This window comes from Motacilla alba, chromosome 20 (genome assembly GCF_015832195.1).
Source record: "Motacilla alba alba isolate MOTALB_02 chromosome 20, Motacilla_alba_V1.0_pri, whole genome shotgun sequence".
In the NCBI taxonomy this organism is placed as follows: domain Eukaryota; kingdom Metazoa; phylum Chordata; class Aves; order Passeriformes; family Motacillidae; genus Motacilla; species Motacilla alba.
In genome coordinates, this window is record NC_052035.1 from 6,761,305 (window position 1) to 6,876,921 (window position 115,617).

At 47.6% G+C, this 115,617-nt stretch overlaps 4 protein-coding genes across 6 annotated transcripts; 1 reads left to right on the forward strand and 3 right to left on the reverse strand.

Annotated features, from left to right (window-relative positions):
- Positions 1 to 6,820: 6,820 nt before the first annotated feature.
- Positions 6,821 to 15,006, reverse strand: LOC119710219 (osteoclast stimulatory transmembrane protein). Its single transcript, XM_038158981.1, has 3 exons — positions 10,257 to 15,006; positions 8,324 to 9,362; positions 6,821 to 7,345 (listed from the first exon to the last, which is right to left on the reverse strand). Exons 1-3 carry the CDS (start codon positions 10,298 to 10,300, stop codon positions 6,932 to 6,934), a joined length of 1,497 nt encoding a protein of 498 aa, XP_038014909.1. The 5' UTR covers positions 10,301 to 15,006; the 3' UTR covers positions 6,821 to 6,931.
- A 120-nt stretch (positions 15,007 to 15,126) lies between these two features.
- Positions 15,127 to 41,207, reverse strand: SLC13A3 (solute carrier family 13 member 3). 2 transcript variants are annotated; one of them, XM_038158980.1, is made up of 13 exons: positions 41,114 to 41,207; positions 31,758 to 32,023; positions 31,264 to 31,427; positions 26,745 to 26,811; positions 25,832 to 26,017; positions 24,835 to 24,960; positions 22,486 to 22,581; positions 20,679 to 20,783; positions 19,588 to 19,685; positions 18,267 to 18,379; positions 17,815 to 17,976; positions 17,336 to 17,473; positions 15,127 to 16,749 (listed from the first exon to the last, which is right to left on the reverse strand). In XM_038158980.1, the coding sequence occupies exons 2-13, from the start codon at positions 31,991 to 31,993 to the stop codon at positions 16,564 to 16,566; spliced, it is 1,677 nt and encodes a 558-aa protein (XP_038014908.1). In that variant the 5' UTR covers positions 31,994 to 32,023; positions 41,114 to 41,207; the 3' UTR covers positions 15,127 to 16,563. The 2 variants fall into 2 exon arrangements, with proteins under 2 accessions (XP_038014908.1, XP_038014907.1); XM_038158979.1 differs by having other exon boundaries at positions 41,050 to 41,206.
- A 6,055-nt stretch (positions 41,208 to 47,262) lies between these two features.
- Positions 47,263 to 48,809, reverse strand: TP53RK (TP53 regulating kinase). The gene is made up of 2 exons (XM_038158816.1): positions 48,404 to 48,809; positions 47,263 to 47,889 (listed from the first exon to the last, which is right to left on the reverse strand). Exons 1-2 carry the CDS (start codon positions 48,780 to 48,782, stop codon positions 47,411 to 47,413), a joined length of 858 nt encoding a protein of 285 aa, XP_038014744.1. The 5' UTR covers positions 48,783 to 48,809; the 3' UTR covers positions 47,263 to 47,410.
- A 6,889-nt stretch (positions 48,810 to 55,698) lies between these two features.
- SLC2A10 (solute carrier family 2 member 10) lies at positions 55,699 to 62,509 on the forward strand. Of its 2 annotated transcripts, none has more exons than XM_038159406.1 (5): positions 55,699 to 55,972; positions 58,096 to 59,469; positions 60,514 to 60,636; positions 61,163 to 61,298; positions 61,940 to 62,509. In XM_038159406.1, exons 1-5 carry the CDS (start codon positions 55,969 to 55,971, stop codon positions 62,037 to 62,039), a joined length of 1,737 nt encoding a protein of 578 aa, XP_038015334.1. In that variant the 5' UTR covers positions 55,699 to 55,968; the 3' UTR covers positions 62,040 to 62,509. The 2 variants fall into 2 exon arrangements, with proteins under 2 accessions (XP_038015334.1, XP_038015335.1); XM_038159407.1 differs by having other exon boundaries at positions 55,701 to 55,972; positions 61,943 to 62,509.
- Positions 62,510 to 115,617: the final 53,108 nt, after the last annotated feature.

A 115,617-nucleotide genomic window follows, 5' to 3' on the forward strand; every position in this document is an offset into this window, starting at 1 on the left:
TTTGGTTCAGACCTGGAACATTGTACAGAATAATTGCAGGTGATTATTTCCCTGGCTGCTTTGCTCTGTGGCACAGACAATCCAGCAGTTATTAGTGCAGATAACAGCAGCATTAAAACTCCCCATTGCAGCAGCTCCTCCTGCCAGTCCCTGAGCTGCTCTGTGTCCATCACCAGGCTGGGGCTGGCCTGGGGGGAATGTGTGTCTGCCCAATGCACTCACTGGGGGATTCTGTTGTCAAAATTGTGAGGTTTGCTGTGATGACTGTTAATATTCCCTTTACAGACTCCTTCAGTAACTGCAATGTTCAGGATGTGACTGAGGCATGTATTTAAGAGGCTACCCAGCTTCACACTTACCTAAAATATTTTCTTCCAGTTTGACTTAGATGTAAATGTTTTGATGGCCAAAGGCATTGATTTTTTTAACTAAAATTCCATGTTTTGTTCTTTTAGCACACATCAGCATTTCCTTGTCTGCTGGTGTCACCTGGCACCACCATCCTTTATGAATACCTGCCGCCACCCGCTCTCTGAAACATCAGCAAAGAGAAGTCTTCGTTTTCCTGAGGTCCCCAAATGGGAATGGCCATGTCCCTGTGTGCTGGCAGGGTTTTTTTGGAAAGGGCTGTGCGTGCAGCTCCATGGCCAGGTTAGCAGCACTGTGCCCAGCCTGGGAGCTCAGGCAGTTCAGCACTGCCTTCAGGATGTCCATGAAGGCTTCTTGCAGCTCGTCCCTCTCACACTGCCTCGCTGGGCAGCTCCCTTAGTCCTATGAACAGAAAAGAACTCTGAGGCTTCACGTATTAAATACACAAAGCTAAAAGAAAGTGATCTTCCTACCTAAATCTGTGAAAAACTTCTTTCCGTTCCCTCGGGCTTCATTGCTACAAATATTAAACCCATAAAACTTCTGCTGCTAGAGCTGGGGCACAAAGGTGGCTGTGTCCATGTGGTGCCAGTGAATGTGCAGAAGTGTAATTACAGGAACCACAAGTGGTTTTGAGACCCTGGTGACAGGGTTTAGGGCCCTAGGCAATGGCCACATTTTGAGTTGCGAGTGATGGTGGGGAAGTGATTCCCACTTCTGCCCTCCTGCAGCTCAGCAGGGAGCAGGCAGGAAGGTGCTGGTGGCTCTGCTGGGCAGCCTGAGGGCTGGCAAGTGCCAGTGGAGATGGGGAGTGAGCCAGTCTGACAGAAGCAGCAGTGATTGTTGGATCAGAAAGAAAAGGAGAGAGAAGTTCTGTCAAAATCACCTTCACTGTTTCAGAGTCACAGGCAATAATTGCTTTGGGGCTTTCTGGGTTATTGCTCTCAGAGATCAAGTGAAAAAGGCAGCTGTCAAGGAATTAAACAGATGCAAAATCGACCTGGGTTTGTGCTTCATGAACACAAAAATGTGAAAAAAACCCACCAAAACCCTGGTGGTATTCTACTGGTTTCTGTGAACAGCCCTAGAGGGAGCAGCTCACAGACCTGGGCTGCATCACATCTGTGCCAGCAATGTGCAAGGGAGCAGCATTATGGAAAATATTGAAGACTGAAGGAATGGAAAACAATTAAGAGGAAGGCAGTGATGTGGATTTCAGTGGGTGAAACCATTCCAGGCTTGAAGATGAGAATATCTTCAGGCTCTTCTCTCGGGTCCCAGCACAGGCAGCGTTTCCTGGGGGGCAGTGGGTGCCTGATGGACCTGGTGGTGCCAGGAGCTCCAACCTGTCATTGTAACATGGAGCCTGGGGAAGTGCTGTCCAGGGAAAGGATGCTTCCCCATGCCCCAGTGAGGACAGGGGTTTGTTAAATCCAGGTTCAAGGAGCATAGGCAGCTCTGTGGGTCATCTCAGGATCCTCTCTTCCCCGTCTCACTGGCAGTTTCCTCCTGGCTTCTGGGTACCTTCCTCTGTGGTTTGAATATTCTCTTTTAAAGATCTGTTGTTATTCAATCTGTCATGCATTGTGTCTTTCAAATGCCTTCAGGACACAAAGGAACTGGTGATTTTTCTTCAGCTAATAACTGTAATTCAAGCTTTTAAAGAAAGTCAAGTGAGGCCACTTTCACAAACAGGAAAATTATCTCTTCACCCTTCCCCTGCTTCCTTGCTTGTTTGCAGCCTGAGACCTCAAGGAAAAAGCCTCTCACTGCTCCAAAATTATCAAACAGATGAAAACAGTTATTGCAACTGAGGGGCTTGGCCAGGGCCAGCCATTCACAAGCCTCTCATTTCTGAGTACAGTTCATTTGTGAACTGTCCCTACCAACATTTTAATAAGTGCATCCTTCAAACTCTGCTCCAGGTAGCTCCTGGAAGGGCTGAACAGCCTGAATAATAATAATAATGAAAAAAATCTGCAGCAATATGCATTGGACTGATTCGATAAGTCAATGAACCAAACCACTGGGGATTTATCCAGCTCTGCAGAGAATACCAGAATGGGAAAGGATGCTCTGTGCAGCTTTGAGTGAGGCCAAGTGTGTGGGGGACACAGAGTATTTTACAAAGCCTGTGAAAACAAATATTGTCATTACAGGGGATTCCTCACCTTGTGTCACCTGCAGTGCTGCTCTGGGCTGGCTGTGGGAGCTTGGAAGTGCCATGAGAGAGCAGCCCCAAAGTTTCCCTTCCCCTCCCACTGAGCCCAACATCCATGGATGGCATCACCTGCACACCCCATGGCCCCTGCAGGACCTGGGCATCAGCCACAGCATCAGTCAGGGTTCAGAGCATCAATCAGGGTTCAGAGCATCAGTCAGGGTTCAGAGCATCAGTCAGGGCTCACAGCATCAGTCAGGGTTCACAGCATCAGGTCAGAGTTCACAACTCTTGCTGTCACCAATAAACTCTGCCCCCTGCTCCAGTGTGCTCAATCCTCCAGGAAATCTGCCTGGATTAGCAAAAAGCAGGTAGAAGCATTGGCTTTCAGGGCACAAAGAAATGGAAGCCCTGGTAGCTCCACTCTTTCTGGAGTCTTGATGTCTGTAAGAGCAAACTGTGGTTTGTGCAGCCAAGGCTGAGAATTTGCCAGAGCCTGCAAGGCTTGGAGGTGTGCTGTGAAAAACGGCACATCTTCTGATGTGCTTTTGGGGCACTGTCTGTGACACATCCCACCTCAATCTCCCATCCCAGTGCTCATCCCGAGGACAGCATGCAGGGGAGGATGTGCCTGGAGTCAGGACACAGGTTGGCAGCTCCCAGAAGAGTAATCTGGGTGGATGAATGCTGGAGGGGCATCCTGGGGGGATAACAGCCACGATGATGCTGAGGGGAGATAAAAGCTCTTCATGTGATATTATAAAGGAATAAAAACTCTGGCAGAACAATTAGACTGTAATTATGGGTTATTTCATATTCTGTGACATCTAAATGTCAACACCATAACTCTGTAACAACAAGCACTTGGTACAGCACACTCTGCACACCTGATGATGTCGTTTTTTTGCTTTTATTAATGTCCAGTAATATTTCCTTTTCTAAAATTTGGTGCATGGAAGTGTCTCTCCTCCATTGCAATTACAGTGCAAATAATAGGATAAACAAAATAAAAATGGAGTTTGCTTAAAAATCGGAAAACACTTCTGGAGAAAGGTTTTTGTTTGCTTGCCTGTCTGCTCTGGTAGGTGCAGATTTGTGGCTATGAATGAGATCTTTCCTAGAGACTGTCTCAGCTGGATTATTTACACTTGCATCTCAGTATATTAAGGCCATTCATTCCTGCCTTCCCGCCAGCCATAAGCAGGAGCTTAGCATATATTTTACCTAATTTACCTTCACTAAAATACACCACAAAATTCCAAGGGAATCAGGGCCTTCAGGGTAGAACTTGTCCTGTGTGGGAGTGTTTCTGTTCCCTGGTTTGTTGCACTGGTGGAGGAAAAAGCAATCCATGGGCCTTTCTCTCTTTAGTTAAAATTTTTTCTCTAGATAATTAAGAAGCCTCAAATCTCAGTAAGTGCAAAGAAGAAACCAGGCAAGCAAAACTGTGTGTCCTGCCAGGCTGACTGCTCCTCGCGTGGTGGTAACTCCTGGGAAGAGCAGCAGCTCTGGAAACAGCTCCAGGGCCACATCTCCTGGTGGCAGCTGCAGCAGGTTTGAGTGAGTGACAATCCCTGGCAGCAGGGCCATGGCATCAGCAAAGCTGGGGGCTGGCATTGGCACCGGTGAGCCACAGCCAGGGAGTCTGGTGCCCATCAGCAAAGGCTCCCCAGCCCCCTCGGTGTGGGCGATGGAGAGAGATGGGGAGACTGACTCGGTGATCAGAATCCGATTTTATTGTGGGATACAAACGCTCATATACTGTTTCAGGGAGACTAGTAACGTGTACTACAATGATTAGGTTAAAATCACATACACAAACTTATGCATATAACAACATCTCTTGCTTGCAGAGTTTAGTGGGATTTTCTTTTTCCGGTAAACTCGTTTGATTTAATCTTGCAATCTAGGTCTAATTTTCAAAGTTCCATTTGCTTTTGCCAAGGCATGCTGTTACCAAATCTCTAATGTTGACCAGTTCTAAAGTCCATCATCTGTCTTGTGTCCCCCAGCACTCCAGCACCTTGGGGCACCCCAGCCCTGCCTCTGCCTCACTGCACGCCAGCCTCTGACCCTGAACTTTCATCTCCACCAACATCCCAAGGCAGCAGCCAGGTGTGCTGAAACACTCCCCTGCAGCCAGGGACAGCCGGGGGGTGAAGGGCAGCACTGAGCAGCAGGGATTTTCCCCGAGGAGGAGGAGGAGGTGGACACTCAGGGGCTGCCTGAGTGACACAGGACAAAGCCTCACTCCCCATTTCCTCTGCCTGTGGGATGGGAGGGATGTGCTGAGTGAAAACAAAGGCAATGAGAGCCCTGATGAGCAGGAGTGAGGGTGTGAGTGAGAGGGGCTCTGAGGGATGAAAATCCCCCAGCAAATAACAAGGCTTGTACATTGGTTCTACTTAATAAAAAATATGTGAATAAATTAACGTTTCCTGCTGGTTAATCTGCTCAGCATTTCTCTCTTGCACCATCAAGCAAACCTTGGCAAGGCAGCTCACCCCTCCAGTGGGCAATACAGCTTTATAATGGCAATGTTTTCTATTTTGTCACACCTTTATCTGGCTGAGGAACAATGCCTCTCAGGAGAGCAGAGTAATTTCCAGCAGCTCTGCCTCCTGCCAGTTCCCCTGTCTGGGGAAAACATGAGAGCCCAATTTGGCACCAGGGACACATGGCTAATGTCAAAAAGATAAGTCTTCCTGAGGAAAAACTCCTTTTCAAGTTGTTCTTGTTGGAAGACAACATGCTGCTGGGATGGTTTGCTGTCTGAAGGCTTCTCTCCTCCCAGCTCTTTGAACCCCCAGCTCCAGATAATTTTAGCTATTCAGTGGAAATCTTTTTGCTTTCACTCAAACCATAGAGCACAGGGCCTTTTCCACAGAAACACCATGACAAAGCCCCCAGCTGCTGTAGAGGCACAAAAATGCTTGGATTAATCATCAGAACAACAGGGCATTAAAAACCCTGGGGAGATGAATTCACCAGGGTTTTGTAAGATATCTGCTTAAAAAATATACTCCAAACATACTTGTTTCAAGTACCTCAGAAGATGAGCAAATTCAGTGCATCTGGCAGCAGCCACCACTTAATTTCTGTCATTTAATCTCATTGAGTTGCATTATGTCAAATAATTACCTTTATGAAGACTTTAATGGAAGAAGGGAGGAAAACAATAGACATGCTTCGAAGAAATGAAGCTGTGAAGTTGCTTAGTTTTTAACCTGGCAGGGATTTATGTCCCTGTCCTCTGGCTTCTACAGAGGTGTCCAATCTGCCTCTCTAGCAAAAATAACACATTTCAGATGCTGCCCAAGTGATGCATTTATTGATTTGGATACAATAACATAGTTTCTGAGCTTGAAACAACCCAACACTTAAAACCATGAAATCCAGCCACTAACCCAGCACTGCCAAGGGACAATTAAAACATGTCCCCAATTCCACATCTATATATGATTTAAATCCCACCAGGGATGGTGACCCTACCAATGCCCTGGGCAGCCTGTGCCAGTGCTTGGTAAACCTTGAAGAATTTTTGTTCTAATATAAAATCTTAACCTCTCCTGGCACAGCTTGAGGCTGTTTCCTTTCATCCTATCACTTCTTACTTGGGAAAAGAGATCGACACCCAAATTGACCTTTATGGACTGTTCTCATTCTTTTCTGAGGTTCTGAAGATATTTTAGCTCTATTTTATTTTGAACAGCCATTTTGAAGGGATTTTGTAAAGCCCTCATGTGCTGATTTCCCACCACCCATTCCCAGGACGAGCCTCTTATGGTCATATTGATCTTGAATTTACTTCAGCAGGTTGAAGTGACACTTTCTTTGGTGAATAAACAATCTTCTAAATTTATCTGGTCTACCCAGGTTTCTGTGCACAAAACCTGAAAGAAAAACTCATTGGAAATTAGATTTATCAAGTCAAATGACTTTCCCTTTTTGTTCCCTGAAGGTATAACTTAAGAAAGAAAGGAAGTATGTACTTCTTCCAGCACAGAGATGGTGGAGAAGGTAAATGAGGTCCTCCCTGACCCCAGCTCCCATCTATTTCTCTCTTTCCCAGTTAGCCTTGCCTAGAGCTGCAGATATGCAACAGCTGACTCCAGACTTTCTAGATATTAAAAAAAAGGAAATGTAGCCTATTTTTCTCAAACTAATGCAAAAACAACTCTTTTCTTTTCTTTTCTTTTCTTTTCTTTTCTTTTCTTTTCTTTTCTTTTCTTTTCTTTTCTTTTCTTTTCTTTTCTTTTCTTTTCTTTTCTTTTCTTTTCTTTTCTTTTCTTTCCTTTCCTTTCCTTTCCTTTCCTTTCCTTTCCTTTCCTTTCCTTTTTCTTTTCTTTTCTTTTCTTGTATTTTTCCCCAAGTTCCGAACACTTCCCCAACTCCGGAAAATTAAACGTGTGATCCTGCGGCTGAAGCCTGTGCTGTGGTATGAGACATCCAGCCATCCCCCTGACTTCCCAAAGCACCCTTCAGAGGGTTTTGCTGCTTGCTGTGCCTGCTGGCCAGTTTCCTGTACAGGTGAAGCACTCTCTTCTCCTCGCAGCTCTGGAAGAAGGAGGCGGCGATTCCGCGGCACAGGCGCCGCGCGTAGGTTTCCAGGAACACGGTGCTGTAGAGGATGCAGAAGAGCAGCCCCAGCACGAGCAGCACAGAGGGGTTGGGGGGCGTGGGGGGGCTGATCCTGCAGCGGGCAGAGCTGAAGATCAGCTGATGGTGGTAGGTCCTGTTGAAGTCCCTGAGCAGTAATGCCTCAGAAGGACGGCAGAGAATTTTTAATAGAAAGGGCAGGATTCCTATTTCAGCCTGAAAAAAGGAGAGGTAAAATGTAAATGGGGTATGAAGAAACCAAAATCAACTGGTTACTACAGAAACATCTGCCTGGGGGTGTGCTATCACTGTTACAGCACCAAGAGAAGGACGCTGAAGGGTGTGATCACTTCAGACTGAGTAACAGTGCAGTGTGCAGGCACAGAACACTGGGCAGGGTGAGAGCCAGTCCTATCTGTCATCTTCATCCACCGGAGCAGACATCATGGCAGGCATTCACTGTACGAGATTTATGGTGAAAGACACCATCCAGACCATGGTATTGGTGGCTAAATAGCTGCATATTAGAGGCTTTTTCTAAGCCCTGACTCTTTTCCTGTAATTCCATCACAAGCAGGTATCTGCACTAAGGATCCTGGGCTGGGGAAGGAGGCGGGCTGTGTGGCAGAAGAGGGAAGTTAAAACACCAAGCCAAAGAATATGGAATTAGAAACTGGGGAGGTTTGTGGAAAGGATTGCAAAGGGCAAGAGCAAAGCCAGCAAGCAGGGATTTCTGCTGAAGAAACAGCCTGTGCAATAGGATGAGTCATTCTCAGTGTTCATCAGCTGCCCCCTTCCTTTTGGACTTGCACCTACTCTGCAGTGCAGGGACAGTGTCCAAGGGACTCCTACTCCTCCACCTTGCTTAGGGAACGGACCTGGAGACACAGGGACATCTGACTGCCTGGTCTAGCAGTGTCTTTGCAGCATGAGGCACTATTTGCTCCCCTCCAAGCTCCCAAGGGGCTGTAACTTGGAGAGTGTCTGCTGCTCTTTGATGCACTGGGAGGAGCAGCTGAGGCTGTGCCACTGCCTCCTTCCCCAAAGCCTGTTGCTCATCCTGCTGGCTGCTGGGGAAGGAAGTCAGGATTGTGTAAATAAGAGTACAAAGCCTGCAATCCCCACCACCCCCTCCCTGAAGGGACACAGAGTGGGGACCCCACACAGGGCAGGGCAGGGCACCCCGGCACTCACCTTGTATTTGATGCTGAGAGTGACGGGCACTGCAGAGAACTGAGCTGCCTTTCTCACCGCCGTGTCTGCCACGCTGAACGCAAAGTGCTCCATGGCCACCACCACCAGCATCAGCAGCAGGGCCACGGTGACCAGCATGGCTTGCACCAGGCACAGCACCACCTCTTCCCTGGACAGCTTCAAGCCTGTTGGTCGGATGAGTTTTTTGGATGAGCCCACCAGGAGATGAGCTGCTCTTCTGTCCATGGCTAAACGTTCCAGCTTCTTGGTGATGTAAAAATTGTCAAAGTGAAGGTTGGTGAGATAATTTTTCAAATACCAGGTGGACTCAAAACAGAGATAGAGCATGAAGAATCCGGCAGCCAGTCTGTTGGCGACTCGAACAGAGTCTTTGACCAGTTCCTCAACAGACAGGAACTCTCTGCTAATTTTCTCACCAGCAAGGTGCATTTTTTGGTAAATCAAGGAGCTGTTCTGAAACAATGAAAAGCGAAAATGTCCATTCATAGGCTTGTGAATGGAATGAGTGGCTTCTTGGACCGCATCCCCAAACTCCAAGGAGACTTTCTTTAGCAGGGCAGTTGAGTTCAGAAGGCTGTCAGAGGAATTCTTGCAGATGCACTGAATAACCTGCAGTATGGTTTTAATGTTGCTTATGATGTTGGGTGTTATGTTCACCACTGCAATCATGATGCAGGTCGAGAAGAGAAGCTTCCGGCCCTGCTTGGTGCCCAACGTGGGCATGATCATGCTGAAGACACAACGGGCAGGATGCACCAAAAAGAGGGTCAGGAGAAGGAGCAGGCTGAAGGAGATGGCCATGGCAACAGAGAGGTGCCAGGAGTACTCCAGGGAAGCAAACATCCAGTTGTAAAAGAGGCCTCCTATTACAGCTGTAATGCAGGAACACTGCAGAAACAAGGTCCATAGCTCTCTGCTGTCTGCTGGGACAGGTTTGGAGTAAATCCACCACAGGTCTGCCAAAATTCTGTGCACCTTTGGGAGCAGAAAGTCTTCACAGTAAACACGGGCTCTCATCCTGGAAAAACAAGTACCTGTGTGTTAGCAGAGGAAGTTCATAAACAGTGATTAGGGGGCTTTCTTGAGATGATCATTTGTGGGGTTTCATACTGTCCTCCTCTGGGTGCCTCTGGTCTCACCCTTCTCTACTTCCCTGCTAACTTCCCTGAGTAGCTGGGGCTGACATCTCCCCTGGAAGCAGCAGGACAGGGAAGTTCAAGGCGTTTATTGAAAAATAAATACTAGGTATGATGCAACTGTTCCTCTATTAATGCAAGCACAGGAAAACATTGTGTTATTCTATAAAAACTATAAAAGAGTCATTCTGAGGGGTCACCTCATTGGCAGTGGTTGAGGCTTTCATGCTTATTTAGAGGATGGTGGAGGGAGAAAGAAGAGGCTACTGGCTTCTGTGGAAATTGTTAGGCCAGCTCTGTATTTCAGAGGTTTTGCATGGACAAGAGGCAGTTGAGTGGTGCTCTCTCTGCCTGTTAAGAGGAGGCCAAACACAAATCTATACGTTTAAGGGTGACAAACAGAGAAAACAGTTTCACACTGAAGCTGCAGTGCCAGAGAAAGCCTCCAAGGACAAGAATTTGGCCACTATGGACAGGATGAAATGTCCCATAAAGCTATTCAAATATCTAATGGAAACAATTATTTGGGAAAGAATATAATTTCTCAGGCCCCACATCTGGAGTCTCTCTCTGGAAACCAGAAAACCTGGAGGGGAGAAGAGCCTGTCCCAAGGGTTAAACCCAGCCAGGCAATCCCTGTCTCCCACTGCTGGACAGCAGCCTCAGCTATCCTTTGAGGGACAATTTTAACTAGGAAAAGGGGCTTTCTGCGAAAAAGACATACAATAGCTATCAAGACAGAGGGAAAGAGAGGGAATAAAGCTGACTCTACATACCCAGTGGCAGTGAGGTGCCTCAGACTTGCCCGAAAACTCTCCATGTTCCAGTGCCTTATTGCTCTGAGGGAGGATCCCGGATGTGGCTGTTCCGAGAAGCAGGGTAGGAAACCAAGGCAGCCCCAGAGAGCCAGGACTCAAAGCCCAGGATGTTTTAAGGCAATTCAGATCAGCAGCACTGGTAATCCCTGAAGTGTGCAAAACCTGGTGAGTGAAGCCCAGGGAATAGCAGCACTACAGAACAGTGCCAGGATGCACAGCACTGCTCGGGCTTTACACTTTTTCTGGTCCTTACTGCAGAGAAGGCTTATTTTAATGACACATAGGTGAAAAAAAAATGAGACAATGACACATGGGCTGACGAAGATGGAACAAGGATCCTGGGACCTGGGGTGTCATCATTCCATGTGGGGAAATCAGATGACTACTCCTCACACTGCCCACCAGCAAGCAGTGAGCAGGGCTGCCATCTCTCTCAGGGTGGAAAGGACCTTTTCCTTTTTCAGATATCAGTCATGGCACAAAAGGCACAGCAGAATCCAGCAACCCAGTTGGTAACTGCTCATCTGTTCTGACAGGCTGCTGCTCCCTGCTGAAACTGTGTGTGGGGTTCACAAACGGCTTCAAGGCTCATCTCACAGTCCTAGCGGAGGAAGTTTCAGTCTTGAACCTTTCTGAATTCCTGATAGCCAGCAAATCCACTGCAGAGAAAACCCAGCCACACTCGGGATTCCCAAACTGTTGAGAAGCTCCCAGATATACAGGTCAGGATGTGCAGTCCCCAAGGGACCAACTTGCCTGGCCCCAGCAGAGCTCCAGCCACTGGACCCTGCTCACCTGGAGATGAGGGCCAACCACAGTGTTTGCTCCTCAGTTATGAGCTCAGGGGTTACAGGAGCCTCCCCTGGCTTCACCAAACCTGCCCCTTGGCCAGATGCTCTCTTGCTAAGCCACCATTTGTGGGCAAAGGTGACACAGCTCCCCCAGCTGCCACTGAGCCCATCCCCTATGGGGACCCGCTGTCCCAAGCCAAGCCCTCCCGCCAGCTGGGAACCGCCGGGCTCCTGGGATGTTCTCATGCTCCCCTGGGTGGGAAAGGGCAAAGGGCTCAAGGTCAGCCCTGTCCCAGCCACCCCTGGGGACAAAGCACGTGGGGCTCTGCCCTCCAGAGAAAGGTGGGAGAGCAGCACCTTCCCCAGGGGACGCGGCTGGATCCCGCGGCAGTGGCAGGAATGGGAGGACAAGGAACGAGGAGCACAGCAGGCAGAGCAAACCTCTGCCCTTGTGCCCTTGCTGCTCCACTCAACAGCTCCACTTTATAGCTGAGGGTTTCATTTTTCCTGTGTGCCTGGTGGAGCAAAGCTTTCCTCCTGGTGCCCTGGAGCACAGGGGCCAGATGAGAGACTCTGCCTGGCTCCAGCTGGGAAGAGGCACCAGCCAGGCGGGCGGGAAAGAAAGTGCTGTTTGTTTGGAGCATCCATAGCAATTGCTTGCACAGGCCATGAATTAGGTCTTTAATTCAATGTGCACACTAGAAGGGACTAACCCAAAAGACCCATAGCTGGATCCTGCAAGGCTCATCAGCTTCCTCTCTGACTAAACTCCTTTCTCACTCTACTTCAGAGTGAACTGGTATTAGCATCAGCCCCTGGGACCCCATCCAGGCTATGCAGGCAGCTTTCTGGGGCAGAAAAAGAAATAAATTTAGCAATAGGCTATAAAGAACAAAAACCTGTCTAGTCCACAACATCGTGGTGTTTTCTGAGTCTGCTACACCATCTGACAAAGGCACCTGAGGTCTGTGGGGACACTGAACAGTTAACTCTGGCAGCACCAAGTGTTTGTTTGTAAGTAAGAAAATACTTAGATTTTTTCCTCTGGCTCTACTCAAAATTGTTGTCTGCCAGCTGGACCTACAGCAAAGGCATAAATCTGGGGAAATTTCAATTTTATATACCATGAATGACCTGTATATGAGCTGCAAACCTAAATTCCTAACCTGGCTCAGAGTACAATGAAGAAGCTTGCTTTGCCAAAAAAAAAAACAACCCAACAAACAAAACACAGCAGCAAAAAAGCAAATACCAGCATGTGTGTTCATAGGATACCTGGGGGGTGAAGGCTGGGAGTGGGAAAGGGGCAGGACTGGGACACGGGAAAGACAGGACCATGCATGGCAGTGAAGCAACTGTGACATCTTGTGGTCACACTGTGCTCAAGGACCCTGAGGTCGGGCTCATTTTGGTTCTGCAAAAAAATACTCTGTGGCTGGGAGAGTTCTAAGAGAAGGAGCAATGCTGTGTCCTCCCGGGATGCTCCGAGGTGCCTTTTCCCACCCTGTGTCATATCAGATGGTACAAAAGGAATTTGCTTTCTTGACAAGCTCCAGACTCTGTAGAGCCCAGCCTCTAAAATTTTATAACATCACCAATTTGGACTTCTTAGGAGGAACCCGAGGCCCACATGCCTGTGAGCAGCTTGCTGGAACTGTGAGACAGCAGAGGATTCCTTTGGCATCATTGCCAGGAAGCAGAGCCTGGCTTCACCTGGACTAGGGATGAGCACTGAGCTTGTACCCACCAGGGCAGAGGTTTTAAACTCAGTTCTGAGTGCAGACTGCAGTGTTTGGGGTGGGCCTGTGCCAAGACACCTGCAGGTTCAACCTGTGGTGATGATGTCCCCTTGTCAGGGTGACAGGGATGGGAGGGGGTGCAATGCTGTACCCCCGGCAGAGGGTGGGGTAAATGAACTATACAGCCTAAGAAAATGGCTGGAGACAGAAGAGGAATGAAGGGCTAAAATAGAATTATTTAAGTCTGAAGGGAATTCTTCATGGCAGTGTCATCAGGACCTGTTGATCACATTATGCTGCCCATTTGAGAAATTGAGGGTGTGGGAAAGATTAACTAGTTAGAGGTGGTCTGTTGTTTGTTGAAATTACTTGCAAATGAGCAACTTACACTAACACAGAGCCAAATCATGTCTTCTTAGGTTACTACTATAGAAATATAGGAAAATCCCAACACTATCCTTTACAAGGGATAAATGTGATAAGGGAACCAAGGCTATCTGACCTGTAATAGCTGAATTCCCTATCATGCTGGACTTCCATTTGTTTTATGACTCTCTCCCTGCCTCTCCTGAAATTCCAGCCTTGCTGCTGAGTGCAAACAGAGGAGCACAGCTCTGGAATCACTCCCTGCTGTAAGGACCCACAGAGCAGCTCCTCCGTGTGAACAGTTTGTAAAGCAACTCAAATGCTCCTGGGATAAAAGACAACGATGAAATGCTTTCCTACTACAAATAAACCAAAATTATTTTCTTCCGAGTGTCTCAGGAGAACATATGGATGTTAGTCCAGGACTTGACGGGGAACATCAAAGGAGTAAAGCAGAGATATTCTGGATGTTGAATTTCAATGAGTGGCATTTCCTGTTAATTAAAATTCACAAGGAGGCTGCTAATGTGAATGGCTTTTGTGATGGTTGTTGGATTTTTACATTCCTAGAGAAATGGTGCATGGGCAAGCTAAGTTCCATTAAAATAACACAGTCAAAGTTATAGAAGGTTACTACAGCCCTTGAAATACCCTTTCCTGGGAATTTCATATCTCTACACATATCACAGACCCTTCAAGACTAATGGGGTTGACTTACCATTAAATGCTGCTTTTGGCAAATCTTAGTACTAGCAGCAGCAAATGGAATCAGAAATTATTCATGCAGGCCTGTCCACCTTTGAACTCCAGAAATACTAAATCTTAAAATCTCTGCCTAAAAAATTAATAAAACTCAAGCATGCCAGACCAGTCCTACTCTCACAGGGGCCTGGGTATAAAAGAGCAGAATTAGGTAATGCTGTTATCCACATGCCTTAAATCAGATCCTCTGGGGAGCCCTGGGAAACACAGGGGCTGCTGACAGAGCTGGCAAACAGGTCTTGGACTAAAGAGGTTTAGGATCCAGGTGCTTCTAACACCTTTCCCAGGTGTGCCAAGGCCTCGCTGTGGACCTTGGGTAAGTCACTGGTCCCCACTCTGCCTCAGTTTCTCACGTTGGCACAGAGATCACAACCCTGCCCTGGCTGCATTTGTGAAATACCTCCTGATCCCTGGAGGGACAGTGCCACAGGCATGCCAGGACACTGGAAGTGATTTTTGGAGACTACTACACAAACTCTGTGGTCTCAGCTCTGCTTTCAAGCCAAAGAAAACCATCCTGGATTCGATCATCTAGGATGCACCAAGTCGGAGCTGAGACTATAAACAAACCCGCGACCCCAACACCGGAGAGGGAGCTGGGCTGGATGTCACCCTTCGGAACTGGGTGATCCCAAAGCCCTTGCTGCCTGTCCTCCAGGCTGCAGGGACAGAGGCAGCTCTGTGCCGTGGCTGAGCAGGATCCCCTGCAGCAGCAGCGGCGGCGGCTCAGGGCAGTGGGACCGCGGGGCTCCTTCCAGGCACAGCCTGTTCCTGCTCCCTGTTTGTTCCCTGTTCCCTGGCCCGGGACAGCAATCCCGTGCTGTTCACGGACAGCTGGCTGAGAAAGCAAACTGCAGGGAGCAATTTTCCCTTCCCATTCAGCCCATCTTTGCTAAGGCATGACGAGGAGCATCCAAGCAGAACGACAGTGCCCAAACCCAGCACAGCCAAGCAGACAGGGATTTGGGGTATGCTCAAAGGCTCTGCAGCAGAGCAGCCCTGAGATGCTGGGCCAGGGGTTTTCCCATTGCTCCGCTGTTTAACCGGACTGCACTGCCCTCGTGGTCCTCCTGGGGAGCCACTGCCCAAATCAGGGATGAAGCTGGAGCAGGGGGAGGCTTGGGCTTTGTTTTTCTCCCCTCAAACTACAGAGCAAACAGGACCATGTGATGTGCTAACCAATGTGCTTTATTTTAAGTTTTCCACAATCATTAAGGATTTTGTCTGAACACTGAGGATTTTTTTTTAAACTTGATTGATCAAAATTCCACATTCAATTGGTTTTGGCAATTTCAGTTCACCCCCCTTGAGTTGCCACCTGCCACATCACCCCAAGGTAACCCCCACAGGGCAACCCCTGCAGCAGCATCTGTGGCTGGTGAACATCTCCCTGCCAGCCCTCCTACCTGGCCCTGGGGGTTATCAGCAGCACAGGAGCAGGGGGATGCACTGGATCCCTACCCAGTTCATCTTGTCAGCTCCACCAGTTTACATTGTCAGAGAAACTGGTCCAGCCCAGGGATCCAGTCACTCACCTTCCATAAAACAAGAATCAGATCCTTTGTCATTCAATCATCTATTTCAATGACTGATGATTTAAGTTTAATATTTTATATTCTTACAGAAAATAAAAATAATTGGATAAAATGGTGATTAAAATCACAGTCAATTTGCAATGCTTTCATTGAAAGTACCCAAGCAATCTGATTTTAAAAGACGCTAAGAATCAAAGCCTATTTTTTAAGAAATGTCAATAATATTCCAATGCAACTTGTCCACTGACCTGTGACTCAGTGGGCCATTTGTGAGTGAGTCAATCTCACAAGCTAAGACTGGCCACAGTTACCAACAGTGAAACACCACCGGTGCCCAAAGTTACGCCAGGAATTAATTTGGTCCCAAGCCCCATCCGTGTACTCAGTGCAAAGAACCAGGCAGCAGTCGCTGTCCCAGGTTTTCAAAACATTGAACATGTTTGGAAACAAACTGTGGCCTTCCAGTTTCCAAAGCATGGAGCAATGCACCGAGTCCTGCCGACACATCTCCTGAGTCATCCCTTCACACACAAACCTGAGGAAATGCTCTTCATCCTCCACGAGAGAATTACTCATGAGATGGCAACGAGACCCCAGCCTTACACCCTGCCAGAAGCACCCGGCCACGCCGCCTTCTCCCCGGCCAGATTCTGATACACTCACTCACATTGGGTTGCACATAAATAATCCAGTTGCCTCCACCCTGTTGCCAGGGCTGCTTTCCAAAACGAGGTAGGGTATCAGAAGCTAGAGCAGCAAGGCTCATCAGCTCTCATGGGGGGACAGGCATCTACCCAAAGATGCTCCGTGCTTACAGGTTGTCCAGTTAACAACCACCTGTGACAGAAGGACCCTGGGAGAGTCGGATTTATACCTGCAAAAGGTGGGGGAAGACCTCCAGAGAAAATAACGAATGGATGTTGTGACACTGACCAGAATTTCTAGAAATAAAATTAAACCAGAAGGTCCCACACAGTGTGAGCGGCCACGTGGCTTTTCCTCCTGTGCAAACTCTGACGATTCCAGTGCCCCAGTCCTAAGTGAGTGAGTCCTTCCCCGGGGGTGGCTTTGTTCATATTTTATTTAGTGCACTTAAAGTGACATTTTCTACAGCTGTCACAAGTGAGGTGGCATTTTCTGCATGGATGTTGGCCCATGCAGGGAAGGTCCCCAGCTGGAAGATGCTCTTGGCCCATGTGTTCATAGCCAGGCTAAGAAGCAGAACTCCCATAAGATTCATGAGCAACCCAGTTCTTGCCTACAAAAGAAATACAAAGACAGCTGTTGAGTTTAGACTGGACATCTACAGCATGTGAAGCACGAAGCTATTTGAATGCAAACATTATAAAAATGGAAGACTTGATTGCTGTTAATATTAGCAACATTTTAAGCAGGCTTAAAGCCACAAAGGCCATTCTGCAGCTGCTTACCAAGCTTTGATCCATCAAAAACATTAACATCTGTTTAGCCTCAGGAATGTGAGCAGGAACTGGGACTAAGCCTAATTTTACTCATAAGCTTTGTTTCACTGAGCTGGGGAAATTTTCCTGCATCCAGAAACCCAGGAAAGTTGAGCTGTTGACACTAGAGAAACAGGACAAGGGGCTGGGGGATGTGGACCACATTCAAGACCACTTTTGTCACCATTTGGAGCCGTGGTGGCTCCAAATTTCAACTTCATGCAAGCTCCTTCCATCCTGTGCCTTCAAACACTGTTGAGAACAGTATCAGACTTCTGTCTTCTCATTTTACTACATATTGAGTACTAACAATAAAAAAAAACTCCCTTCTTTAAACACTCAGGCTGATTGTTTCCATCATTTTATGTATCTGAAGGAACTCACCATATCCTTGACCATCAAATGTCCAGAGGAAAATGCAATTGAGTTGGGAGGTGTTGAGACTGGCAACATGAATGCATAGGAGCACCCTATAGTTCCTGGTATCATTAAATAGAGAGGATTCACTTTCAGACGAATGGCCTGGAAAACCAGAAAGGAACAGAAATCAGACCTTGGTGATTTGAGCTGCCAACAGATGAACCAAAGGATGCAAATAGCCAGTGTGCTGTGCACAGCCCTATCCCACACTGTAATAAATGATCACATCTCTCACAACGAAGTCTGAAGGACTATTATCCTTCAGTGCCCACATTATGCTACTGGACTCGTTGCTCTCATGGGTTTCAAAGAGCCTGAAGCACAGGAGCAGGAAAATTCCCCAGTGCCTGTCCCAGCACAGACCCAACACAAACCTGCCCACCCAAGGGGCAGGGCATGGAGGGCACAAAGGAGGAGCTGCTCTTGCCATGGGATGACCTTACCAGCTCTGCCAAGACAGGCAGAAAGATGATAATAGTGGCAGTGTTGCTGGCAAACTCTGTGAACAAGGCAATGACAACTGTGATGAGGATGACAGCCACGGGAGGTGGCACACCCTCCAAGGGATGCAGACGGCCTCCTATCCACACAGACAAGCCAGACTCCTGCAGAAGGGGAGAGAAAAAACAGGAGTCATCCTCCTGCATCCCTGCAGGGCAACCGGTCCTCTCCTAGAACTTGTCCTCAGGCTGTCTCACAGCAAGCACCTTGCAAGGAGTTGTATATATCTGCTGTGTATTGTTGTCACTTGGAGTTGACAAATCTGTCCTTTGAGTGTGATGACTCCATTGATACGAGTTTCCCAAAGCCAAATGAGAACACCAAGTGACCCCCTGACACCAAGTGACCCCCTGGTGGGCAGGATGATGCCCATGGCATCTTCTGTGGGCCTCACCTCACAGCCCTTGGCCATGGCAAAGCCTCCTCCAAGCAGCAGGATGATGTTCCAGGGCACCGTCTCCTGGGCCTTCCTCCAAGTCAGCAAGGGCTGGGTCTCTGTGTTTGGTGCTGGACAAAGAGGAAAGGCCTGTGTCAAACACCCACCCCAAGAGCAGCATCAGTCATTGCCTGACTGAATGATACCACGAGTCTCACAGCAGTGCTGAAGCTCTCTGACCGTGAGTTGCTGATCAAATACACACATGGAGTGTCTTGAGTTAGCCAACTAAAGGAGCATTTAACTTAGTATCAGATGTAAAAACAAAACCAAAAACATTCTAGCAATAAAGTTTTCTTTGAGGCTTTCTTGATTTAATATTTAATATTGGGTTACTTTTGTCTCTGTAGCAGATATAAACATTGTCTTCAACAGATGGGGGTCCATAGAAGAAGGAAATATTCTGCCATTTGAATTTAAGATGTTATTAATTTTCCATTTGTCATTCAAAAGCCAGTGAGTTTAACAGCAGAGAGCTCATCTCCCCTAAAAGCTATTTCTTAATACGTGATAAAGTGAGCTCTGTTGTATGGAAGGATGCACTAATGGGACTGAAATTTTCTGTTGAAAAAGGGCACATATTTTATCCACAGGAGGCCTGATTAAACATCTTCCTGTGTATGGACAACACAACAAATGTGCATAACTCAGAGCAGCTGCTATTTTGTTCCCACAGACCCCAAGTGATTCTCCATCATCCACAGAAGGCCTTCAGCTACTTCTCCCTGTTCAGATCATCTCTCATGCCAAGAAGTTTATGAAGTAAAATTTGTATTTCATTGCTCCTCAAGAGGACTGACTCAAGACTTCAAAACCTGCTGGAGAGTTTGAGCTTTAGGAGTTCAAATTATTCTAGAAACTGAGGAAGAGCACCTATATCTGAGAATGGACAACTAGCCCAGCTCTGCCCTTGCAGAGCTCCGTGCTTCCCTTGAAGCACAGCAGCCTTTGGGAAGTCAGACACCAAACCTCTGTTCCACCATCAGGTGTGCTGTGGTAAATGAACACCCATTTCAGGTCACTTCATCCCACCATGGCATCAGCCCTGACAGCTACATGAGCAACTGTGTCATTCCTGCCATCAGCAGCAGGGCAGTGACTGCTGAGCTGATACTTCAGGTTTAAAAAAAAAAACCTCTCTAGGATTAAATGGCACCTTCAAGCCACCCTGCCCCACACTGCAGCTCCAAGGGGGGACAGAATTGCTCCTTGCCCCACGCCTGCCCTGCCAGGACACAGGCAAGCACAGAGTCCCTGCCTGGAGGGGTCTCCTACTCACCTTTCAAGTCAAACCACCACCTGAAGGAAGGTTTTTGTGAAGGGAAGAAGAACAGAATAATCACAATGGTGATTCCTGTAACTGCATCTGAGATAAACCTGTCCAAAAGCAGCAGAAACACTTGTAAGAAGCACAAGCCTGTAGAATTACAAAGTTTATGAGAACAGGGATTTACCAAAGAAGATTACAAGTTTCCATCAGGCTTGAACAATGCTTGTTGTTCACAGTTCTTTTCTTTTTTAATTCCCTGTCGAGCTACATTTCTACCATGGGCTGTGAACCCCCCAGAAAAGCTGCCCTACAAAAGCAAAAACCAAGATCTAATCCCCTCCACGTTGATGCTCTGGTTTTCTGATTGCAGAGTTATAAGGACGAGTTTCCTGAGCCTATTGCAGGGAGGAAGAGAGACAGAGCCCAAACCATCTTATTTATATGAGCTCTTTGCAAAATTCTCAGACTCTCAGGTGAAAGGCAGGCTCTACCCAGTAAAAACCTTAAGCATGCGTTAGATTTAAGGAGTTATTAACTGATGAGGAAAAGGCCCATAACTACTTTGTTACATTAAGGAAACATTTATCAAACCAGGATTTTATTTGAAAAAACCCACCAAACCATGAAGGTCTCTTCTTTTAAGAAATAACAACGCCCTCTCTGAGCTCTAGCATCCCCTAACTGCTGTGTCTATTCATCTTCACAAGGTATGGTTGTCACAGGGGACACTAACTTGGCAAACAGAAAGGATAGCACCCAGAATCAGCTCTTGCCATCTCTCCTCAGTCTTCAGACCACTGGTGATACCAGTGGATTGCCTAAAGAACTCAGTATTTCACTGTAAATATACCTACAGACAGCATTCCCAACATTAAATCCTAGGGATGGCCTCAAACAGACACATCACAACTTCCCACCAGCTTCATGCACCTCCTCTAGGAGAGAGAAAATGCAAAGTTGGCTCTGCTACTTGATGCTCAGTTAATTTATTCCAGGAAATCTGAGTAATAGTGTTAAGCAACACAATCAGAAACTCAGGAATGTCAATGACTTGGAAATGTTACTGCAAAATGGCAGAGTGGAAGGAAAACAAGCCTTACCCTGGTGCAAACAAGCTTGCCCAGCCTGGAATGAATTTGGGATCCCTGGAGAACAGCATGATTGCAAACATGCAGAAGAAGAAGAAAATTGCCTGTTCTGCAAACCTGAAATGACAAGAAATGAGGTTAAAATGCTGATGAGCTAAAGGGCTGGATCCAAACTAGGACAAGTATCCAGCTCCTGCTGCAGCATCTTGGCTGAGAAGTGAGGCTGATTTTCTAAAACCAGCTCCAGTGACACGTTGGGACAGATTGTAAATCTATTTGCAAATACTGGTGTTTGCCAGCAATAGTCTCTCATTGGAAGACATTAAGGAGAGGCAAGATGGAGATCAGGAATGTCCCAACAGCGGGATGCAAGGCTGACCCTCTGGGTGTGGAAGGGCCAAGCAGCTCCTCACGGTCATTCCTCTGACTATGTCCCTCCAGGACACCAGCCAGGGATGGTGGCACTGCAGCTCAAGCCACACAAAAGGATGACTGAGATTCAAATCATACATGAGACAGCAGGAACAAATTCCTCCAAGGTCAAAATCTAAGCACTGTCCCTTAGACACATGACAAACAGCAGGGTAAAAGGCAATAGCATTCACTAAGTATCTAGTGGAGTTAAGGTTTAACCAAGGTTTAAGATGATGCCTCAAAATTCTATTTAAAATCTCTCTGAGTTTTCTGGCACACAAGCCCTTGGGAAGAGGCTGCTTGAGCTGATTTTTAGTTATGGGGATGCTAATCAAATTGGTAGAGCTCAGCTTAATGGACTTTCCCACTCCTAGATCTCAAAGTGGGACTTTGATTCTTTCAGAGACATTTTGCAGGCTGCTTGATAATGTACTGAATGGAACAAATAAACCAATTTCTTTCATTTACAGCACAGGCACAGAGAGCTGTCTTTGAAGAACCACGCCATGTTCCACACAACAGAAATAATTACAATGTCGATAGCATGACACAAACATCACTGGATATTCACAGCATTGCCCTGAGTATGAAAATACTATTTTACAGATGGGGAAACACAGACCATTTAAGGAAAAACCCTACAGTTTCAACAGTCTTCAGTAGTCTTGGCTGCCCAGAATATCACTGGATGGTTGGACATATGTGGGGTTGGATTTCTCGAGATACTCAGCTTTTCCTGCTTCCCCCTTTTTCTTGGCATTCCTCAGAAGTCTAAAACTCATGTTTCTTTCTGCTGGTGCCTTACTCCAAAATATAATCCCCATCCCCAGTTTGTACCAGCTTTTACTTTCCTCACTTGACTAGCATAGTTGAGAGAATTATTCAGAAAAATAATTTGTTCCATGGCGTGGATCTGACTTCTTTCTGTTTACTTTCTCTGAGCTTTAAGATTCCTTAAAGTATATCCACAATCCATATGATTCATATCCATAATATGACTCATCAGCCTTCTCAGCAAATGCCTCCTGCTTTGCAGGACAGGTATGCACAAACCCTTCAAATCCAGCCTGGGTTAGCACCTAACTCACACAGAACTGGGTTTGTTCCTGGAGTAGAAAAATCATAAAGAGTCATTAAACAACCCAGCATGAATTCCCTCTATACCAGGAATGTTGTTCAGAAGATTTGAGTGCAAGCTGCTATTTGCAATTATTCATGCTGGCAAAGGTGAGGGGGCTGGGGCATGCAAAAAGCAAAGTTCAGCAGGTTCCAAACAGACTGAGTAGAACTATAGGTACAATTTTCTTTAAAAAGCTCCATTCCCCACAGTCCTCCACTCTTAAAACAGGGTATTTCGAAGGCCACTTAATTTCTTTCTCATTTCTATCCCAGCTTTACAACTCACTTTGTTGGGCCCAGTTTCTGATAGTCCTCCTTTATCACCTCCTTGGCTCGGGCTTCTGCATCCACTCTTATATTTGACTTTTTTGTTTTCCAGCCCCTGCCAAGAAACACAATTATATTTTTACATGCATTTTTACATGCCTCTGACCTAAGTGACACATAGGAAATAATGCATTTTCTATGCAGCACATGCAGGACTCAGTGTCCTTTTCCAGCACCTCTCTTCAAGGTTCAAAGAGCTGCACGTCTCTGGCAGCTCAGTTTGTGTTATCTTCAGACAATGGAAATCTCTGCTGAGATAAAAGTAATAAGGCTTTATTTTATATACCCTTTGTCTCTGCATTCATACAAAGGAGACCCTGCAGAGGTGAGGAAGTTTCCTCTCATTTATATTCTGAACTGTTTCCTCCAGCATGGGCTGTGATTGCCAAATGAAAGTCCCAACATTGCAGGATTTCCTTGTCTTCCTTCCAAGCGAGTTACCTACTTGGGCAGAACGACCAGGAATAGGGTGACACAGAAAATTAATCTGTCCCTTCATTTTTCAAGTCACTTGTAATTTCCTGGGTGATCCCAGGATGTTGCTGAGGATCAACAAAAAATGTGAGGAATTCCTAAGTGGCCGGGAATGTTAATGTGCTCCTGGCTAAGCCTCTTAGCCTGGCTGCACCGACTGCTCACAGTTTGCTCCTTTGCAGCATGTGCATACAAATGATATATTCATATCTTGCACTTCATCTCCCATCACATCCCATGACACTGAACCTGGTTTCTAACATTGCCTGTGACCTTGATTAAAGCTACAACCCCAAATTTCTGGGTCAGACACATCTGCCCATCCCCGTGGTCCCTGCCCTTCCTTCATTTATTGTTTCAGAGGGTGGCTGGATGTTCCATAGAGATGAATGGTTGATCGTTCAGAAGCTCCTGCATTTCAAATTCCTGGCCCTTCAATTTCCTGGTTTTGGGAGGTGTCATTAACAGCAGCCTCAGCCCAGCCAGCCCACACCTCAGCCTTTTAATGCCTTTTGGATTCAAGCAAAGCCCAAGCGTCCACCTGCCCGTGCCCTGCTGCAGACACCCAGGACCTGCCCACGGAGGAGTCCAGCCACTATCCCCAGGCAGTTACAGTCCAAGCAAGGCTCCTGTGGAGCCTTGGCTGTTCTTGAGGAGCTTTGCAGTGTCTCCTCCACCACGGGGGAATTCTGGCATCCGTGCTGGCCCAGCTATCCCAATAGAGCCCAGCCCCGTGCTGGGGGACGAGCCAAAGCAAACACAGAGCATCACGTCCCTGAGCTCCACAGCAGCTCTGCCTTTCACCAGGGCTTTGGCCTCTTCCCTCACCTGAGGGGCTGGGGATGGGCCATGCCCTCACCAGGGACACGGGAACTCAGCTCTGCACAAGCCCTGGCACAGGGTGAGAGCAGCACAGCTCTCAGGAGTGAGCTGGCCAAGCATCACACAGCAGCACTCAGAGCCTCCTGAGAAGCCCCACCAGCAAGTCAAGGACAAGCCTCTGACATTTTCTGGATTAAAACTTTCCCATTGATCTTTTTTTCCCCTATGTCTGAGACAATGTAAATATTTGGACACCTGTTCTTCTCTTTCCCCTCTCCCCACATTTGCATTTTAAAGTCAAAACAACAATTAAAGGCTTTTCTAAATATCACAAATTCTGTATGGTCCCTGGAGGAAGCAAGACTCTGTCACCATCACTTGTGAGAGTGTGGAGGGGAAAAAGGTCTCCACACGAGCAGGAGAGCAGTGCTGCAATCGCTTTAGCTTGTGCACACTGAGGGGCTGCGTGTGTCCAGCAAAGATTTACCGGAAAAACATGTTACTCTCAGTTACAGATTAACACCTTGTTGTAAAATTAAGCCCTGTTGTGAAGTAATCTGTTCCAAACCCAGGGTTTTGCCCCAAGAAGAAATCCTGTCTCTTTCATGGGGAACTAAGATTTTATCATGTGTTCAAAGCTAGATCCTGCTTTTCCTTCTGTCATTAAAAATCTGCCATTTACCCCCAAGAGGCCAAGGTCAGGCAGTAAAACAACCTTTAAAAATTATACATTTAACTGAATGAATATAATACATACTCTGTACATGTATGTCAGTTGGATAAAGTATATGTAACCATGAGATATCTTTAAAACCTTCCTATTCTATATCAGCTTTTAAAAAATAGATTACTTGTTATGGGATGGGCCTGCTAGAGTTAGTTGTAAATTCCCCCACTTTCCAGGAGATGATCCTTGGTGATATCAGTAGATTTAGGATGAGAAGCATGATGAAAATATATTATAATGCTAATATAACCAGACTACATATATGTATGGTGAATATCAACATACCTCAGGTTAATTCCTCCATACAGGATGGAGATCCATAGCCATCCCATGAGAAGAAAAATCAGCATTAAAGGAAATGCAAACATAAACCAAGAACCAAAGTTCACCACATCACATTCTGGAAAATAACTAAGCAAACGGGAAAAATCAAGTTAATGCAAGATGGGAAAGCAACCCTTCCATTCATGGATAAACAAGCATCTGAAATCAGCAGTGAAATATCCCACAAACCTGCCCCTGTGCATTTAAAAACTATCCCTGTGAGTTACCTGGACATAAGGAAATGTGAGGAGCGTTGTGTTGGGACAACTCCCAGGACACCCTGCCACCCCATCTCACCCAGCCCAGCTTTGCAAGCCTGCAAGGAAAGTTCTGGAAATCTCCCTCCAGCTGACCAATGCCTTCATGCAATGATACTCCTGAACACCTGGGATAAAATCCTGCTACAGAAACTGCTGGACAGTGTGGACATGAACCTGGCAGGGATGCTGCAGTGCCCAGGACAGGCTGTATGTACTTCTTGTAGAGGTCAGCAAAAGTAAAAAATACCCCTGGGCACCTGGGCTGGCACAACTGTCAGCTCCTATGCCCACAGGAGGAATATTTTATGACTAAGAAGTGGTGTGTTCATTATTTTTCTTTCTCCCATACAGCAGTAGCTGTAATTGCTCACAAAGCACTACACAGTCTGCTTCATCACAACAGCTACCAGGTTAATTGTAGGTGTGGAGTCAAGTCCCATTAAATTCAATGGGATTAAAAGCATCAGTAGGGTGAAGCACACATGCTGCAGTTTGGCTGACAGCCTGCCTGGCTAGGCTGGAAACCTGCTTATTAAGTCTTAGGCTGGTGCACTCCCTGCTTCCATTTCCCAAAACATTCCGGAAGGGCATGAATAGTCCAAACCAGCACTCAGCACAGGAAGGAATTTCCTGCAGGGATGAAGAATGTGTCTCTGTCTTGCAGGATTCCCAAGGATCCCCAGGACAGCCTCCCATACCTCTTCAGCTGTCCCAGAAGGATGAGGTTTGGTGCAGTTCCTGTCAGCGTTGCTGTACCTCCAATGCTGGCTGCATATGGGATTGAGATGAGGAAACCTTTCCATATGTTTGTTTTGTATTCCTCCTCCTTCTTTAAGTCTGAGAGAGCATCACTGGAAAGCTCCTTCTCCTCCGCCAGATCTTTGCTTTAAAACAGTCCAAAAGAGAATCCGGTGAAAGCCCTGGTTTAAATACAGTGCAACCACTTCAGAGCCTTGACAGAAGGAAAATTCCCAGTTTTCAGAAATCCAAGCTACCAGTGTGCTCAAGGACACCTTAGCAGCTCGGTGCTGCAGAGGGGTCTGCTTGGTGAAGTGCCACATGGGACTGTCAGCCTTGCAGAGGACAGAGCCCCCTCAGACCCATCCTTAGGAGCTGAGGGTGCCTGTGCCTTGCCCAGCCCCTCAGCAGCTTGTAACACTGAGCATAAAGTCCACAGGTCTGCCAAAGGGAAAAAGAACTAAAATTTGATAGATTTGAGGGAAGAAACATCTGTTCCTGTGTTCCTGAAAAGATGCTTCCTCCCCATCCTTGTTATCAAAGCAGGACCATCGCCAGTGTGCAAATCCTGGGGGTTTTACAGCATTGGCTTCACACATTTGATGTTCCTGAGAAAACCAAGGCACAAATCCCCAGCAGGAGACACCTCTGACTATGATTTCAGGGTGGCTGAAAAAACCTCTGTAATGATTTGGACATGCAGAGGGATGCTGAACACACAGAGCAGGGTTTTTATCATCAGGCTGCTAGTGACTGGGATGTTTGGTATATTCAAAACATTGCAATGATTGAATTTCAAATTCCTAACACTTGGTCTAGCTCAGGGGATAATTCTCTCTCAACTCTCTAATACAAACTTTATAGTTAACTTACTCCTCAGTACTTGCCAGAAACTGCATCTCAGTTGGTACAGTGTAAAGTTTATTCTGTTGTAAAGATGCTGAAAAAGAAAGATGAGGACTTTAAAACAGTTCAAAGCATCTAGAAAATTCTCCTTGAACCAAACAGAGGGACAGAGGAAAACACTACCATCTTAGAGGAGGGGCTGTGCAGAGTGAGCTCACACCAAGGGGATGGGGTCAGGAGCTCACACCTGGCAGGGATGAAGGAGCCCTCCTCCTCCTCCTGCCACTGCTCCAGCCCCACCACAGCACCCAGCTTCTCCTCCAACACCCAGGCACCTGGTCCCTTTACAGCTTCTGCCACAGGTTGGCCTTTGGGATCTTCCAACACAGCCAAGGCTTCGAGGGCATCCCTTACCAAGTCATGGGTTTGGGGTGGGCTTTCTTGGGGGAGGATTAACTGTAATCATTCTTAGGAAGGAACACTGTTGGGTTTGTTGTATCTGTAAGGCAGGTTCCCCAAGGCACAGCTCGAGCACTTCCTGAGCTTCATTCCCATGGGGTGAGAATTTTACACCCTGCAGTCACCATAAGGCTGTAATTCCTTCTTCAAGGACAAGAGTGAGACACGTTTGGGGATTAGGTTTTGTACTGGGTCCTCCAAAAGCCACCCTGACAGCAAGGACCATTCCAAGCCCATCATCCTCTCTACAAATGCCAGACCCTGCAGGCTGACCCAGCGGCACACCACTTGACCACACAAACCCACGGGAGAACTCAAAAATCAAAAAATAGAATTGCAATACAATCACTCTCTGTTACCAGACCCGACATTAAGGCTCGTGGCATTTGTGGTCATGGCTTGACCCCTTGAGGTTGGGAGATGTGCTACCAAACCTCATTTCCCACTTTCCTCACAGGACTGGAGCAGCTGTGAGTTTTATCCACCCTCAGCCCACGTGGCCCTTCCACACCCCTGCTGGCTCTGCTGCCTTTCCTTGTCCTCTCTGCGTGTTTGTGTCCAGAGGTTTGTGTGTCTGCAGTTCCCTGTGCTCTGCAGACAGCTACATATAGAGCCCAATTCCAGTTTCCAAGCAATCCCCAAATTTCCCTGCACGCCTTCTTAGCCCAAAACCCAATCCCATTCCACCCAGTGTGACCTAGAGGTCAAAAGCATGGAGACAAGCCAGTGGTCAAAGTTTCTGGACTCACTCACATGTGCACCAAAGACACCGTGCTCGTTCCAGCTCAGTGACCCAAGGATTTTTGCAGTGTCATGTTTTACACATGGCTAATTTACTGAATTGGAGCTAATTGGCTTGGACACACACACGCTGAGCTTTCATCCCAACCTTGCCTCGATGAAGGGATGTAATTACAAGGATGAACATTAACCCATGGTTGACTGTTGGTCACTCAGTGGATTTAGCCCAAAGACTCTTAACACTTCTGTCCCACTGAAGCCCAGTCCTGGCTCTGCAAAAACATTTCATTCTACTTCAACATTTTTAATTTTTTTTCCCCCTGCTAAGCTCAGACTACCAGCCCATCTGAGCAGGATCATCGGCGAGTTATTTTTCAAGGAAGGATTGCAAAGTTAACCATGCAAAGGAAAGCCAGGCATACTGCAGAGATTTTCCTATGAAATTTATAAAAAAGGAATTGAAAATTATTACGGGTCCCTAAGTCAGAAAAGGCCAAAGGTAACAGATTTGGACCCAGCTGTGCACACCTCTCACAGAGCAGTATGAGGATTCTGTGGCCATTTCACCAAAATACCTCATATACCTTAGAGGCAGAATGCTTTTCCTAGATAATTTTTGCTTTAATTACATTTTTTAACGTTTCTAAAAGGTTGAGAAGACCTGAAAAGGACTATTTCCATTGACTGAGGGATGCAGGCAGCAGTGCTGTGGCCACACCCTGCCAGCACTGCCTGGGATTAGGCAGTCAAACCAGGCAGCACTGTCCAAAAATGCACATTTCCCACCTACCCCTTTAGAGACATAATTTCCAGGTCTGTGACTCAGTTACACCTCAAGCACTGAATGCAGTTTATCTTGAATTTGCAGACTATTCTCTATGAAGGAAAAAAAGAATGGAAATATTTTCTTGTGATTTTTGCCTGGAGATACTCAAGGTGCTCAGAGAAATGAAATATTGCCAGTGAGGGGTTAGTGGGCAGAAGCAGGAGAGAGGTCAGGTTCACTGGCACAGCAGATTCCAGCTTGTCACACACCTGTTGCTGGAGATGTTGCATGGCTCACCTCCAAAAGGAAAGTTCTAGAAGCTGAAAAATGTCTGTTGGTGTTAAATTTATAACGCTGCTTTGATCCACCAGAACCAGCTGGGACTTCAGCCACCCAACCTCACTCCCTGCTCTCCTGCATCAGAAGCCAAGCGTGTGAAAATGAAGAAATTATTAGACTCAGTTTTAGCTGTCAATGACACAAGAAAGTAAGTATTTGCTGATCTGTAACATGCTGCCCATGTAGCTGAGCATGGACATAAGTGACCAAAATCTTGAGATTCTCTCATCAGGAAAAAAGTGTCACCAACTGATCAGAGATCACTTAACTTCAGGCACCATGTGTGTAAGCAAAGTCCTACACAAAACTGGTTTCATACACTTGTTGAGATTTTTCGCTGTGAGTCAAATGCTTTGAAATGTCACATATTCTTTATTATATTTTAAATTGTTATTTTTATTCACTCAAATACTTTTAGCCTCATGGACTCTACCACAGTGTTATGAAACCAAGTCAATTGGCAAACTGATCTTATCACATGCCATTGTACAAGTTTTCTTCCACACACAGCTCCCCTCACAAATGAATCTGTCTTTTTTTGGAGCACAGATCACAAATCTGACAGATTATAAACATTTAATAAACTATGAAATGAGTATACCTTTTTCTCATCTGCACATTTCCACTCCTAAGTGTAACATCAGCTTCATCACTTTTGACTGACTTTAGGTTTAGGGCTTCCTTCAAGGAACTCAGCTTTGCTCATCCATTCAGAAAGATTACAGAACAGGATGAGTCTACCTTGGGACACTAAAGTTCAAATAAAAAGTCTACATAAAAATGTGGATTTTGATGCATGAAATGTACATTTTGCAGGTGATTCCACCTTTGCTTGTATCATAAATAACTTTTAAAAGCCTTTATCTCAAAAAAAAAAAAAAAAAAACCAAACAGAAAACCACACCAAAAAACCATAATCACACCATCACATGATATTTGCAAAGCATCACTTTATTCATTCTTCTACCTGCATGCCCTTCCCCTGCCTTTTCTGCTTTCTCTTATGTGTGAGTGAAGGATGTTAATTCTGTGCTTAACAGTGTCTAGGACAAGGTGAGGAATCTTCCTCTTATGTGTTCCCATACCCTGCTGTACTTACAGCCACAACTACACAGTCAAATTCAGAGGCTGGGGACAAAAAAGTTGAAAGCAGACTGACAAAACACAGAACAGGAAATTATAGCAAGGAAATCAGTGGGGTTGATTTTAACAGATGTGAATAGTCAAAAATTCATAAAGCAAACAAGATAAAGCAACCTGGAGTGCAAATATGTCATGATTGCTAAACATCAATGATGAATGATTAACTACAGCTTTATCAGGTGTGCACACGTTTGAGCCTTCTTCTGGGGGCTCCTTTATCTGCCTCAGGACTCAGCAGGAACTAAGAAGCCATTGCTTTTAAATCACAGAGGCAGATGAATTACTAATTAGTGCAAGAAGAAGAAGAAGCAGAACAAGAAGAAGCTGTGATTACTGCTCCAGCTATCAGCAATAGCTGCAAAGGGGATGTCAGGATGTCATTTCTGGACTGCTGTTTCTCATCACTGTCTGCCAGAAGCCCAAAGTTCTGGTGGATGGCTTGTGAAGAGAGGGCTAGAGAAAGGCCCACAGACCCCTGACCTATCCTCAACCTGCTCAGGAACAACACCAAACAGCAACACGGAGAGGGAAAATAATCACAAAGCACTTCATAGACAGATATTTAACCTGCCAGCCTTCCCTTGAGTCCTTGCTTTCTCCTCCAGCTCAGGCTCCAGTTCCACGGGTGAGCAAACAGGAAAACAAGAGAACACACGTGTCCCAAGTGCACAACAGCTCTGGGTGCCACAGAGAGGGACCCCACTCCTCACCTGCCCTATCTACAGCCCTCCCTGGCTCCAGCTATCCCCACAGCATCCCTACAAATCCCACCACCACTGTGCCACAGAGCTGGACTAGAACCAGAGCCAGCAGCAGGTGTATGGAGCAGGTTGGCTGGGCATCTCCTCTTTGGTTTTCCAGGCCACTCATTAGCATTGCCTCCTGCATGACACGAGGAAAAGGCAGATAAAAGGGAGTTTTCTGCCAATATTCTTCCACCATGGGAATAAAGTGTGCAGTAAAGTGGGACCAGCCCTGAGACTGAGCTGCAAGCTAATGAACCTGGTATTTGTGCCAGTGAAGTCAATAAAGTGGGGCAGATTTGGGAGCAGCAGGGCAGACCTCAGCTGGCTTATACTACTGCCCTGCCTCAATTACCTTGGTTTTCTTCATTTTCCCTGTTCATATCCTTAGATGTGTCTTTCTCCCCAAAGAGGCTTTTTAAAATTGCATTTGCAATTGGAAGCATCATAGCAGTGGAGGCAGTATTACTTAACCACATGGACAGGAAAGACGTTGTCAACATCATCCCTAAGATCAGTCTGAAAGAGAGAAAAAAGGAAAAGCTGAATTTCTTCAGTTTGGCAAGCTCTCTGACGCATTGGGAGGAAAAGATCATGTGCAGAGATAACAAAACCAATACCAAAAAGGATTTCTATGACTCCTGAAACTGGACAGAGCACAACTATGGGGCTGAACCAAACAATTCTCCCTGTGCTGCACTGGCCCAGGGGCAAACAGCTGAACAAACACAATGAGCTGGAGAAAAGGAGCTGTGGACAGCCCCCACTATAGCAGCAGCACAGCAGAAACTCTTCCCAAGCACCTGCAGCTCACATCCCCCAGGGAGAAGCCCCTGCTGCCATAGTCACCTGGCTGGCTGGACTCCCACCAACATGAGCACCCGGAGAGCAATCCTGCGGTGTAAATTCCACTCCTCAATGGCCGAGGCCATGATTAAACCACTGAGGAACAGGAAATTGGTGTCTAAAAAGTATTGTGGGCAAACTTTGTTAGATGGGAGGATCCCCAGGAAGGGAAAGAGGACGATGGGCAGCAGAGCTGTCACAGCCAAGGGCAGGGCCTCCGTGCACCAGTACAGGGCCATCAGCAGGATCACATAGAGACATCTTCCTTCCTGCAAAAGGAGAGGAAAAGTGAGATGTGGCATTACAGAGACATCTTGTCACTCGGAGACACAAAAGCAAAATGCTCCAGTTAGTCCCTTAAGGATACAGTACTTCTCCCAAAACATTTCCATCAAGTACAACATCTTCCCCCCTACATTGTGTAAGGGTTTGGGACTGATCTGAGACCACAGCCTAACCAAAATCCCCCTTGACTGCCTGATCTTCCCACATGCTTGCAGGCATCAACCAAGGCATCTTTGGAGATCAGGAACTATCCCACAATACTGAATTAGGGCTGGCATTGCTGCTGACATGCTCAGGTGTCTGACCCATTTAATGTTGGTGCTTTCCCTCCAACTTCCAGACCATGCTCTGCACAGCTACGCAAAAACAGCCTTGGGAGAGGTCTGTTCCCCACATTTGCAATAGGCAGCACTCAGAAAGGTTTCTTTTCTTGGATCAGAGTCTCCCAGGAGATTTATGAGAACCCAGTCCATGGCAACGGATCCCAGTCCCTGCGGAAGTCAGTAAATCAAGCACCCCGGTGTCACAGCACTTCCTGCAGGCAGGCATCGCCCGGCGTCACCCCGGCCTTGGCCAAGGCTGGCAGAAACCCAGCGCCCCCACGCCACGGCATGAATCCAGCCATCCACCCAGGAGGCACAAACTAGACCAAAGCCATTTGTCACCACAGCCACGGCCAAAACAATGAGCAATGGAAGGAAGTCGGGAGAGCGGCCCCGAGCCCAGGATGGGAGAGCCCAGTGCGGAGCTGAGCTGGGTCACAGCAGGGCTGAACAGGGATATTGTCAGCAGGCACAGGCAGAGTGCCCACAGCACTATAAATAACTGCTGAGCATCACTTGGAAGCCACAGAACTATTTATTTTATCACTTTTCCAGCTTGTTGAGCAGGTCGAATTGCTACTCAAAGGCACCTCTGTCCTCTGCTAGGACCTTCCTCCCCTGGACCAAGTCTGGGCTTCTGAGGGGGAGATGATGGCTCTGCTCCCTGCCAAGGCTGGAACAGCGTGGGCTGGGGACTGTGGGGAGCTCCATTTTGGGGATAATGTGGTCTCAGACCCATCATTTGAGGGTTCAGCCAGGCACATTGAGGGTACAGCACAGCCACCACCTGCCTGTTCACCTACAAACAATTTGCTGCAGGCCTGGGCTGAAGGAGATCAAAACCAAGATGGATTTATGTTCGCTACATCTGCAAGTGAGGGTTTGAAAGGTGGACAAAATGATACAATTTTGGATTTTCTTTTAGCACCCAGGCTTTGCATTCACAAGGGGTCCTGCTAGCAAGGCCCCAGCTCTTCAGTGAATGTGGAAACACGAACACAGCAGAACTGAGTGTAACTGATTTTTTTTCATACATTAACTGTAGCAGTGTCAATGCCTCATATGAAATGCCCAAGATCTGGAATTAAAGATCACTTTCTGACCTAATTTTAGATGCCAGCAAAATGACATATGAGAGTGTGTGAAGCAAAACCCTCAGGCTCAGCCCAGCCCTGGCACCTGGCAGCTCTCATGGGCTCCCTGCTCTTCACTTCCCCCAAACCAGCAGGACCAGAGCCACAAACCTGGCAGTGCCAAACTTCACAAAAATAAAGAATCATGTTTTCAAGTGTTCGCTACTAGATTAGTGATTTAATTCCTGTGCCAACTGATAATTCCTCTTTACTATGGTTCTTTTTATATGCCAAATAAATAGCTTTGCTCTCATTAAGCTCTCTTCCATTTGATTTCCAAAGGCCATATGGATAATGTTTTTTCTCCCACTGGCAAAATATTCTTCAGTTTCCCACAAGGAAAGTTGCACCAAAGTCAACTTCAAAATAAAAACACTTTAGTTCTTAGAGGAGTAGAGCAACTGAAAATATTTAACAATGATACAAGGGCATATCAGTGAAGGCTTTAATTGACTTTACAAAATAGATGATGTACAATTTAGAAAACGAATTATAAGTAATGGATATTTATTCCCCAGCGTATGGAAAATGTTCTGGAAAACACTGCAATGAGACAGAGACAGCATCAATCTAATAACTCCTCTTCACTGCAAGATCAAAAGCCAGGGGGTAAAAATGAAACAGGGCAGAAAGAACTGCTCTGTGAAAGGCTTCCCTGAATTTTTGAAACCTATATGGATCAACAGGAAACCACTTGAAGAAAGCAGTAGTGCTGTTTATCCAATTTATTCTACCCTAAAAGGGCACAAATTGCAGCTATATTGAAAATGTTTTTGAGATAGGACCACCATTGAACAAAAAAGGAACAAGACCAATCCACAATAACTTCAACCAACATTCCCCAGAATGAAAAAGATAAGTCATCAATAAAATGGAACCAAACTCTATATGAAATGGAAAGGTTTTTGATGTCAATATTTTTCCAAATGTTAATTAATTGATGTCCCCAGTGTTTGGTATGTTTGGTTAGCACACAAGCAATAAATGCTAACAAACGTCAGGAGGATGGTCTTTTAGGTCCTGGACAGGCTGAGCTGAACTCATTGCTCTGTGTGGCACCATCACCTCCACGTGATCTTTATCCTTCCATCCCTTGGCTGCATCCTTGTCAGGACTCCTTCTACTTCTTGTATCTCCCTGCACCTTTGTATTTGTATTTTTCAACAGAATTCTATCAAAGTTCATGGTGGCACATACGAACTTTAAAATGGATCTTGTGATCAGGTTAATTTTATAGCCATTTAATGATTTCCAGGAAAGCACTTGTGGCTCTGGACTGCAGAGCTCTTCTTCCTGTTGCTCAAGAGCCTTGGGATCGACCTCTGCCCCTCCAGACACAGATCCTGTCTTTGCTCCCCTCACAGCACTGGGGATTTTCCACCCTGGGGGACCTGCTGAGCTGTGGCAGAGGAAGCCAAGCCACGAGGCTGTCTCCTGTGGGCAGGAGCCCTGGTGATCTCAGGGAAGGGCAGATGAGGTGCCCCAGGGAAAGGAGGCTCTGGCAGGGAATGTGGGTCAGGGGAGGCAAGCTGGCTCAGCCAGGCAGAGCACTGAGACACAGGCACAGCCACCAGTCCCCAGTGCCAGCCTGAAAGGGACACCAGGACCTTCAGCTGGACCTTGCTCCCCATCAGACCCAGTGCCCACAGCCTCCCCACCCGGCACACTCAGTGCTCAAAGCAGCCCTGCCTTGGCACTGCCTGGCTTTGGGTTTTCTCCATCAACCCCTGAACGCTGCATGGTCATCACAGCCCCATCAGCCACACAGGCTCCCCCCCACCCTCTAACCAGGTGGAAGAGTGGCAGACAGGGCTCCTCCAGGACCTTGATACCAATACCAAGAGAGATTTTGGCTGAATTGGAGCTCTTTTATCCCTCTGCTATCACATCCTACCTGTGACGTACAGAGCTACCTGGAGCAGCAAACAAGCACTGGGTGCTCTCATGTCACAGCTGTAACTGTGCTACCAGCCCCACTGCCTGCTCTCCAGCAGGATGGATCTGTGAATCTGATTTCTACTAAGCCACTCCTGCAGCATTATGTAATCTGGACTCAGCCCAAGCCCTGTTTGCCAGCCTCCCTGCCAGTGGAGTGGTTCTGCTCACACTGGCTTTTGGAGAGTGGCTAGAAAGGGGCCAGTAACACAGGGCCACAAAGCTGCAAGAGCTTCAGGGAATCTATTTTCCTCTACTAAAATGACAAAAAGCTTACTAAACACTTTTATTTGAACACCTTGAGGTATTTTGTAGTTGGCAAAAAAAAAAAAAATCTGTTTTAAAATGAGACAGCTGAAGCTCAGGTGAGGTGGGAAAATTGAGTGTGTGGCAAAAAGTCATCAAGTCAACAAACAGCAGCCTGGTAAGACTCTCCACTGCTGTTGTCAACTTTCACACATCCCATGCACACAAACACCACATTAACCACCTTGGCTGTGGGTAGCCAGTCCTGTAGCTGTGTTGAGCTAAATATATATTGTGATCTCCTACCTTTTTTTTCTTTTTTTTTTTTAATACTTCCCAAGGGAGGGTACAGATCAGCCTGGCATATGGTCAGCATCCCTGGTGATCTCCATCTGTACTGGGGCTTGTAGAAACACACCCACTTTATTGGTACACAACAAACTCTTCAGGCAGCTCTTGCAAAACCATTGTATGGAAGTTGTCTGAATGTATAGATTTTAAAGTAGCCAGGGTTAGATGTATGAAATGTTAAATTTCTGTTTAGTTACTGTCACAGTAAAAATATTTATTATCAATCAATTTCTTTTGCTGTAGGATTGCACTATCAGAATTTTGCTCAGTATAGAACAAAAATGCTTCACTGAATGTGGCTTTTTCTGCACTGTCCATCTGGCAACAGATAAAAACATGTGTTCATCACCCTCAACACCCTGCCCAGGGATTCCTTCCATATCTCTTTTCATAGAACCACAGAAAAAAGTAGTTTGGAAAAGACCTTTACAATCACTGAGTCAACCATTGCAGACACAGGCAGGAATCAGGCAGACATGTTTTATATGCAGTCGTGTTTTCCAATTAATATTAACTCCTGTCAATAAGGACTTCCCTTTCCCCCAACCCAAGTATTGCTGCTTTCACATCCTCCCAGTGCCAGCTTGCTCTTTGCCAGGCTGGCTTTCTCTCTGGACTGAAGCTCACAGAGGATGTGGTAAAATGTCATCACTGTACCTTCAGCTGGCCCCCTCCTTCCCCACTGAAGTTCTTGCTCTCATCTTTTAACTGACCATTGCTTCCAGGTGTGTGAAACTGGCCTTCCCAATCACCACACACAAACACTGCAGAGATGGACCTTGTGTATGAAATGTAAAACCAGGCTACAATCACTTATTTCTCCTGCCAGGCTGCTCTCTGGATGATTCCCTGCCTGTCCACGCTCCTGCTCTGCTCTGCAGCCAGGATCCAGCTCCGTCCAGCGTGCAGGACAACGCACTCCCATCCCCTTTGTCTACATTTGCATCACCCCTCTGCCCACAAAGACGCCCTTCATGCTCTTTGCTTTCCAGTGCAAGCAGTGTCATTTTTCTTCTGGAAGATCTTAAAGTCTCCTTGTGCTAACCAGGAGGACCCATCACATCCAAGTTAATTTTAAATTGCTCTATGGCCACTGAGGAAGTCAAGTCTGTTTTCTGAAGGCACTGGGCCCTATTTGCCTGCTCAGAGCTCCTTTTAGCAGATTTGGCTGCCTCAGCTGTTACCAAGCCAAGAGGCTGTAGACATTGAGTTCATTAGAAGCTGTTGGAACAAGCTCTTTGCACAGCTCATTAAAAGTGCCCCCATGCCCCTTCCAGCAGAACAGTTCCTCCAGCCCCTCCTGCCCTGCCCCAGCTCTTTGCAATCATTCACAGCCCCGCGAGCAGGGGGGTCACGGGCACTTCCACTCACGGGACAAATATTCAGCCATTTCAGCAGCAACCAGAGCAAGAGGTGACACACAGACCCCTGTGCAGAGAACTGGCTCCTGGGAAGTGGCTCCACACAGAGCATTTCCTTCTGCTGCCTGATGCGATGGACACAAAGCACTGCTCCAGACACGGCTTGGGCAGCACACCCTGAGGCCTCAGCAAACACACCCACAAAGCAGAAATTTCATTTCTCTATTTAGCAGAAAGGAGGCTGCAGACAAAACCATTTACACCAGCCTCCCTCTACACAACCACCACCTACAGAGGCCATCAGTTAAAATCAAGGACAATTAACATAACAGCAGCAGTGCCAGCCCTGTCACCATGCCTCTGTGAAGGGACTCTCATAAGGATCTGGAGAAAAACCACTGCAGAGTGACAGCTGGCAAGAGCTCTAATCACAGCTTGAAGATGTGGACACCGGAGTCCATCACCAGTAAGCAAGAGCAGACCTGATGGATGACTTTTCTCTTCTGTGTTTCCAGGGGGATGTCACTCCAGTGTAGGTTTCCCTGGAAAACCCACTGCACCCACATCACAGGGTATCACTCAGAAAGGACACACTAATCCAGGAGCCACAGCCTGTTGTGTTCTATCAGCTTTAAGTCATGAGTTCTTGGTCTCCAGATGCTGCCCTTGAAACCAAAGCTGAGGTGGCTTCTTATGGTGGAAATCCCTTCGAAGATTAAAATTGCTGAGCATCCCAGCAGGGAGAATGTAAATGGTGACATGATGTGAGAACAGATATTCAACATCGACAGAGAGGAAATTACTGCAGAGGTGCCTGTAAAACACGTTCTCACAAGGGAAGGCTCATCCTGAGACCAGCAGAGGCCGAGCCTCACTGCTTCTCCTCTCCTACCAGTTTCTGCTGCACCCTGCCAGGCAGCATTCCAACATCCCAGCAGGAGCACAGGGCTCTCCAACACCCGCATGTTCCAGATGCACGAGCGCTCGGCAGCATCACGGCTGCTACAGTGACTGCACATCGCCCAGGACTCCTCCTGCCCAGCCTGCTGTCCCTGGGTGCCCTGCCTGGGACAGGCTCCCAGTAACTCCAGCAGCAGCCCAGTCAGTTGAGTTCTCGTGCACACCTGCAGCAGCTCTGGTGACCTGGCTGCCCAGGAGAGCGCGAGGCTGGGCTGCGGTCCCGTGGCAGGACAGAGCGCCTGACCGGGGCAGTGCAGCGAGGGCACGCAGCCTTGGCCATCACATGGCAGGACAGCTTCCACACTCTGCCACCCCTGCTCCCCTGCCTGCTGACCCCTCGCCCGTTCCTCCCCCTTGCTGTTTTCACAGTGTGCTTGAAAGCATAACCTGCTCCTTCCTCTCCCACAGCCCCTCACGGCTCGGGCTGCGGACAGGGGGTCAGGCAAGCTCCAGACGTCAGAACTTAATCCCCTGTTGATGCAACAGCAAGTTTCTTTTCTTGTTGAACAAGTGAGAGAGTTTAGTGTTGAAACCCTGGATGAATCATTGACCCCTGAACATGAACAGATTTTGTGTACAGGAGTTAGCAGCTACAGGTTCCCCCCTATGCCAAACCTTGGGAGAACTTGGGGAAGCTGCAGTTGGACTTGCCTGAAATACTCACTCATGTGAGCATCCAGGTTTTGACAGGCACCAGCCAGTGCCACTGCTACCACCTGTGATGTGTTAAAGCCCATGGAGAATGAAGAACAGACCCCCAAGGCGAGCAGCAGAGCAGCCAGCACTGCCAGGGTCTCCTTCCATTGCCACAGCTGTATCCCTGCTTTGCTGCCTGCTCAGCTGGAAACATTTCCACTTTCCCAACACTATTTTTTCTTCAATAAAACAGCGTTGATCTGACCACCCTGTCCATAAGGTCCTCCGTGGACTGTACCATGGAGTGGACTACCAGCTCACTCTGGGAGCTGAGCAGGAGAGAGCAGCACCATTACACCACAGAGACATTTTTTAGTTCTGTACACATACAGAAATCCCTTTCCTGAACATCCTTGTACAGTCTGTCTGACACTACACACTTCAACCAGCACACAGAGCACCAAGATCAAGGCCCTTCCCACTGCGCTGGGTTCATCTGTGATTTCTTCTCACTATTAACACCTGCACAGACCACACATGAGCTTGCATCTCCTCCCTCTCCAATCCTATCTAAAATTTTACCAAGTGCCCAAACAAGATGCTATTAAATACACTTGAAGTCATTTGTTCAGCTATCGAAAATTAATGTAGAAATGTAACTATTCAGTTATGAATCTGGAAGGGAATTTAGCACCTGTTGTGCAATGTTTTCTGCTCCTTGAGGCAGACACATTCAACACAGTCCTATTCCTAACTCAGCCAATAACATAAAACAGAGGAAAAAAGTGACATTAAATCCAAAGCGATGTCTCTTTTAATATATGGTGCCACGAAATAAAGCAATGGTCAATCTATATTATTTTTTATTTTAACGGGTGTATTTTGTATCTCAAAGGAGAAGGTTTCACCTGACAAGCACTGAATAGGCAGAACTAAGTCCCAGCTTTGCGTCCTTACAGCAGCTAAACCATTCTATGTTCACTACATACTGATCATTACTTATTTTCTGATGTAAAAAAAGTCATTCTCAAATGGATCTGAGTCAGAACACGAGGGTGAAATCCTGCCCACGCTGAAGTCAACGGTGCAAAACTCCACAGTGTCTTCACTGCCCTGTGGACTTCCACCCAAGGCTCAGAGGTTCCTGGTGCACAAGAGCTGTGCAAAAAAAATCCTCCAGCCCCCAAAGTCTTGCTGCAGATTGCTTTATGTGCAGCTCAGCACATGCTGAGGCACAAACCTTAAGGGGAGACCAGTTTCCACATGTACAAAACACCACTTATCTTACTGGCAAAGCCTTTTCAGACAGAGCACCAAAGGTCCCCTGAGAGTCACGCACAGCGGGGCGGGCACTCGCAGCCCCGCAGCACAACCAGCTCGGCACGTCCCTGTCCCACTGCCACTCCCATCGCTGTGGGGATGTGCCAGCGATGCCAGGCACACTCCCAGCAGCACCGGGCACTTACCTTCCACCCCAGCTCTGCAAAGCCCCGCCCTGGGTGATGCCGCTCTTGCCTCAGTTTCCCCAGATGCCATTTGGGCACTACTGATAAAAACTACAGGGCGCTTGGGTACCAGCAAGAAGCACTGATCATTGCCACTGGGCTTGAGCTGATACGATCCTCCCACCTCCCAGCGCCTATATAAGAACCATTAAAGAGAATTCACGTTATCTCTCCCTTTTCCCCCTATAAACCCGACGTGACCGCAGGACGCCCCCTCCATTCGCACTTTAGGCTGTTGCAAAAGGGCGAGGAGCTGCGCAGCCCACCCTGCTCCACGGTCGAGCCCGGCAGGCAGCGGGGTGACCCTCTCCGGAGCCGAGCACCGCTGGTGCTGAGGCAAGCGGTGGCACGGAGCCCCCGGGTTGTGTCCCCGCTCCGTGTCCCGCCGCCCCCGGGGTGGAACGGCGCTCCAGGCACCCGGAGCTCCCGGTGCGGCGTCCCCGGCTGTTCCCCTGCTCCGTGCCCCCCTCGCTGCCCCGCGGTCTGTCGGTGCCCGCGCCCCTCGCCCCGCAGCGGGGGTCCCCGGCCCGCAGTGCCCCCCCGGGGTCCCTCGGCGGTACCTTGGGGGGGAGGCTGAGCAGGACGGGCACCAGCGCCAGCGGCGCGCACAGCAGCACCACGAACCTCCGCACGCTCCACGCCTTCTTCACCAGCGCCCCCAGCGCCGCCATCCCGCGCCCATCGCCGCCGCCACCCCGCGCCCCCGCTTTATCCCCCGGGAACGGCCCTCCCGGTGGGCGGCACCCCCCCGGGACCCCCCGCCCTGCTCCGCCCCGCCTCGCCCACCGGGAAGGGCCCGCACCGCCCCGCGGCGCTGCGCCCCGCTGCACCGCCTCCCATCCCCGCACCCGCCCTTCATACGGCCCCCATATCCCCCTCCTTCCCCCGTCTCACCATTTCCCAGCCTTTTTTCTTTTTTATTTTTTTTCCTTATTAAAAATAAGCAAACATAACCAAACAAAAGGTCAGCGGCGCGGAGCGGGATAGAGCCATGGGAAATAGCGGAAAAGCAAGAGGCAAAGTCTTGGCTCACACAAGTGTGAGCCCCGGAAAGCAAGCGACGAGCCTTGACTGTACCCTGGGTGTCCTATCGGGCTGGACCTTAAGGATGCTTCATGAGTCAAAAAGAAAACACAAAACCTGCCCAATTTGAACTCCGAGGGTGGATTTTCTTGCCAGCTCTGCGCTGTATCGGGGCCGTCAGAAAGAAGATGGGGGAGTATGTGGGGCAGGACAGGATTCCCTCTCCTGACCGCAGTGCATCTCAGCAAGTGCTGCGGAGGCTGCCGGTCTCGTCTGAGAGCAGTGAGAGGCAAACAGCCCAGGATACCGAGCTGCTCCTCTATCAAGATGAGCAAGAGATCAAAGCCAAGGGAGCTGCTTTTTGCACAGCCTGGATTCGTGCAATTGAAGGCTAAACAAAGCTGAGTGGTGGGGAGAGAAATGGGAAGGCGAAGTAACACCCTCAGTACTTCAGGAGCATCCTCTGAGTGCCATATATGAACAGAGAACACGTTGTTTCACAATTAATCAGCTCTCTGGAGAGTTGATATCTCATTGGTACAATTTCCTAGATCAAGGAAGTTGGAGTCAAATGCATTGGTTTAAAAAGCAGATGTGAGAAAACCTCATCCCCCTTATACACAACCCATGAATCACTGGCACACAGGGAACAAGAAATCAGAATGTGGTGGTACAGTCAGCAATAGAGACAGGACTGTGCTCCCATCTGCTCCTGGTCTAGATCCACCTCCTCCGTTCCCCGCCCTCCTTAACAGCAGATATGTAATTTTGCACAAATAGTAACAAGTCAGTTAATGCCCACAGCCATCCCGGGCAGGGGCTAAAGGGTGGCGACATCACCGCTGCGGCTCTTTTCAAAGAGCAGAACGGACACAAAAGCTTTCGCCGGGCACTGCCGGGGGCCGCTGGCAAGGCGAGGATCCGGCATCCGCCTGGCGCCCGGCCCCGCGGCCGCCCTGCCCCGCTGGCAAACGCACCTTCCATCGGGGCCCAGAAGAGAGCCCAGAGCCGACCCAGAGAAATCCATGAGGATTTTTTATCTTGCTTTTCCCCAACTGCTCGACGACATGAATACAAAGTTTTCGTGGCCAAAGTAAATGAGCAGGAGATTGCTGTGCTGCCTCGGTGCTGCAGCAGGCTGTGGGAGCAGAAGCTGCTTCATTGCTCGGGTAGGGGTGCATGATGGAGAGGATGGACAGAGGGATGACTGAAAGCAAAATTCAGGCCAGTAAAACAATGCAACTGCTTAAAACAGGTTCAGCTTACCCAAAATACCCATCAGCCAGAGACTGGGAGCCCATGTTTGAGTGTGTGCCACATGCCGGACCAAAGCTGCTCTACAAAACTTCTCTCAAAATCAACCTTGAAAGTTTAAAAAAAAGCCTCAAAACAATAACAACGGGCACAGTTTGTTCTTTCTCTTACAAGGATACACATTTCTGGCGGTGTGCAGGGCGAGGGGACGGGAGCACGGTCCCCTGCACGCAGTGGCTCAGGCAGGGACAGCCCCTAGCCCAGCCCCACCCGGCCCCCTCGGCTCAGCCCGCAGAGCTTCCCGGCCGAGCCCATGGTGCAGGGCTGCACGCTGCTTCTTCTGGCCTTCAGAGGGGAATTAACGTTTAATTAGTTTGTTTTCCTGTAATCTCCATCTCTATCACCCCCATTTCCAGTGCCAGCAGCAGCTGCAGCTGCCCTGTGCCTTTCCTGCCATCACTAGGCTCAGACCACTCCTGGGCTATTACTTAAAGTAAGTTGAGTTTATTGGCAAAAGCAAGGTGCTGTCAAGTGCCCAAAGGGACCACAGTGGGACACAGCCTGTGCTTGGGCCAGGGAGGGGCTTTATTTATCTGTAGTGACCCTCACAGGGTGAGCCCTGGGTTACAAATGAGCTTTTATGCTTTTATTGCACCAACTTGGTTTTCTATCAGCAGTGATGGGAGAAGAGCCTTGCGAAAGGTTATCAGTGTTCTGCATCTTGCAAAACTGGAAAATATAAATTTCCTGCAGACATCAAGGCTTAGACTATAAAAAAGCTCACTGAGAAAAGCTACACCATATATCTTGTATGCATAGTTTTTACATATACACAAAGTAACTGCCATCACAGAGCAGCCACTGTCCAAAATTCATGGCAACAGCATTCCCAGATTAGTCAACAGTGTCTCCATCCCTGTTCCTTGCTTGTAGGGTTTGGTGGTTTGTTGTTTTTTTTTTTATGTTTCTTTTCCCTCTTAGTGGTCCTCTAGGTCTTCAACTCATATTTATCTCGAAAAATCCCCTTAGTTCAGTTCTGCCCCCATGGCATCATTGGCAAAACAGAACTTGGTCTTACTGCCAAGCTAAAGTCAGGCTGGTTGCCAAGAGCTCCCCACTCCCACCACAGAAACCACTGATGATGTCAGATACAAAATAAACAGAAAGGCAACTCCATCAATAATCAGCAATTCCTTCAGAAATACTACACTGCACTTTCTGCTGATAAAATTTCCATTTCATTTGTCTTTCTCTCTTTCCTTTCATTCCTCTTTCCACATCTTATCTGCACCTCCTTGTATTCATGGCATTTTTGAGTGATGTCCAGGTGCAGAGCAAGGTCAAGTAGGTGCTGGGAAGCCTCTGGAAATGAAGCTGTTCCCAGCAGGCCTGGAGCTGATGCCCTGAGACAACAATCAATTCACTTTTAAAAGCAAAAAGATTCAAGCAGTAGAGAGACCCAGAATGATCAACTGTACATCCAGCACACAGCTGAAAATACATTCTGCTCAAAGGTTTTCCCTGAACACGCAGATTTTCCTGGTGCTAGTGATGGTGGCAGAGAGACCCCCAGTGGCTTCGTGCACACCAGCCACCACTTGTCACATCCCACAATCTCGGGGTCACCCCAACAGGCAAGCAAGGAGGTTTTGGAGGGGCTGAAGGACAACACAGCCTTGGGGAGAACAGCCCCTCGGGGTGGGACAGGGCAGGACATCACCCCTTCCACCAGTGCGGGTTGCAAGGACTTTGTCAAAAGTCAGGCCAAACTCTGAAAGGATATTGCTGGCTTAAAACTGGATTTGCAGCAGGTAAACTATTCAGGGGAAAAAAAAAGAGAGAAAGAAAGAGAGAAAGAGAGAAAGAAAGAGAGAGAGAAAGAAAGAAAGAGAGAAAGAGAGAAAGAGAGAAAGAGAGAAAGAGAGAAAGAAAGAAAGAAAGAAAGAAAGAAAGAAAGAAAGAAAGAAAGAAAGAAAGAAAGAAAGAAAGAAAGAAAGAAAGAAAGAAAAAATAGGAGTCCTATTTACCTCACAAGAATGGACATGCACTGGAAATAAAGCCTGAGTGTTAATAATGCAATGGCAAATTATTTCAACAACAACAATAATAGTAATTCAAATCTCTGTGCTTATGAGCACGGAGATGCACAGAAAGCTAGCACAGCAGCATGTCAAGCTACTCCCAGCCAACAAAAACTGGAACCTCCACCTGCCCAGTGAAGCAGCCAGGGAACCAGTGGTTTTCATGCAAGGAGGTGCTGCTGCAGACACAACTTGTCTCAGAATCACAGAGTGAGTTGGAAGGGACCCCCAAGGATCATTGAGTCTGGCTCCTGAAGGGCTGATACAGCTGAGGCTGCCAGAATATGTGGGGTGGACACTTTGCATGTCCAGAGTGTCCTTTCTGCTGGACATGAACCTGCTGAGATTTTTCCACCTTCAAACAGCAACAGTTCAGCATTCTCTGCAGCAATCCATCGGACACACCAGGCTGAGCAAGAGGAAATATCAACAAGCCTTAACACAGATGTGCAGAAAGTAACATTTATATAACAAGGAGGGGTTTATCACGCAGTGAAAAAGCAAAACATTTTGCTTTTCATGACCAGTAATGTCCTGCTTTGTTTTGAAGCTCCATTCCAGCGCTGAGTTCAGCAGAGGCCAGTTCAGGAGTCCCTGCTCGAAGGCCAGTCCCACGCACAGCTCCCCGGGAGGACTGGCCTGACCGCAGGCTGCCGACCCCGGCTCAGGGCACCGCGCCGCCCGTGGCAGCCTCCCGTGGATCGGCTTTGTTTCTGCTCCGCTGTCCCGCAGGGAGAGCCGCATTTTAACAAACACGATGATAGCTGGAAACACACTTCTTCAAAGGGCTTTGCAAGCAGAACTCAATCCTGGCATCACGAGACGCTGAGAGCGCTGTTTGTCCAGATGGGGGACGGCGGGCAAGGTGGGGATGGGGGTCAGGCGGGGGGGCGGCACTCGGGGCTCACACCCCTCGTTCGGGGACTCATTAGCTCACATCCACCCACGAGACTCCAGCGGCCCGCGGGACACCCGGGGAGCACCGATCCGAGTGCCCGTGTGTGCCGGGACAAGGAGGAGAAGGCGCAGCAATAGCTCCTCGCCCATGTGAGCGCCCGGGGCACGCAGGGACTGAAACAAAACACGAGAGCGGCAAGGGGCGCTGGGGCTGCCCGGGCGGCACCAAAGCTGTGGCTGGGCGGTGGAACCCGGGCCCCACGCCGGGGTCGGGCACTCGCCCAGGCGGCTCGTTCTGGCAAGAGGTGAATGCGCGCCGGGCACGGGCAGCCCGCCGCGCTAGGACACTTGCGGCCGCGGGACTCGAACCGGCCACCCCCGCGGCCAGGGGCGGCGGCGCTGCGCCGGCGCCACCGCGCGGAGTCAGGTTGCGGGCGCGGAGGCGCCGGGTGGTTCTCAGCGCCGCCCGTCCCGAACGGTGCGCTCGCGGCGCCGCTCCGAGAGGGCAGGAAAAGCCCCCATCCTTCTGCCCTGCCCGCCAGAGCAGCTCCTCACAGCTGCCTTCTCCCCCCGGATCCGTACGGGACCGGCCCGTGCCTGTGCACAGGCGAGCGACTCCGCTCCCTCTTTTTCACGAGCGGTTTCGGAGCACAAGGGAGTGCACAGGAGCATACAGGATCTTCCCGACACTGCCCAGCACAGCAAATCGCTCAGCAAGAACTGCACCGTTTCCTTCTCTCATTACCTGCAGACAATGATGCTCCCACATTCACCCAACTCACAGCCCAGCCTGCTCACAAAGCTGATAATCTTCCAACCCACCCACTGTGGGGTGTGCAAGAATCTCCTCTGGCACACCTTCCATTCACACTATTAGATACAGCAAGCTAGAAAAACAAATATAGAGAAAACATTACAAGAAAAAGACAATTACCACCTACCTCTGCCAGCCGCCTACCTGGGCAGGCAACAGCAATACCAGCAGTCCCCCTTGTAAAGCTCCAAAAGAGGAAATTTACAGCAGGCTTCTTGCTTAAAGTAGAAGTTTCTCAGTAGAAAACTACTCTGTTAACAATTCTGTATTTCCTTCAGACAGCACTATTGACTGAGAGTGAAAAAAGCCAATTTACTGCCAGAAGAAAACAAAACTGATTTATCTTTACTGTGCTATTTCAGCACTTCCCATGTTCCAGAATTCAGTTCTGAAAATTTTCGGGATGTGTTGAGTCGTTTATAACAGATTTAAGCCCTTTGTTGTAAAGTCTACTGAGGAAAAACAACACACTTGTTTTTCTCAGTTACCTTTTGTAGATGTGTTTTGTAGTCTCCAAAGTAAGAACCTCCCAGGAATTTATGGTCTACAAGCCAAGAAAGATTGCTCGGAATAATTCTAACCACACAAAGATGAGTAAAATGACACTGTGAACTACTTTGTATTAGAAATATTTAACTTTTAGGACAGAAGCGACCTCTAATTGTTTCTCTCTTGGCTGTGCCCCAATCTCACAATTACTTTGGTTACTTGATGACACTTAGAACTCTTTCAAGTTTATTTATTTGAAGACACAGTTATCAAAATAGCGATCTGCGAAATAAAACCAACTAGAAATATAAATAACCCTCTTTGCAAAACCTACTATTTCTCCATCCCTAACCCCACTCTCTTCTACCCAATCATGGATCTCTTCCTTCCCCTCAGCCGAACCTCATCCAGCTTTTTGATCACAGCAGCAGATTTTTTAGACGTGGCTGCATAGGTCTTTAGCAGCGCTTGGAACATCGCTTCAGTATCTGGATGAGTGCTAATGAAGGCTTTCTCCAGAACATACAAATCAACTCCTTTATCCTCTGGAAGACCTGAAATGAAACTGAGTCCAAAGTCTATCAGCACCAAGTCCAGCTTCTCCGTGGGTGGCCGCAGGAGGAGATTGGCAGTTGTGAGATCCCCGTGGATAATATCCTCATCGTGCATCCTTGCTAACAGCTCACCCATCTTCTCTGCTAACTTATGCAGGTCACTGGTATCATTTCCACTCTTTTGTACAGAATAAATATGATCCTGAACAGTAATTGAGTCTACAATATCTTCAAGATAGATGGAGTTGGTGACATAATCCACGAAGTAGACCACTGGAGCTGGAATCCCTATTTAAAAGAACAAATCAAATGCCAGCAGTTAATCTACATGATCCCCAGCTTTGTTTTACAAAACACAACCGATAAAAGCCTAAAGCAGAAATGCCAGCTGAGATCACACCCAGCCGCTGGTGATCCACCCCTCGGAGTGGCCCGGCCAACACTCAATCCAAGCCATCTGCACAGCCCCGCAGCCTTACGAGGACTTGGCAGCTCAAACCTTTTGACAGCCCAGCCTCTCCCGGGCGAGCCTCCCCGATAAAACACGCTCAGGGACACGCCGAGGGCAAGATGAGTGCAGGGGCTCTCTGAAAGAGCCGAGCGCCCGGGCTCGGAAGAAGCCCCCGCATCCTTCAGGATGGCGCTAAGTGCCTGAGATCTGCTCTGAGCGACCTGAGGAGCCGGGGTGCTGGGGCACACCCTGGGGTGTCTGTCCCTGGGGTGTCTGTCCGGGGTGTGTCTGTCTGTCCGTCCGTCCGTCCTGCCGGCAGCCCCGGCCCGGCCCGCCCGGCCCCGTGCCCACCTGCCCGCCGGCAGCGCAGCAGCGACCGCGCCTCCTGGGCCATGCGCCGCCGGCTGAGGCGCTCCTCCAGCGCGGGGTGGCGGTACCGCTTCGGGACGCGGAGCTTGGCCACGGCGGCGCGGCCGAGGAAGAGCCCGCGGTACACGTGCGCCTCGGCGCCCTGCTGCACCAGCCGCAGCCCCGGCAGCGCCGGCGGCGCCGGCGGCTCCTCCGCCACCGTGGCGTCGCCCGCCCCGCCCTCGGCACCGTCCACGGCGGGGCCCGCGGCGCCCAGCTCGGCCGTGGCGGGGCTCGCGGGCCCCAGGTCGCCCATGGCAGCGCCCGCGGGCCCGGCCGCGACCGAACGCGCACCGCCCGCCTCCGCCTGCGCCGCCGCCATCGCCGCGACACGCACGGCGCATGCGCGGGGCGCCTGTTCGGCAGTGCTCGGTAACCTCCGGCCATCCTCGGCAACGTTCGCGGGTCCTGACGGAAACATACGAACTGCCGAAGCGCCGCCCGGCTGTACCGCTCGGCCGCCCCCGCTATAACGCGCCCTGCCCCGCTCCCCTCCCGGGGCTGGGCGCCGCTCCTTCCAAAGCCCTCCCTGTGCCTCCCCCCGGGAATCCCGCTGCCCTCTGCTTGCCTCTGGGTCACTGCAGCCTGGTGGGACTCGTTCCCGAGCATCCCCGAGCCGGCGCGCCCTCCCGTGGCTTTGCCGGTGCAGCAGCGAGACTTGCAGCTGGCCCGGGGCTCGCAAGGGAGATATTGGATGCGTTTCTTCCCGAGGTGGCAAGCGGCAGCTGGTGGTTCCCCCGAGGTTTTCCCAACATCACCGCGGAACCCCCCTCCAGGGTCCCAGGGGTGTCCCATCAACCCTGGGACACCGCGGCCACGGCGTCACCCCCAGCACTGCAGCATCACCGTGGGGACTCCATCTCTGGCACATCACAACCAGCATGGTCCATCACTGGCTCTTGTTCTTTCATGTGCCAGAAGCCTCTGCTGGAGCCCGTGCAGAGCCACTGCAGCTGCCCAGGTGGTGGCTGGGAAGGAGAAGGGATTTGCCTGCAGCAGAGTGTGCCCTGACCTCGGGTCCCCCCGCTGAGCATCACCAAAGCTTCTGCCCCAGGTCTGCCAGGGCCACTCATGCCATGAGTCAGGTGGCTCCCCCTTCCTCCAGCAGCCAAGCCCCACATTGCCATCTCACTGAGAGATGGATAAACCTCATTATCCTCATAAACCTCACTGGGGCAGTACTTGGGGTTTTATGGCACCCTGAAAACCCACTGGGTGATTTGTGCATGCTGCAAATATGTTCCTGAGAAGATACAAGAGAATTCAGCCCAGTCCATGTCAATATGTTTTCAATTGTTGCTTTTGGAGGTGCTGCAAGTCCATTTTGTCTTTGTTTTCTCACCCACAGCATTTGTTTCCTTTTCAGAACATTTATATTTTATTAACACATTCCACACAGCTTACATGTCATTGCACGGTGGGATCATGCCTGGCAAATATTTATCTTTCCTCAGTGACAACTTTTAAACAACCTTCCCAAGTGTTCAATGATACAGATAATCCATCCTGCAGTTCTGCCCACCCGTGGCAGGGCTTGCCCAGGGAATGGGGTGAACTCTCTGTGCCTGGAATTTGCAAATGCCTCAAACACTCAAATAAAGCAGAAGTTTTTCCCTGTGTTGGGAACAGATTTTATCAGAGCATGTGTGCACAGATACCCCCACAGACACTCATATACAGCCTATAAGCAAGTGCACACAGATAGCCTTCGGTTCATTATTCTGGCAAACATGATGGTTTTCTCTCATGCTGGCCAAAAACCTCCTCCAGAGCTTTCAAAATATGAAAGAAAATATTTTTGCTTTATTTTCCCCTTTATTTTATTTATTTAAATTTTATCTTCCCTGTGATTTCACTTATTCTTTTCTCTTTTAAAGCAATAAACAGTTGACACAGCCCTTGGAAACTAACTAGAGCCATTTACAATATTTATGGTATCACCCAGTGTTTTTGCTGGAATATGGAATCACCCCAGCGAACTGCTCTGGAGCCACAGACTGGTAAAAGGTTTCATTATGTAACTTTGTGCTCCTGGTGACAAGCATTTGCAAACTCCCCTTTCACAAACAATGTAATGAAGTTAAAAATTGCAGCACAGCTAATGGGAACCAAGGCAGGTCTCATGGGCTGGTCCCTGCTGTCCTACAGATCCCTTGGCACCAGGCAGGCTCAGCCCTGGAAGCAGCTCTCCCAGCTTATTTAGGGATGGAGGCTGCCATCCTCTGAGCTGGACTGGTGGGAAAAGGGATGAATTTGAGTTGTTGCAGGGTGCCATGCTGGAGGCATCCCTAAAATGTACAAGGAAACAAGATCCCTGCTGGGACCAGCAGTGCTGGCCAGCATTGCCAGGGAACCCCCAGGTGAGGACATCATAACAGAAAACACCTGCAGCCTGGCATCAGGGGGAGAAACCTCTCTGGGAGGTAAATGAACGTGCAATAAATGCAGGTTCCTGGTGAGCTGGCTTCATCCCAGCCAGCTGGGACACTCCTGCCAGCTCAGGGACCATCACTTCCATCAAGAACTGAATTGATTTGGTCATTTTGCTCCCCTGAGCCCCTTCCTAAGGGTCAATCATAATAGAAGAAAATACTCTTGAGGGCGTGGTGAGGATTCCTGAACACCACGTCTTCCTTTTCCCAGGGTGGACTTCTTTCTCCTCTTGTATTTGTATTTTAATTTGTGATTTTAAAGCCTCTTTCAGCTGCTCCAGCTCAGAGGTAGAAGGTATCATTTCCTGTAATCACAGCGGTGCTGCTGCCAAACACAGGCTGTGGTTCCCGAGGCGGAGCTCTCAGGAGCTCCCAGGAGCACATTCCTGCGGCTCAGCCCTGGGGATGGATGATGTGTCAGCCCTGGGGATGATGTGTCAGCCCTGGGGATGTCTCAGCCCTGGGGATGGGTGTCTCAGCCCTGGGGATGGGTGTTTCAGCCCTGGGGATGTTTCAGCCCTGGGGGTGGGTGTCTCAGCCCTGGGGGTGGGTGTCTCAGCCCTGGGGATGGGTGTCTCAGCCCTGGGGATTTTTCAGCCCTGGGGTGGGTGTCTCAGCCCTGGGGATGGGTGTCTCAGCCCTGGGGATGGGTGTCTCAGCCCTGGGGATGGGTGTTTCAGCCCTGCGGATGGGTGTCTCAGCCCTGGGGATGGGTGTTTCAGCCCTGGGGATTGGTGTCTCAGCCCTGGGGATGTTTCAGCCCTGAGGATAGGTGTTTCAGCCCTGGGGATGGGTGTCTCAGCCCTGGGGATGTTTCAGCCCAGGGGATGGGTGTCTCAGCCCTGGGGATGGGTGTCTCAGCCCTGGGGATGGGTGTTTCAGCCCAGGGGATGGGTGTTTCAGCCCTGGGGATGGGTGTTTCAGCCCTGGGGGTGGGTGTCTCAGCCCTGGGGATGTTTCAGCCCTGGGGGTGGGTGTTTCAGCCCTGGGGATGGGTGTTTCAGCCCTGGGGGTGGGTGTCTCAGCCCTGGGGATGGGTGTTTCAGCCCTGGGGGTGGGTGTCTCAGCCCTGGAGATGTCTCAGCCCTGGGGATGGGTGTTTCAGCCCTGGGGATGGGTGTCTCAGCCCTGGAGATGTCTCAGCCCTGGGGATGGGTGTTTCAGCCCTGGGGATGGGTGTTTCAGCCTTGGGGATGGGTGTTTCAGCCCTGAGGATGGGTGTCTCAGCCCTGGGGATTTTTCAGCCCTGGGGATGGGTGTCTCAGCCCTGGAGATGTCTCAGCCCTGGGGATGGGTGTTTCAGCCCTGGGGATGGGTGTTTCAGCCCTGGGGATGGGTGTCTCAGCCCTGGGGATGGGTGTTTCAGCCCTGGGGATGGGTGTCTCAGCCCTGGAGATGTCTCAGCCCTGGGGATGGGTGTTTCAGCCCTGGGGATGGGTGTCTCAGCCCTGGGGATGGGTGTTTCAGCCCTGGGGGTGGGTGTCTCAGCCCTGGAGATGTCTCAGCCCTGGGGATGGGTGTTTCAGCCCTGGGGATGGGTGTTTCAGCCCTGGGGATGGGTGTTTCAGCCCAGGGGATGGGTGTCTCAGCCCTGGGGATGTTTCAGCCCAGGGGATGTTTCAGCCCTGGGGATGGGTGTTTCAGCCCAGGGGATGGGTGTCTCAGCCCTGGGGATGTTTCAGCCCTGAGGATAGGTGTCTCAGCCCTGGGGATGGGTGTCTCAGCCCTGCGGATGTGCTGCCTGGCTGCCAGGCAGGAACGCGCCCCGCAAGCCCGGCAGCCAGGAGCGAGATAAGGATGGGAGGGGAATTGGCACTGCCAAGACACACAGACTGCAGAGGAGGAGGAAGGCATCACAGGAGGACGGCAAGGACAGGAACGTGCCTGCAGGCACCAAGCATTGGCGGATCCAACTCCCCCAGGCGTTCTCATGTGGAGCTTAGGGACAAAGTTGGTGGGAAAAAAAAAAAAAAAAAAAAAAAAAAAAAAAAAAAAAAGAGAGAGAGTTTTTTTTACAGAAAGGGTGATAAAGTTCTGCAATGGCCTGTCTGGGGAGGTGGTGAAATCACCATCCCTGGGTGTGTTTAACAAAGCCTGGATGTGCACTCAGTGCCATGGTTTAGTTCAGGCTTGGGGCATGGGATGGACTTGATCTTGAAGGTCTCTTTCAACCTGGTCATTCTGTGAATTCTATGAATTCTTACAGCAGGCCCAGAACACCCATTGGCTACAAAAGCTGTAATAAGAGAGCTGTACTTTAAGGACTCCAAATAAAGATTTTTTTCCCCCCCAAATTATCCCTGCTGTACGTCATAGCAGGTTTTCACCCTTTTCTCCAGAGGACAATAACCCACAGCCCCTACAGTGTCCATGTGACAGCTGCATTTCTGTACACACTGATGTCATCTTTTTGTCCTCCTTTGGTAAACACACCATAAAGCTCTGCCTGTGCTCACCAAGACCTCACCTTCTTGTTGTCAGTGCTAGTAATATTTCTTGCCCTGCTGGACACCAAGAGGCCTCCAGGAAATGTTCAAGTGGCAGAAAAATAAATGCTGAGTGACCACAGAGAAAAATATAATTTCTTCCTTCTCATTCTCAAATAATTTCAGAAAGGAGGAATTGTTCAGGCAAATTGGAGATCGTGTAGCCAAGAGCGAGTTTGCCCTGAGGCTGATGAGGACTCCAGGCTCTCTCTGGCTCTCTGCCTGGTGTGGAGCAATGCATGGGAGACATCTCCTCCAGTTCCTAATACAGCTCACCCAAAGTGCCTTGGCTTTAGCTCTGGGGGGGCCAGAGATCATGGGCAAGATCACACTGCATCCCCTGCATCCCCGAATGTGGAACATTAGGCTAGACACTGGCATGTAGTGTTTGCTGTCTGCATGAACTGCTCTCATGTGGTCTCTCTTGGGGAAGAGAGAAAACTGGAATAACTTCTCCCTCTGCATATCACGAGAGCTGGTGGTGATTTCAGAGCTGTTTAAACTGCTCTAATATGAAATGCAAATGCTACTGGAAAGCTCTTCCAGTGAACACCATGGGTTTCTGTTGGCTGGTGTTTGAAGCCATTCTGCACCAAGTGTGTGATTCCTGCTGCAGGTGTCAGGCTGTGTCAGATACAAGGTTTTAGAAAAGGTGTTTTCACACCCTGTATTCCCACTGAAATTAGAGCACATGAATGGGAAGCTTTTATTTAATCTATAAACCAGGTACATGATTTTACACACTTTTCCTATTCTCTATGATTTTGAGAAGAAACAAAACCAAAACATTTGACCAACTGCTGCTCATGTTGCAGCCAGATATCCAACAGGCTAAAGCTGAAAGGATCATCAAACACATGATCCAATATGGCCCATCTCAAGCATCCCAAAACTATGACTCGGAATAAATTGAGCTGGTACCACTGCTCTACAGAGCAGAGATGTGAGATGTATCCCTATACTTGGAAAAATAACAATTTTTAAATACTTCTCTTAAATTCCCCATTAAGTTAACATGGGGGATGACTGAAAAGGCTCTTTAAAAAAAATCATGTACTCCAATGTTCTTTTTTCTTCACCCAACCTGTTAATTTTTGCCTGTGTCACAGGCACAATGGTCACTGATTCAGACCTTCCCCAGTTCAATTCTGTACTGGGGCAAAAAGCTTTACCAGCACAGGCTCCACAGAGTGCTCTCCTGGAGCTTGTGTGGTTACAACATACCAAATATTAAAATTCAACAAAGGTTTTTAATGCAATATTACCTGCAGTCACACGCCAGCTCACAAAGCAGGTTTGTGGTCATCTGCACTTCCTCTGCAGTGGCAGTGCCTGCTGCGAGGCTCTGTGCATGTCTTCCCAGCTGTGCCACCACATCCTCCTCACTGTTCCCCACAGCAGCTGGGTCACAGCAAGCTCCTGAACTGTGTCCTGTGTGCTTCAGCTCAGCATAACCCGCCCAGCAGCTGCCATTCACACAAACAGCACCAAGGGGCAATGTTTGCCTATTGTGTGAAACAGTTTTGAAAGCACTTCGAGGTGTATCATGCTTTGTAAAATCCTTGTCTAACAAACTGGACTTTGGGACACGTGAAATCAGCCTCAGAAAATAATTTTACATCCAAGTGCAAGTCCCAGGGTCTTTTATGCAGGACAGCAGGAAGGTTCCTGTTCCACTCAGCAGAATAAGAATGTTAATTGCAAAGGAAGGTGAACACTGAATGTTTTGCCTGCTGGAGCACTGTCAGGGCAAGGAGATGATCTTGAGAGACTGATTCTTTCTGTCCCACAGCCATGAAAGTTAAGAAGGCAAACTTACACACAGAATCACAGAATCATAGATTCAAACAATATACTGAGATGGAAGGGGGCAACCAGGACCATTGTGTTCAGCTCCTGGCCCTGCACAGGACACCTCAACAATGCCATCAGGTGCTGCAGAGCATCATCCAAATACTTTATCAAATACTTTATGAACTCTGTCAGGCTTGGTGCTGTGACCACTGCCCTGGGGAGCCTGTTCAGTGCCCAGCCACTCTGTGTGACGAACCTTTTCCTGATATCCAACCTAAACCTCCCCTGCTGCTCTTGAGGTTTTCAGCTTTCAAGTGGCCACCCCTTTCTTAGCAGGTTTCTGTGGCTTTCCAGCCGAGCTACCTGAAAACATGAACAAACAGTCAATCGCTTGTGCACTTTCTGGCGGCTTTCTCGTCTAGAGAGAGCTGCACAAGAGCAGCTCTGCAGGCAGCGAGGAGAGTTCTGTTCCTCCAGTGAGACAGGCTGGGGACAGAGCTGACACTCCAGCCACCAGACCCACATCCTCGTTTCTGGACCAAATCTCCGCGCAGCTCCGTATCGTGTCCCGGTTCCGCCGGGCTCACCCATCCGCCGGGGTCCGGCTCCGCTCCCGGCATCGCTCCGGGGCGGTGCAGCGCCCCCCGCCCGGGACCCCCGCCCCGGAGAGGGGCGGGCAGGGCGACTACAAGCCCCAGGCTGCCCGGCCGGGGGCAGGGCAGCAGCGACGTGGCTCGGCCCCGCTGCGGCCGCCGGCCCCGCTCCGCCCGCTGCGCTGCCGGGGCTCGGCCCCGCCATGGGTGAGTGCGGGACGGGCCGGGGGGCGCGGGGGAGTGCCAGCCCCTCTGGCTCGGGACAGCGGGGAGGGACGGGAACGCGCTGCCCCGGGGAGAAATTTCCAAAAAAAAAAAAAAAAAAAAAAAAAGTTTGCAACTTTTCCTAAAGGCTGGGGCGCGTCCCCCGCCCCTTCCTTTCTTTCTGTTCTGTTTTTGGCGGTGCCAGCAGCGCGTACTGCGAGCGCAGGAGCCAAGGAATTTCCTGCGGCTCGCTGCCGGGGCTGTCCCGGGGCTGTCCCGGGAGGGGAGCGGGGCTCGGGAGCCTGGGGGAGCTGGGTTTGCTGTGCCGTGCCCATTGCCCGCTGGCCTTGGTGTGAGCGGGGTCCGGGTTCAGCCCCAGCCCGGCCGGACAGCGGGTCACTCCCTGGCCTCCGGACCGGATTGCTGCGTGGAGGGAATCGCCGGGCACAGCTCCTTGCTCCGCCAACCCTTCTGTCAGCGTGTGGAGATCTGAAGAGTCCTCAAATTCCCCAGCTACGTCAGAACAGACCGTACACAAACTGGATTTCAGTCAAAGTTCATAAGCCATGACTGCTTATTAAGTTAGCGAGGAATACAGCAAAACCTGATGAAATCAGCCCTGGTGTTTGTAGTGGGACTGTCTGTGTCTAATAGAATTTGTGGCCCGAAGCTAATGGGATGGTCACTTATGCCTTATGTTCTCAGCAGATATTTTTTCTAATTATCTGCATAACATGTACAAGGAGTGCTAAAAGCAGCGCAGATGGTCACACAGAGCATGGTGGGAGGCACTGGGATAGCTGGGATAGCATGAGTAGCACAAATGAAACACAGAGGGTTGCAGAATAAATAAAAATAATTATATTTATATACAGCCATCACTGAGAAATAGCCTTTGTTGATATCTGTGATTAAAGGCCAAGCATAGACAGTTCCCATTAAACAAAGCTTGTGACAGGAAAAAAGTCCTTCAGCAGGGTGAGAAAAGTTTCCATGGTCTGGTGGTTGTGTCTACATTTTTTCCACGTACAGTCTACCAAAACTGTAAGTATTTCTAATTAAACAAAAGAATGCAGACAGTATTACATGCTGCAAACAGCACAGACCCCAGAACGAATCCACTTCACCTATGCTTCAAAAATGTAATTGAAGGTGAGGTCATTGTCAGTTCTGTCCTCAGAAGTGCCCACATCAGTTCTTGCCCGTGCAATCCCTGCTGGTGGAACATGGCTCATGGTTCACAAATGGTCACCCCTTCATCCCCTGCCCATGGTGAGAAGCACGTGCAGCACCTTGGTTTTGTAGGGTTGTTTGGGGTGGGTTGGTTTGAGTTGCTTTTGCTGCTGTTTTTGTCTTATTTTAATGCTTAGGAAACTGGCACACTCAGCCCTGTGGGAAGGGTGAGGTCAAAGAGTCACTTCTTGTGTTTGAGGGTGGCAACGTAAACTTTTCAGCTCACATTGAAGTTTGTCCTGTGGGCCTGGACCAGCCTGAGGAGGCTGCAATCTCTGACTTGGAGATCCGGGAGCTGTGGGCTGCAGAAGGAGAAATGAAGAAATCAGGGCCACCCCACAAAGTCCTGCTGAGGGTACAAGATTAACTAAAGGAGAAAATAAAGGAAAAATAAACTTTTTTGAGCATGGCTTGTAACCACAAGATAGGAAGTAAGAATGCAAAACCCGCAGGGAGAGCTGGTCGTACCATATGCACTGAAATGTGAAAATGATAATGCAGAACCAGAAAGCAGAAGCTGCATTTCCTGCCCAGAACAAATTTTGTAGTTACAATCAAGAGATACCACAGAGGATCCCACTGTACAACTCCAGGCACTACAAATCACTGACCTGCACTGAAAAACAAGTCTTAACTCTGTTTAAAAGTCCTGATTTCAAAGTTCTGCACCCCAAATGAGTACCCTTGCAGTTAGTGGAAGTCTCGTGGGTTGTGTGACTGTCTGCAAGTGCCTCTATACATGTGACTTAGTGACCTGTGGGGGAATTCTACATCATGGCTTTGTAGATGGAAAACTGTGGGTGTCCTGGGAGAGTTCTTCCAGCCCGTGCATGCTGACAGCTTGTTTTATAGCATCAGAAAACTGAACCTAGCACTGCTTGCTTGTTTTCCAGGTCGTGCACTGCTTGTCCTCCTCTTGTCCGGAACAGTGTCTCTCCTGGGCGGGCTGATATTTGGGTATGAGCTGGGGATAATCTCTGGAGCACTGCTGCAGCTGCAGGCAGACTTTCAGCTCAGCTGCTTCAAGCAAGAAGTTCTGGTGAGCGCCGTCCTCATCGGAGCGCTCCTCGCCTCCCTGGCTGGGGGGATCCTCATCGACCGCCACGGCCGGAGGAGAGCAATCCTGGTCAGCAACCTGCTCCTCCTGCTGGGCAGCCTCATCCTCACACTGGCCAGGTCACTCACCGTGCTGGTCATTGGGCGCATGACCGTGGGCTTTGCCATCTCTCTCTCATCCATGGCCTGCTGCATCTACGTCTCAGAAATGGTGGCTGCTCACCAGCGAGGGCTGCTGGTGTCTCTCTACGAAGCTGGAATCACCGTGGGCATCCTGCTGTCCTATGCACTGAATTACGTCTTTGCAGACGTGGATGAGGGGTGGAGGTACATGTTTGGACTGGCCATTGCCCCGACGGCCATGCAGTTCCTCAGCATCCTCTTTCTCCCAGTGAACCCTGTGAAATTAGGCTCGTGGGACTCAGACTGCCAGAAGGGCCTCATCCCATTGCAGGACACAGAGGACAGAGCAGCAGCAAAGCGGGAGTCCTATCAGGAGAAGCATTACTCATTTCTTGATCTTTTTAGGACCAGAGACAACATGAGGAGGCGGACTCTGGTGGGCCTGGGGCTGGTGCTCTTCCAGCAGTTCACTGGGCAGCCCAATGTGCTGGGCTATGCCTCCAAAATCTTCCACTCCGTGGGGTTCCAGAGCAACTCCTCGGCGATCCTGGCCTCAGTTGGGCTGGGAGCAATAAAGGTGGTGGCCACGCTGGTGGCCATGGCCTTGGCAGACAAGGCGGGCAGGAGAGTGCTGCTCATGGCTGGCTGCGTGGTGATGGCCATCTCTGTCACCACCATCGGCCTCAGCAGCCGCGTGGCTCCGCTGGCCGTGGCCCGGGACTGCAGAGCAGCCGCAGGCCCCAACGCATCCCTCAGCCTCAGCCAGCACCCCCTGACCCCTGTGCTCCCCCAGGCTGCTGTGTCACCCGTCCCACCAGCATCAGGTGCTGCCAAAAGCCAGGCAGGCCCTGGTTTTGCTGCCACGGGGAGCCTGACGGAAGTTTTTGCCAGCGCTCAAAGCAAAGTTGTTCCTAATCCTTCCCTCACTCAGCAAAGGGACTTGGCAGGTCAGTCCAGGAAAGGAGCACTGGAAAGCACGGGCCCTCCCCTCGGTGCTGCTCCCTGGGCACAACATACGGTCTTAAATTGGATTACACTGCTGAGCATGATGGCTTTTGTGAGTGCCTTCTCAATTGGATTTGGGCCAAGTAAGTGTGGTGTTTATCCTTGCATTAACCCAGAGAGTAAAACTAGGGCTGATCTGCAAGCTGCCTGCCTGAACCATTCCTTATGTACCCGCTGTGCTGAGCAGCTCACTGTCTGGGAACTGGAAATATGGCCCCTCCTGCCCCCTGAATCATTTTCTAGCACTGCAGCTCTGTCAGCTACAGCACTGGGGAACCTTTCTCTTCCATGCTATTCACTAGCCTTGCAAAGCTGTTTTTTTCTCTGAAGTTCAATGGAAAATCAGAGCATCCTACCAACCCTACAAGTGCTACATAAACTTCCTGTCACCCTGGTGAGGAGGAAAATACAGGGATGAGGACAGAGGAGCTGAAGGGCTTCTGCTGTGTGATTATGAAAGTCAGTGCAGAACTGGAAGTTGAACCTCTTTTGAAGTTTCTCAATATCAATTGGGGTTCTTTTATTCTATTTATTATTAATTTTTTTATCAGATGAGAATAAAGATTAGTTATTGCTTCCTTGTAAGTTCTGTTGTTTTCTGGCATTTAAATGCCTTGATGTGAGAAAACGGTATTTAACTAAAGAGAAGAATGTTAGGTGAGCAAGTCTCATGGGTTTGACAGCCACCCTGCAAATTATTTCAAGCAAAATAACCCCAGGATGAGAGAGACTTAAAGATATGTATTGCTTTAACTCTGATTTTAGCCCAAATGCAGTGTTGTCTCCCTAATTCCACCCTTTTCTCATTTCTTTACAAAGAGCATGACCTGACAGCAGGCCTGTCAGATCTCTTCATCTCCTGTGAATGGAATGACCAGCTACCCTGCTTTCTTCTTTACTCCCTGGGCCTGTTTATTGCTATTTCATTCCTCCATGAAGCGTTGAGCACAGGAGGTTTGCAGTGTTCTGCTGTGATCTGCCTCTGAGATCGATGAATGTTTGACACCACCAGCAGCGGGTGCTGGGTGAAGCCAGAGTTTAAACCCCCTGCTGAAATCTCCCTTTCCCATTTCCCAAACAAATTGCTTAACTCCACGCTGTCTTTGTGATCTCTCTAATCTGTGCAGTGACCTGGCTGGTCCTGAGTGAGATTTACCCTGCTGGGATAAGAGGAAGAGCCTTTGCCTTCTGTAACAGCTTTAACTGGGCTGCTAATTTACTGATCAGCCTCTCCTTCCTGGACCTCATTGGTAAGTAGCCCCTTCCCCTCCCTCACCTGCCACAGCTGGTTAGGGAAGGCCACCACGAGCCATTTGGAGATTAAGTGGCATTTTGAACCGTGTGGACTTGAGGCTGGAATAGGTGTGACCCTTTGCCCCTGAGAGCAGGAAAGCCAGGCACCAGCAGCACTGGCCGGAGCCTCTGTTTATAAAAATCACCAGTTGCCCACTGGGCTGCACTGTAGCACCACAGTTTCAGGAAAAACAGAGCCTGCAGCTTCCACACAGGCAGCTTTGCAGCATTGCTCAGCAAGCACTGCTGGCCCTGGACCTCAGCTGTCTTCTTCCCCTGCTGCTGGCAAAGCCTGATGCACCAGCCTTTCCCTTTGCCAATCTCCCATCCAGGCCCTGCAGATAAGGAGTTTCCCCGCCCTCTTGAAGGCTTCACAAAATAAGGTGCCCCTGTCAGGCACCAAAGACCACCCCACAGTAAGGAACCAGTTTCCCTTGTACCCCACAGTGTGACTCCTACATTGACACACCTGAATCTCTGCAGATGCCATTGGGTTCTCTTGGATGTTTCTTCTCTATGGGCTGATGGGAGTGATGGCTGTTATATTCATTTACCTCTTTGTGCCGGAGACAAAAGGACAGTCCCTGGAGGAGATAGACCAGCAGTTCTCCAGGAAAAGGTAGGTGTGCTGCTGTCCCAGCAGGAGTGCTGCCAGCCTCTGGCCTCTGTGGCACTGGGCTGGTGTGAAGTCTGGCCAGTGCCACTGAGAAAATAGAAAGTGTCGAGTTTGTGGCAGGGCTGTGGGAAGGGTGGGAGAGCTGCAGTGCCTTCATCAGCAGGTCACTGCCCTGAGCCTTGCAGCTGTGCTGCTGGAGGGCAGTAGTGACCCTCAGGAAAAATGGGTTAAAAACCAGGACTCAGTCGAGGAGAGGAGACCTGGACCACAACATGGGACAGGAAGGTCAGGACTGGGAGGAGGCAGGAGGGGATGATAGTCCTGTCCTTTTGCCTTAGAATAATCCCAGGCTGATCCTTCTCCTCCGAGGCAGAGACATCTCCTGGAACATGGGCTCCCACCTGGTAATTTTCACACAAAGGTTGTAATGGACTAGGGAAGATCAAAATGTGGTTTTGCCATCCTGGTTGTGATGGGGATGGCAGGACAGGCCCTGCTGGAGCAGGGGAGATGGTGCTGCCTCACGGCCAATGCCAAGGGGAGGAAGCACACAGCCCTGGGGGGGCAGGAGGGGTGGCTGCTGTCAGCCCCTGCCCGGCTCCCTGGGGCTGCAGCTGCTGCTCCTGACCTTCATCACTGCCCAGCAGGGTGTGGGAAGGAAATGTGTTCAAGCAGAGACGTGGAAGAGGAGCCAGCTGCACACATGCACTGTACCAGAGAGTGGAGCACGCCAGCAGCACATGAAACCAGCAACCTGCCCACAGCATCGTGTGTGAGGAGCTCCACCAGCAGAGGAGCAGGCTGGGCCATCAGGACACTTCTTCTCTGGGGCCTTGAGCTGGTGACCTCTGGTCAGTGACAGTTCTCCCTGCAGTGCCTTGGATCTGGGAACACGCCAGCAGCATGTCCTTTGGGTCCTTGGAGAACCTCTATTCCCAGGCAGAGAATACATCCTTCCTTTGATACCTTTTAATTTTTCGTCATTTGTGACTCCTAGCATATAAGAGACTAATGGTTTTATACGCAGGAATTAAAGCACGGGCTTTGCTGACAATTTCTCCGTCCCTGAGGCTCGTTTGTGAGCAGGGTGTGTTATTCTCCAGCTCTCGGGAGCCCCGGGCCGGGGCCGGGGAGGGCGCAGCGCAGCGCCCCGGCCCTGCCGGCAGTGGGCGGCCGGCACCGCCCGCTCGGGGCTCCGCGCTCAGACCCCGCAGTGCCCCAAATCAGAGCCCCCGCACCCCCGAGCCCCTTCCCTGCCTCCCCGCACTGTGCCCTGGGGTCGGGCAGGAGGGATATGCCCGTGGGAATCGGGGGTACCCTGCCTGGGGGCGAGCAGGCTGCCGGGGCTGGGCTGGGCATGGGGATGCTGGGGTGTCAGGGGGGTGTCGGGGGGGACCCGGGGCAGCGGGCGGGGCTGGCTGTGCTGGGAAAACACCCGAATTAGCTCTGGGGCCAGCAGACAGGGCTGGGGACAGTGCCAGGTGCTGGGGTGACGGTACAGAAAGCTGTGAGACAGCTCCCGGGAAGGGGGCTCAGTGAGCCCAGGGTAAAGGGCTGTGGTTCCCCCTTTATACAAAACACCACAATGCACTTTCCAAACCCAGCAGCTTCACCCCCCAGGAGGAGAAACCCGCGAGAGGTGCCCAGCTTGTCACACGCTGCACAGGGTTTGGTGTCTGTGCCTGCACAGCCTGCAGGGCCACCTGAGGAGAGGAAGTGTGCGAGAGCCCTGGGGCTGCGGGGAAAGGTCCCAGCTCTGCTCCTGCAGCCCTTGCCATGAGGGATGCGCGTTCCCAGGAAGGGAGACAGCTCTGGAGCTGCCAGCTGGTTCACAGGGCCTGGCTCCTCCATGGCAGCAGAGCTGGGCAGGTGGCACTGCAAGATGGAAAAGCTGTAAAGGGGTGTTCCGATGAAAAGCTGAAGGAAGGTCAGTGGGTGCAGAAATTCAGACTGGCATTCTGGTGAGGAGGAGGTGGCCCATATCCAGGGGGAGAGCAGCAGGGAAATAAAGGAAGCAGCTGAAGTAAAAAAGGTGAATTCAGCCATGAATGGTACCAGCAGACTCACAGGAACATTTTTAAGCAGCCAAAGACAAAACCTAGATGTGCTTCTGTCACTATACCAGAAGCTTAAAAAAAAAAAAGATAATGCCAGGCTTTTCAATCCTGAATAACAATTACAGAACCAGCGCAGATTGCTTGACATGGGACATCACAGATTCCAGAAAAAAAAAAAAAAGAAAAAGAAAAAGAAAGAAAAAAAAAAAAGGTAGAGCCAGTAGTGTGTTACTGAGCCCTGATAAGAATAAAGGTAACAAACAGCAAATACAAAACGAGATTAGAGAAGTTAGTCAGCTCAGTGATCCATCAGGAAGGAATAAAAAGTGGGTTTGTGTACAATAAAGGGTCTCCAGGACCAAGCAGTGCTGGAAGTGCAGGGAGGGCTGCTGCTCTGGGTTTGGTGGGGAGAGGTGCACAGGACCTGCTTCACAAGGTGTTTGTGGGAGAGCTGGTCTCTGCTAGTGACCACAAAACAACCTTTAATGCTGTAGTGGGAGAGTGCACACCAAATAAATCCAGCCTGGGGCTCTACAGTTTCAAGAAAGGGAACTATGAAAAAAGAAGGTGATTAGTCAATAACAACAAACCAAAAAGGAGCAGGCAGAAAGCAAGGAGCCTGCAAGCAGTCTGGAGGCGATTAAAAAATGCTCTGTAAAAGCCTCAGCAAAACATGTGCCACAACTCAAAAAGAACTAAGAGGTCCTAAAAAACACCCTGCCTTACTCACTGCTAAGGTTAAGGAGGTATCACAGGCAGAAGGTCAGTGTTTTAAAAGTGAAAAGGTTTCCCACATGAAGAGGAAAGGAAAAGCCATAAAACATGGCAAGTAAAGAGCAGACAGAAAAGACCACTAAAAAAGAGCATGAAGATTTTGCAAAGATCTTGCAAGTATCTTCTAAAAATCTTTATTTAACTATATCAAAAGGAAGAAACTGGCTGGGGAGCCATTGCTCAATACAAAGATGGAACAGGGTGCCAGGGAGGATAAGACATGATGAGACAGCTTGGGCACAACTGAGTGTTGGTCTCCACTGCTGCAGGTATTTGGAGGAACCTCACACCCAGTAAATTAGAGGAACTGGATCAGTGTGACTTTCTAAATGGCTGCTGTACCAGAGGGGAGGCAGGTTGCTAGTGCAGCTCTCAGCTACAAACCAAGCTCTGGAAGGGGACCCTGGGAGCTGCAGGGGTGAGTGTCACCTCTGGCCCTGCTGGGGTGGTGGGGTCTGCACCAGCAGCAAGCACATGGGCAGCTGGGACAGAGCCAGCAGACAGGGATGCCAAAAAAGGAAAGCTTCCCTTGCCAGCATCCTGGGACTCTAGGAATATATCAATTATTCACATGGATAGAGAGGACCCAACAGACAGAACAGATGAAAGATTTTGTCAAAATTATTTTAAAAAAACACTTACATTGCCATGGGATTGAAGCAATATTTATTTTTTTATGTATTGGAACCTCTTTAAGGATATTCCTGTCTTGTAGGCAGCAAAGTCCAAGCTTTAGGAGGCAGTTTTTGAAGATAAATGAGATACAGCAACCAGACTGCCCAAGAATCTCTGTTAGGTCTGGTTTTATTCAGCATCTTTAGTGTTGGCAAGGGACAGCAAAATCTCCATGTTTGTGGATGATAGTAAACTCTTTTAGGAATGAACACATTTTGCCATTGACAAAGGGCTCTGTAAAACCCTTAGAAATGGGAGTGAGTGGGCAAAAAGGGCATCTGGGTTGGGTGTGCTGGGGAACACTGCAGGCTGGTGCCAGAGGCCCCTGAAGGCTGGCTGGGGTCAGCATGGATGGGAGGAGGGCTTGCCTGGGTGAGTTGGCTCCCTTCATCATCATCTAACTGGACAAATGTGTCCCCACTCCAAATTTTGACCCATTAACATAGCAACAGGCTGTTTCTCTTCTTCTCTCCCCTGAGGCTGAGACCTCATAAGACCAGAGGATACAGAAACGCTTGAGGCAGTGATAAATCTTCTTTAGTGGGCTTTTATTTCCTTTTCTTTCACAATATTTTCTTTAGTTTCCTAGCCAAATTTTTTCTAAGGAAAGATTTCTGACTTCCTTTGAGCCACAGCTCAACATCTGTCCACATTGGGGGCTGAAGTAATACACTGTTAAGGGGTTTTGATGTCAAGCCCAAAACCCCACCAGGGATTTACGCAGCTCTCCCCTTTCCTCCCTCCTCCTCTTCAAACAGCCTTTCATTTGCTCTCACTAATTGTGCTGTCATGCCGTTCTTTTTGCCCCGGTTGTGCAGCCAGCCTTCCTCGCAGACAGGTTTCGGTGTCGGATGCCCGTGCCTGGGCTCGGCGAGGGGCGGGCGGTGCCGCGGGGCGCGCAGAGATGCTCCAGGCGCGCATCCAGCCCGGCACGGATCAGCCGCTGCCGCCCCTGCCTCCCCCGAGGTGCTGCTGGATAATCACTGCCGCTCGGCAGAGTCCCGCCGGGCCCAGCCCACCCACACACGCCGCTCGCTCCTCAGAGTGGGCAGGAAAAGGTCAGCAGAGCATCTCCTGGAGAGCTGGAGAGGAAAGCCTGCAGGAGGATTCGGGCTGGGCGCGGGGATGCTGCAGAGTCTGGTGGCCCAGGGAAGGTGGCTGTCGGGGCAGATCTTTAAAAAGCACCAACCAGCCACCCCCCACTCTTACAAGTGCTTCTCTAGTGTGCCATAATCCAAATCTGAGTGATGTGAAAAATAAGTACAAACTTTGGCTGGCCCAGACTGACTTCAGGAACTGTCACTATAGGACCCAAAATAAAACTACATGCATGCTGGAACCTCCAAGGTAAAAAGAAGGGAATTTTATTTTTTGACTCTAACATTTATAGACTTTCAAATGTGACAGTGGATTGGAGGATGAAAGTGCCACCTCTCCAATGACACTGGATAAGTCAACAGTCCATCAAATTTCTCCTCCTCCAGAGAAGAATGTAAAAAAATAATGATTTACATAAAAATGCATGAAAAATTTCGTTATGAGAATGTAAACATTAGAAGGTTTAGAAGAACTTAGAAGAGCAGGGTGACAAGGAACCAGCTTGTAGAGGGGTGATGTGAAGTGTCAGTGGCAGCATGTGCCATCCCTGAGCCCGCAGTGTCCAGCTGTGGTAACGTGATCCAGGTGATAGACTGAAAGCAGAGCAAGGTGTGAGTCCCTGCTGCAAATATTCCCACAACTCCGCAGAGAAATGTGGGGTGTGAGTCCACATCCCTTTGGTGCATGTGAAGGCAGCAAGCTCAAGGACTGGATCCTGCTTAGTGTCTGCTCGGGGGGATGCAGAGCTGGCTGAAAGGAGCCAGAATACATGAAACACGATAACTGGAAAAAATACAAACCAGAAGATGGGCTGTTTAATGCACTACAGATCCAGCAAAACAACCAGAGCTGGACAAAAAGCAGTCCTCATATAGGAACAAAGATACCAGTTCAACCCAGGCTAAACCTGGAAGGAGATGGGTGTGTTGTGTTTTGTTATCTTGTGTGTCTCCAAGCGCTGCAAGGGTCAGACCAAAGCCTAAAGCGTGGCTGGTGCTTCCTCCTTTTATTGCACCTCTCCCCTCTGCAGTGCTGCTGCCAGCACCAGCACCTCCAATCTCTCCAGGTTCGGTATCCATGGCCTGTGCCCCGGTTCCTCCTGCTCCATCTGGCCTTGTTCCTGCTGCTCCTGGGCCCAGCTCCCCCAGCCCCGAGGTCTACTAACTCAATAAGCAGAGGGAAGAAGGAGAGTTGCTGTCACTGTTACTCACAGCAGTAAAGCAGAGACACAAAGATAAGGTCTCCACCCCGCTGCTGAGGGTTTGCAGAATGAGTTGCTCTGGCAGATCACCCACCAGAAGAGCCCGTTGTCTGTAGGGAGGGAGACAAGATATCTTTGGCTGGGCTGGGGTGAGACCTCAGGTGCAGCAGGAGCAACACCAAGACCATTGCTCTTCCCCTGGACCTACCAGGACAAATTCAATTTCCAGATGGCAGGAATCACATCAGTGCCTTTACTGGGAAGTTTTCCATTTTTCTTCAGGTACTTTTCAGCCACTCACCACTGGGAATCCTCCTCTCCTTACCATCATGACAAGACTTGCAAGGAGCCATCTCCACTTGTAAAGGCCCTCTGCAAGGGTCTGGGGGAAATGGTCAGGTTCAGGTGCCAGAGTGACAATCCTGGCACCACAGCCCTGGCAGTGTCCCAGCTCACTCCCAGCTCCTGGGGGTCACAGCCATCCTTTTGTTCTCACTCAAACTCACAGCTGAGTGCTGGTGCACGATGTGAACTCCTGCAGCAACACAAATAAAATGTCAGCACTATGACTATTAATAGTGTTTCTATTCCTGCTGCCATTATGATGGCTTTTGCTACTATTAGTAATAATATTTACATATGCAAAACCACAGATGCAAAACAGATGTTTTGGTTGGGATCTCTGAAAAAAACTTGTCTCTGCCACATATATTTATGACAAAGATGGAGGGTTAACCACACAGAGTGCCATATAGAGAACAAATAGATGGGGAAAAAGAATGAAATAATTCCTTCCATATTCCTAACAGAGGCCAAAACTTATCCATTCCCTCTCTCTGCTTCTCTCCTTTCCAGCATTTGAGACTTTTCCAATACCAAGCCAGGGATGGTTTCCATATTTGTTCAGACTTGTCTAGTTTTATTTTCCAGTTCAGCTATTTTTTCAGATGCAGCTTTTCCTGATGGATGGAAAATACAAAAGGAATTGCTCATCTGCTCCCTGCAAGCTTTTTCCTGACCACTGGGAAGCTCAGGCACTATTCCAGCCCTGGACTAAACCTTGCCTTGTGGAGAAAACTTGATCCTTGTTTGCTGAGTTCACACGTCTGGGAATAATTTAAGCTAAGGGGAAAAGTAAAAGTGAGAAGGACTACCACTGTCTCTGAGCCCACCTCATTCCCTCCAGCATGAAGCCCTGCCTGGGAGGATGGCTGTGGCTAAGGACGAGGAATGATCACATCCCCACAGCTGGCCAATACTGGAAAGCAAGAGAGTGGCAGCTCAGGGCAGGGCAGGAGTTTTGGCACTTTCCCCCAAGCTTGTTTCACAGAAACAGAAAAGAACAGAATCTGCCAGCACCAGGGCATCCCCCTCTGCTTTTGGCAGTGGCTGGTGCAGGACTCAGGGACACAGCCAGGAGGATGAGGAAAAGCAGAAGGACGAGGCTGAAACAAGTACGTCTCTTAAAGGCATTGATGAGTGGCTTTGCACTGGAGCTGTGCAGAGCCCCACCAGCACAAAGAGCTTCCCTGTGAGCCTGCCTTGGCCTCTTACCCATATATTTACAGTTGTGTGAACACCAGACATTCCCCTGCATCCACAGGTCTCGTGTTTGTGGCCAGCTAACTTCAGTCCTTTTCTGCTGACAAACCCCTCCAGGACACCTTAATATCCCTGAGCAGCCCCAGGTCCAGCTGCTCCTTCCATGAACAGGAGGAGGAAGAGGAGGAGAAGGAAGGCTCCATCTGCTCTGCAACAACACAGCAATGCTTGAGCAGAGAAAGCCACCAGACAGCAAACGAGTGTCCCTGAGCACTCATGAGTAATAAAGTGCCCCACAAACTAAAGAGCCCCCAAGTGCTACTGAGGACTAAGTAGTCCCTGAATACTCACATCTCTCTCAGGTCAAATTCCACTCTTTAAACCAATCCCCACTACGTTTTACACATCGGGCTGTAGAAGGCCTCCCAGGGGCTGTTAGAGTCTATTGTAGGGGAATAAAGAAAGTGTCAAAAAGACTTTTAATGCCCAGTTAAAAGTGGCCAAAATACAGCCTGCAGTTACCTGATAAGCTGCAAGGTCTCTACTGGGAGAAGTATTTTGGTTTTTCAATTGTCTCAATCCTTGCATACTTGCAAGAGGCCGGCCTTAGCTCTGAACCAAAGCTTTGTCAAGTATGTTAAAACATTATTAAAAGCCTGGCTTTTGTTCCATAAAGACTTTTAATGCTTGCTGGTTTGGTTTTGGTTTTTTCCTCTATAATGTTTAAGACCAGTAATTATTGAAGACACCAGAGCACTGCAGATTGCTGCAGCCTCTCCGTGGTTTGCAGCATCAATACTTTTTCCAGCACAGTGGCTGTCCTGCCCCTGCCATGCCCACTGTGCAGGTGTGGGAATCAAAGTGCTTGGGGGGATTAACAGCTCCAGAGATGAATAGCAGGGCAGTGCCAGAGCCAGAGGACAATGCCTGAGACCCGTGTTCATGGACTCTGCTCATTGCAAGAGAAAATATTCACAGTCCTCTCTTGGTGCAAATTACCCTCTTTAAAGGGAAACTTGGGACATTTCACCTACTCACTGGTTCAGTTACCCTTTTTCATGAACAGCTACCAAATGGCTGTGGACTACACCTGGTGTCCATGGCTCTTGTGGTATTTTTATGGAGATATTTGGATATCAAAAAGTTAGGTATTTGAACAGCTAGAGTTTTGGGTTTTTTTTTTTAAAACAGATCTGTAATTCATTCAAAGGTTCAATCTCAGAGTGTCAACAGGCAAGAGCTGCCAAGCTGCTGAAAACAGGGTGTTTTTCACCATCCCCTGTTTGCTCCTCTGCGCTGTGAGGGCTCTCTGGGGTGGACAAGCCCCGTGGTGCTGTTTTGCTGCTATTGCTGTGCTTTGGGAAGGGTGTTTGCATAGTAGCGAGCAAGGCCAGCGCACAAAATTAATGACATTTGAAGTTCAGTGCAAGTCTTGAGTGTCAGGAATGCAGCACTGAAAACAAAACTTTAAGCTTCCATATTGCAAAACCTATTAACTGCTTTACCGTTTTTGCAGTCGTGCCAGCTCACTCATACTGGAGCTTTTACCAAGGCATGACAGCTCATTTGTTTAGCTTGGGCCAGGCTTAAAGTTCTGATGAAGCCTAATCTTGTGACCTGTATTTATTTTGGCCAGGGATGCTTTTTGCACAGACGACTTCCTATCCTCCCTAATCTTTCCCGCAGGAAAGGAGCTGGGAGTTACGAGGCAGGGGAGGAAGGCAAAGCCAACCAGACATGCAGTGAGAGAGAAACAAGTGCTGCAGATGTCACTGAAGTGGTCCAGGTTCAGGGACCCTGTCTGTTAGGGGAAGGAGTTAAAGGGGGAGTCAACACCTCCATCGTCGTCGTTTGAGATGTGTCAAATCCATTATGGTTTCTCTGGAATTTCACCCATCTGGAAATATGGCTGTCTGTAACTTGGACAGCTTCACAACTTAAGGATGGAAATGTCTCTTCTTGGCTTGAACTTATCAGACATCCCACTGAAACAGAGAAGAATTTTGTGGGTATAAACCCTCAGTAATCCCATGGGATGTGTCACAGGCTCCCCACAGCTGCCAGTCCCCCATGGAGCGAGCTGGTCCTCAGCAAAGTGCCTCTGGGAGGAGTTGCTCTCTCCTGTGTGACTACAGAGAGAGGACCCTGTGTCAGGCAGCCCAGCTGGATGCCAGCAGTTCCATAATGTGAGCTCCCTCACTCCTCTCTTCCATTTCTTCTAACTAACTCAGAGAAACACATTTAAGTACCTGCCTTGGGCATCAAGCTTTCATCACCCCTCTAAAATCTGCCTCTTCCCATCCCCTGCAACCACAGGCCACTTGAACATTCTGTGTCCATTTACTGGAAAATCTCTGAAAGAAATCAGGGAAGGTGTAATTGGTTCCAGTCCTTCACCCTCTGCTTTAACATGCAGGACAACACCAAAGTGTGTGGAGAAGCCCCATCGGGACCCTTCTGGTACCTTTACGACTTGGGCTGCACCAGAGAACACCCAACCTTCCCCTTGGCCTCACCTTCAGATACCCTAAACAGTAGCTGTAAGATTAAAGACAGGGAGAAAAAGAGAGAAAATCTCAGCACACCCTTCTGGTTGTTTTCCAACAGAAAGCCAGAACCCTGTGGTGGCGTTTCCCCAGCTCTGAAGGCACAAGTCACCTGGGACATGACACCATTTTTCCACTGGAGGCCAGATGCTTGAAGTACCAAACTGCTTTCTAAAAATGTCTTTTCGATCAAGTTGTGAAGCAATGTGGTCAGCACAAACCTGCCTTTCTAATGCAGCAGTGGGACTGCACTGTGCTGGCACAAGAAATGCTGGTGACCTTCACAAAACCCCTACTTTATATTCAGAAATAGGGCTCTGAATGCAGAGCCATGGCAGTGGGGCAGAGGGGCTTTTTGAAAGACAAACCACCAGTCAGGTTTGGTTTCTGTTTGATATCTTGAGTTTGACCAATTCCCATGAGTTGAAATAAAAAATTTCTGAGTAGCTGGAAATATTCCCCAATTTCATTCCCGTGGAAGAAAAGTGCTTAAAAGCATTCTAAGGTTAATGGGAACATAATGAAAGAGACATTTCTGTAGACCAGCATTTTGAGTATGTGCCTCCTTTAAATACATTTTCCAAGCATTAAAGCAGAAAAATTTGGGATAGAGTTCAAATCCCTCTCAAACTTCTGGAAATTGGGTGGCAAGGAACCAATCTATTGCACTGCTGCAGGGATGTTCCAGTTCAGGGCTTAAAGGCTCTGCAGTGGCTGTTCTGAGAGTCAGCACCCACAGGAGCAAATCCCCCACTGAGAGGGAAACAGAGCACCCACCTGTGCTCTGGTAAAAGCCCTGAAACCCAGCCCAGCCAGGCAAAAGGTGTGTGCACTCTGCCTGCGGGGATTTGTCCAAAAAAATGACATCTTTCCAAGGCTGCCTGACATTTTTTTCCGTCAGAGGGGAAAGTGCCATCCTAAAGCTTTCCTAATTAAGCAACTGGGCAGCATGTGGGCATTCTGCACACGTAATTGCTGTCTAACCCCTGGCCAAGAGCTGGGACTTGGGAGGATGGTGAAGTTGGTCAGTAGCAGGGTGACACTTGCCTCCCAGTGTCAAGCAGCCTGTCCCAGAGGTGCTTTACAAACCCAGAGGTGCACAGGAGCCCAGAAGACTTTAATTGCTAAATCAGGGATGATTCTCCCTCCCGTCTGCTCCAAAGGGGCTGGGATTTGCAGAGGGGTCACAGCAGCTGCATGTGCTCATTGTGTGCTCTCCCTGCCCGCCTATGTGCTAGCTGTGGCAAAGGTTGGTCATGCAATTACACATATATCATGTTAATTATTGTACCACCATTTAAACCAAAGAGAAACAAGGGCATAATAAATAGTTTAATAATTAATATTTCATTATTATATTTCTTTGTGGTTTACAAATATACTTTAGACATTGGGCTAAAGTAGTTGCAAATGTTTTGGTAAGAATGTCAAACCCACAAGCAATATTAGGAGAGAGCCTGAATAGGCCACTGGCTTTTGAACTACTTGACAGCTGCTTAATGTGCACTGTGCATTCAGTTTAGGTCTACAACAACTGCCTTGCAAGGTTACCCTTACTGTGACCAGTATCAATAAACCTTAAAAAGGTTCACCAACAATGCACATTCAAACACTAGGGATGTGTTTTATGCAGAACAGACAAATCTCACAGGTGATTTGCTGAATCAGGACAATAAAGTGGGAGCTATTTTCTGCCACTGCCTTGTGCTTTTCTAAGGCACTGAATTTTAAATGCCCGGTCAAAGAGGATCACTGATCTCACCACTAACGTGCTCTTGTCCCCTCTGCTCCAGTGTCACCCTGCCTGGATGTGCTGCAGCCCAGAGGTGAGGGCCCAGCAGATCAAATCCATTGCACAGTCCCACATTATAGATGTTAGTGGACAAGCTCCTCGTGACCCCTCACCTTTCTGCCATGGGAAAATGCTGGGAGGCTCATTTCCTCTGAGAGCAGACAGCAGCAGTTCCACATGGCAGGACAACAGCCCACTGAGGAGCTCCCTTTGCAGGTAAACAGTTGTGCAAACCATGAGCAAAGTTCTCAAGAATTGTCAGGCCGAGGACACAAGTTTTTCATTTCTATTGACTTAGTTTAAGTGCCACAGAAGGCTCTGGGAAGAGGGATGAAAGGAAAGGCCTTGCCGATGGACTGCCCAGCTGAGCTAGCGAGAAGCAGTTGGAGCAGAGCAGAGCAAACACGGGGCTGGCTGTGCCAGCGGGGCCGGCAGGCTGTGCCTCCCATCCTGTTTGTGTTTACAGGACACAGCCCCTGCCACCAGCTGCACTTGCAGTGATGGATGGCTTCAGCAGAGCCCTCTGTACCTGGGCCATGAACAGCCCGAGGCAGCACCCCCTCCATATCCCTGCTCTGTCCCAGGTGTGCTGTGCCCGGCGCTCAGACCCTGCACGGGGGACAGCAGGACAATGTGTGTCTGCTCAGGTGCACAGCAGCAGCTCCCTGCAGCCTCCTCCTCGGGAGAGAGGTGAGATACAGAGAGCTGACAGCCACAAGGAGAAGGCAATGGGTGCTTCAGCAGTTACCTGGGGCTCACTGACTCTGCCCGTGCAGAGCACATGCATAGAAAGACAAGCCTCGTCTTGCAGTCTAGCAGCATTCCCAGCTTGTGTTTTTAGGAAGCCACGATGATGTTCAAGTATTGGATCACCCCTAAAAGCCACCAGCCACCACTGTGATGTCAGCCCTGGGCAGCGCTGGCCTGGGACAGGCTCCAGGAGAGAAGCAGCACCTTGCAGCCCCACATGCCACGTACCTGAGAAAGGATTTAGGAAAGGAAAAGCATTGAGAGTAGCTGCGTTCAGGCATTCATTACCAAACCATCTTAACACAGGGAAGTGAGGAAGCAGCCTACCCCCAGCACCCACAGCCCCCTCCCCTCTGAGACCCTCCAGAGCCCCCCTTTGCCCGCTCTGACCAGCAGGCTCTCGACAGCCGGTCTCCAGCTGCAGCCAGCACGCATGGCTCTGCACGATCTTTAATTTATCATCACCCTTGACCGCACCCCGTGCTGCAGAGAGCACCAAGGTGTGTGAGCCCCGCCTGTCGCAGCCCCGCCGCAGTCCGGGCTCCCGGCACCGAGCAGCCCCCGCCGCAGCCCCGGGCTCCCGGCACCGAGCAGCCCCGGGCTCCCGGCACCGAGCAGCCCCCGCCGCAGCCCCGGGCTCCCCGCACCGAGCAGCCCCGGGCTCCCCGCACCGAGCAGCCCCCGCCGCAGCCCCGGGCTCCCCGCACCGAGCAGCCCCCGCCGCAGCCCCGGGCTCCCGGCACCGAGCAGCCCCCGCCGCAGCCCCGGGCTCCCGGCACCGAGCAGCCCCCGCCGCAGCCCGGGCTCCCCGCACCGAGCAGCCCCCGCCGCAGCCCGGGCTCCCCACACCGAGCAGCCCCGGGCTCCCGGCACCGAGCAGCCCCCGCCGCAGCCCGGGGCTCCCGGCACCGAGCAGCCCCCGCCGCAGCCCGGGCGCTCCAGCCGGGCCGCGCGTTCGCAGGGCAGAGCGTGTCACGCTTCTAAAGAGTGACAAATTGCCAGGAAGGGCCCCCCCCGCACCCCGGCCCCGCTATGCACTGCCCAATTCCCCCGTGCCGCATTAACAGCTAATAAAACAATAGAGCTTTTAGTGGGGAACTTCAAAGGGTTCTCAGGCAGATGAATGAATTTCGCATTTCTTCACTTACTGTCAGCACTAAGGGAGAGAAGGGCAGGCTGAGGTCGAAGGCTTCAGCAGGCAGCAGCAAACAAATACAGCCTGGTGTTCGGGCTACTGCAGAAAACGGAGTGGGAAATCAGCTAAGCGCTTAGCAAGTACCAGGATTTTCTTCCACTCAGCTCATCCACTTCAGCTGCCCTATTTTCTTTCTTAGTTTTCAAAAAAAAGTACTATAAAAATTAAATGAACCTCCATAGTTACATCTAAACCATAGGCTGAGCCAGCAACAGCTCATTTCAGTGTGGAGAATCTTTAGGCAGCCTGACCCAAACTCAAGCAAACATAATTATTTTCAGCAACACAATTGTATTTGGTAAATGCGCCTTGAGGTCCCACAGCTAATTCACAACTATGTGTCCATCTACAAAATACATTCTGCAAACCCTTAGCTCATTGTCATGTGCAGCCACAATGAGCACCTACATGAATTAAGCTATGAATTGAGTGACTAAGAGTGGGTTAATAAAGCTTGAAAGATATTTCTGGTTCAGGACATGGAGAAGCAAGTACAATTAAGCAGGAAAGATTGAGAGAATAATATTGTATAGCCCAAATTGCAGAATCAGAGAATTGTTTGGGGTGGATTTTAAAGCTCATCTCATTCCAAGCCCCCTGCCATGGGCAGGGACACCTTCCACTACCCCAGGTTGCTCAGACCTCCATCCAGCCTGGCCTTGGACACTTCCAGGGATGAGGCGGCCACAGCTTCTCTGGGCAACCTGTGCCAGGGCCTCACCACCCTCACAAGGAAGAGTTTCTTCCTTATATCTAATCTAAATCTTCCATCTTTCATATCAAAACCACTCGTCCCTTGTCCTAGCACTATCTGCCTGTGTAAAAAGCATACCTCACTGGCTATGTCGATAAGATTCTCCTGCAGGTTGCTCTCACATGGAGCAAGGGAAACCCAGAGCTCAGGACCACAAATTGCACCTACAACAGAGGTACTCGCTGGTGGAGGAGACTGTCAAGGCCACCAGCAAGACTCTGCCAGCTGCACCTTCACTAGGGGTGGAGCCTAGAGGGCAGTTTGGAAGGAAATAGGGATGGAAAAGATTTTAAACAGATTAAGCATCATTTCATAAAACTGCCACAAGCAACACAGCTCAGTTTCTTATATTTCTCCTCTCTTTTCTGACCAACTTTTGTTAAGCCACAGTCTTTACCCCCACACAGTATCTGAGGAAGAAAAGAAAAATCTGATTGTTCTGTGCATGGCTTTTTTTTTTTTTTTTAATCCTTATGTAGTACATGATACCCAAAACAACAGGAATAAATTATTCTAGTTTTCAGAGCTGGCATGTTTTATCCTCTTGAATACCATCATCTATATTCTACATCACATCCAAGCACAGCCCAAACGGCTTGCTCCGCAAAACAACTTTTTAAAGGTTGCAATCATTTATGTGGCGCTCAAATCTGCTGCCAGATTTTCAAAGCGTTCTGCATTTGGCTGTCCTGGCAGCCACGCCTGCCCTGGACCCTTTGCCAAGGGCTCCCCGTGGCCGTGCAGGGGCAGCGTCTGCAGGCAGGGAGCTCCCGGGGAGCCGCGGCAGCGCTCAAAGCAGCCGGCCGGCAGGAGGGGAGGGAGGCTGCCTCCTGATAACTGAGCTGACAATTTCTAGGTTCTCTAAAACCAGACCCTTCCAAGAATGCCCTTTGTTCGGCAGTTGCTCCATTCAGTCTCTCTCCCTGTTTGCTTGTAATTTATTCCTTCTAAAAGCCTTGCCCTAGGCTAGCAGAAAATGAAAACAAGGAGCCAGATTTTCTTTTTTTTTTTTCCTCACTTTTGCTCTTTCATCAAGAACAGTGAAAATTTGGCACAGTCAAATATTTTGTTCAGCTCTTTCTTTCAGTCTTTGAAGTCCCCTAAAGCCTTGGTAGGAGTCTAGGCTTCCACTCACATCTGCTTTCCATGAAGCCATTTACCGCACTTTATTTGTGCCATATTAGATTTTTCAGGACAGGGACAGAACTAACGAAGCATTTACATTCTTGGGAAAGCGGCATAGATACAACTACCACATTACTCTGATAGAAACAAACTATAACTGACATATTTCAAGTTCCCAAGCAAGGAGCTGTGTCATGCCACAGGCAGCAAAGACTCCTGAGCGTTGGTTACCTCATTTCTTCCTAATGCTCATTAATATCAAACACCCCCATTGCAAGTTTTGTTTACGCAGTTATTGAGGGATGTTCTAGTACCTGTAGGAAAATGAAGGCAAATGTCCTGCAAAAGGGAGAGCTTAGATGAAAGCTTAATGAAAGCAAATTGTGTCTGAACAGAAGCTGCACCAGAGACAGTATCAATGACACAGAGCACTGTCAACAAGATAATGGCATCACGCTGCTGATGAACTGCTAAAGCATTTCTTCTACAAGCAGAAGACTAATCCCCTGACAATGCTCCATTCCAAGACCTCTGTTGCTGTTAGAGCAGGGAAAGGGTGTTGACTGAATCCCTATCAGGAGGATCCTGGCAATGCCTTACAGAATATTGATTATCCTGCTGTTTTCTGTTTTGCACTTCTCTCTTCAATAACCAAACCCCTCCCCTAAGAAATATTTGTCTACTTCTCATAGAGAGTATTATTGAGAGTGTTCTAAGTCAGAAGTGATAAAGTAGCAACTGAGAAAAATATGCCTTGGAGGAGGCAAGATCAAGAGCCCAGCAAGCTCATCCTTTGAGCATGAACTCCAATGGCTTTCTGAGCTTAACAAGGGGGAGCTTGTTAAAAAGCCAACTGGAACTTGGAAAGTTCATCACAGGATTGCCTATCCAAGCTCAGCACAGCTCCAATCACTGAAGCTCATGGAAGAAACATTTTTTGGAATCCAGCCCTTTGCCATCCAGGCAAAGGACCAAATAACAAATGGCACAGTATGAAATGTGCTTGGATTTGTTCAGGCTTGGGAGGAAAAAGTCACTTGCTGGTTGAGCTTGATCACAGGGGCTGTGCATCAGCAGGTGAAAGTCTTCATAATATTTCTTAACATTACTTAGGGCAGAAATGGCCAGATCAGGCTGTTACATGTGGCTTTGAGCAGACAAATGCCAATTTTGTTGTCTATACAGACATGGAAATCACACCCCATGTACAGCTATGAACAGCTGAAAGGAAGGTGATAGCACAGCCTTCTACCTCAGTTTTTCTCTGTGTTTGAAAGTGAGAGAATAAGGTGTCCAGAATGGAAGTTATTTACCACATCCTGACAGTGAGATGTAGGACTGTGGATACAGGAGGATAATCCTGTGCTAGGTGGAAAGCATGGAGAGGGTGCAAATCCCCATCTTTGTAAAGCCCCAATCAGTTTCCCCCACCTTGAGCTGAGCATAGCTGGTCCCCTCCCTTCTGATACATCTTTCTTCCTAACACTTCCTGCTTCTTTATCTCTTTCATAGACAGTGTTTTCAAGGATGGAGGGTATTGAAATAACGCACAGATTGCAGTTCCCAGAAGATGACAGCCCTGCAAGAGTGTCACATTCCTGCAGGACACCCTCACTGCTGCCACATGTTTTGCTGCTGAATGGCACAGCCCTTACAAAAATATTGAGACATGATTCAGGTGTGTAAAAGCAGCTTAGACCCCAAAGCCTTCCCCAGCCAGGGCAGGGGATCAGGTGCCCCGTCAGTGTTCAGGTGTCCCCTGTCCAGAGAGACCCAGCTCTTGCTGGGAGGTGCTTGCAATCCCTGGAGCAGGGGCTGGGGTGGATGTCAGGAGGTAGGGGCCCAAGAAAGGGATGCTTTCCCCTGCTGCCCTAGCAATTCAAATTATTTCATGATGGCAGAAAATTAGGAGAGGAAAAAACCACAGCACTACATTGAAAAAAGAAAAACATGATTTTAAAAAATGCTGTGCCAGGTAAAACTCCTCTGCTTTGTTATTATGAGAGTTCCCAGCATTGATAATTTCTCCTAGTTGCTGGTTTGTAAGTTACTTCTGAGTAGAAAATTCAATTACATGGGCCAAGTCAACAATAATGTTTTTCCTGGCAATGGTTCATTTTGCCAGTGGAAACATTTCCCCCCCCTCCCTTTTCTGGATTCAGCTCTGCAAAGTTGCTAAATTCTTCCAGATCTCTGGTCTGATGTGATCATAAATATCCTGATTGTATTCGACTGATTGACAGACTGGGGATGGATTAAGTGGGGATTACAGCCTGGAATGATCAAAATGTGCTTTCATGGTCAGTAACTCTGCAATAAGTCATAGTTCCAATGTACATTAACTATATAATCTAATTAACATGGCTGTTTATGTATTTAATATTATTCTTAAAACTTTTTAATAAAAGAGGTTTTAAGGAGAATTAAATGTTGTTTAAAGTATAAGAACCTGTTCCTTGAATGAACAGTAGTTTGGGGTTTGCTCTGTCATTAAGATGACTAATAAAACTCTCTCTTACTATTAAAATGAGATTTGAGCAGTATGAAGGGCCTAATCCTGCCCTAACTAATAGGTGTGTAAACTCAGGTTTTCTCTGTTTTCTTTAAAGTTACTTCAGGTGTAGTAATTCAGGGCAGAATTTAGTCCATTAGGATTAGAAAACTACTTTTTAATCAACTGAGAAGATTCAATATTGGTCCATATAGGTACATAACAAAAAGTATTCTAAGGTGCTCAGCACTCACAGATCTCACAGCTGTCATTATTTACTGAGCAGGAGCAGCAGGAATTAGCTTTATGGGTACAAATCTTAAATGTTTTACTGCACAGGCTAATACCCCCCATACAGACCTAATGATATCAAACTGAATGAAACAATTCATCAAGGCAAAACTCCCAACAACAGCAATGTGTTCAGCAGCTGCACTTGTGAGTATAAAAAGAGCTGGCTACTTGATGGCAAGGGCAGGGAATTATATTGGAGATGTTATGCAGTTGTCCATAAAAAATGAAATCTGAAACGAGTAAATATTTTGCAGGACACTGAGTTCTCTGCTGTCTCCAATGCTCCAGTCTCAAAGTCAGCTCCTCAGAGCTGTGGATCAAATTGCTCTGCAGCTATAGTGCTCCTCCAACACCCTTTTAAGTTTTCAGATTTTTCGTTTTCACTTGAGAGGGTCCCAAGCCAGTTTACCATGGTGTGTTAGTAGTGCTGGGCCGTGCCCACGGAAGCCAGGGGGAGAGGGAGCCCTTCTGCCCTGCTCTCTCACGCCCACATTGGTCTCCTCTCTCCACTGCACGGCCAGCTTCTCACCTGTGTTCTTACAGCTTTTTCCTGACCTGAGACCTTCTAAAATGGAGCTGAAAAATTTCAGCTTGTCCAGCTGTTGGCTTCTGATGTCCCTCCCTACTGCTCAGAGGATGTGCCCCAGGTTGTTCTGGTGTGTGGCCATCTCTAAACCATGGTCAGGACAGACACCACTGACCCAGATCCAGGACCCGACCTGGAGACCAGAGAAGGGGTCAGCCCTCTGCACACCCCAAACCTGGGGTCCTGGCACAGATCACAACTCCACTGGCTGTCACCAGAGGTCAGGGATGGCTTGCCTTGAGAGTGACCTCGCACAAGTCAATCCATCAGCACCAGGATGAAATCCACTTCATGGCACTGCTGATCCTCCAAGCCACAAGGAAAGCTCTGCCCAAAGTCCCTTAAATGAAGCAGGAATGTTTCAATTTAAAGGAATTAAAAGCATTTTTTAAATGTGATGGTTCCCATCATACCAAGTCCCTGCACAGTGCACTGCCCGACAAGCCTGATTATTCTCCAGCCAGCCAGGGGCTTAGAAAGTATGTTGAGCACTCAAACCATTTTAGATCCCACTGCACTGCACATACCCAGAATTCGAGCAGAGTTCACATTCGAGGGCTTATAAAAACTTGAACACACTCCAATAACTTAAATCACTCAGTGAGGTTTGTAGTGATTTAAAGCCATTGGAACTCTCCACGTTTGGTGCACGAGGGCTCCAGCTTGGAAAAGAATCAAGGCATGTTCCAGCATGGCAGCTCCAGGCATATTGAATCAATTTCAGCATGTAAAAATAATTAACAATGATAAAAATACATTAATAATACTGTAATTATAAGGCCAGACCAAAGTTTCAGCCTGAAGAAAAAAAAAAAAAAAAGAAGAAATTCAGCAAGGTTTGTGAACGGCTTGGGCTGGGACTAATGAGGGATTTCTGTGACAGGAAAATGAATGGAGGCAAATCAAGGGTAAGGAGCAAAGGAAGATCACATTTGTCAGTAGTTTAAAAAGTTATTCTGGCCTGAGCTGCAGGACTTGCTAAATTCTGCCCTGGAGGTGTGCCAACACAGCACTGCTAGGCCAAGGGATCAGAAACAATCCAAGGTCCAAGTTCTTGCAAGCCATCAGGACAAGGATCAAATGCTATATATCATGGAGCTGGCTCATAAATCTCCACTTTCTGGTAGCTTTGAGTAGGGAGGCCAAAAGTAGCACCTGTCTGGAAAGGATGCCACGCTGTCTGAAGGATGCTTTTCCAGAACCTGCTCAGTCCCTGGAGGGTGATGTCAATCCCCCAGGGCACAACAGGGCTTTGGCTATTTCTACACAAACTTTCCAGCACCTGGTACAGCGGCTTCAGCTTGGACCAGCACCAGGAAATGCCTGAGGCTACAGGAATAAATACTGCCAGGGACATTAACCACCAAGTGGTTTAGTCACATCAAACAACTGATTCGTTTTGGTCAGCAGTCCAGGATGATTCTTATTTCATCAAGGCTGATTCACCCATCCCACTTGTTCTGTACTCAGCCATCATGCAGGTGCCTCCTTGAGCCTTCCAATAACAACTCTGCAGAAAATTTTGTAAAATAAACTAACAGCACAAGGTCTGTCCAAAGGCTGTGAGGAAAAAAAAAAAAAAGCAAAAAATGAAAATTTCTAGTGCATGTGTTTGAGAGAAAAGGGTTGGGCATAGACAAGTGATGTCACCTTTTTGTAGGGGAAAGACACATTAACTGGAATTCCCCTGGCAGAAGTATTTTCTCATTGTTCATGTTAAGGTGAGTTTCTGCACACTGAAGATATGGACTCTGTTCCCAGAGCCACCAGAAAAAAAAAAATCTTTATCATATGCCATTATATCCCCAGTTCTACTGCAGTTTTGAAATTAACCTTTTGCTTTGGCACAAATTCCCATCTCGTTTTCTGTGAAACACAGCAGAGCTCAGGACAAATTCAACCAGGAGAGATTTCCATAGAGAGAGAGAAAAAAAAAAAAAAGCCTGTAAATCCTTTACTGTCTTTAATCATGAAAATAATTCAGTTGCTGCAAATGTGATATTAATGGCCAGGGCCCAAGGACCTTGCAATTCACAAAAGCACTGAAGGGATCCATAAAGAGTGGCAGGCCATGAGGAATTTACACTTGTTTTTTAAAGGGAGTAAAAATGTGGCTGCAGCAATTTAGAAGAGTTTATATATTTTGGCCTCAGAGAGGTTTAAATCACTCAGCTAAGAAAGATGCATTGGTGCATTAGTGAGCTTTCAGGCAAAGCAAAAGGCCAGAAGAAATTCTTTGGGGCAGAGAGTGCTCTGAAATCTTCCTCTGCCCCTCAGTGGAGTCCCTGACTCACACTCAGAGCATCCTCCCAACTTCCCCCGTGTCCCTTCCACCCCTCCACATCACCAGCCAGGGCCCCTCACAGCCAGCTCAGGTCCCCCACTCCCCTGGAGCTGCCCCTCACATCATCCAGTGCCTGGGAGGTCCCTTGGTCCCCTGGGATGGCCAGGAGCCCTTGGCCAACAGAAACATCCAGGACAGGGAGGCCCAGGAAGAAAAGTGCTTTCAGAGGGCTCAAGATAAGATGTGTTCTTTGGGAGATAATGACAATCCCCAGCCTCACAGCATGCAGGACTAATTGCAAAGCCCATCTCCCTGACCCAGGTTTCCCACTCTAAGCCCTTCTCTGTTTCTCATATTCACTCGCTAATTCTGTTCAAGCATTTTAATCCCACCTACTGCCAGGACAGAAAAATAAGAGCTTACTGTTTGGAAACCAAGCTAGTGAAAACACAAGAATGCAGGGAAGGAAGAGCTGCTGCTGTGCAAGGGCTGTGATCTCTGGTTCTGCAGGATCTCACCCTGACCTGGGTGCCCCACATTGCCCCCGGGTACCTGGGGTGCTGCTGCCCATCTGCAGCCTGGCTTCAACACCACAGCTGGTCAAGCTGCTTTCCAGTGTCACACAGCTCTGACAACAAATGCCATCAGACATTGCTCCCTCTGACAAAGATTTTATGCCAGACTGCAAGAGTTCAGGGCGTGACATTTCTGCTGCTTGCAGGGGAGGTGGCACAGCAGCAGCACTGCTTGATCCTGCAGCTACACCAGACCTGGAGCTAGAGAAACCCAGGAAAAAACACCTGATGCCAAGAAATTTAACACAACACTGACAAAAGCATCTGGCTCTCAAGTGGCACAAGCTTTGCAGCTCCAAGAGTCACAATTTCACCTCTGCATCTCCCAAAGCTGCCATCCCAGGAAATGCCCAGTTGACTTTGTGGGCTGCTCACAACCCCCAGTCTCAGGAACAACTATGGGGAAAGGCACTTTTCTCGTTCAGCTTTGGATGTGTGTTTTATTTGCCTTGCCTTGGTGCCCTCAGGGTGGTTGTTGGCTGTAGTAGATGGTGGGTTTTATTTTCCTGACTGGTTGTACCCCTCTTGAGAGAAGTTGTTACAGTTGTAGTTGTATTTTTCCAGCTTTTCCAAGCTTACCAGCTCCCCAGGGTGCTGTTTGCCTGAGTGGTTTGGTACAGTTTTATTTTTACAATAACTATTACACTTTTAAATTTTATTTTTGTATGTTAATTAAATACTTTTTAATCACAATGCAGACGCAGTTGCAGGGGCCAAGAAAAATACATAAACAAGAAGAGAATCCAAACATATATCTGCCCAGCATGGTACAGAAAAACTTTCCAAACCCAAGTTCAGCCTAGCCCAGTCCTGGATCTCTGCATTAAAAGTTTAACAGCAGAACTCAGCCACCAGTAGTCTGCTCTTCAGTTCACTGCAAAGCTTTTCCTTGCATTATGGAGCAGGAAGTAAAAAGCCCAGAGAGCAGCCATTGGCATGTGAAAAATGCTGACCTGTGGCACCAAATCTGCCCACCCCAGTCTCAAATCAGAGAAAAATATCCTACAGCTTTCTGAAATAGTGTTTGTCAGATCATGCTGAAGAAATGCTGAAATTGTACAGCAAATGTGACTTGTTTCTCACCCCTGGAGCTGGGCACCTGCCAGGTTGGCCAGCTCAATCAGCTGTGCCATTCATTTTCTCCTATTCCAGTGCTTGCCCCAGTAAATTCCACAGGGAATCAGCTTGCCCACCTATGCAAATGCAGCAGAAAGGAAGCAAAGAGTCTGTGGACAGCTGGAGGGACATGTCTATGCCTACAGCATGGCCAAAGCCACCTCTTTAGAGTGCAAGCGCTGTAAAATTCTTGCCATGCCTGAGAAATAAAATGTGAGGTTTAATTTAAATTGAGAGATATTAGAATGGCGAGCTGCAGGTGATGAGGTGATGGCGTTTCCTTGGCTCGGGGCCAGGAGGGTAGGAAAAGAAAACAAGGGAGATGCATTATATCCTCCGTTCCTTGGCAGCTCAACAAAGTGACACTCACGTAGGGCTCATGAGCGAGGCAATTAATGACAGGGAAGTGGCAGAAAGAGCACTGTAAGAAATTAGAGCTGAAGTTCAAAAGCATAGGAAGACAAGACCAATAATAAAAAAAAAAATCCAGCAGCAGAGTGTATGTGAAAAGTCAGTGCAGTGGGTATGCAGTGAAAGTGGAAAAGGTATTTCTTCTGAGAACCTGTGTGTATCCTTGCATACCTGTCACCTCCTTTTTATTAATCGTTTGACTGAGTGGTGATTTCTTTAATATCTCCATGTATCTTAATCATGTAAGGGGTGAACACAGTGGTGCTGGGTTAACAGCTGGACCCAATGACCTCAGAGGTCTTTTCCAACCTTAATGATTCTGTGAAAGGCTGGGAATGGTAGAGGTTGGAACAGCTGAGCATGAGGACCCCTTGCCCTCAAAAGCAGGTTTTCTACAACACTCTCAAATTTACCTGATGAAAACCACAGCAATGGTGTTACCTGGATATGTACAAAAGGTAAATAATAATATTTCAGGTGAACATACAGACATTTCTATTGCCAGCACAATGGGTGAACCACCAGGCCACCTCAATGGGGAGTGAGCCCTGCTGGAGACAAGCAGTGGGTGACTGTGCTCCCATTTTGGCTTTCCCATTGCTGGCATGAGCAGTGGCTCTGGTAGTCCCTGGGCTGAACAGGAAATTTTCCTGCTCTCTTTGTCTGTTGTGGGCCCAAAGACCCTTGCAATCATTTGCAGAATTTTTGAGGCTGAGTCACATCAGAATGATATTTTCTTCCTATAAATTATTATTACCACCAAAACTACTTATACTCTTTAGCTTGAAAAACCAATTCTAGAATAATGTCCAACCTCTCAATTTAAAGCTGGGCAGAAAAATCAAAGCAGTATAACTTGATAAAACATGTTTTGACTAAAATAGATTATTTCGTGATATGACAAAAAAGATTTGAAAGGCAACATTTTATTGGAAATGTCTATTTTTAGTTATTTCCCACAATTAAGTTTCTGCTAAGTTTGTTGTTATTTTCCTGGTGGTGGGCTGTGCTCCCCTTCAGCAGAAACTGCACAGTATGCCTGGCATGTGATGGACTTATCAAATCTGCTGTAAATAATTTTTTAGTTATTTATAGCAAATTGATTAGAGCTTTTCTGAACAGGCAGCAGCTCTTCCACTCATAATTTGTCCAAAAAGACAACAACAAGGCTCAGCTGCTTGCCTGCCAAGCAGAAAGGTCAAATTACTGACCTCCATTTTGGGGTATCAGTTACAGCCACCTCGGCACTCCCCACTGCTGCTGCACTTGTCTTCTAAATATAGCTGCTCTCCCTTGCAGGATATTCTCTCCTGGTACACAATGCCAGTATGGTTCATCACTCCCCCAGGAAAGCCTATCACAGGATGCTGGCAGTATTTATCATTAAAAGTTACAGGCTTTCTGCTGTCTTATTTATTGAGTGTTGACAGAGACTTTGGTGCTGCTGGTACACCCAAGTAAAGACAACATTCTTTGAACAGTTTAAGCCTAAATTAGCAAAGCTGAGCTGGGTAAGTTGGCCCAAATAAAGTCAGATGAGTGGCTCAACAAAATCTCAAGTAATTTTGCTCAGAAAAAATAGGTCCATAGATATTTTCTACACTGAAGATTATTTTACATTTCTTTCAAATCACAGGAACACAAGTTGACCTGAAACTCATGATTCAGATAGACCAGTCAAAGAAATGCAGAAATGACTGGGAAATAAGACCTGGACAAGTCCCCATGGAAGCAACTCAGAGGCTCATGAGCCTCCTTTCATCTCCAGCACAACAGATGGTGGGGACAAAGCCAACCCCAGAGCTGCATTTTGGCTTGGCCTAATTTTAGACACAATTGTGTTATTCATAAGAAAGTCTCAGGGTGTCTGTTGGTTTGGGAAGTCACAACACAACAGTGGGAGACTGATCCATCTTTCTTCAGGGAAAACCCAGTGGTGTTTGCCAGCGTGCCATAGCCTGGGGCAACCAGGGACTGAGTAACACATTCCTTCACAGTGGCCTCTCTTCCTCTCCTGCTACAGCAACATAAATATATAAAAACTTCTGTCCCCAGAGGATCTTTTTCTTTGACTAATGGCTAGAGGGATCCCTTAGTACCAACAGCTACCTACAGAGCTCACCCTGCAAATATAAACACCAAGTGATTTCATTGCCCATCATCTGGGACCAAGGCTGGACTTCAGGGACAAAGAAAAAGTCTTTCCAAATATGCAAGGGATAAGTGAGTAAGTTTGGCTTGTGCAAGGCATTTTTGACATTCCCACATCTCAAATGTCCAGAGCTTAAACACAAACGAAATCAGGGGAGATTTAAAGAACTTTGACCCTATATTCTTTCTGCCTTTTGTTTCAAACGGAGAAGCCAAAAGCCCTTCATGCACACTTGCAGGCACAGCTGAGCACCCTGACTCAGGCCATCTTTCCATCTCTTCCAGAGGGATGAAACTCCCCACTGGAGCCTGGCCAGGCTGTCCAGGGCACGTTGTGCTTGTTTTCATATCTGCAGTCTCAGCAGAGCAGTGAATAAGTGCTGTCAGGAGTGTTGAACAAACACTGTACTTGACTTTTCACTGGGCTCTTATGGGCTCAGAACAAAAGCTTGGATCTGAACCCACAGAAATTTTGGGGCATGTCAAGTCTGAATTCAGATCTGAAATTTGAGGTTGGATTTCCACCTCTAGGGTTTCAGTTAGAGTTCAGTTCATAAACACTTCTGCCATGGCCTTTTTCTACTTTACTCCACCATGAATCAAGAGCTACTGCCATGAAATTAAGCTAGACTTGATCACAGGTGGGAATAAAGCAAAGTTTACTCATATCACCAGCCATACCTTTTTGCACTTTCATTTCTATAATATATCTATCTTATATATTTATAATATATAACACAGTCATGGACAGTGGCTCAAATGTACACAGATTGTGAGCACAGCCCTGGGCTGAAGCATGGTGAAATGATGGTAGGAGGAGGTGAGATTAAACAGAACAAAGGCTCAGCAGAAGAACAAAAAAGTATTCAAAAGTGGTTATAAAAATTCATCTACCTCCTCTGTCAAATGCTCTGCACACACTGCAGACCCCCCTGACTGTTCAAGCCTTGCACACATCCACCAACAAAATGTTCTCACTCATGAGCTCCTCACCAAAAATTCAGCTCCTGAGCTTTGCTTGCCATTCAGAGCAGGCAGGAGTCACATGTTTGAGACTTCACCAGGCAAAGTGACTCAAAGAAATAATAAACAATTTAGCATAAATTAAGAAAAGCTGCCTATGGGCTTGTAACAGTAGAACTCCAAACCTGCACACCCTGTCTCCAAGCATATTGCTGTATGAACCACTGTAAAGCTTTTCTGCTCCCTTCCCATGGAGGGGAGAATCTGAACTGAAGGATGCTCCCCAATCTGCCCCTAAAGCTCTGTGAAATGGGGAGCTCAGAGTACCAACACACTGCCTCATCACACAAGGTGATGCTATCACCCCTCCTTCTCCCCTGAGTTTTGGATACTGGTGGTCCCATTCCTGCATTACAATTCCCCACTCACCAAAGACTCTGTGGCAGAAGGTCTAACAAAGAGTTTTATTCTTTGCTGGTCATTTTCATGGCATGATACCTTTTTAAGGCTAAAATCTTTTAGGCAGATCCTTCCCACAGTTGATGTAACCTGCTTGTGCCTTTCCTCTAGGACCCAACAGCTTCTCTGCATGCTTTGCTGTGACTGTTCATTGCCTCCAGTGCTCAGTATTATTTTCTATTTGCAGAAGGAAAAAAGAAAATGAGCTGGTTGTGGGGGCAGCAACCAGATATAAACCATCATCCAGTTCATCAGAAAACTTTTCACTAACCCTTTGCATATTCAGTGCTTCAGGGGTTAATAAAGTCTCTTAGAAAGCAAAAGGTTTCCATCTGTAATTGGATCCTTTGTATGTGCTTTCCGCTGTAGGAATCAACTTAGCATTGACATCCTCGTAAAAATTTCCATTAGATCGAGCACTGAATGCCCACTAAGGCTCAGTGTGGTTTTGCAATTGATTCACTGAATGAAATCTTATCTAAAATCTTTTTATTTTATGCTATTATGGGCACAAGGGAAAATAGCGATGTAAAAATTTTCACTGCTTAGTTAATGCACAGTGCCTCTTGGAAATGGCCTTCAGGTTAGCTAAAAAGATTGCCATTTCTATTTCCCACTATTTTGTTTCATATTACCAGTAATTGAAAAATGTTTCATTTCTTACTGAGTTACATATTGACACTTCAAATTGAATTCAGAACCTTTATCTTTAATCTTCTCATTAGATCTTTTCAGACAGCAGCTCATGCTTTTGAGGGCAGGAAGGCACAGTTCATCTGTTGCATTTTTTTTCAGCAATAGATAATTTTCACAAGACATAAGGAAAGCTGTTCTTGTGTTTTAAAGATGTAAAGAGCTGGCCACATGGAAGCTACAAACCGGACCAGTGTCCCTTCAGTGAGGGTGCTCCCCAGAGAAAGGTGGGTCAAAATATTGTTTACAAAAAATGTCAAATCTTTTATTTAAATTTTTATAAAATCAAGACCAGGGAGAACCGAAGGGAAAGAACATTTTGTCTTTAAGATCTACAGGTATATATGGATTATCCACTACATCTTTTCCTTCTTTACAAGTTTGTGAAGAATAATCACCCACACCAAATTTAGCAGTTGAAGCCAGAATGCAGGTTGAACTGAGAAATTGTCAGAATTCTTTGCAATGACTTCTCATGTTCTCCCAGCCAAGAAGAGTGGACATTCCCATCCATCCACCACAGCCACAAAGAGAGCCACACACTCACAGCCTTACTCAGAGTGCATCCAGCCCTCAAAAACACTCCTCAAACCCAGGGCAGAAGCATTTGTGCGACCCCTGCACACTCACACCCAAACTGCTCAGATGTCAGCACAGGAATGCCCAATGCCAGCACATTGTGCACAAATACCTGCACTCAGCACACGGACACCTGGTCTGCATGTGAACAGTCTGTATCTGAAACGAACAGGTTTATTTTCCTTTTCTCTTCACTGGTTGTGGCCTGGGAACATCTCATGTCCCAACAGCTGTTGCAGCATCCCTTACTCCAAGCTGGAAGAGTAACACCATCCCAATTTAAACAGGAGATCCTCATAATCTGCTCTTGGGCACCTCATAAAGCAGACAGGAATAACAGCAACAACAATAGTATGTTTGCCTCTGCCTTCCTGCCTCTCATTTCAGTTGCTGGAGGTCTTTGCAGTGCTCAGAATTTAAAACAAAACAATCCTGTGCCCTACAGCTGGAGGGAAGGCAATGGAGCACTGGAGCAGCCAGGAGCAGTGTAAGGCTGTGCCAGCCTGGAAGGAACTTCACATCCCAGCGTGCAGAACGTGCCCTGTCCCCTGCACTGGAGGCAGTCGAGGGAAGAGGAGCAGCCTCGAGCCATGTTCATGATGTCTGAATGATCCCTGCCTGCCCAAGTTTCTCCACAGGAGGAATGTCCACTTTCTATGCTATATGGTTCTCTACACAACATTTAATGAAAATTGGAAAATATCCTAGCAATGCTGTGCTGTCAAGTTTCCAAACAACTATTTCAAGCTGAGCTAGCTGGCAATTTTCTAATTTTTTTCTCTGAGAAAGCGACCTTCCTAATATTTTTCAGGTAACTTTTAATTTTTTTAAAAATCAATCTCAGATTTCAAAATTAAATTGTAGAGCTTTTACTCCAAGTGTTATGAGAGCTCTACCCTTTCCTCTGCCTTCCCTCACCTCCTGAGTGCAAAAACATGAGAAAGTAGAACAAGACAGCAGGAAAGAAATTATAAAAAAAACAAACAAAGGTAGAACCAAACCCAAAATTTCAAACTAAATTTTCTTGTTTTCATGAGTTTTCTACTGAAAATGCCAAACCCAGTTCTTTTTCACAAAACAATTTTTAAAGTAATATTAATGAAAACAGTCATTTTTCCTAACAACTCACATCTGGCCTGAGTAATCCTGAAGGCACCTGACATTAGACGAGCCATGGGACCGTTGGCTCAGTGGTGATATTTGTCATTAGTCCAGCACGAAACCTCAAACTGGCAGAATTTTCATTCTCTGCATACACGAACACACACAGTGTGACCACAGCCTGGAAACTCCCCAAGACGACAAATGAGCTGAATCCCAGATTCCATTTCAAAGCCAACCTCAGAATTTCCATGGTGTGTTGAGCCCTCCAGCCTTCCATCCAGAAATCAATGAGGTGACATTGGCATGGAATAAAAATAATGTAGTGATGAAACAGGGCCCTAAAGTACTTCGCAGTGACATTTTAAAAACTGAATGCCATGTGAAAAAAATGAAGTCAAATGCCCTTTAATCTCCATAACTCTGTAATGTCACAGTCTAATTAAACCCTCAGCCTTCTGCTGACTTAGAGCTACACCCACTGAAAAAGGATGCCCTGTGATAGACATTATTAGGTGACCTCCTCCACCCCAACATCTGCATAAGTGCCCTTAGCTCTAATGAATGCACGTGCTGGGAGAATGACGGGATTTCCTACAAGCTCAAATTCACCCCATAAACTGCAGAGCATTGCTAATGTTTCTGTCTGTCCTGCTAAAATCCCGTCCCTGGATCAGACAGGCAGAAGGAATGAGCTGGACCCCTCTGCTGAAGCCCTGTGCAGTTTCCCTTAATATAAATCTAATGCAGGAATAAGGGCAATTTATAACCCAGGCAGCCAGAACGCAGCGAAATGGAGCAAGCAGCCAGTTCACAGCCTCAACAGTGCTTCTGAGACTGAAATGCAATTTCTGGCCCCAGAGGGTGGTTTTGGGAGAGTGATTCCACTGTGCTCACATTCCTGCTGGACACCATTCCTGCCTCCAGCACACAGACCTGCATTCCAAGCAGGAAAATCTTTCCTTTCACCATGGCTTCTTCCCCATCCACATGAGCAAACCAGGTGCAAGAAGAGAAGCCACAGAGTGGGGTACCATGCTGCTAAAATTCCTGTCCCCAGGCAGCAGCTTCATTTGGTCCCTTCTCTCCCATCACTGAGCTCAGCACTTTTGGGGACACACCTGTCACAAGGCTTGACACCATTTCTCCCTCTATCTCCATCCAGTGCCTCTGTGCAATTTAAGAGCTCTGCAATATAACGTTTTGAAGACCAGTAATATTAGTGAGATTATGACTAAAGCAACCGTCTCTCTCCCAAAGAACCCCTTGCCAGTAGAGATTAAATGCCCACTGGTTTTAATGGGCATAATACCAGTAGGAAACAGCCCTGCTTGTTTCAGGGAGAAAAGGACAGATTTGTCCTTATTTTGTCATGTATTTAGCAGTGGACATTTCTATTACTCTGCATTCTCACTTCCCTTCCAGACCACAAATGCCCCACGTTGAGCTAAGGCACCATTCAAATTCCTTGCATAGAAACTTTAGAAAGAGTAAACAATAATAAAATTGTGTTAAAACACACCCCTGCTTGCAGTAGAGATCCATAATCATGGACCACCCCAAGACAAAGTTTTCACAGCCCAGTTTGAGACATTCCCCAGGTTACCCAGTAAATCCAGGATGGACTAGAGAAGATTCAGCTCCTTCAAGCCAGGCCTGCGACAACTGCCTGCCCTTCCTGAGGCCAAGTTGCCTTTCCCAGGAGATGAATACACCCAGCCAGACTGTGTTGCTGTCAAAAATCACTCCCCCTGCATCTCTTGGAGGAAGGTCCAGACTGCAGCAAGCAAAGCCAGGGGCTACAAGTCAGCAAAGAGGGAGCAGAGGGGAAAGCTGGCTGGAGATACAGATGGGCCCATCAATGGGATCATTCACTAATGGGCACACCAAATGCATCCTTATCCTATGAATACTGCAGGGTGCAGATGGATTTTCAAAGCAGTTTCAGAGGCTTGAGCCCCAAGTTTGCTCTTTACAGTGAACCTCCACACCTGGCTGGGCAAAATGAATGATTCACAGGTAGATGCCCCCAGCCTCCTTCTCCGTGCACCTCCTGGGGAAAGCAGGCACTGAGGGGCTGCAGGAGGAAGGAACAGCCCACAGCACCCAGCCAAGTCATTTCTAGGAGAAGGGCCCTGGCACACTGCACTGGGGCTGGCAAAGAGGGAACCTGTAGCAAGAAAGCAACAAAGAGCCAATTTCTGTGCCGGCACCACTTGAGCAAGAAGAGAACATGTATCCACAGGCCACAGTGCTCATGATTTACACTGACATGAGTAAGATCAGAACCAGGCCCTGGTGCTTTGTTACAACAGTAAACACGACAGGGAGCTTTGCCTCTCCTCCTCAGGGTATATCCCTATGCCTTTGTGGTACCAGCACAATAAATAATGCATTCCTGGAAAAGGAGATCCAAGGAGCTTTCCATAAACAATTCAGGGTTTCTCCTTTAAAAACCTCTGAAATATATTCCTAATGCCTGAGCCATGTAAGTCATTAGGTTTCTGTCAGTGTGCTCAATACATATGTATGTGCCAGAGACCAGAATCCTGGTGGAGTCTGTACTGCAGGACATCTATAAAAGAAAATTGCAGTTGAAGTGTCCAAAACAATGATCTGTGGGTGGTCCTCTGGTTAGCAGATGGGTTTCTACAGTGCACATATAGCTACTAGCACCAAACACCTCCTTGTTTTTGTCTCAGTAGCCTCTGCATGTGAAGAAGAGCTAGTGCACAGAGGATTCACTGCCTACAGATTAGCAGCTCTTGTGTCTTTGTAAGACAGAGTGTGCAATCCTATCTAGGCAGGTCTGAGAGCTCTAATTGCATTCTCACTCAAAATGGAGCTCCTTATAGATATTTATCAACATAAAATAACAACATCTGACACACGTGCTCTCACAAGGCATCATGTCTTCCAGGGGAAGCCAAACCAGAACAGGGAGGGTGAAAAAGGAAATTAAAACCTCCTTACCTTAGACTCATGGAGACACCCATACAGCCAGTGGGATGATCTGCCTGCTTTGATCACAGACCCAGCACAGAGCCTCCTCAGCCAAGGTTTCTTTCAAACAGACCATCAAGGATCACCTTGAACATCGCAGTTCAGCCTAAACAGTGCTGCTCTTCTGGTTTGGGAAGAACAGGTGCATAAAGAAAATTGAGGTGGAGAGGAGAGTGAGGGATGGGGACAGGGAAAAAGTTGTCAGGAAGGTCAGAAACCTTTTAAAGGGAGCTCATGAGGACTCACACATGCCAGGGAGTTCACGAGGGAGGGAGAAGGGTTTAACCCACACATGCTCCCAGTAGACAGCTGACAAGTGGCCACAGCGTGTCCCAAATCCTCTGCACACCTGGGAACAGCCCAGACCTTTCTGGATGTGATGAGAACATAGGGCAAGCTCACCATGTTGTTCTACATTTCCACATAGAAATGTTGCCTTTTACAGGGCTTTAGAAAATTCAGCTGAATTGACCAACTGGCCTTTTGAAACTTCCTTTCCTACCTCCATAGGCCTTTGAAGAGTAAAAATTACCTGTGTAAAAATGAACTGATTCTAGTTTACAGTTCACTGGATGGACAGAGATTACTTTAACCCTCTTGGCTTTAGCCCTTATTTAGTCCACAAGGACCATTGTTGGAATGGGACAGTTTGGCCAAAAAAGCATTGAAATTATGAATGTTCTAAAACATTCACTCCAAAGTGAATTAATTCATAAGCACTTCCAGAGCACATGATGTTTCATACTGCAGAGCATTCTTAAATTTTCCATCTGGGTGTAAACCCTGGAAGAAGATGTCACCAGTCAATTCTGAGAAGTGAGAGTGTCATTAGCATGTTGCTTTAATTGTGTTTTAAATATTATATTAAACAATTTTTTGTACATTTCCTAAGAAGAGTCTTCTTTCATGAGGTGTTCCAAGTCTCATGTCAACTTACTATGGCTCGGATGTGTACATCAAATCAAATTAGCACATTCCAAACTTCATTTCCACTGAAACACAATCAATTGTAACTTATTTTTGAATCACACTGCTTTCTCTAATTGTTAGCTCCAGCCTCTGCTGAATAGGTGGTTAAGCAAATTATTCCATCTCACATATGAAAATTGTGCTATTTATGCTGGCAGCTTTCACAGTTACTGATGAGGTTTCTTGAGCTAATGAAATAATGAAAACACAAAACAGATTTAGCTTTCTTAATAAGGAAGAAGATAATGAACTAAAATTAAAATTGAATCTCTCACTATACACAGATTTACTGTAATATCATTTCTTTTTTAAATTAATGCCCATGCTTTTTTATTTTATTTTTAACATGCCAGTGACAAAGCTAGTTAAAAATCCACTTCAACCATGGTAATGTAAAGATGCTATTACTTTATTGCATTTTTTGTAATGTAATTATGGGGCACACAGTTTTAGTGACTTTTCTGTGTAATTAGTCATACATGAAAGGGTAACGCTTTGATTAGACACTGTGCTTGGCTTCATGGAAGGGGAAAGGTGAAGATGGAAGAAAATGACTTTTGGTCACCTTTACATCCTTCTATCCATGCCTTGATGGATAGGCACCTAAGGGCTGGCAGCTTCCTGGTGCAAATCCACTGGGATTTGCCTTGCTGGAGCCCTGCAATGCAAGCCAGTTTCCTCCCTCACCACTGAGCCAGAGATCTGGCTCATGAGGAAGTCTTGCCAAGGAGAAAGCCCAGCCACACTGTGCTGAAAAACTCCATCTTCTCACCCCAGAGCCAAAGCAGGGAGGAAAACTCGATGTGCCCTCATCACCTGTATGGCAAAGCCTTCTTGCTTCCTCTGGTTTGCACAAGCTGGGTTTGAAAGGGCCTTGCAATAGTGTTTTGCTCTCTCCCTCGTGGTCTCCACGGGGAGGCCAAGGGCTCCAGCTCAGGCTGAGCTGGTGCTCCATGGGTTGAGCCAGGAAGGAGCCTGGCCACAGCTGCCTGGGCTGTAACAGGAGATACCCCCTGGCACCACTTCAGAGCTGGAAGCCTACAAGCATGTGGTCCCTCTGGTTTTGAAATATGTACTTCTAGGGCTTAGCACCATTGGTTTTCATTGCAGAGAGATTTTGGCTGGGAATGCAAAATCAGAGAAATTTGATACAGGGCAACTGTCAGGATATATTGGTGTTTCTGCCAAATAACCTGCACAGCAGGTCCAGAAGATGCTCCATGTGTCTGTGACATGTTTTTAGAGTTTGGCAGGGCTACCAGCTGGATCCTGAATTCATTCCTCAGCCCTATCAGTGAAGTTTTCTCGAGGAAGAGTGAGGAAGAGGAGCAAGAGCAGAGCCCAGTGCCAAGGGCTCTGGCTGCCTGAGGATCCCAGCGCTGGCACATCACACAGTGCCCCTGCTTTGCTGGATTAGGAAATTGCTGCTAAAGCCCTTCAGGCTCCCACTCCCTCGCTGAGCTCTCAGCTCACACATCCCTTCTCTATGCTGCAGCACCCAGTTTTGTCCTTACCCTAAAACAATTAAACATTCCTGTCAATAAATACCATACCATGAATTAGCAGGCTTGCTGGCTCTGTGCCTGCCAGTGCAGGAGGAAATGGCCTCATAAATATTTGTGCAAGACATCAATAAATTTGAAGTGTTGACTCGAGTACTCAGCTTCCCTATCTGAGACCTGGAGCAGAGCTTCCGGAGTTCGCATGTTCCTGCCGTGAGGGGCCGGCGCTGGAGGCCAGCGATATCCCCAGGATGCTGAAACTGGAGATGCAGAGAGAAACCCCACATAAACCCCTCAGCAAAGTCCCTTCATGGTCCAGGTGGAAAAGGTCCTTGCAATTCAGACAGGGGAGGTTTTAGAAGGAAAGCGTTCCCTCGCCCATGGCTGCTCCTCAGGTTGTTTTTGGATTTCCCAATTTTTACTGTTTATTACTACAGAAAAGCCATTGTTGTAGAGCTTTAGAGCTTCACATGGCCAGTGAGCTGGGCAACCCCCCCAGCAAAGCTGCTTTAGGCTGTACACAAGAACCAGAGGAGGATGGGTCACAATGAGCCTGCTTCACACTGTACAGCTTGAGAACACAGGGGCATCAGTGTTGGGAGCCCCCTGGGGTGCTTCTGAGATCAGAATAATTTAATCTGGTTTAAAAATATTATTTTGAGCTGCTCTACTTTCATAATGCTTAAATGGCATCACTTCAGACTGCGAACTGTTTTGCTGCCATTGGGGTACTATTCCCCAGCCTGGATATTTAGAAGACTTTTGACTTCACTACCAACTTGCCCAGGTTTGCAAGCTTTTTTTTGGGAAGAATTGTTCATTTTTGCAACACCCCCACACTTGCATTAGTGCTGGATGCTCTTCTCCAGATAAACACAGTTTTTTCACCGCGAGCAGAAAATGGGACCAAGTCACTGGATGAATTTGTTTTTCCCTCTGCTCTGTGTCCATGGTGTATGCACACAAGGAGTGATCCGAGGAGCATGCCCTCAGGAACAGCTCCCTTCCATCCTCAGGAGATGGTCCAAGTGGTTTCCTGAGCCTTTCATTTCTTGTAAATCAAATGTTTGGGAGTCTTGTCTAGAAGTGCTCTCTTGCCACTTAGGAAAATGTGAGTGTTAGAGGAAAAAAATGCTCTGAGGATGTAAGGAGAAAAGGTGAGGGTCAGGAGGTTTCCCCAGCGCTGTGTGGAACTCCTCCCTTCTACCCCAGGAGATGAGCAGCAGCCAACAGCTCCATTTTAATGAAACAGTGTTGATTGGAAAGACAAGTGTGATATTTTGTTCCTACACAGGCAACAGGCTCTCCTGTATTCTCAGTCTGTGAGGTCTAAGATCATGACAACTAATTAGAAATAGCTGTGAAAAAGCACATGTGCAGAACTTGGAATAGAGGGTGGAGCAGATGTACAAGGAAGGTGCTCTCTGCCTCACTTTCTCTGGTGTTCCCAGCTCACTGTCTAGACTCAGCTCTCCTGGGGGGAAAGAAGGCAAGAAGGCTCGAGGAAGAAAAAGAAAATGTGAAACTCAAGCTAGCAATTGTCAGACCTGTGATAATGCTAAATTCCATCATTATTATCCAGGCTACTCAGGAAACCATTTTACAAGGCTTAGAAGACATCTGGGGCTGAAGTCAGATATATTTATGAAGCCACTCACATCCAGGTTTGCTAAAGCAATTCCTTTATCTCCTAATTTCCCATGTGTTAAGGTGGTTACTGGAACACAGACCTGGAGAGACTCCCCTCGAGCACCCCAGCCCACCACGGATCAGCAGTGGCACAGCCAGACATCATCCAAGGCACCACTTCCCAGGGACCAGGGTGGCCCAGCCCGCTCCCCACAGGTCCCCTTGGCTGCTCCAGCCGCTCTCACTGCTGCTGCTCTCACCAGCACATGGCCACTGTGTGGCTGCTGCCAGCACAGAATTCCTGTGTGATGGGCTCCCAGCCCCACACGGATCGTTCACGGCTCGGTGTTTCCCCAGCCCAGCCTGGCATCCCCTGCTCCCGCACCAGAATTTGCCATTTGGCTGCAGCCAGGAGCTTGGCATTGTAATCCTTCTTCTCCACTGGGGCCTGGCTGCAGATTATTCTTTACGTGTTCTTTTCAACACAAGAAAAAGCACTATTTTTCTCATCCTGCTGGAGGGAAACCAAGGGACAGAACAAGAATTCTTCTAAGTTTTGGGAGGTCTTTTTGCTTTTTTGCAAGAGGACAAGGGCTGGCATGCAGCAACTGGGCTTTTTCCCCAAGTTCTGCTTCATTAAATGGATGTTTTAGAGAAAAGAAAAAGCGCTGCTGGTGAAGTGACCTGAAGAGGCTGTAGAGCTGCTGTTTGGTAAATGAGTGTGCATCAGTTAGGTTTACCTCAGCAACCTCATTCACAGCATTTCCCAAACTTCATCAGCAAGAGGTTCAAGCTCAACACCACCAGTCAGTCCTCCTGGCTTTAAAACATGAGTCTTTATGTCCCTCGTCCAGATAAACATTGCAACAAATTGGAAATCTACACGAAATTACTGCTGTGATAAAATCAACTTCATGCAACTACTGTAACACTGGCTGCAGAGAAGGATGGCAAGGGACTACTCCCAAAAATAATTTCCCTTAAATGTGCAAAACAGACATCAAGCATCATCAAACTATTCAGAGAAGATAGGAAGAAGACATTTGTTTTCTTTGCTGTCACATCTGCTTGTCCTGGTTACCATATACTACCTTCCTTACACTGGTTTTCTTTCTCTTGTTAAACACTTTTATTTTGTTTTCCTAAGAAAAGCAATGTTACAGAACAGCAACATCAGTAACATTCAGGTATGGAGGGAGAATTGCTGGCTAAGGGGATAATGCTGGCAGTGTTACACACAAAAGTTATTTCTCAAAGAGAAAAATATATGCCACACTTTTTTGGCCATCAGAGATCACTGTTCTGACAGAGAATCTGTTCAGCTGAGCTGATGGGAAAGACTCTCATTAGCAGCTTGGAGTTACTGGCACCGCACCTGCAGCAGCTCTCTGGAGTTCACAACTCGGAGCCCAGCGCCAGACCACAGAAAAAGGCAGAAAAGGCAAAGAGCAGCCAGATATTATGTGCAGCTATTGTGACTCACTAGGGCTCCTATTCTCAATTTGCTGTGACCTTTAGAGAAGTGGAGCTGATACTGAGCAGACAATGCAGCTCTCTGCTCCCTGGCAAGCCCCAGCTCCTGGCCTGTGCCTCTCCCGGCGCAGTTTGCCCAGCCACACACACCACCTGACCCGGCTGCGAGGGCTGGGATGACGCACCACGTCATGTTGATTTGTGGCACCTCCCTGGGTAAGATGGGCAAAATAAAGACAGATGGCAGTGGATAAACTCCAGCAACTGTGAGGCTGCTATTAGCAATAGCTCCCACACTGTGTGGAGAGCCCTCAAATGAACTTCTCTGCGGCCCCAAGCCCCTAACACACAGAGATACTGCAGCCCATCTTTTAGAAAGAGCTTTTGTGCCTGTTACCATTTTACCATCTTGTTTTGCTTTACATTTTTCCCCAATGTCCTGACTTTCCTTTTAATCCACCACCTTCAGGCAGTTGTTCCTGCAGCCATCGCTGTCCAAGTTAGTGCTGGTACCTTGGCCAAGCAGGGAGGTCTCACCTTCAGCCTCTGTGTGGGAAAGCTCCTTCCAAATCCAGGCTTTCCATGTGTTCCCATCACAAAGCACTAAAATGCTAGTTCCTCCAAATTATTTTCTCCCATGATTTTTGCAGCATCACCAAACCATGCAGAACCTCAGCAGGAGGATCCAGGTGACAATCCAGGCACCTTTCTGCCCTGGGGGCAGTTTGGCTTCTCTTTTTATTCTTCGTATTACTTCCTGGTTCAGATGCCTGAGGTCTGCAGTTCCATATTTCATCCAAAATAAATGCAGGCACATTAGTGTTTTCTGATGCTTTTTTCCCATAGAGATATCAATAGAATTCCAGCACCGTTTATCATTTCCAGAAATGAAATTAAAAGGCAAAAATAACCAAAAAAGCAAAAGCCATTCTGGGGTAGCATTTTTATAAGGAACCTCAGTATTTTTGGAGCCTGCCTGTTATTTTCAATAGTAATTTTTTCCACCATGGATTCAGGTCAGTTTTGAAGAAGAATCCTACCTTGCTCACATGCCTTTGCAATTGTTCCTTTCAGCCTTCAAAGGTCGTCTCACCCTAGGTATACAGCAGGGAGAAAACTGGGATGGTTTCCTGTGAATTATAAAATCTGAACCTTTTATGATGAAAAAATATGGAAATGAATGATACAATGAGAACAATAACCTTTGTGGGGTTTAATCTGACTATTAGTAGTGTGTAAGACATGATAAAAGAAATCCCACACTTTTGCAATGGAGAACAATCTGGGTCTGCCCAAATTAGCTCCCCAGCCCAGCAGAGGCTCAGTTAAAGCCTCTGGTAGCCTCACCAGCAGATTTCCAAGTCACTCTGGTGAAAGCAAAGAATTTCCTCATATGTGCAAACATACCTGATGATTGGCATAATCCCAATGAACACACATTAGGTAAGTAAAAATATTCCAGTGTATTGATATTAATTCCACTGCTCAGACCCAAGATCAAGTTCTCATTTGTCTGAATAACAGAGCATTTAAATATTTTGTTCAAACATAAAGACTTTCGGCTTATAGATGGTGTGTGTGGGGGGGAGAAATCCAAGGAACAAAAGTTTTCCTTGTAGCATGCACAGTGCTGATTTCCAACCCTCGGCAGCCACAGCACAACACAGCCATGGCAAACGTCTGGCCAAGACAAATCTATAAAATTTGCACTGTACATGCACGCCTTCCATGCATGAAGGTCTAATAAGCCCAGATACTTTCTGCCTCTCCAAACAGTTGAGCTAAAGAGGTTTCCCCACGGATTCTAGCAGGGCCAGGAGCACGGAGACTTTATTATGTAACAACCCACATTATTTAGTGAAAATCTGGAATGTGCTTTATTAGTTGGGCCTTTGTTTGGTCAGGAAATACCTCCAGACAAATGTGATGACACAGGCATTTTTAATTTGCCACTTCACGTTCACAGCAAATTAGGTGATTTTACGTGTTATTCCCTCCATTAAAAGCGACAGGCTGCAAGGTTAGCAGTTTCCCTCAGAAGCTCTTGATGACATTGCAGACACACACAGAAAGCACAAGCCCATCAGAATGAATTAAGATCACCTCTCTTTGCCTATAATCTGAAAGACTCCATGTGGTCTCTCTTAGCACCAGTTCCAAATGCCAACCCTCTGTAACAGCATGTGCAAGTGGTTGGAGGTAAGGGGAGGAGAGGTCAAATTCTGTGTGCTCCACACGATCAAATTTGTGGTATTAAACCAACAATTACCAGTGAAGTGGCGAGTGAAAAACAAACGTCCTATCTATTACCCAATTTCAAATGCCAGTGCGATGTCTGCAGGACTCTCAGTCCTCTCCTCTGGCTTTTTTTTTTTTTACATACTTGGTAATGTGTCAAGTCTTAATACCTGCTTTCAAATGGAGTCAGGTTTTTCCATTTGTGAGCTTGAAGTCATTTTCATTTCAGAGCAGACTTTTAAAAAGGCCAGTTAGACTGCTGCTACTGTAGTTTGAGGACATTTTCCTCAGTGGATTACACTTCTGCTTAGGATAAATAGGAAAAAATGAAGGAGAAATTATGTTAAATACAAAATATTTGGTCTTGACTGAACATCACTGAAGCAGCTCAATGAAGACCCAAAGGAAACACTGGTAGAGAAAAAGAAAGGGGGGAGAAAAAGCAGTCCTCATTTTCTTTCAGAGAGGATTAGGGACTGAAGTGTGGCCAGGGTAGGAATATACACTTCTGCTGGACTTCAGTCCAGGTAATAAAAGAAAAAATAGAGATTGTGTAGAGCTGGGTAATAAAAGAGGTAGCAGTGGTGAGTCTGCTGCGGCAGGTTTTTTGGCTGGAGGTTTAATGACTGGAGCTGAAGCTCTGCCAAGCAGTGCTGAGCGGGACTGACGCAGCTCCTGGGGTTTGCCTGAAGAGGGGAAGCAGCCGTGGAGGTCTGAGGCAGAGAGGGAGAGAGGGTGGGAGCTGCTGCTCGATCCATCAGCGAGGAGGGACACGCTGACACCTTCCCGAGCTCCGGGTGTTTGTGCAGGCTGCAGGATGCCCTGAGAGCCTCCCCAGCTGCACTGGGCTCTTTTATGGCCAGGCAATGAGGTATGGCTGGGATTTTGAGGAATAGCAGGTGTGTGCTGGAGAAGCTGATTTCCATGTTGGGAAAACCTCCAGCTTTCCAGGTGGGTGGCCCTGTGCCTGCCACTGGCATCCCCAGGAGAGCAGGTGACTCCCCTGAGCAGTCACCTCAGCCAAATGCCACCAACAGCCTTGGGTGGATGTGCAGGGAGTAAGGAAGGAGGAGGAGGAGGCAGGGCTTCACATGGAAGTTGTCTCCCAAAACCAGGAGCTGCAGACTTTAATCTCTTCCCACCTCTTAATGAGGCTCAGAACTTACGTATGATGTTTTTTCCCCAAACTTCTCTGAAGTTGAGCACCTAAAACTGTCAGTGAAACTCAGGTTTCAGCACAGGAGGAATAATCTGGCTGCTCTCTACACACATATTGGAGAAGTATTCCCACAGCCAGGTACATTTCTGCACAGTGGCTTTGTGTGTGTTATTGCGAACACCTCAATGGGGACTGGGTAGAGGGAGACTTTTTTCCTTCAGGTCAAGTGAATGCAGGCTGTGTTCGTAGTGCAGTTTCCAGGTGTGGGATGGTCACTGGCCTTGGCAGGCACAACATCCTTTCAGAATTCTTTCCAATCTCAAAGATAATCCCACTGTATAAACATCCCCTCACTAGCAAGGCACACGTCCTTGGAAGCCACCTCAGCAGGTGAGACAGCAGTGGTTTGTAGGTCCTTGTCTTCAATCTCAGTGCAGGGTCTGGAGGTCAGCCAGGTGTGAGTGTGGCAGTGAGCATCTGCCCCTCTGCCTTCTGCTACTCCAGGTTAAAATGCAGGAAATCCCATTCTTGCTTTTTTCCCCCAGCATCAGATGAATAATCTTTATTTTTAAAGCAAGAAGGAGCACCAGGTGTATCTCCATCCCTGCCCTACTGTTGTTTGCCTCACCCTCTTGCCACCACCAACGTGCAGTGAGCACTCTCTGTTGACTTTGTCTGCCTTGATGTGTTTTAAGCCCATGTTTAATTGCTGAAAACCCTCTCTACTGAAGAGTCAGAGGAGAGTCTTTCTTTGTGTTTCTTTTTGCTCAGAAGGGGCTGAAGCAGCAATCTTGACTTAAAGGCTGACTCTGATTGGAAAATAAACAACTATAAAGTACAATAAATCCCATTGAAGAGCCCAGTCAAAACATCCCAATGAACAGCTAATGCTCCACTAACCAACTCCAGATGTCACAGCCTTGTCTGGCACTAATTGGTTGACTGGAGAGTCAGTAACTGTGTAACCTGGAGGAAATCTCTACTTCTTGCACTTGAGATGAGTTGCTAAAACAGAAAATGGTTTTGTTTTGTCGTGGTTCCTAATTTCCAAACTGCAGAGGAGTCACAGGTACCTGCTGATACCTGCCCAGTGGCAGGGCACTGTCCAATTTTAGGGTCCCTAAGGCACCTCACAAAAGTTTTCTCAAGAGCATGAAGCTGCCTTTGACAGCAGCTCGGATGTTCCTTCATTCCCAAGCTTTTCTGGGTTTATTTGTTTAACCAGAGGACGTGCCCCAGCAGATTGCAGCTAAATTCTTAGATAAAGGTAGTTGCAAATTCTATCTGGAAATGTCTGAAGCACCAAAAAACCAACTTAAAAAAAAAACAACCCTCAACCAAAACCAAACTAAAATCAAACAAACAAAATCCCAAAGAAAGCAATTACTTGCAATTGTAATTAAAACACATAGAATCAGAAAGATGAGTTTGGAAAGAGAAATTTTTTAAAAAATGAGATGAGCCTGGTGCACCCCAATTCCTGCAGGCTGAAAATTCCATGTTTGCCTGCATTGGCCAGGGATGTACAAAGTGGCTCACCAGGATTTTCCAATGGGCTTTTTTAGGGATATTTGACAGGATCATATTATCTATTCTGTGTAATACTACAAAGCAATGTGTGCCTGCAGGTATCTTCTCTGTTTTACCAGAATACTTCCCAGTGCCATGACTCTGCACACACTCACTTATGTCGTTTATCTTCAAGCAAAGATATCCCACTGGCTTCTGAGACTTCCATGACATTAAGAAATGCTATTCATAGTTCATTCTTGGGGTTCTAGTCATATCCTGAGCACATAGGAGGAGTTCTGTGAAAGACTTTCTTAGAAAGTTACTTCATGAGTTTCTGCTTTAAAACTACTATTGATACTCCTTATTATTTTAGGTTAATCTGTAAAAAGAATTTATCTTTAATTAAAACTTCTTAGCAAATGGCTTACATGAATTTTAATAAACATTTCCCTTAGTGTCGTTGACATATTTTTCATACTTTGTAGGAGCATTTTAGAGCTACATAAATTTGCACACCAAAAGCTGATGTAGAGCTTCTGCTTGCTTACATATAACTGATTTTTTTTTTTTTTTTTTTTTTAGTGCTTGTAAAAATACCCAAAAAACCAGTCTATAACCTGTTTCTCAAGTGTCAAAACCATTTTTTCTGCACAGTACTGTGCAATGCAGCATCTGTTTGGACACATCCAGCCATACCTTTCACTCATGATCTGCAAGGGAAAAACACAGGATTTGAAATACAGTAGACACTTGTGCAAAGCATGAACAATGAAAATTACATCCAGCCCTTAATCCAGGGGATTCTGGGCTGAGCTCAGCCTCTGTGGGTATACATATCCATTCTGCATTTAGTTCCACATATTCCAAGACTGGATGTTTCCCTATAAGAGTCACATGGGAGCAGAAGTGGGATTAAGTGGCTTTCTCTCCATGTTTTGCTATTAGCGTTACACATGTAATATGCAGGCACATGAGCAACTGTGCTGCACCATGGTCAGCGATGAAATTAATTTCTTCCAAGTTGCTAAAGGTTTCATATTTCAGGTATCATCTTTATTTTGTTCACAGCCTTGGGAGAGAATGGATGGAAAAGAAGCAGGAGGTTAATCATACCCCATCTATTGAGATTCAGAAAAACTTTGGTAAATCTTCCTCCTTTGAGCCTGAGGGAAGGTCTGGTTCCTGCCAACAGGGAGTGCAAAGCTGGGTCCTTCACCAAAATTCTCCTTTTGTGCTTTTAAATCTGCCAGAAGCTGGCCTGACTTTGGCAATGCTGACACAAGAGAGGATTCCTCCGGGTGCTCTCTCTGGCTGCTGAGTTTGTATGAACAGAAATAACACCCCTCTCCTTGCTGGTACAAAAGTTGGGTGCAAGGAACACATCATCTACCTGGTCTATTATTTGGCTCAGGCTGGTACTTCTCACCAGCAGGAGTTAGATCTGTAGCCTCAATATCAGCAGGAATTTTTTAATGCAATGCATGAAAGTATGAAATTTAAGTAGATGAATATTGAACTGTTAGGGAGAGGAAACTGAATTTTCTGTTCAGCTGTGTTCTACAAAGGTCCTACAAAGAAATTGTGGGACATTAGGAAGGAAATGCCTATGGAAGTTAAATTTCTGTTTCTGTTGAGCCAAGTAGATAAAAATTCTGAAATGGGTTTTTTATACTGTTGCAGAGCTTTTTGACATTCAACATTAAATATCTCTGTTGATCATTAACCACTTTAGAACACTAAAGCACATCTTTAAAAACCAGCCTTTGATTTTGGCAGCAAAGTTGTCTGTTAAAAGAAACTGTTAACATTCAGTTGAGTGGCATTTGGAAGAGAACTGGCAAAGTAAACTCAAGGGTTAATGAAAGTAAATGAGATAATCCTCATTGATCCCCCATAATCCCCATGGTCTGAGTGCAACTGTCAATCACTGGGAGAGACTTTTTCCTAATCTATCCCTCTGTGAATAAGTCATTCCAAACTGAATATACTTTATACACAGACATGCATTCAAATCTACAAACACACACTCTGAACATGTAACAGAAAACTTAGCACAATAAATTCCAAAATGAAGGGGGAAATAAAGTACAGCTAAAAATATGGTGCATTAATTTAAAAAAGAGAAAGTTTCTTTTACTAGCTAAAACATGTTCCAGCTGTCCTTACTAACTCACTGGTTCCCATGTAAGCTGGTAGCAACTAATGAATCTGTTAAATCCCTCCTCTGTAAAGGAGGAAAGACTGTTCCCATAAAATTAAAACTTACTGTTTAACAGATTGACCTAAGCCAAATATGGTCTGGAGCATATAAGAAATTATTTCTGTACTTTTCAGAGAACTGCTGACATGAATAATGTATTAAATCAAATTATGCCGTATCTGAGGCTCAGAGGATGTTGCAGGAGAAGCAGGGTGTGGGAGGGAAGGGCACAGAGAGCTGTGCCCATGACTTGTCCTGGCTGCTTTCAGGCCCTTCCTCAGCAGTGCCAACCCCACCAAAGTTGTCTCTTCTTTTGGGAACCACATCACTGCAGGGCCACCCCACACTCCTATGGGGTCTGGACACAGTGGTGTCTGCAGAGCCCAAGCTCATCAACTCACTGCTCCCAGGACTGCACTGAGTTCAAAGACAGAGGCACCAGTCTCTTTCCTTAACTCTTCTTTCACTTTGGTCCTTAAACCCTTGAGCAGTTCTGTGCTCCTCCCGCATGGGCACAGCCATGGGATGCTTGTGGACAGGCACCAGGTGTGCACTCCCAGAGCTGGGGAAGGAACTGGCTCAGGGGGCAGTGTGATCTGGGGAGGTGAACCCATCTGGACTATGAGGGCATCAGCTCTTCAGTCCAGATTTGCCTCAAAAGCTCAGTTGTAAATTCATGCTTGATTTTGTGAGAAATTCTTCCAAGATGCCCAGTGCACAGACACTGTTAACTGCAGCATTTATAAGTGCCTACTTATTCTGGGAAATCTCCCTCTAATACTTTGCATCTTGAATTCTTGATAATGCAGACATGGCACTTAGGGACATGGTTTAGTGGTGGACTTGGCAGTGTTACATTTACAGTTGGACTCAATATTAAGGGTCTTTTCCAACCTAAATGGTTCTATAGTGTTTCTAAAGTGTTTCTATATTAGAGTCACTTACAGAGAAACTCTTTGGCATTTAAAAGAAAGACAATCTTTCTACTGAGCATTCAGACACACCTGTAATAATGTTACTGCATTCTGCAGAGGAAAAGGAAATTGTCTGTCAAAGGTTTGGGATAGAAATGCTTCACACTGCCCAAAGGTACCTCTTGATAACACAGTGCAACACCCATTTTCCTCCTGTAAACACTCAGAGCCACCACCTCTAACCTGAGGCTGAGTTGGAAATAAATGCTCCACTCTCAGGTTTAAAGAAAAACCAGCTTGGTAGCCATTTGGCCCGCAGCCAGGATTAAAGTGTTAACTCAATGTCTGTCAACCTGTCACTTAAACATTTACAAAACTACTGACCACTCCTATTAAAAGACCATTAAACCAGGATTAAGCTTTTCCAGGGTTAAGCTGATGTAAAAATGCAAGGAATGTCACACCAAGGGCAGCTCATTTTATTTGTATTGTAAACAGGCAGAAGTTGGAGGATAAAATGTTACATGTGTATTAAATATGGGGATATAGCCCTGCTTTGCATTTTCCCTTTTTTCAGCTTCCTAAACACAGATCCCATTACTCAGTGCTCTGATAGCTGCAGAGCACAGCAGAGTGAACATGGAAACCTCCAAGTGCCTTAAAACCAGCCCTGGGTGCTTCAGAACAGGCTGGGGTAGCTTTGCCTGGAGAGAGGATGTGACACAGAGTCTGGCCATAGTGCTGGGAAAAGCCATGGATATAACACAGCACGTAATGTGTTAATGTGTGTAATATTGTAATCAGAGATAAATTGTTTAAAAAGGAGAGTCTTATCAAAGGCAGGAGCCCATTTGGAGCATTCCCTGGATTTATTTTGTAAAAGCAATAAAGTCCACCAAGGGGTGCCAAGCAGCTCAGTGAGCTCCAAGCTGGCCAGGTGCTGTGATGGGACACTGAGATTGCTCTGGTTTCTTGCATTTCTTACCCCTTGCCAGCCCTTGGTGGAGACAGGGTGCAAGGCTGGATGTGCTGATGGCCTGATCTGCTCTGTTTGCATCTGCTACATCATTAGCTCTGAATAAAAGCATGCTGGCCTTAGCATCAGTGCAGAGACCTGAGTCACAGAATTACTGGTCTTTATTTATTAACTACTATCCTGAAAAATTTCTAAATATACAAGCCATTGAGCAAGTCTGCCTACATAAATATTACAGAATTGGCCATCCCCAAAAAGAGAGATGCACACATTAAATGAGATTTCTCTCCTTCCCCATAGCCCTCCCTCCATCTAGCCTGTTATCTTTATGAAATATAATTTTGTTTTCAGGAAGTATCTATGACACTTCCATCTGAAGCAGTGCTTCCAGTATTTACAGATATCAAAGAACTGGTCTTAATTTCATCTGATACTTTAAAAAGCCTTTTATTCTAAAATAAATTATTGAAATGTGGTATTGGTAAAATGGGTTGCTCCAGTAATGGATTTACTGTGATGGTGCAATCAATTTCAGAGATTGGATTTCAGAATAGAAACTATTCATCACTCTCCGTGTCAAGGCAAGGTTTACCTTCACACTGCGGTCACCCACTGCAGCTTCTGGATACCAAGGGCAGAGGAGGATCCATTGGAGGGAAACACTTTCTGTTGCTTTTTTTCCATTGTTGCTGAGGTGAGAGTTTGGAGTTTTGACAGCTACAGCAGCTCCAGAGCATCCTGGTGCCACTCAGGGGGGTGCAGAGGGACTCACCTGTGCACCAGCAGATGTTCTTAAATATCCTGTTTATCTGTTCTGCCATGACTCAGTGCAGGCTTTGCTACACGAGTTTTCCAACTTCTCTGTTTTATTTCAGGATCAGCAGAGCCTTTTATCAGATAGAGACCTTCAGGGACAGGGAATATAAGGGTTTTAATAGGAATGATGGGGAGAGACCAGCATTGGTACAAATCCTTCCCACCCTGTAACATTGAGCACTCAGCATGAGTGATGCTAATGAGGGGAGAGAGGAGGGGAGCTGTGACATGCACCATCCCTCCTTACACCTGCACTGACCCTCTCTTTCGCATCTGAGGTTTTTCACAAGCTGGAAACCCCAACAGCTGCAGGTCCACCTGCCCTGCCATAGCTGGAAACGGATCTCCTGGAACTCTGCAGCAAAGGAGGAGGTTGAGAACAGAAGCAGTTTAGTCCTGGAGGTCAGTAAAGACAGGATTTTTTTCTCCATTTATTTTTGCTCCATAGAGGCCCATGTGCCTCTATTAACATAAATGCATATTCACAGTCTCATTAGTACCTCCTCTTGCTCTCTGCCTGGCAGAGCCACTTCAAGCCTGATGGGGCCACAGCCCGGAGAGGCTCTGCAAAGCACCACAAAGCACAGCTTGTCTGGGGTGTCCTGACCTATCCCTGGCAGGAACAATTGGCATACCTAAGCCTTGTGACAGAAAAAAAAGGAAAACTTTTTTTCCATCCTCATCTCTGACGAACCTTGCTCTTCATTCCTAGAAAGCAAAGGCAGCTCCATAAATCAAGAAGTCTGTGGATTTGGGGTTTTACATTAACACCTTCAACTCATGCTTGCTGGGACCTCTTAGATGGGGGTCAACTATTCTACTGTGCTGGGAAATGGCAGCTCCAAAGCCAATTTTAGCACCTAGAAAATTTCCCTTGGCTCCCAGATGCCTTAATTTTAAATCTGACCCCCTCCTTAAAGACAAAGTCATGTCTATCTTTGATTTCAGGAGTTACATACAATAATTTAAGAAGTTATGTGGGGACCCAGCAAGTCTCTGACTATGAAGGGGGTTGGAAAATATTATTTGGAGCTAGAATTTCAGATTTCTTGGCTATGGTCTATCTACCAACCTCAGCTCTGCATTTAGTCTTTCACCGACTTTTTTAAGCACTACAAATGATGGAGTTTTGCTCAGCTGGAGAATCACCATCAATAAATACAGCTGGATTGGAATAACTAATGAAGGGTGAAAAACTGGGCTTGTTATAGTTATTTATAATGCCTCTTAAGACAGTTAAAAGTGACTGAAAATTCTCTGGTGTTTTAAATCTTTCTTCTCACTCCACTTCACTACTCACACTCCTTCTTTTCCTGTTTTTTCATATGAAATATGGACTATACTGGAAGCTTATTTAAAAAATCAAAACTCTGAAGAAACTCACAAAAGGCACTTTGCAATGGCTAAGACAGAGTGAGCCTTGGCAAGAAAACTACTGCTGATGTGCCTGTGAAGCCTGCAGAGGAAGGGCTCCTGGAAGGGCACGGATGCCAGGGAGAGCCAGCTCTAACTTGGGTCACAGCCATGCTCAAGGTTCCTCTTCATGCTGCATTTAAATGCACCAATCCTGCATTTAAATGCAGCAATCCTTGCATCCATCCATGGCTGAACCCCTGCCTCCCTCACTGTGGGGCCTGCCCGCAGCCTCAGCAGGTCTGTAAGAAAGGCAACTCAGTTGTCACCTTCCCAGTCCTGTCTCTGCTCAGGGCTGCTGGTTTTGCTCAGGGATGAGATGAGGCTGCTCTGCCTGGGCCAGGGACTCAGTGTTTATAAACACTGTAATAAACAGGCTCCTGGGGTGCTGCACCCCTGCAATCCAGCACTGACCAGAGCAGATCTACACAGCCCAGTGGTCACCAACACCAGTGAATCTCCTTTGGGAGTGCTTAGGGAAGGGAGGTGATGGAAGGGGTCAGGAAGAAGCAGCAACACTGAAGGGGGGAAACTATATTGTAAATTAAACTTTTACTCAAAATTCCAAATTTTGAATTTTGCATTTTCAAACCAGCAGCAACTGCAGTGATGAATGGAGAATTACTTTATTAATGATCCAGCACTCCTCACTGCTGAAATAAGATGTAAAAAAATCCAAATATGCTAAATTAAAAAAAAATAATCTACTCCCAAGTCTATCGATCATGTTATAAAAACCTGTTCCTGCAATTATTTTTCTGTTTCCTATTTTAGGAATATCGATGGACTGGAAATAAATTAAACCCAGAACACTCTTGCAGCCTTCTTAATCCACTGCAAAAAGGGGAAAAAAGGATACAACTGGAAAGCCTGGTTAATGACAGCTGGAGTGCAGGACACTGAAGTTATCAGTGCTGTGTTAGACATTTCATAGCAAAGCAGAATCAATCACTCTCCAAGGAAGCTCTGGGAGCCATGGATCTGAAATTATGATCTGACTCTGGTACTCCTTGGGATCTCACAGCCCTTATACCTGGTTCATCCATGAAGGGATGAGATCTCAGATCCTCCCTGGATGAGCCAGCAGTGCCTCCTGCTGTACTCCAGCCTGCATTTATTCCCAGGCTCCCAACTCTGTCAGGTTTCAGCAACCAGTGAAGCCACTGTTGGCATTTTGAGAGCTGTGACGAGTAAAGGGAGATGTGTCTAACTGGCCTCAACACCTCTGGAAACATCAGTCTGTGTCACAGGAACACACCCTGCCCAGTCCAGCGTGGCACAACAGGGAGCTGATCAGTCTGTGAGGCAGCCTGGAACACCCCAGAGATGTTTTGCTCATAAACCAGCTTTTAGCACATTTCTGGGTGTGTTTGAGTATCACAGCACACCAGGGCTAATCTGTGGAACCCAGAGGGTTCCAGCCTGCTCAGCCATGCTCCCTCCTCTTGCTTTTACACATTTCAGCACTAATCTGCAGGAAGTCCTGCTGCAGTTCCACGACCTTCTGCTGAACAGGCTTTCACTTGTGCTGACCCATGACAAACCATCACAGCTAGGGAATGCTGACTCTATCACAGCCCACGTGAATGCCAAGCCTGGCTTAATCCAAAAACATCAGAAAAAGGAACTTGGGGTCAATCTCACATGAGGAATGTGCCAAACTTCCTGGAGGTCACAGCAAGAGAACAAGCCCAATGTTTCACCTCTGAAACTGCGAGACTGAGAGGTTTTAAGTCCTTTCGAGTCATCAGCCTCCAAAGCAGGTAACAGGCAAAATAAAAGGGGGACTTGTCTCTACTCTGGGCTGTGACTGGAAGTCTTTCACTGGAGAGGGTTCTTCCTCCCCCTCGGGGTGGTTTTCTGCATATCAGGTAGAAAATCTCTTTGAAAAACAGCAAGTCAAATCTTTCAAAACAATCATTATGATAACAAAGAAGAATGAGACTACTCTGTTGCCACAGCTACCCAAAAAGTTTCTGAAGGCCTGGAAGCTGTTTATTGAACCTCAGCGGCTCTGGGGAGGAGCATCAACATCAATCTCCTCCACATCTTGCTGTAGTCATTCCTCACTGCAGTTGGAAGAGCTCTGAGATGGGCAGAGCTCTGGGGAATGTGGCAGCAGCCCACCACCCTTCCCTCCCCAGGGCTATGCTAATCCTAAAAACGTGCTCCCAGTAACTGACATCAGTTCAGGTGATGGCACTGCCAAACAGGATGTCTGTCTGTCTGTCCCACTCTCACACCATTTGAATAAGTCCTGTTTGCTGACTTCCAGACACTGGCACCAGGTAACACCTGCAAAGACGTCCAAGATCTTGGATGCAAGGATACCATGGGTGCAAAGTAATATCTTTTTATTCCCTGGCAAGTTTTAGACTACCACTAATTTTCACAGCACATGTGCACACTTCTACATTTATATTCAGATAAACCAAGGCAGAAGTCACATGGTTTCTAAAAATGACCAAATGAAACTGTGGGAGTGCCAGATAACCCTTCAATGATCTGTTCCATTACAAAAATCCCTTTAATATTAAATTCCCATTAAGAATTGAGAACTATCCTAATATTTCAATATATGAAAGTAGAGAAGGACATTTTTACCTGAAACAAATTTATTCAGGAAATGGGGTTACTAAACAACCTTCCTTATGCAAGTCCCAGTTCAGTGACAAGTAAGAGGGGACAGTGGACCTGGAAGCTGTGACACCTCCCTTGCCAGGACCACAGTGCTCCTGCCAGCCCTGCTCTGGAGGCTTTGCCAAGTCCAGCTTTGCTGCAGTAATCCCCTACCAGCAGCATAGCCAGGAAAAATGTGGTCTGCAAGCTGTGATGCCAACAATGCTGAGCCCTAGGAGGGAGTGCCAGGGCAGCTGAAGGCCCAGTGAGTAGTAGTGCAAAGCCAGGCAAGGATAGCCTCAGCTGAGGAGAAGGTTCAAAAAGCAAGGACAGGATGGTTTGGAGGCAAGAAGGAGCCTGTGAACACTGATAGAGTCACTCCAGGCTTACTCCAGGATAAATGAGGGGAAAATCTTGATCTTGTGCATGCACAGCCACAAGTGAATGTGTGCAAAACCTGAGTAACACAAGGGAGGTATTTCTACTCATTTCTTTCCCCCTATAACCATTTCCCCCATAACCATTTCATACCTCTTTTCTTCTTTGTCATTCCAGAGGAAAAGCCTGATCCATCAACAGACAGGCAATCCACTTGTGAGTTCAGCTTTTCTTTAAACTCTCCAAAGAAACACTTTTCCTTAGAAAATTATCTGCTCCCTCTGCAGACCAAAGAGAGCATCATCTCCTGAGCATCTGTGCAAGGCAAGCCAAACTTCTAAATTGTTAGCAACTCAAAACTCACAGTTCAAGACACAGCATAAAACTGAGAGATTTCACTTTTGCCCAGCTTCTGTTGAATTCTTAGAACAGAAGCACTGCATTTGGGCAGTAAGGAAAAAGTATTAATTTGCATTATTAAGACTGTTTTCTTTAGCTTCATTGACTGCTTTCCAAAATTGTCCTTGTGAGTGAGGTTAATTAGAACAGTAATCCTTCTGACATTAATGGGAATGTGAGCATGTGTCAGGCTTTCTGAAGTGCAATAATTGATACTCACTGTCAGCCAGAGGAAGGAAGATGTGACCACAGCATTTTTCTGCAGCCTTATCGCAGCAGCAAGAAACGCTCAGAGTTTTTATAAGTGAAGGGGAAGAGGCTTCTCGACTTCACACACTTAGATCTGGAAAAGAATATCTGCAGAAAGGAAGTTTAGAATTCATTTAGGGAGAACTTAAGAAGAAAATATAACATTAGAGGCTGAGTTCTTCAGAGACTGAGGTCCTGTATCAATCACCCAGTACCAACCTGCAACTTCACAGATGAATTACACCCTCAGCTAATGGAAGGAACGAGCTTGCACCTGGCTCCTGCAGGACAGTCCAAGAGTATAACTTAGAATATGTTAATTGTTGTTCATTTTGGGATCTGCTTTAGCTGTTCCACCCTCTTTTTGATTAATTGTTTTTCACTTGATGATCTGTTGTATTTAAGCATCCCAGCTCCATTTCCCAGGTCACCACTTAAAGAGACTGACGAGAGCATGTCCCTTAATTTTGACCAGCGAGACAGGATCAGGTACAATTGCAGAATATTGCCCAGTCAGCAATTAAATCTGACTAACTTTCTGGCTGCCACAAGTCTTCTGGAGCCTCTCATCTTAGCAGAGGAGCAGCTTCTGAGCTAAGCTGAAAAGACAGCCAGCCAGGAACTCATATTTTCTATCATATTTTGCAATTTTTTTTATGAACTAGCCCAATTTTGTCCTTCTCTGCAGAAACAAGACTTTTTTAAGTCGTTGTCTTTCATACATATTCACATCTTTATGCCAGTGAGACTCTAAACCAAAGCTGTCAGTCAGTCTCAGACAGAATAATCTCTTCTCACAGTGTAAATAAGTACTTTTTGGACTGGTTTCCTTTCTCTCAGGCATTTATAGGTGATTATCAAGAGGCAAATGTCATATTCCTTCTTTGTCTGACAGTCTTTTTTCCTTCCTGTCTCTCTATTTTCTGAATAGTAATTTAAAAGTTGATGTTTCTGGGGGACTTCCCAAATTTCTGACCACACTTGCTATGGGGTTGCATTCCAGCATAAAATCCCAGCCATTTCCTATTTTTCTGTTGTAACTAGTAAACAAAAAGCACAAAAGATCAGCACATATAGGGAGGAGCTGTGGGTAGTCTGCTGGCAAATGACTGCAGTTAAGTACAATTTTATATTTATGAAGTACCCTCTTCTCATGAAAAAAGAGATCTTTTCCTACTTACTCTATACACTTGAGAATGATGTCTGGCTGAGCTTTTTATTACAGTTTGATAACCAGAAATATCCTTGGAGGGATTCAATTACCTGGTACAATCCCTATGAAGAGCCTAGCAATTAGAAGCAATTAAGATTCCCCCTTAGCTTTTGGTGGCTTCTACCCAGCTGCTTCCTTCAACCTCCTGAGCATCTTCCTGCCCCCTCCCTGGCCTCCCTCCCATTTATTTCTGGGGGAGCCCAGAACCAGCCTTTCCCTCCAAGAGAGGTCACAGTGCTGAGAGGCAGGGAGGAATCCCCATTTTCTCCAAACTACTGGCTGTGCTTTCATTAAAACACCCCCGTGTGCCTTCATCACATCTGTAGTTCTTGTTCCCTCCCTCTCCTTGCTTTCCCTGAGAGGAGATGAACAGATTCTTTCAAACAAAAGCAGTTTTCATGTGTGCTTTACCTTTGCATAGTGCAAAAATTAAATGAGGTGTTACTGA

What these genes read in the sequence shown, in the direction of transcription:
- LOC119710219 (XM_038158981.1), bottom strand. Translation starts at nt 10,300, where the DNA reads ATGGAGAGTTTTCGGGCAAGTCTGAGGCACCTCACTGCCACTGG. An exon ending in AGGCACCTCACTGCCACTGG is followed by an intron (nt 9,363 to 10,256) that starts GTATGTAGAGTC and finishes TTGTTTTTCCAG; the next exon opens with GATGAGAGCCCGTGTTTACT. An exon ending in CTCTCAGCATCAAATACAAG is followed by an intron (nt 7,346 to 8,323) that starts GTGAGTGCCGGG and finishes TCCTTTTTTCAG; the next exon opens with GCTGAAATAGGAATCCTGCC.
- SLC13A3 (XM_038158979.1), bottom strand. Translation starts at nt 41,160, where the DNA reads ATGGCGGCGCTGGGGGCGCTGGTGAAGAAGGCGTGGAGCGTGCGGAGG. An exon ending in CAGAAACTGGGCCCAACAAA is followed by an intron (nt 20,784 to 22,485) that starts GTGAGTTGTAAA and finishes TTGTCATTTCAG; the next exon opens with GTTTGCAGAACAGGCAATTT. An exon ending in GCAAGCTTGTTTGCACCAGG is followed by an intron (nt 19,686 to 20,678) that starts GTAAGGCTTGTT and finishes GCTTTTGGACAG; the next exon opens with GTTTATCTCAGATGCAGTTA.
- TP53RK (XM_038158816.1), bottom strand. Translation starts at nt 48,782, where the DNA reads ATGGCGGCGGCGCAGGCGGAGGCGGGCGGTGCGCGTTCGGTCGCGGCC. An exon ending in GCTGCGCTGCCGGCGGGCAG is followed by an intron (nt 47,890 to 48,403) that starts GTGGGCACGGGG and finishes TCTTTTAAATAG; the next exon opens with GGATTCCAGCTCCAGTGGTC.
- SLC2A10 (XM_038159406.1), top strand. An exon ending in CTCCTTCCTGGACCTCATTG is followed by an intron (nt 60,637 to 61,162) that starts GTAAGTAGCCCC and finishes GAATCTCTGCAG; the next exon opens with ATGCCATTGGGTTCTCTTGG. An exon ending in CAGCAGTTCTCCAGGAAAAG is followed by an intron (nt 61,299 to 61,939) that starts GTAGGTGTGCTG and finishes ATCACTGCCCAG; the next exon opens with CAGGGTGTGGGAAGGAAATG.